The 144,179-nt window shown below is 38.0% G+C and overlaps 3 protein-coding genes across 11 annotated transcripts; 1 reads left to right on the plus strand and 2 right to left on the minus strand.

Moving 5' to 3' along the window:
• The first annotated feature begins 10,867 nt into the window (after window positions 1-10,867).
• CHORDC1 (cysteine and histidine rich domain containing 1) lies at window positions 10,868-27,499 on the plus strand. Its single transcript, XM_039718356.1, has 11 exons — window positions 10,868-11,245; window positions 14,747-14,796; window positions 16,763-16,819; window positions 17,338-17,498; window positions 18,077-18,177; window positions 19,086-19,144; window positions 20,161-20,231; window positions 20,507-20,612; window positions 21,689-21,808; window positions 22,438-22,500; window positions 23,018-27,499. The coding sequence occupies exons 1-11, from the start codon at window positions 11,182-11,184 to the stop codon at window positions 23,159-23,161; spliced, it is 996 nt and encodes a 331-aa protein (XP_039574290.1). The 5' UTR covers window positions 10,868-11,181; the 3' UTR covers window positions 23,162-27,499.
• A 7,446-nt stretch (window positions 27,500-34,945) lies between these two features.
• Window positions 34,946-67,534, minus strand: LOC120506650 (N-acetylated-alpha-linked acidic dipeptidase 2-like). Of its 8 annotated transcripts, none has more exons than XM_039718457.1 (19): window positions 67,405-67,534; window positions 65,815-65,926; window positions 62,701-62,887; window positions 60,967-61,068; window positions 59,919-60,044; window positions 59,052-59,238; window positions 57,455-57,548; window positions 57,027-57,125; window positions 55,279-55,364; window positions 54,528-54,647; window positions 54,044-54,126; window positions 51,168-51,231; window positions 46,952-47,019; window positions 43,699-43,790; window positions 42,201-42,291; window positions 41,279-41,543; window positions 38,026-38,107; window positions 36,985-37,077; window positions 34,946-35,416 (listed from the first exon to the last, which is right to left on the minus strand). In XM_039718457.1, the coding sequence occupies exons 1-19, from the start codon at window positions 67,490-67,492 to the stop codon at window positions 35,227-35,229; spliced, it is 2,229 nt and encodes a 742-aa protein (XP_039574391.1). In that variant the 5' UTR covers window positions 67,493-67,534; the 3' UTR covers window positions 34,946-35,226. The 8 variants fall into 8 exon arrangements, with proteins under 8 accessions (XP_039574391.1, XP_039574389.1, XP_039574392.1 ...); XM_039718455.1 differs by lacking the exon at window positions 46,952-47,019 and adding an exon at window positions 49,175-49,242; XM_039718458.1 differs by lacking the exons at window positions 46,952-47,019; window positions 65,815-65,926; window positions 67,405-67,534 and adding exons at window positions 49,175-49,242; window positions 63,499-63,543.
• Window positions 67,535-73,126: 5,592 nt separating this feature from the next.
• LOC120506649 (glutamate carboxypeptidase 2-like) lies at window positions 73,127-99,254 on the minus strand. Of its 2 annotated transcripts, XM_039718453.1 has the most exons (19): window positions 99,071-99,254; window positions 97,611-97,719; window positions 94,502-94,688; window positions 93,594-93,695; window positions 91,880-92,005; window positions 89,782-89,968; window positions 88,555-88,648; window positions 87,186-87,284; window positions 85,361-85,446; window positions 84,258-84,377; window positions 82,810-82,892; window positions 82,472-82,535; window positions 81,881-81,948; window positions 79,829-79,920; window positions 78,917-79,007; window positions 77,865-78,129; window positions 76,976-77,057; window positions 75,601-75,693; window positions 73,127-74,641 (listed from the first exon to the last, which is right to left on the minus strand). In XM_039718453.1, exons 1-19 carry the CDS (start codon window positions 99,186-99,188, stop codon window positions 74,452-74,454), a joined length of 2,256 nt encoding a protein of 751 aa, XP_039574387.1. In that variant the 5' UTR covers window positions 99,189-99,254; the 3' UTR covers window positions 73,127-74,451. The 2 variants fall into 2 exon arrangements, with proteins under 2 accessions (XP_039574387.1, XP_039574388.1); XM_039718454.1 differs by lacking the exon at window positions 97,611-97,719 and having other exon boundaries at window positions 99,071-99,181.
• Between the last annotated feature and the right edge of the window lie 44,925 nt (window positions 99,255-144,179).

Consider the following 144,179-nt stretch of genomic DNA (forward strand, 5'->3'; position numbering starts at 1 on the left):
ATTAAGCAAACAACTGCCAAATAAAGGCTAAACTGTGCTTTTGGAGTCAAGCCATCCCTCAAAGCAGTTCTACATGAATCACACTGTGTTTATTGGTAGCCTCAGACAAACAAGCAGTAGCCCTGACTAATGGCAACAAACGTAATAAAATAGCTACGCCTCATTGCTTCTAGAAGAGAAGTAGCACAACCACATTCCCACTTGTTCTGATGTTACAGTGACTTTTCTGTCAGTACCAGACAAGACAGACATCCTTTCTCAATTTATTTCTTAAGGAAGGAGCGGCTGACCAACAGCAAGTAAATTAGGTATGACACAAGTTACCTGGATTTTATTCCTTGTCATGAAAAAGACTTCCCACATGACTCAGACAAATCAGTCTTAATATCTCTCTCTCTCTCTGTTCCCAAGCATTATGTATGAAAATAATTACTTTAGTGTGTATTAAGAAAACATTCATTACATATTACTTGACACTATGGCAAGTAGAGTCAGACGGTCAAAGACCTTTCACATGTAGGATGAGTCGAATGGTTTTGAGAGATGTCATATACAAGCACAATAACCTGGTTACAATAAAAGAGCCTGATTCATTATTGTAATTATCTTCCCAGGAATACATAGGAAAGAGTATATCTGAGTAATATTTCATAGCATTTTTCTTCAGAGCCTAGGAAATCACTGGAATGTTGAAATACAAGCGCCAGCATTCCTTTCTCAAGTCAAGACTGAACAAAGAGCATTTAGAGCGGCAGCACCATCTATCGGTAAATTTGTGACCAAATTACCTAAAAAGCAAACAGAAAATCACCAAAGCAGACCATTAAATGAATTGCAAGATATAACCTGAAAACTTTATCATCAACTGTATCATACTAATGCCAAGATCTATGAGAAACTAGGACCCATATCAAGGGGTACCCACATTATTAGTGCCACAGAACTCTTCTTCCACATGAACTTGTTCTTTTTATTATAGGCACTGTTTCCTTGAGCCAAAATTTCACAATTTTTAGCCCAGATAATTTTGCAGGAGCAAAGGTGCCTAATTTGTGCGGAGGCTTCAGAAAAAAATCAGGTTCTTCAAAGTGAGTATACACAGGAAAGAATGTTCCTGGAAGAGGCAAAGCCATCATAAGTGGCAAACAGTTTATCAAGCTGTCGGCAGTGTCAGCTCTGGCTGTGAAATCTGAAAGAGCAACAAATGCAAGGTTAGCGAGTGATTATTACTTGAGGAAGGATGGCATTCACCTAACTGTGAAAACAGGGAAATCTCACAGTTCTTACTGATAAGATTGTTTTTCCAATGTGGAATAACAATGCTATAAGGAAAATATTCATCTCATCACCTTAAGGTCTGAAACAGGCTCTAGCATGCAGATAAATATTTTGCTTGCTAACACAGTTTTCTATGGAGATGTTAAGCAAGAATTATGGCATCTTGTAACAAAGGCAAAATGATACAGAAAGGAAACTACCGTCAACTGTAGAGACCTAATCAACAATCTGGGGAGGGAAAAAAAAAAGAAAAAAAAAACCACAAAAAAACCCCCCCACCAATTTCACCAAATAAGATCAAAATTAGTAAAATCTGTGGTCAGTATAGTACCACATAATGTCATACTTTTTACATGGAGGGTGTCAGCCTTTCTATACCAAGAACCCATCCTCTGGCAGGTGCTGTTGTGTTCAAACCACACCATGTGGTTTACATATCACCATCTGCCCACACGGTTACCTGCCACTAGATATTACTGCAAGGCACTGTTCCTGTGGAGGCTTTGATCTAAGGCAGACCTGGCCATCACATCACTTGTTCTGCAGCTGAGCACCCTCTCAGAAGAGTGGATCCAAAGCCTCTGTGCTCTTCCATTGCCAGCACAAGTTCAGTGTGTGAAGCACTTGCATCCACTGTGATCTAGTCTACAACCACAGAAATCTGGATACAAGGACCTCCAGCTTCCCTTGCACAACAAATATAGATTTTTTGTTAAGACCTCCAGTAGGTAAGTGCCTGCTCACATATATTTTGAAATAATTCATTCATTTTATCATGGATTTAGACTAAAATAGCTGGTCACGTGACTACTTACATGCTACTTTGGAGAATTCTGAGGCCAGCCCAGCAGCCAAAATGACAAATACATACCCTGGGTTTGCTGGTCCTACTCCTAATTACTCATTCCTGAGAAGATGATCAGTCTCAGCAGTTTCAGCACTTAAGTTTCTCCTGGTGGTTATATATGATCAAATGCACAGCTTTCCTATTTTTAAAATTTCTCACTGACTGACAGATCCATTTATTTACAGCTTAATAGACACTGCAGGCTGCAGACTTCACTTACATCATTGCAATAGGATAAAGGGAAATATGAGCTGTGTGAAGGATAAATGGTAGTTGGGTGTCCTCATTCCTCACTTGGTCTCAATGGAAAATTTCAAAGGGGTCAACATAGGACACCCTACAGAATGTGATCTTTTCCACTTTTTACTGCCAGGGTTTTCATTTAGGGTTTTCATTTCAGTTCTAGGAAAACGACTCTCCAGAAGTTTTGTAGAATTCAGGCTCATTGCAAGAACTGTGGAGGTGATTGCTCTCCAGATGGAAGCATTATCCGCAAATAACTGCACTGACATTTTTTCCTTTGCTCTTTTCCTCTCCTGTCACAGCCACATTAATAAGTCACAAAGAGCAGGAAATGGAGACCAAGTTGTTTCAAATGACTAATAGAGTTCAGATAACCCAATTAATTTAGTGTCCAACCTAAGGCACCTTAAAAGAACCTCAATTTTTCAGCAAATAGTCATTCAGCATAATATGAAGATAAAGTAACATTCAATAATCTCAAAGGAGATGCCAAATACCAATTTAAAGCAAATGGGAACATCTTCAGGTTTCATTAATACTTCTCAGACTTTGAGATTAAAAAATCATATATTATTTCTAAAAGATTCACTTGTGCCTATCTAGAAATTACGCTTTTTTACCCTGCACATTTGAAATTGCAGTCACTGCACTTCAGAACTGTGCTGAACTGAACTCCATATCTGCAAATAATTTCTGAATAATGTGGTCCTTTTCCTCCCATTTGGCAACAAAACAGAAGGATAATGTATTTTTTAAACAGTACTGACAAAATATCAAAGCACTTCACTAAAAGCATCTTCTTCTTCGTCAGCTCCCTTTAATTTCATGTCATTGTTTTGGTTCCACAAAATAAACATTTTGACTCTTTTTTTTGAGATCAAACAGTTAAATACAGACAAAGAACTGGTAAGCATTAAATCAATTATCTCTAAATACAATTTCAGGAAATTTATTACATAAACACTTGAATTTTCTTTGAAGACATTCATTTTGGGTTAACTCTCTCCTAGCTTCTACCTAAAGAGAAAACAGGTCTGTAGGCAAAACTTGGGTTTTCCAAATGCCCAGCTGTTGCAATGTATTCTACAATCTTACCTCTGGCATCTTTACAACATCTACATGTTTGCCTAAAAGAGACCTTTCCCATGAATATGCCTTCCCAGCATACATGCAAAATGGATGTTGGAATTTTGTGATTATCTCAATATCTTGGCATGTTTTCACACAACATATACCCCCTGGTTTTTACCATGTTTTCTATATCTGTATTCTAGTGATTATATATCTATTGATATCCATATCTACTTATAATTTGTATTTCCTGCTATCTTTTGCTGTGTTCTAAACCAGCCCACTTCATATCTTCATCACTGTCATCGCTATGGCTCCACTAGAAATTCTGCACAGTGCCCCAAGCAGTTTCATATTTATACTGTAAAGAACAGTGAAAGGGGAGAGAAGCACATATGATAAAATAGTCTGTTGTTGCAATCTTCTGGGTGAATGTTTTTCTAAGTCAGAACTTCAGTAAGAGGAGACTGCTGCACTCACTGTAAAAAGCCAATTTTAAAAAGACCATCAGGTGCAAAATTGTAAGAGTGGCAGAGCTTGCTCTGGGCTTCCTCCTTTTTTTTTTTTTCTTTCTGCACAGCTCCAGCAGCTCCAGCCTGCTTGCTTATAAGCTGGGCAGCTTATAAGTAAGAGACTGATGCTCTTTTGAACTGCTGTTTCAGTTTACTGGTAACTAGATCAAGCACAGAATGTTTCATTTTTCCAGCTTATTTTATTGTGCTGACTCTACCCAATGTCACACTAAAGCCTTGCTCCCTCTATTTCCAAACTATCCAGTAAGTTAAAAAATAAAAATAAAAATTAAAAAAACAAAAACCCCAAGAAACCACAAAAATTGTAGTTACCATAGAAACTATCTCTTAGGTACAGAACAATTTCTTAAAGAAGTCTGCAGAGGAGAACTGTGTATCATCAGAACTGTGACACAATGGTTAAGAAAAAATGAGCGATAGGGTGTGATCCAGAGCCTCAATCTCCCACAAGTTTCTTGCAGTGATGAAGAGTGTCTCTGTTGAAATAGGAATGGTTATGTACACAGAGTCATTGTGATGGACACAAGTCCATCACAAAACAATAAAACAGAGTAATAAAATTACCCCTTTGCATCTTCAAGTTGTTACACTTGATAAGAGTATGACTGGGGTGTTGCATCAGTCCCAGCTGATGGATATCACTCTTTGCATTTGTGTTTACATCTGTGAAAGAATGAGAGAGTTCCTCTGGATGGAAATCATGTGTTATCTGGGCTTCTCATGGTACTGACATCTTCCAGTCTTGTGATACCACGAGGAAAATAAATCTCTTGTCATTTCAGCCCATAAGTGGCTTCCTTTGGCATTAAAAAGTCTGTAAAAGCCATAATTACAATTGCAAAAAAAAACAGAGACAAAACCCAAGTAACAGATCCTACATGCATTCCCAATGCATGACATCTCAGGCATAAGTGCAGACACTTTTCTACTCAAAGATGCTGCCAAATGAAAAAAAAAAAAAAGTCAGTGCTATTTGTTCCTGCTACTAAAAAAAATATGTTTTCTGAACTGCATTTCAAAATCACTTTGTATTGAGAATGCCTTCTGGAACACAATTCAGAGCTGTTACAGGAGAATTCTGCTACCACCTTCTGGCTGACAGAAATTCTTAGCATTTATTTAACCAGCACACACTGAGTTCATAATGTGTTTGCTGTTTTTCAGTCTGCACTCTTCACATGTTACTGCCCCATCCTCTTTAATACATAAATAGGAGTTACACACAAAAACTCAAACTGTCATTTTGCAAACTGTTTTGTATTTTTCATAACCAAAATTAAACTTCTTGGCATAAAACTAAGTGGGCTTTTTCCATGTCTTATCCCTCTCAAAAAAAGTGTTGTGATTCAATTTATTTCATTATCAATGAACAGAGAAATCCATTGTTAACACCACTAAGGAAAATACTTCACACAGAGTGGTCTTGTAAATTCTTTTGCACACTTCTCCCACTGCATGTGTAATTAGTCCCACTAACTTCAAAGCATCAGAAACAAATGTAATCTGTATGCTGGATAGCTCTTTTTACTTGAATATACCTGCTTGCAGCAAACTGAATGAAAAAAGAGCATAACCAGATCATAGCCTCCTTTGTTGTTATGACCTTTTTTATCATTGCCACAGTTCATTCTTAAAACTTCTATAGCTGCCAAACAAAATCAGCACTTTTTTTTTTCTTTTGGTCTCCAGTAAGTAGCCAGACATTAGCTCCAGAAAAGCCTGAAGCTGTTAGATTCAAGTTTCAGAAACCTTATGACAAACAAATTTACACTGTGTATTTAGGCATTTAAAATACCCTTATTTTGAAAACAACATCAGATGCAGGGAACTGTTCAAGAGAGCACCTTGAATGAGCTTGGTAATACTGACCAAGTGAGAGTAATCATGAGGAAATTGTAGAGGAGCAAAGTAAAGATCATCATTATTTACCAGAAGTAAGGCCAGGTCACTTCTAATGTAAGCCCTTTCTGTTGCTGAAACTGGTGCTCAGAACTTCAACCTGATTTCAACCATCTCCAAGGGAAAGGAAGAAAAAAGCTGGAGATAGAAGCCCAAACATTCTATGAAAATATCCACCAAATTAAAGTGAACATGTTACTATACTGTAACTTTTAAATATCTGATCTAGAAACTCATAGAACCATTAAGTTGGAGCATGGACCCTAAACATCACCTAGTTCTAAGTCCCTTGCCATGGGAAGCGATGTTACCCACTAGATGAAGTTGCTCAAAGCCCCATCCAACCTAGCCTCGAACACTTCCATTCTCCAAGCAACCTGTTTCAGTGCCTCACCACCCTCACAGAAAAGAACTCCTTAATACCTAATCTAAACATGACCTCTTTCCCCTTAAAGCCATTATCCCTTGTCCCATCACTACATGTCTGTGTAGAAGGTCCCTCTCCAGCTCTCTTGCAGCCCTGCTTGTGTACTGGAAGGATGCTCTAAGGTCTCCCTGCAGTCTTCTCCAGGCTGAACAACCCCAGCTCTTTCAGCCTTTCTTCAAAAAAGAGGGGTTCCAGACCTCTGGCATTTTCATGGTTCTCCTTTGGACTTGCTCCAACAGGTCAACATATTTCTTGTGCTGGGGGCCCCAGAGCTGAACACAGCAGGTAAGATCTTATCAGAGTGGAACAGAGGGACAGAATTCCCTCCCTTGCCCTGCTGGCCATACTGCTTTTGATGCAGCCCAGGACAAGGCTGGCTTTCTGGGCTGTGAGTGCACATTGCCAGGTTGTGTTGAGCTTCCTAGCCACCAACACACCCCAGTCCTTTGTGTTGCTCTTATTCCATTCTCTGCCCAGACTGGACCTCTGCTTGGGATTGCACTGACCCATGTGCAGGACCTTGCACCTGGCCTTGTTGAACTTCATAAAGTTTATGCAGGCCCACCTCTCAAGTCTGCTGAAGTTCCCCTGGATGGCATATTTAGTTTCAGTTCTTCTCTCACCAGCATTCCTGTAATCCATCAACTTTGTGTTTGAATTGCTTTGGGTCACAGCATTGGTGTGCTGTATATAGCTACACAAATTATCTTATTATTTTCTGTCATCTAGGGAGTTGAATTCTTTAAATTTCAACATAGCATTTATGTTTAATAATTCACAGATTGTGTAGCATTTCAATCTTGTTTCAGCTGCAGGAAGAATGAAAAAGGTCATTATAATACATGCATTGCTACATGGTATGACCGAGCAGCACTCTGGAGAACAGCTGTACATATTGCATCAAACAGGTTTTACTTTCTGCAGCGAGGTCAAAGGCATAGAAAAATCTAAATGGGGAAGCATCAATATATTATCCCATATCCTACTGAACTCAGTAACAAAATTTTCAGTCTCCTTAGCAGCACCTGAAAGCAGACTTCTGAAAACAGCCTAAAATATTATAGTGTTTTCTAGATATTGCAGGCACCTAGATTACTTAGAAAATTACCTTTGAAAATTCTGCCTTAAATGAATTCCAACAATCGCACAGCAAGCCTGTGCTAAAGTCTGATATCAAAGGAGGTGGTGAGCCTTAATGAAGCATCTACTTAAATTCAGGTCGTGCTTTAGCAGCAAGCGCTCTGGCGGATTATTAGAAGCGGATGCTGTTTAATCTCTCTTACCTTCTGGGAAAACCTGGAATTTAAAAAATCACAGAAGGGGAAGAAAAGTGTTCTTTCCCAAAAAGTCAGTTGTTCTGCTTCTCCATGTGATGTGACATTTTAAGTTGTTCTGCCCATCAAATCTGAACATATTCGGATGAACAGGACAGTTTCTTGCAAACTCTGTGGGCTTTTGGCTTTTAGCTTTACAAGGATTTACATTTGTATTTTAAATGCCTGCTAAGCTTCCTAAAGAAAGGATTTGTTTAATTATTTAACATTTTGATATTTTCAGATCTGAAACAGAGCTACCTGCCTTGATTTTAAATGAGTCCTCAGAATCCATTTAAATTTCAAGAACTCCCTCTCTGTTCCAAGGAAGTTGAAGGAGCCCAAAATGCCCTCTGCCTCTGATTAGAAGAAAAATATTCTAGTGTGATGCAACAGCTCTCACCTGAAGCTTGAGTATTGAAGCTCTCCTCTCCCTCCTTCAAATCTACTGAAAACTGGTTTCGTTTGGGGCTTTTTTGCAATCCCCTATTCAGCAGTTCTGCACAAACAATGTCCTGATTTGAAGACTGCAGGATGAAAGACTCCTCACTCAACAAACTGGGAAGGAAGTCCAATTTGCAAAGATTCTGCATTTTGAGAAGTGAATTGAAACATCCTGTTTCTTTACAGATTCCAGTTCTACAGGGAAGCTATGCCATTTCCAATGCTTGGAAATACACTGAAGTCCCATTAACTGTGGATGAGATGGAATGACTTTTAACTGGTAGAAATTCCAGGTGGCTTTTCTTAGGGAAATCTTTGCACAGAATCTAGCTCAGTGAAAAAAAAAAAAATTTAAAAAAAGGTGGATGGAGGGGATATAAATCCCTCTGCTATCATACATACATAAAATCCAGAGTGTATATTCTTCTGTGTTATGTCTGTTCAAGGTAGAACACTCCTTCCAAAAAATTTTAACTGTAACATTTCTGATATGAGAAAAATGAGAGATTATGTATTTAAGATAAAAAGCATGCACTCACAAATCTTTCACTATTTCTCAGACAAGATGTCTTATAACACCTAATACAATATCCAATTACTAAAGGCACCATAAAAGCTTGTCTAACACTCTGGAAACCAACACTCTGGAAGACTTTGAAACTGAAAATAAAGCACAAAATACATAAGAATTATCTACGTACTTTTCATATTTTAAGTTCTAGGGAACCAAAATCCGGTGATCATCCATTAGACCATTATTCCTTATCATTCTGAATCTCAAATGAAAAGTTTCTACACAAAATATATAGGAATAAATTAAATTTAAGTCTGTCACACTCACATGATGATTACCTACATCTTACTAGAACAAGTTACTTTCTACCTTTCTACCTTTCCAAAACTGGGTTGAAAGCCTCTCATGCCTTCCTATTAAGCACAAAAAACACCTTTCTGAAGCTGAGCAGACTTCTGTGAGATGAGGATTACATACTATCAATTTATAGTGTTTTGCGCTGAATATACACAATTTCAAGAGCTGATTACAAACCATTATTTGCTTTTCTAATGTTCTGTGAAACAAAACACCTCAGTCTATTTAAAATCACGAACAAAGACGACAGATACAGCTCAGTCATTTTCAGAGATCTGACTGTGTTAAAATTAACATCAGAGTTTTCAGGTGAATTTTCTTTAATGCCATACACTATAGAATTTTGAATTATGAAGCAAAAGCATTCTTGTTTGATTTCTGTCTGGAAGATATAAAGGCATGTCTCCATATCAGTGAGATAGCAATTAGGTGGGAAATATACACATGATACTTTCTGGGGGCACATGGATTGTATTTTTCTTTTCACAAGTCTCCTCTGAGTGTTAGAACCAAACTCCATTACTAATGTCATAGGAATGCTACTGTTTAATCCAGTAAATACCACATTGCTAAAATAACTCCTCTTGAATTTTTACAAAAATATTCTTTGAACAGAAATTGATGCTGCCTCTGCAGAAGCATAACTTTTTTTGCACTGCACAAAGCCAACAAAATGTTGGCTCCTTCTAAAATGGATATATGCTTGCATGCTGTGCCTGAACTGCGACCAAGGTCACAGAAATACCACAAAACTTATTTTATGGATATAAATCACATTTTATTTTCATGTGGCACTTTCACTGATGGGGAAACATGAATTTTATGTTTTAAGACCAGTTCTTCACCTTATGAAAAACTGATAATATAAATGATGTAATGATGCGCATACACTTATATGCAACATTTCTATCCATCTTCTACTTATTTTATAAGCATCTAACAAAAAAAAGGAAATAATTAAGTGCTTTTATATAGAAAAAGAAGCACTCTTATGTATCCCGTCTTTCCAAACTTGTATTACCACTGGCATTTATACATTAAAATATTTCTGGTAAATAGCAAGAGAATGGGGATTTTATTTTTTTCTTTAAACTACAAGAGGAACTGCAGATCAGAGGGAAGCACTTGGTATTCAATGGTTCAAACAAATGTGTATCTTTATGTGACACACACATAAAAAGATGCCAGCAGACATCAGGCATCAACTCACAAGTTTGCAAAAGATCAGGGCTACATCAGAAGCAGTCTCCTGATGATCCTTTTGCATCCTCAAACTCCCTTTAAGAAGCACCTTTTTTGTTTATTCTGTGCTTGCGTGCTTCAGGATTTCTCACAGGCTGTACGAACACCTGGGTAATTCTATTTTAAAAGCCATGCTGTAGGTGTTTGACTAGGAGGAATCAGTTTGTAATTGTACACAGTAATGTAAATGTCTGTACTTACATATTTAGAACAGCATATAGTGACAAGAGAAGGAATGGCTTCAAACTGAAAATTTAGACTCGGTATTAGGAAAACATTTATTTTGAGGGTGGTGAGGCACTGGGACAGTGGATGCCTGATCCCTGGTGTTCCTGGCCAGGTTGGATGGGGCTTGGAGCACCGTGGTCTAGTGAAGTGTCCTTCCCTATTGTGGTGGGGTCGGAACTGGATGATCTTGAAGGTCCCTTCCACTGCAAACTACTCTATGATTTTAAATACAACCTCTATAAAGCACACTATAGAGCATATGTAAGTTGGCCAGCTAGCAGGAGCAGCCAGGCAAACTTTCAGGGGAGTAAGAGAACAAATTAGTGTTTTTCATAGTAGGCTTCTGGCGCCGGCATGTGTGCTACAGTGCAGATGAGACAGCCATTTAACATGTACACACAAGCATTTATTTCAAAGCAAACTCGCATGCAAGGAAGGGGGGGGGAATTGTTTAAAAAAACAAAACAAAACAAAACAAAAACACAACAAAAAAAAACGGCGCTAGAAATCCTCCGGAGGCCGAGCATTCACCCACAGCCGCGGCCCGGCATTCACCGCTACCGGGCCCAGCCGCCCCCAGCAGCGCCTGCGCGGCCGCCCGCCCGCTCTCGCCGGTCCCCGAAGCTTCGTGAAGATTCCGGAAGGCTCCGGCCGGCTCTTTCCGCCGCGGGAGCTGCCCCGCCCCCGGTGCTGCTGCCCGGCTTCCTTCCTTCCTTCCCCCTTCCTTCCGCCGTGTTCCACCAGGCTCCGTTCTCCCGGGCGGCGAGGCAGGAGGTGCTGCTGCCATGTCGCTGCTCTGCTACAACCGGGGCTGCGGGCAGCGCTTCGACCCCGAGAACAACACGGAGGGTGAGAGCGGCGGGGGGGCCGGGGCGCGGTGCCTCCCTGGCCGCCAGCGCGGGGAGCGGGGGCGGCCTCGGGGCTCGGCGGGGCGGTGTGAGCCCTGCGGGGCGGTGTGAGCCCTGCGGGGCTGTTACCCGGCCCGCGGGGTGCGGCTGCCCCGGGGACACGCGTGCGGGGCCGGGGCAGGCCCGCGCTGCGCCGCGCTGTCAGGTGTGCCAAGGGTTCTCAAGGCCAGCGTAGGCTTCTCTACTGTGGGCCTCTGGAGGTGTTTCGCTCATCCCAGTTACCAGCGGGTTTTTGTTTTTTAGGTTGGTTCGTTAGTTTGGTTTTTGGTTTTGGCTGGTTTTTTGGGGGTTTTTTGGTTTGTTTGTTTGGTTGTTGTTTTTTTTTTTAATATAGTTAAAGTGTGTGGACTTTTTGGTTCGTTAGTTTGGTTTTTTGTTTTGGCTGGTTTTTTTTTTTGGTTTTTTGGTTTGTTTGTTTGGTTGTTGTTTTTTTTTTTAATATAGTTAAAGTGTGTGGACTTGCAGCAGGTAATTAAATGGGTCTCAACTGCACACGTGTGCCTGCTTTTCCAAGTGCCTTGAGTGCTTCTGTGTTTGCTGGGAATGCTGCTGAAGCGTATTTAAAGCTCTGTTATTTGGGGTTTCATAATTCCACAGAGGTGCAGGAGGGTGAGTTGAGTTTTCAGAAGGCTCGCCCTCACCTGGTTTATAAAGTGACTGTGTTGGTTGAATTTCTAGAATGCTCTCTTCGTGTTTGTTTAATTTTTAGTGACCCCCGGGGCTAGAAGTAGGCTAACGTGTTCTAGCTTGCACATTTTTAGTGGTTTAGAACCGTGGCAATAAAGAGTGTTTATTTTTCTGAGCTATGTGTTTTTGCATAGACAGGGACAACATACTGAGTACGATTTGCTAATGTTAGTAACAATGGAAGTGGGCATAGTTGTGGAATGCTTACATCTAGTTCTCTTCCACCACCACCCCTACACCACTTTGCCCCAAAAGGCAAAGCAGATAAGGGTATTTATTGTTTAAAAAAAAAAAGAAATCCTATTAGGATTTTGTGATCTATACTCCTTACAAAAGTAACACTTATAAAAATAACGCTTCTTTAGGGTTTGTGATCAAGCTGTAGTAAATTAGGTCAGGTTGGTATGGCCATATGCTAACTCTGTGGTGCTTGGGTTGGGGAAAACAATTTCATGGCATGCAATTTGTTTCAGTAAGTGGCTGGAATGTGTAGTGGAATTACTGTGTCCTAGACTAAGCATTTCTGAAGGTAAATGTAATTATTCACAGATTGCTACAGAGAACCAGGTTTTGCCTATGGTTGACCCCTACAAATTTCTACGAATTGGCGTTTAATCAAAGGACTAATAAAGTGCTTTAAGGATGCAGCAGTAAGGTGGTAGTAGTGTGTGCATGGTAGGATCAGTTTGACCATGAAATTGACATCAAAAAAGCTCCAAACAAACAAAAACCTGAAAAAATCATGTGTCTCCAAAATTTATGTGAGGGTTGGAGAAAATGAAATACTTTGCGCTTCCTGGTAAAGGAAAGGGATTAACAGCAGTGGAGAGGTAACTTGTTTTGTTTGTTTGGGGTTTTTTTCAGTGAAAATGTAGAATAGCAACCAAAAGCTGCAGCAGTCTGATCTCATACGAATCAGAACTAGCATATGCTTTTATCTGCTTGTATCCTGATTTTCTGTTGGACTCGGTGTGAGCACAGATGGGCTGGTGTTTTACTATTTTCTAGCAGGCACACTGGTCAGACTGCTCAGTGGTCAGACCCTGCTGGCTCTGCTGAGGCACTGCAGAGCTCCTTGTCCTGGCATCCTCTCTCCTGGAGCACGCAGGGCCCTCCGGAGGCAGCAGCTGTCATTGGCTCCACCTGGTACCTAGTGCAGACCAGGCTCCGGGAGGGAGGAAAAAGGATTGCACTTGGCCAGATGGACAACCAGGCGCTTGTCTGTGTCTGCCTTGAGCTGGAGAGTAGCCACCCCTGAGGTAGTTGGTTTTGTGATAGTAGTAGTTGGTTCTGGTCTGTAAAACAGTAGCTGTTATTAACAGCATCTCTCTAGTGAAGAATTAAAAATCTTAATTTAAGTCTTCTTACTCAGAAATAATCTTTGCTACAGAAGAGAGTTTATTTTTACTCTTGTGGTACTTCTAATGACATACATACTTTTGGAAAAGAATAACCTTTACTTTCATTTTTATTTGATTTAATAGTAAGTCCTGGTCTCTACGCAAAAAAACACCTTTTTCCTTTTTAATTTTCCTGTGAGGTTTACCAGAATTATCTTTTCATCCTGAAACTGAAGGAATTGATAGAGCTTTATGGATATATTTGTAAGTCTTGCTGAAGGACTAATGTTCTAAAATATGTGCGTTTTGACTTAAGGTGGGGAACTGATGGCCTTCAGACTGTGTTAGTCCTTTAGACACAGGCACTGAATATAAATCAAACAAAATTATACAAAATTAGGTTTCTTTTAAAATCTACATATTTATAAAAAGATTTAAAAAACTGAATTTGGGTTGGGTTTTTACCTATTAAATATCTGTAGGCAGATTGCTAATTAAGTTATTTATCACTTTTTTCTTTTGCTTCTTATGTGCATCATTACTGTTTGTGCCACTTTTAATTTTAAGTGTTTCTAATTTTGCTTTAGAGGCTAAAAGATAGTGCTTAGAGTCAAGTCAGTAAAATACTGTCCATGCAGTAAATGTCAGTGAGAAGTTATATAATCAGAGCAGTTTTATTACATGTTAAAGGAATACAAGTAAAAGAGAACAGCTGTGTAATGTTGATAAACATCTGTGAATACAAACACTTTCATTAATGGAGGTTGTGTTTCAGTGTAGTGTTTGTACAGAATATATCAGTAATAAATAATATTGATACATCAAAATTGTGTATGTGTAGAAGACTAACCTTTGGGTTCAAATCCTTAGGTGGCTTAGGATGCTACAAACATTGAAAAAAACCAAAGTAATTATGGTTCAAATAATGAACTCATGATTTGCATCAAGTGACTTTTTTAAAGAAATGCTTCTCGACAGAAAGCTCTGATCAGGTACAAATAGATATATTTGAAGCAGTAAATCAGTGTTTTCTGTCTGTCAGGTAGCCAGAGGGTCACCTTCTTACTTCTGCAAATTTACCAGTAATGCCTGATTACTGATGGAGGCCAGGGATGATCCATAGAGAGTTTCCTTGCTCCACGTGGAAGTAGTAGCTTGTCATAGATACCTGCTTTCTAGTTTGTATTGTGTAATATTTAAGAAGAAGGAAGACCTCATTATTTATGTTTAATATATGCATTCAGATAGCTTTTTTGGAGGAATCTGGATTTTTCTGAGTAATGATGTGCACTCGGGTAAGTGGGGCAGCTCATGGCATACATGAATTGTAGATGTGGCATTTTTGCTGGGTTTGTAATCATATGAATAAAGATTCTTGGTATGCCTCAATATTAATAATAATCATTGTCTTCTAGGTTCATGCACATACCATCCAGGTGTGCCCGTTTTTCATGATGCTCTCAAAGTAAGTATGCAACTGTCCTTTTAAGTATTATCTATTTGGTTTTTCATCTTTTTAATTCCAGATCTTTCCGTGTTGAGAAACTGATGTTCAGCCTATAATGAGCAACCCCATGAAATTAGAAAAGCACAGTTACTAATTCCTGAAAAAGAAATTAAAAACTCCACTCATATGGTGTAAATGCCATGCAAGTCTAGATGACTTGTTTCCTGTTGATTAACTGACTTTAGGTCTCTCAGCAATTTAATTAGGTCCTCTAAATAGGACTGTGGAGCCATTGAGAGGTTTCATACTCTTTAAATTAATTAACCTGCTTGGAATTCAGAGCAGCTGCTTGTGGTGTAATGTGGCCAGGGCACTAATGTGTATGTGACATTTGTGTGCTGTAAAAAACAGTCACATTCATTCAATCAGCCAAATGAGGATGTTGATTATATTGGGACTGGTCACCCATGCCTCTTATGCAGCTGTCCAGAATTCTTGGGCTTCATCTTCAGTGAAGAATTAAAGACACCTGTGCTGGGTCTCCAGTGCTTAGACTGCACAGCCCATGCTTGGTTTTGTGCTAAACTGTTTTCCCTCTTCAGAATCTACTGGATGCATACAAAGTGCTTACAAGGGATCATTTCAGACACAACTGCTGAAACAGTACTGGAAATCATTCTAATAATTTAATTGTGTGTAGTCAAAAATCTGGTGTCCAAAAATGGAGCCTGGCACTTTATTAATAATGATGTAGCCTAAGTGGCTTTCCTTAGAACACTAAACTGCTGTTTAGCTGAGCTTTGAGGGGAGTGGGTTTTTTTTTTTGGTACTTCTACTGGAAGTGCATCTTATCCAGCAATGTGGTGTCTTTTGGCCTTGTGAAAGCTTCTGCATTTGTGCTGGGCAGTGTGTCTGCTGTCAGCTGTTGCTTTTATTGCAGTACCTGACTCTGGAATCAGCCATTGTGTGCCACTGGCAAACTGGGACAAATACTCTTAGATCAAATACTGTACAGTTATTTAGACAATTGTACAAAATTATAGCTGTATTCAGAGAACAGTACAAAAATCTTCTACATAATTATGAAGAGAGTAATTATACAGTTAGCTCCAAAGCTTAGTTTACACCCTCTTTCTCACATATTCACTGTTTATAAACAAGTACCACTTTTCTCCTTCTCCTGCCTCTTGACCTAATTAAAAATTTATCATAATTGCAAATGAGCAGTTTTCTTCATGCTATGAATTCTAGATAATCTAGGTGGGCAGGATGAACCTTTTGTCTCCTCAACTGTGAAAATAGTTTATATTTTGAGGGTATTTTAGAACCACCTACCTAAAACCTATTGTGTTGTACCACTTAAGCTTTCAAGGCGGTGGTGCATTAGTCAAACTGTTGCCTCTGAAGTTCTTTGAGTTCTAAGATATATTATTCACAGTGGCAAGGCAATTTGCTCTAAAATTGAATTTCTAGTTTATATAATAAAAAGTGCTCTTGATTGATGTAGTTGGATAGCTGTGTAATGCACATATCCAACTCTGTTGGTGCAGTATAAGTAATTGAAAGATTTGAGTGGAGCTCAAGAAAAGAAAAAAAAAATCCCTATCATTTTTGGAAGAGGGCCTGCGCATTGAGCCACAGGTGAGCCTGGTCTCACGGGTAGTATATGTTTGTTTTGCTTACATGTGACTTAATGAGATGAAGTAACAATTCTGTTTTCTGTTGTACAGAGTTGACCTAACTTGTCATGGAAGTATTGCCTCATATTTCCTGAACTTTCTGATTAAGGCAGCATCAGCAAACTAGAAGACTTCTCTGGCTTTTAAAATTGTAGATGATTATATTGTCCACAGCAGGGAAGAAAACAATTGCTGGTCTTTATATGCCATCTTTTAAAGAAATATAATAAATATTTTGGTTTTTTTAAGCTGTTATCAAGTTCAATAGTCATGCCTATGTTGTTTCTCTTCCAAAATGTTTGCAGGGTTGGTCATGTTGTAAGAGGAGAACAACAGACTTTTCTGACTTCTTAAGCATTGTGGTATGTACTCATGATTATTAACAATTTCTATACTTGTCAAGTGGCAGTGATTAGTATTAAATGGTGCATGTGCTTACATGTTTTAAATTAGGCTACTTCTGTTAAAACTGTCTAAATTCTTATGTCCTCTATTATTTTTTCATATAATGCTGAAGTCACGACTCATTTTCAAGCTTTGTTGAAATTATCAAAATAGGTTTTGATAGAACTGCTTGCTAATAAAGAAGGATTGTCAACATTTATTGCTGCGTTGTTTGACTACAGAAAGTATGCATTTTTCTTTTAACTCAAGTCCAAACTGAGAATATTTTCCACTTTAGTGGTAGGATTTTTTTTGCCGCCAGTGTTAAAAGTGGGCTAAAGGAAAAGATGGAGCTGAAGAAATGAGTCAAGAAGACTTGTTGCAGTTTTTCTTAGTTCTTGATGCAGATGAACTACACTGCATTTATGTAAATGTAATATGTAATTATGTAATATGTAATTATGTAATAAATAAAAACTTATGCTTTCCACAATAGGGCTGTACAAAGGGTTTCCATAACAGCGAGAAACCTCCTGAGCCTGTTAAACCAGAAGTCAAAACTACCTCTGAACGAAAGGAGCTAGCTGAACTGAAACCCAAATTTCAAGAACACATAATTCAAGCACCAAAACCATTGGAAACAATTAAGAGACCAAGGTACAGTATATGAAAATCAAGGTTTTCCAAATTTGTAGTCAGTTGGCCAAGTTAAAGCTTGCTTAGTTATTCAGTGTTGTACATTTCATGAAGTGTAGAAATTCTGAAATTAACCTTAGAAGACCTTGGTTTTGGTAGAAGTGATGCTGTTATCTTAAGCTTCAAAATATGAGAAAAGAATTCTGGTTATGACAAAAAAGTATTTGATCTTTCAGCGCAAGAAGCAAAAATTGAAGTCTGTAATGTCATAGCTTTAAAATGCCGCTAGAAAGTGTGTTAAGTGTTTTAAACAGTAATAAAAATAATTTTGGGGTGCTTGTATTTGGATTCCTTAGTATCTCTGATTTATTTTTATCCTGTAGAATATTTAGGATTTACAGTTGAAAGGTGCGACTGCCTTCTAAGATTCTAGTCTGTTTTTTCATAAACAGTATAAATTGGTATTTACAAATGTAATTTGTTTGTTGAAGGGAGGTTTGAAAGGAAGAGCCTTGTAGGAAGATTAAAAGTTACTACTTTGTCTTCTCTGAATTCTTTCTCATGAAGTAAGTTGACACTAATACATGGATTTTTTTTAGCCCAGATGAGCCAATGACAAATTTGCAGCTGAAAGTGTCAGCTTCCTTGAAACAAGCTCTCGATAAACTGAAACTGTCGTCAGAAAATGAAGGCAGAAAAGGTAAGGAGACAGGGGGATTAAGTAGGTGTGTGATGCTAAATGTCACACAAATAAATGAAATGCTGATCTTGTCATTTCTGAAGTGATAGTTTCCTGTAATTGTGTTCTTTTTCTTAATAATCTGGGAAATACCTTCCAGTCCAGGGAATGATGATTGAAGTTCAGATGTGGGTAACATGGAGACTTGGTTGTCGGGAACAGTTCATTGTCATTATTCGAACAGTGTCTTTTCTAAGATTTCATGGTTAGAATGGATGTAATGGGAACATCCATTTCTGAATATGTGACTGACAGAGTTACCAAGAAATGAGCTTTACTCCCTATGGTTGCCTTCATAAATTGGTGAAATTCCTTGGAAGACCGGTTGGTTCTCCGTTGTCTGTTTTTCCTCTTTCTTCTTCCCACATTTTATTTGGAATTTGGTTCCAGAACTACACTGCTCCTCAAGTAACTTTATAATTTCAACCTACGCTTGTGGCTATTTTATGCTCTTTTGTTCTTGTGCCAAGCTAATTTAGCTCTTCTTTCACCATGGTATCCAAATTATTTCCTTGTGTGTATTTATAGACAGCAGTTGAAGCCTTTTACATTCTTAATTTTACAAAACTGAACAAAATGAATGATTGTTCGTTTCCCCTGTGTTTGTAATGATCCTCTTCATCTTTTTTTATTTACCCCACTTAAAATGTGTAAAGATATAGAGCCTAGAATTTCATGCATAGGTAATACAGCTTTTGGAATGTTTCTCTGTACCTCTCTGGCAGATTTCACTGTCAGGCAGAAAATAGAAGTTTAAAGAGGAAGGTTTTTCTAATTTCCTCCTCGGCTCATTTTAGTCCTTAATAAAAGCAAAGTGTTCAGTCGATTATACAATTCATTTGCTATTTTCTATAATAATCTGTTTACAGAGGAGGATAGCGATGAAATCAAGATTGGGACGGCATGTAAAAATGCAGGCTGTTCAAAAGTAAGTGGTTCAGTTGTACTCTAAATGCAGCTGCTCAGCTACTAAGTGAGCAGTTTTGGTTTTTTGTGTGCTACAAGTTAATTTGGAAAAGGCACAAAGTCCGTTTGGTTTAACAAATGCATAATTGATAACATGCTGTATTATGGACAAATGTGAGTTTTTTGCAGAAAATCAAAGATGTTTTTCTTAAACCTGTCATGAACTTCTAATTAGTAAGCTTGTCAAATCCATGATACTGTGGTGTTTCAACTTAACATATTAAATATAATATTGGTGAGAGGTGGCTTACTAATAGCACTTGAGTTGCTCTTGATAATGTGTATAGATCAGAAGCATCTACAGATATTAACAGTTAATGCTTCCTGCAAGAAGAATTAAAAAGTCAGTGTTTTAACACTTCTAGCATCAGAATTAGTCATTATATTATCTAGTCATTTAAAGCGAAAGTTACACTGACAGGCTTGTTTTGTGCAAAATGGGACAGTAAAATTTAAATAGCTATTTTACCTGGCAGATTTTGCATTATCTACTGAAGCTCTGGTGGGAGGAGAACTTGGCAGTCTTTGTGTTGGGAAGAACTGATCTGCTATTCAGTGGCTGAGTTGCACATTGTTTATTTTACTTTCTCTAGAGAATCCATGTGTTTTATGAATGACAAATTTAATTTATTTACAAGTTACGTTCTTGTTTTCTCTGAATGCTCAGAGTATTTTAAAGACCGAAATCTCTGAGGATCTGCAGTGACTTTTATGAGCATAGGTGGTGTCACCATTGATGTGTGCCATTCAGTTAATACAAAGCACAGCTTCTTAGCAGTGCCAGAGAACCTTCTGTGAAGGAAGGTTGAATAGTTACTTTGAAAAGCTAGGACAAGCCATTAGATCTAGAGTATTTACCCAAAAGCTTTGTCGTACTTTGGTCATTATTTCTGGTTTTTGTCATGTTATTGTTTGGTTTTTTTTTCCTTGCTCCAAATCCTGTAACAGTAATACACTTCAAATGCTTTGTCCCACCAGACATACGAAGGACCACACAGCACAGAGGAAGTATGTATATACCATTCTGGTGTACCTATATTCCATGAAGGGTTAGTATTCAGCTAACTTCCATTTTTGTACCTGTGTTCTGTGAAGGGTTAGTATTCAGTTAATTCCAGGTTTTTTTAACTAGTCTGTTGTGTGTTCCTGCTTTCTTTGTAGATGTTGCCTTGATTTATTGTCTGTTCCCTCTTCTGTCAAAAATTGCAGTGCGTGAAGGGGGTATATGGAAGTAACAGTAATATGGCATAAAGGAAAGATCTTAAATGTTCACAGTAAATAATGTCCTAAATATTGTTTGTTAATTATTTTGCAAACTTTCAAGGATGAAGTATTGGAGCTGTTGTAAAAGAAAAACTTCTGACTTCAATACATTTTTAGCTCAAGAAGGCTGCACAAGAGGAACACACTTATGGACTAAAAAGGATGCAGTAAGTAGCATTAAGATTGCATTCTGTAATTGTCCATTCTGAATTTTGAATAGTGAAATGCAGTTTGTAGCTTGATGGAGTTATTACTGTAGTTGAGTTGTTACAGATTACTACCTCTGACATATTGTGGAGGATACATAATGTGCACAGCAGGAAAACTGAGAAATGGAGTGTGAAGTTGTCTATGCTACAGGTATACTTGATTCTTTAAGATTATAGAATATGGTAATGGACCAAAAACACTTGAAAAACATTATTTGGTCACACGATGGATACAGGTGAACAAAAAAGTTCTTGTTATGAGTGTGTCATCTGTTGCTGAGGCAAAAAGAGTTTGACACTGTAAACATCAGAAATGTTTAACAGAAGAAAATAAAGATATATTATAAAAAGTGTAGCTTCATTACCTCACTCCAGAACAATTACTTCACAAATCCTTTACTTCCTTTAAATCTTACAATTGCTGCTTGTTTTGAATATTTATATTTTTGTTCAAGAATAATTTGCAAGTGCAGAAAATAGGGATTTAAAAAAAAAGCTGAAGTCATGAGTCTAAAGCAGGAGAATGTAGAAAAAGAGTAAAGAATTTATCCACATTTAAAGAAACCATGTGCATATTAATTGTATGTGTATTGAGATAATGGACTTCTATCCAACAAGGGTTTTTTATGTTAGGTTTTTGGTTTTGTGGGTTTTTTCACAGTTTACTTACTTTTTCTGCATCAGCAAACAGAGAGTAATACATTTTTTTGCAGGACTATGAAGCATTCTTGGAGTCATAGCATTCTTTCTCTTTGTTCAGTTCCTTTCTATTACCTGCTGGCTAACTGTAGTCTTAGAAAGGAAGTTGATCCACCAAGTAACATTTTTTTGTTGTAGTTTGTCTGAGAGGGAGATACTGAAATACTTAGTAAGAAGAATTGCAAGTGGAGTCTTGCAGTCTCCTGTGAAGATGAAACAGAGTCCTTTATTAGCTATGCTAATTGGCTATTAAAAAAGCTTCTGGGTGTTTATGCTGTTCATCTTGTAAAAAATATTCAAATGTAATTCTAAGTCTTTTTTTTTTCCTTTTATAGGGTACAAAAGTAGTTCCATGCAGGCATGATTGGCACCAGACTGGAGGAGAAGTTACTGTTTCTGTATATGCTAAAAACTCTGTCCCTGATCTGAGCTATGTAGAAGCTAATAGCACAATGGTGAGCCTCTGCCTTGAGATCATTAACTGGAACCTAGGAAAATCTGCTCAGCTTTATTTATAAGGCAGAGATAGCATAAGACTGTTTTTTGAGTAACTGCTTTTACTTGGCATTTGTGTTTGTTCAAGTATGTATAGCTTTTTTCTCCCTTCTGTTTGGGGAGAACTGCACTTTAACGTGTGGGCTTTTTTTAAAGCTGCAATAAGGTATGCAAAAAAAATCTTTCATTTGACTTCCATAATTAAAACCCAAGCATGATGGGTTTCAATTGCCATATCTGTAAATAATTATAGAGTCATCATTTGGTTGTATTTGATTTAATGTAATTTGATACCATTCTTCATTGTATGCTGTTTCACAGCTACTAATATTAAACAGATGTTGAAATGACTCTCCGATTTCTTTATTAAAATTGTAAGGTAGCAGTGGTCACTGTTGATTGCAACTGTATCAGAATCTATTAAAATTGATACTCATCTCTATTTCTGAGGGACAATTTTATCACTTTGGTCATTGTAGGATCCAAGTCCTAAAATGGTATATTCTGTTTAAACATGCTTGAGTTGTGAGATGTTTTGTTAACATGATAAACTTTTCTCCCTTTTTTTTTTGTTATTTTTCCTGTTAAGGTAAATATCCATATTGTATTTGAAGGAGAAAAGGAGTTTCATCGTAGTGTGAAGTTATGGGGAGTAAGTATAAAAATATTTTTTCTATTAAAAAGAAACAAACAGAAAACCCCAGAAGGAAACTGAAGCATAAGCCATTAGCTTCTTCTCTTTCAAAATGGTTTGGTTTTCCTCATTACTGTTTTTTAAAAGAATTTCTGTCACGTGTCATTGAGTAATTACATTTAAAGATGAGTAAAATGACCCAGGAGATCCAGTGTGACATCATAATGGGCACTACTTTGTACAGAAGGGGGCCTTCCAAAGTCCTTTCTGATCCCAACACCATGGTAGTAGTCTTGCAGAAAATCCTTGGTTATGTATTTTAGCCAGTGTATATTAGATATACATAGGCATATGTTCATGCCATAAACTTCCCATAGCTTGGGAATGGGAAACAGTCTTGATTTTTCAAGGTACTAGGGGGATCTTCATCTACCTAAACATTTACTGAAATTTAGTGATGAGGTACTCCCTAACTTAAACCTGCAGTGTCTGTTAGTCTGTTAAATTAAAGTGTGAAATACCTTTACTATTCTAGGTGATCGATGTGAAGAGGAGTTACGTGAACATGACCGCTACAAAGATTGAGCTCACTATGAGAAAAGCAGAGCCCCTGCTATGGGCAAGTCTGGAGTTACCAGCATCCAACACACAAGCAAAACAGGAGAGTTCGGATCAATAACAATTCCAAGAGACAAGTTATTCCCATGATGAAGTGGTGACTTGCTACTGTAATCAAATATTTAACTTTTATATAGATTTCTTTTTTTTTTTTTAATCCTAGTTCATCTGTTCCCTTCTAGAAAGAAATTTGACGCACAGCAAATGGGGGTGTAATCTTGAAAGGGTAGCAGTTATTTCTGCTCCTGCTCCCATGGATATGTTTATGCTAGATGCAATGTCTCCATGGGAATTTAGAGTAAAATAGCTATTGCCCTTCTCTTGCAACCTTCCCTACCATGCACTGACTGTCCCAGTAGATGTGCTCTCTGTTCACAGTGGGTGTCTTTGTTTTTCAGCTGGTCTCTTTAGACTGGATGCATTTGGTAGCCCGTGTTAAATTCAACACAGTTATGAAGCGTACAGTAATGCAGATACAAAAATCTGACATTCATTAGCATGTATTTCTACATCTAGAGTAAAAGGTTACATAAACAAATAGGAAGTTGTGTGCTTATAGACTTTCATGTTCTGAAACGGAGGTTTCTTTCAATACCTGTTGGCTTTTGGAGGAATTAAATGAACGGTATTATTCCAAGGATTTCAGTACTTGCTGACTCCTGCTGTCTTTCATGTATCAAAGCAGATCAGGTTAAAATTTTTAAAAAGGTGGCAAGAAGGGATTTTTTTTTTTACTCTTACATTTGCTATTTGAGTAGTTAAATATAAAAGCAAATGGACAGTGAAATGGCTGTATAACTTAGCATTTCAGCTGTGAAAAGTATGCAAACAGCAAACTATGTAAAATTACCAAAGTGCTGTATATATTTGGCAGCCTTTAGAATGTATAGTCTGTCCTATTTTGCAACATTGAAAATCTCAAGACTCCTCTCAAAGTAGATGGATATGTGTAGTAGGAGAAGCCAGGACACACTTTAGGTGTCTTGGTAAAACAATTTCCACATAGTTGTGTGTATCTCTTGACTCTGAGGTCATCTTAAAAACTGCAGTTACATACAGGACAAATCTTAGGAGAAACAACATGCTTTAAAATCTGTCTCACACTGTAATTGTACCTTTGAATCAAAATACTTTAAAAGAATACTGTATCTTTTGAGCAGACTCTAATTAGAAATCCAAGGCCTTAGTTTTGTTTTCAGTTCATCAGTAAAGGTGTGTGGCTGAAAACAGGATAGCTGTAAATTTTTTATTTTTTTTTTTTTATCCAGGGAGCAACACACAGTAACGTTACTTTTTATTTCTGATTGGAATAGTTTCTTAATTTTGGCTTGCAGCCGAAATAAAAATGTTTTCCTATTAAAGTAATAAAAAATGCACCATTATTTATTGTGCCTAATCCTGTATATGTAAACAGGAGGTCTTGTGGACTGTTAAAATGCATGGATGCTCATCTGCCAGCCTTGGCAGACCTGGAATAGTATCAGGAGAAACAAGGGTGTAGTAAAGGCATTCTGAAGTGAAATACAGGTTTCTAAGAATCTTGTTGCTTTCCAGTAGGTATGATTTGACTCAGATTTGTCTCTAACAGTACTTGAAGTCCTACTTCATGCTTACAGTAGTAGGAAATACGTTACCAAAGAAACTATCCCTGAACACCAAGAAGGTAACACTGGTGATACAAATATATATATATATATATGTATATATATATGTCCACATATGTAAAATTGTTTTGGTGCTTCTGTACCCTCATTTCATGATCCGTTGTCCTCAATTACTTAGTTTGAGCATGCTTGAATGCTCCCTTGGGCCTTTTAAAAAAGTTCAGTTCTAAGTTCTGCTGTATAGATTGTGTTAACTTCTAATAATGCCTTTTTTTTCCTCTTTTTTTTAATCTGAAAATGTCAGGTACTGCAAAGTGATAAGGGTACAAGCTTATAAATTACGTGCCTGCCAGGTGGCCCTGTGAAAATTGAACAGATGTTCCTTGATGTGTTCTGAACCAACAAGTGGAGTACTTACTAGTGTGACACAGAACATCAGTGGATGAAAAATTCTAGGTAGCTGTAGCTACTAACATGCCATCTGTGTTTGTGGGTGCAGAACTCTGAACTTGGACAGCAAAATTAGTAAAGCTTAAATGCCAGGATAAAGTTCTTGTTTAACAAGCAAGTTCAAATATGTCTATCCATATGGATATATAAATATCCTAAATATGTTAAACATGGAAAACATATTTTCTCTTAATTTGCATCCTCATGTGCATTAGGTTTATGTAATGTAAAACCTGTTTTAAAGAATGACATGGAAAATGGAATTCCTTGGGAAAACAATATCTGTTTTTAAGTAAGTCATATTCTGTCTTAGTGCACTAAAAACCTAAATGGAGGGAAATATGGATGAATGGGCTGTCTCACGTGAATGCTGCAGGCTTTGGGATCCTCTAACTACTTGTTATCACTCTTTCAAGCTGTGTTCTGCTGATAGCTTAGTTACCCTGGCCATAAGTGGGAGAAAGCTCCTGTAAACACAGTCCCCAGTTTTGCCTTTTTTTCATTCCTCCCCCTCTTCTCCTGTTGTTCATACTTTCAGCACAAAGCTAAAGATACGTCAGGTGTTCTATAATGACTCCCCAATCAGGTGCAATACAGCCACTTTTAAAGCTTACGTGTTTAAAAAAGCAAGCAAACAAATTAAAGAATCCATGAAAACCCCACCAGCTTTGGTCAGGCAAGAAGGTATAGCCTGTACAATAACAGCAGAGTTTCTGTGGTCTGGGATGCTTTTCAGAATAAAAGTATAAACCTTCAGATGGCCTTGACTGCCATAAACTGTTTAACTGCAGCAATTCTTAGCAGTGTTTTATAACCATATGTCTGCATCTGTCCTGAAGCTGCAAGAGCTGTGTCACTCAATGAATTTGTGTGTTTTGAGCAGTTGCTTACAACAGGCTTCAACACACCAGGTTGTTCCTGGTGTTTCATGCAATGACATCTTGACATGCATAGTGATAGCAGACATTTTGATGGAATGTTGGCTTGGCTATAACTTTTATTAGTAAGTGTGGAGAGAAGGTAAGGCCAACTGTGGTGTACTAAACCAATCATGATGGATACTTTGCCAAAAGCAAGATTTGTCAAGTATGCCAAGTGATATTTGATCACAGGCATTCGCCTGTCTAATATTGACACTATATTGCAAACCAGTATGAACAGGAATACTCGGTGTCGAAGTCATCCTTTTTCCATGCACTCAGATCTTGTGCTATATTTATCAAATTAAGTTGATACAGTCTAACTATATTTTTATAAATAAGTGTTTAAGAGCTGTAGTGTGTTTCAGTGTGGGTTTATGTGTTACACATGTAGACAAGCACGTTACATGACTCAGAGCTGACTGTACAGGTGCATATAAAACTTCACCTCCACGATCCCTTTATAATATGAAGAATTGCATGGATATACAAGTTTACTACAGAAATCTTAATCTTTTCCCTCATGTATAAGCCCATTTTTCCTATCTAACATATTTCGTACCTAACATTGCATCCCAGGTAAAAAGTGATAGGATGAGAAGAAGCAGCCTCAAGTTGTGCCAGGGGAGGTTTAAATTGGATGTTGGGGAAAACAATTTTCATGGAAGGGGTTGTCAGGCATTAGAACAATCTGCCCAGGGAAGCAGTGCAGTCACCATGCCTGGAGGTGTTTAAAAAAACATGGATATGGCACTTAAGGACATGGGTTAATGGTGGACATGGTGGTGGTGCTGCCTTGGTAGTTGGCGATCTTAGAGGTTTTTCCAATCTTAACAATTCTGTTATCTTGTATCTGTAACAACATTTCTTGGAGGAATTGGAATTTATGTGAAAACACTGCTAAGCACAGGGCTGATCTGCTACTTTGACTTTAGGTGCTGATACAACTTGACAAAGAAATCTTTCATTGGATGGTATTATGGACTGTGTACATTATCAAGTCACCATTTCAGTAGTTTAGGAATTAGTTTTACTAGGAATTTTGCCTTGGAAAAAAAATATACCTATTCTACATAATGATGCATTTTTGGCTTGCATTCTTTAAACATGGCATGAGTATCAATTAAATACTGTATCTGTTAATGATTGGTCTTTCCCAATTTGCTACTAAATTTTTTTTATTTCTGTTCAGGAAGGAGATCCTTTTTAGAGTAATGAGTTATGTGTCTGGAACACTGTTTAAGGGTGGTAAGAATTTTGCCATTATAAGAGTCTTGCATTACAGTTGAAGAGGAGATGACTTTTCGCATGGCTGTTTAATTCTGCACATTCACAAAACTTAGCCGCAGAAATTAATCTCATGTCTTCATGCTCTAGTTTTTTTCTTAATGTATCCAATAAAATTCTTATTACATGCTGGTTGCATTTGGGGTTTGTGTTTGACTCCTTTTTTTATGGTTGTGAACTTCCCTGTTAGTTTGTAGCACGGTTGTCGAAGTTAAATATAAGTGGACATTTTCCACATATAGTTCTATATGGGAAGGAAACTGCATTACCAAGGGGTTTTTTCCACCTGTAGCTCCTTTCTTTGCTTGTTGCTTTCTAAAACTACACTTTTGAGCTGTCACAAACTTAATAGAAGTGGAATAATTCCAGATTCAGTGGCTGTTTCTAAAGTTGCTGAAGGTACTGTTGCTTTGATTTTTTTTCCTGGTTTCTTGGAAAAAGAAGATAACTTTCCAAAACCTCTGGCATTCAGTCAGTGTAGAAAAGGGTTCACCTCTAGAAGACTGATATCTTCCATGGTAATAAATACTTGCGCTTTTCCCAAAGTTTGTGTAGATGTTTTGACCAGAGGGTAACCAAGGTATTGTCACAGACATTACAAACTAATCCACAGGCTGAGTGTTAAGCAAAAAATGAAGCATGCTTTTGAATAAAATATTGTTGTTACCTACTAGAAAGAAGTATTTAAAGAATTAGTTCCTTGTTAAATTTTAAAGCTGCGTTGCAACAAAATTCATTTAAAGCTACCTAGAGGCAGATCTTTTAACTTACAATGATCTATGAAATATTTTTAGTCCAGAAACCTTGTTCTCTGAAATGTGATTTAAACCTATGATAAATATTGATACTGCAGTATTATTGCTGAATTCCATGCTTGGGAAAAAACTAACCTAATATACTTCTAGCCTAATGTGCTTAACCTAATTTGTTCCTCCTTAATTGAAAATCAGGCTTGTTTATAACAAGGCAGAGTTGATGTAGTGTGCTTTTATACCCCAAGGGACTTAATTTAGGGGTTTTTTTTTAAGGGAATGCCTTGTAATCAGGTTATATCATTATGTACATAAACAACCCAAATTTTAAATGTTCTGCCCATAGTGAAAGCAGTTAACATTTGGAGTGTCAACTCATGTTCAAAATCTATGATAAAGAGGTAGTTTAAGTTCTTTAACTGCGGCTTTGTAAACTGGAAGCTTGTTGGCTCTTCTGTTACCAGAGTTATACTTTGCTGGATAACTTAAGTGGGATGCTTGTGCTTTCCAAGAGCAATTAACAGCTATAAAGAAGAGAAGGTTGGTAAAATAAATGGAAGACATTGAAATGTAGTTGAAAATAAGCTTTTAAGAAAAATATTGCCTCATATTTGTTGTTGAAAAATAATTCAGAGAAGATGTGCTAAGGATGATGCAAAGGAACAGCTCCCAACAGCTGAGCTTGACAGTGTTTTATGCTTCTCTCACATACCTTTGTAAGGGTCTACCTCCTTGCTGTGTGAGCATTGGTCAGTGCTTGTTTTGCTGTTATTTTTCTTCAGCAACATTTTACTTTCCAAAACAGCCAATTAAATTTGTTGCATTTATAATTAAACAGTTGTATTGTCACACATTGCCTGAAGACTCGGGTATGCTTGGCACTTCCCAGTGAAAAGTGGCCAAAAATTCAGTGTGGTTTACTGATAATACCCAAATGCTGAGTGCATAAGTCTTAAGCTAAACCATGTGTAATTTTAATGAGTTTTTGTATTACACAGTTGTATTATATAATGCACATGTTTTTCCTTAAACTGCCCCATAAGGCTACTTTAATAAGCATAACTATTCAAGAGTGTATTGCAACCTGCGGTGTTGTACATCCTCCCTTTTCCTCCATGCAATGCAGCTGTTCTTCACTGAAATTTGAAGTGTAATTTTGTGCAGAGTGAGCAGTAGCTGTTAGAGAGCTGATAGATTTTACCAGAGATTCTCCATATTCTGGTAATTGTGTTTTAGTACAAAAGAAAGTGTAATGCTGCCTGAGAGGCAAGTGCCAAGTCCTGCAGTCACACTGTGAATCCTATACAAATATCTGGTCCTCAAGCGGGTTGTTTTTTATCAGACTGCAGATGGCAAGAATGGTATTTGCAATACCAAAATCCTGTTAGGCTGAATTGGGTGAGCAGAGGTGGTTTGAAAATACAGAAAGAAAAGCCGGTTTAGTTTCATCCATTTCTCAGGTTTACAGGACTGGACACTTAAGTGTGCATACGACTATGGATAAATAGCTGTCGTTAATGATTTTTCTTTAAAAAACTTGGGACCTCCCCCATGTAGTCCTCAGATGCCAACCTCTGCTGAGAGTCCAGTGAACACAGGCCTCCTGTGGCTGGTAGCATGGCAGAAGCTTTGTTCCAGCTCTGCAGGGTCCCAGAACCTGCCAGGCTTGCTTTGTCTGAACTTCTTTTAAGCTGCCTGCAGCTTTGTTCTGGCTTGTTTGGCTGTTAAAACTTTTGTCTTGTCCAGGTGGCTGTTGTCTGACTTGGTTTACCTTGTTTCTTATTCTGTAGTTGCCTGTTGTAGACATATTTTTTAATATAACTACTAAAACTAAAGCAGGTTTACTGTGTAGAGCAACCTACTGCTGACTCTAGTGCCATGTCGCAGAGGGATACATGCAAGGGCCTTGAAAACTGAGGTATGGGGTGTGGTGTAGAGGACTACTGACATGGGATGATTGGAGAAGGGGCACTGCTGGATAATAGAGATCTCAGGAAGAGAAACAGCTCATAAATATTACAACTGTTTTTCCATTGAAAGGTTTGTACTGTAATTTCTTTTTTTTTTTCTTTAATCATAGAGACTAATCATTCTTCAATCACACAGTTAAGATTTTGAGCATACCAACAATGAACCTGTCTTTACTTAAAAAGTGTGTTTCTTTCTGCCTGTAAGACTGGCAGGATGCTTATGTGTGACTCCTCTGCCATGGCACTGGACAACACTATGCTGGCAGTACCCACACTGCTGTAAGGGTAGTGCCAGGATAATATCTTGTGTGCTGCAGACTGAAGAGAGCTTTAGTGCAGGAAGGTGGTGTCCAGGCATGCAGGCTCTGGTGTAGAGTATGAAAATATGGTTTAGGAGACAAGAGCTGAGAAAACAAAAGCAATGTTTCAGTAGAGGGGTGGTGGTTCCAGAAATATCTGAAGGGATGAATGACGTCAGATCTAAATCTTTCAGTGCTCAGTGTTCACAGCTGGCCATGTTTCCTCTGCCTGATCTGCTTCTTACGGGTTACGTAAGGGTGTGTTGTCACAACAGTCACTGTGTCCAGCAACTGTGACTTGGGTTTCCTTCTAAAAGTGCAGCCAACTTTGGAAGTGATGTGGATGGCAGCATCAGGAACACGTCAGCTGCACTGTCAGCAGGCTAGCAAAGCACATCTGGGGAAGGTGCCATGTAAACTTAGCAAGTCTATTCTTATCTGATACCCTGCTGTGAAATGATTTTCTATTTTTGCCTCTGCTGTTCTTTCCCTTAATGAAAGGTTGGAACATGTTTGGAGTTTAATTGAACCAGGTCCAGCCCCTCCTGTATGAGGTGCCTAACAAAGCACTTTTATTCCTTCTCATAGAAACCTTGAGCTCCCCAAGCTGAAGATGATGTTTAAGGGTGCAGAATCCATCAGGAGAAGCACTGTTGATGCTGACAGGAGCATCCTTGACCTTATAGATTCTAACTGGCACAAGTCTCAGTGGTGTAATGGGAACAATCTTCTACCTTAACAAAGACTGCTTGCTAAATTCAGCTCCTGCTGGTTTCTCTAAGGACACTTTATATGAGCAGGCGCTGTTCTTTGAGGAACAGAGCACTTTGGTTCTGCTCTGAACAACAGAAACAAGATTTCTGTGTTTCATTTAATTAATGTTGTCTTCACTGCTCTGCCATAGGGAAGTTCATGATGTTCACCATCATTCAGCTTTTTCAATAGCACTGTTAATTGTACACTGAAATCCTATGAATAAAACTAGGGGAATTTAGAGAGGAAAAAAACAGGTCATGCATGTCCAATTTTTACCCACTGCAGAAAGGGTCCCCAGATGAGTCTGATAGTGTCACCTGGAGAGTCCAGCACCCAGAGTTACAGATTTCTTTCCAAAGGCAAGCCAAAGGTATTCCAACCATAACAGAATCTTAATCATAGGATCAAACAAAGGTTGAAAGGGATCTTTAAAGGCCATCCAGTCCAATCCCACTGCCATTTCAGCTAGATCAGGTTATTCAGGACTCTCATCCTGAATGTTTCCAGCGATGGGGTGTCTACCATCAATCTGGGCAACTTGCTCTAGTGTTTCCTCACCTGCATTGTAAAAGTGCTACTTGTATCTAATCTAAATTGACCGTCTTCAGTTTAAAACTATTACTCTTGTACTAATGCAACAGATGCTGCTAAAAAGTTTGTCTCCAAGCTGAAATAAACTTCCAGGCACTGTCCCTTTGGAACTGATTTTCTAAAGAGACAATTGACAACCCAAATATCCAAGTGATACTTGATCCATCCAAGTTTAATTTTGCCAGATTGTTTTGCAGCTCCAGTCTACTAGGCTGAAGGGTTGGTTTCTCCCATTTGTAGGATTTACTAATTGTTTCAGCCAGGCTGAGTGAAGAAACAGGGCAACTGGAATTGAGGAAGGACAGTGTTACCCATTTGTAAAGAGAGTATGAAAAAGTCCCTTCCCCCACTTTAAAATTATGGGGAGCTAGAGCTACACTTGCACTGGGGGACAGCAACAGAGGCTTGTTTGCTTATCTATAGAACATAACATTCTGCTCATTGAGGAAGGAAAGGCAATTGGAGATCTGAGTTACTGATCCTTTCAATACAAAGAATATGGGATTTTGTGGAATTTAGTTAGTATAAGCCATTTATAAGTGGTTTGGTTTCCTTATTTATAAGGGTTTAGATATCCCTCTCCCTCAGCAGAACTTTACAGACAGGAATGGAAATAGATTTAATATATTTTGTGTACTTCTCAGGATGTAGTAGGTCATGATGAATCTCACATTCACACAGTTATCAATTAAGTTGACAAGAGGAACAAAGCAATCAATGCCAGCTGTGCATGCAGCCTGCTGTGAGCTGTAATTTATTCTTACAGCTTCAAACTGCACAGGGAAGCAAGGAGAGTTTGTATGTTCTTTTGCAGCAGCAAGGTAATAGTACAGAATCTCAAAGGCTAGCTACCACTGAAAATATTATGTTTACTGGTGAAACATTTGTTCACTGGTTTATACATTTCTGTAAATGAAGGAAGAAGAAAGCTTCATTAAATATTTCCTTGCAATGTGGAAACTCCTTGTTTGCCTTATACTCTGATGATCCTAGAGCAGGAACCACTGGCACATCCAAAACTGGCTGCTGCTCATAAGGAAGAGGCACTAATGGCTTTTTTCCACCATCTACATATCCTAACCCTCCCTTGGGGGCACATTCAGTACTGCCCATTGCAGCGAATGTAAAGTTATGATGGAGCAGGAAGGGCACACAATTTGGAGAAAAGCAAAAAAAAACCACCTTCCTTGGGCAACCTGTGCCAGTGCCTCACCACCCTCACAGTAAAGAATTTTGTCTGCTCTAAACCCACCCTCTTCCAGTTTGAAGCCATTTCCCCTTGTCCTGTCACTACACGCCCCTGTAAACAGTCCCTCTTCAGCCTTCTTTAGCTACTGGAAGGCTGAAAATAAGGTCTTTCCAGAGCCTGCCCTTTCCTAGGCTAAACAGCCCTAGCCATCTCAGTTCTTATGCTCATGAAAGAGATACTCCAGCCCTTTGATCACTCTAAACCCACCCTCTTCCAGTCTGAAGCTATTCCCCCTTGTCCTGTCACTACACGCCCCTGTAAACAGTCCCTCTTCAGCCTTCTTTAGCTACTGGAAGGCTGTAAATAAGGTCTTTCCAGACCTGCCCTTTCATAGGCTGAACAGCCCTAGCCATCTCAGTTCTTATGCTCATGAAAGAGATACTCCAGCCCTTTGATCATCTTCATAGCCTCCTCTGGACTTGCTCCAACAGGCCCACAGGGCTGTTATACTGGGTCCTCAGGGCTGGGAGCAGCATTCCAGGTGGAACCTTGCCAGAGCAAAGGGCGAGAATCACCTGGTCTCTGCCACAGCATCAGCTACTCCTGTCTCTTATGTGCTGACAAGGTCAATTTTGCATTCCATTACCCAACACAAGAGGTGCAGCATGGACTGTGGAAGTGTAATTTCCTCCTCACGTGCCTAAGGCTCGATCTGTGAAAAGCAATTGAACAGTAAATTATGAGAACAGCATCCACAAGCATACAATCCTTCATCTTTCATGGAGGTGTATTGGAGGTGATGCCAGTGAAAGCTGCTCTTCTTGGTGGCATATATCCCCCAAAACAACTTCCCACAAGTTATTTCTGGTTCCCTTGTCTGAATTCAAGGCATCTGAGATGAGAACAACAACTCTCTCCTGCTAGGAGGACTTTTTAGGGCCACATCTGTTCTATTCCCCATAAAATTCTGCTTCTGTACTTTTTAGGGCCACATCTGTTCTATTCCCCATAAAAAAAAAGATTTTATTCCCACAACATAGTACAATTTATGGTAGTGAGAAAAACTGTAGTATATATTACATAAGAGATGAAATTGGTTAATGTCAGTTTCCACAAGATGAAATGTGATTCAGTAAAATTCTAGCAATTTTATTAGTTTTAAAGCATGCATATGAGAACTACACCTAAAGGGCAAATGAAGCAAGAATTTTTATTTTTTTTCTTTTAATAGAAACTAAACAGTTTTGTACAACTGGCCTTCTCATGCATTTCAGTTCCTCTTTGAATGTAAAATCAACTCCTGATGGGAAATATTCTTCAGGTCATACTTGAAGACAATTATCTCAAGCTCCATGCTAATAGTAACAGTATCCTCCCACTCCTTCAGATGGAAAAAATATGAAAGAGATTGCCTGGGAAAAAACAGGAACAAAAGCTGCCATGGGTTCAGAACTAGAGAAAGTGCCAAAAAGAGCAGGGAGGTCAGCTTTTGGTTACCCACCAAAATCTTTATTTTCCAAAGTGCAAGTAAAAAGACGGAGATGCATAGGGTCTTTCGGAGGGATGGATGTGCACTCCACTGAGAGCATGCTTTTGGATTTCAGCTGTTTTCCTTGATTATCAAGAATGGCCAGTACTGCTTTGGCAATCAATAGGAAAGTCACTTATTTTAATTTTTACAGGAAAAAGAAAGTTAATCAGTGTAAAGAGCATTCATCAGTCCTGCAGAATAGATTCTGAAATGCAGAGATGCCTTTGGTGTCTCCTATTATAAAAGTAATTATCAGAACAAGAAAAATGTACAGGCTGAGTATTACATTTTTTCCATCAGAATGTTTGCTGTTGATCACTGCTGTGGACAAAATTTGCAGGTAGCTTGGCAAATAACTGTTTTCATAACTGTACATGCAAAACACTAAAGTTGTGACCTGGTTTAGGACAAATTAGGGGAAAAATATCTCTAAAGGAGCCTCTTATAGGAAACAAAACCTTCTGCACCTTCCCCCCCCTCCCCACCACTGGGTAGCTCTCTCAGAAAATTCTAATCAGAAACTGATTGTTCCTGCTTCCCCCTCTTCCCACAGCCAAATTTGCTTCCATCATGGCTGTACATAAAGTTCTGTCAGTAGCAGAGATGCAGCAATCCCTGTTTCAGGAGTTCTCTGGCACACAGAGCTCTGCACACCTACCATGTGGTTTGGGAGGCTGGAGACTGAGGCAGGGCAGGCAGCTGGGGACACTGGGACACTGAGCAGCCTGACAGCTCTGTGTGCCACACTCTGCTGTGGGAGTTTTCAAAGCCTTCATCTTATGCTACTTCCTTCAGTGTGTCTGCTGCTGCCTGCACAGTGAAGGCTGCAATGGAAATCTGCCTCTTCACTTCTTCCCAGGCTTCAAGTTGATCAGCTTTGCTTTCAATATCAAACATGGCATCATAGATTCCTGGGAAGGATTCTCCTGCATATTTGTTGTGGCTGCTTGGAGCAAAGATAACATGTCTGTGGGAAAAGAAGAAAAAGGCAATTATCCTAAAAAAAAGAAACTATTAATGGGGTGTGTGTTCATTGTATGTGTACTATATAAAGCAGCTATGAATCCCAGGAAGATCAGAACTCACTAAATACACAGGAAATTTGGCTTCAAAAGGACAGGAACAATCCCAAGATCAAAATCTGTTGGAAAGGCCACAGATTTAGGTCAGATGGCCTTCTCCTTGGGAAGAGATGACACATTTGTCTAATTAAGAAGAAAACCATGTTACACTTTTTGAAAATGGGAGCTCAACAAACCTGTCTAAGTAATTTGCCAGTCGAGAACAGGGAATAAAACTACTTATAGGCATGTTGTGAGAAATTGAGTAGAAACCTCAAAAACAGCTAAGTCGCTGCATGATGGTCAGCAGATTACTTACCTGGGAAAGGAATTTAAAAGGAGGCGAAAAAAAAAAAATCTGTGTGTGAATCCCTGAGAAAAGCATGAATTATTGAGAAGTGATCATATTGGATCAGAACTGCACCAAATATCCATCTTATTTTTTGTATTTTTTTTCCTAAATAATGAATAGCTACATATCTGCAATTAAATTTATTTTAACTATGAAGTATCAAAGCACATTTACACCCAAATGAAAAGAAACATTAAAATTACATTAATAAATGCAAGCAAGTAAGAACTAATAATAAAGAAACAAAAACAGACAGCTCCAAATGATACCCAACACCCAACAAGAAAATTTCTACAAAGAAATTACTTCATTCTTCTCAATATGTGAATGTCAGTTTATCCTAGGAGGATGGAAGTGTGATTCTCAGTTCCACCTGCCTGAAAGACTTGTGGCATGGCACGAAAGCCATCCATCAGTGTGTCAGACATATCCAGTTGATAGGAAAAGGGGGATACTGAAAAAAAGTGAGGTACTTATACCCCTGACACTGAATGCTGGCATCTTGTCAGGTATTCCTAATAAAAGCAGTGGGATTCTACAAAGGATATAGTAGGTAGTGGTTTAAGCTTTTTGGAGCACCTATAGAAGCGGCCAAAACTGGGATAGAGGGGGCTCTGTAGCACAGCTCACAGGCCTTTATCCTGTGCTGAAATGTCCCTCCCTCTCCAAACTCTCTCCAAGCTCTCCTCACTTGGCTTTTCTCTTCAACTGACCCTCATTACACATCTGTTCTCATTTACTCTGCCCTCTTTTCACTTTTTTTTGAATACAGTTTATTCATTCTTCACTCAATCTTCACTTTACAGACAATTACAAGAGCAAGTTGTAACAGCAGTATTGCTGCACATCTACAAAAAAAAGTCAGAGTATTATGCTGTTGTGGTTTAACCATAGCTGATAAAAAGAGCCAAAAGAGAGGAATTTGGGTCCACAAGACTGGTGTAGCCAAGGAGTTCTCCTTAAGTGTTATAAACAAAATCCACTACCCACTGAATTGTACTTAATGTGTTGAACTCAATTCCTATGAGACCCATACAGCAATTCAACTGACTGGTCAGCTACAAAAATAGGGTGCCTTAGACAGCAGCCTTAGACAGCAGGTCAAGAAACTTTTAGCCTCACCTGTAAAACTTCCTTCCTGGCAAACCCAGAGGATCAGTGAAAGCTCTTTCTACCATCATCAGCTGATCATTCATGATGCGCACTGCTACTGAACTGCAGGAGAGGGAGACAGAAATGTCACACAGCAGGGAAACGTAACCCCCCCAGTTTCATTTAAAACACTTCTCTTTTTTTGACAGAAAAATTAAAAAAGACAAGTGTGGTTTACAGTTTACAAAAAAAAAGGTGGGGTTTTGCAAATGGAGATTCTGAATCCATGTTATAATAATAATTTGATATTTCTGTGTTAAAAAACAACATTTCACAATATACAAAAAAAAAAAAAGAGAAACTTTCTGAGAGTGTCAGATACTTGTTTAGTATTAAATGGCACTGGAAAGATGTTACTTAAGAGACCGGAGAACAAGAATGAGATTTACACAGATGAAGATAGCTAAATTTTGGTGTCCAGCCATAAGCCAAATGTCCATAGTCCTGTTCCAATCTATGCAGTAACATAGTAAGGATGGGATTCAGCTGCCTAAACACAACTGGTACCATATGTAGCCTGCAGTCACTGCACTCAGAGGGCACAGGAGTCCTGCAGCAGCCTTAGGCTGTCAAGCATCATATGGATATCTCGATTATTCTGAAGCATCATCCTCTGTCTTTGAAATGTGCTGAAAGTAAAAATTCTGGCATCACCTACAACACTTAGGTGTAGGTGTCTAAATAGAGATCTCAGTCCAACTCTAACTTTCATTGCTACCTGCCTTTCCTGTATTACAGTAACTTTAATGATAACCTGATACTAGTAATAAGCTCATACTATCAACCACAGGAAACATTCCTGTATCTGCTAATGCATCGTTAAAGATACTGCCTGTCTCAGGGTTCAGAGCTCTGTTCTACACTCATCAGAGAGAATCCTTGTGCAGTAGAAGAAATAAAGAACTGCCACTCTGGGTACCTAAGGCCAACCAGGACATAAATATATACATATGTACATACATATATACATATACATATATATATATAAAAAACTCTTTTTTTCTGACTTACTCTTTCTTGTCTACTTGTTCAAGTCTCCTGTGAAATTCAGCAGCAGCCTTTGAGAAGTTCACCACAGCAGAAAAAAGAGGATCTAGGAATGGAAGAACATGAAAACTTTGAAGTATTCAGTAAACCTAATACACCTTTTAGTTGCCCAGTGGGAGAACTACATTTGTCCTGCTGATATAATAGCATTAATTTTGTTATTTTTACATAATTGATTGGTTTCCCTAGTGCAGACTTTAAAGAGCTGCACTACTAGTAAATTTTGCAAGGAGACCAACAGTAAAGCAGAGTGCTTGGGAAAGCTTTCACAACCATTCATCTTCCCTCTGCCTTGCAAGCAAAAAACTGGCTGTCATTGCACATTGAGAGCTCTGCAGTTTCCTGTTTAACAAATGCACTGCAGTGTTCAGGTATAAAAAGCCTGACTTCCATCAGAAATACCAGCTGTTCCAGAAGGCTGTGGAAGAACAGCAGGATGTTGCTTGAGGAGAAAGATGTCCCATTCACAGCACAACAGGAGAGTGTGATATGTGTTCTGAGCAGTGTGACGTGAGGCACAAAAGGTATAGCTGTTGTGGCACACAGGACAGATGCAGCAAGTTAAAACAGCCAAGTCCTGGCTGGAATTGCAGCACAGGAGGTGCCTATGCCGTGTTCCCCCATGCTGTCCACTCAGATGCCAGGGGATTGCCTGACTGTGTGCAGGCAGGTGGGCAGGAATGGCTGCTGCTTTTCCCAGCCCAGTACCTCCGAGACATGTGGAACAACTTAGTTAGAGAAGCAGCAGGCTTTCCTTTTAATGGCAGTAGCAGCTGTGATGTGGGAGGCTCTATTTCATACAGACCTGGGGAAAGTATTGATTTATGCAAGTAATTTTTGTAGAATAAATCACAGGTGGATGTTACGACGCCAACTTCTGGCCCCACCAAATATCAACTGAATTAGAAAGCAAGACAGTTTAAAACTTGTAAATTTTGTCCACAAGTTTCAGAAACCAGAGTATCCTCTCTTCAATTGTGCAGGAAGATGGGACATAGGATTAGATCATCCCCTAAATCCAGTCCTCTGTTGACAGCTATTATCCCTTCACTGTTTATAGATTTATCATCCAATTTCACGTGACAGGTTTTCTGTTCCCAGGACTCGTAGTGAAAGCTGTTCCCCAGACTTATTTGCTCTCCTATTTCTAGCAAACTTATTTATTCATCACAAGCCTACACTTGCTTCATTTTTGTCCTGTTGCTGTTGCTTAGTTGGTACAATTGGAAGCACAGATTTTATGTATGCAAGCTGTTTACGGACTGCAGCTCAGAGGGACACATCACCTTGTGAGGGTGAGAATTCACACTTGTCCACAACCCTGTGGCAAGAGCTTTAAGTTTGCCAGGGGCAGAGTCCTGCCCTGCTGACATCGTGACCATATCACAGCAACAGATTATATTTCAGAAGCAGTAGGAGGGGATTTAAGAGAGAAAAAAAAAAAGGCCATCTGAAAAATAATGTAAGAAACTTTCTGTTCCTGTTCACTAGCTTTTTAGTGTTGCCAATGTTGGTTATTTTAGAAAACATCACATTTCTTTTTTCTCCACTTGAAAACATTATTTCCTGATGGCATATGACTACAAGCACAAATTTTATGGAAAAAAGGTTCCAGCCTTCATTGTTGCAGATGAACAGCTAAAATGTGAATCCAAATGCAAATAAGAACCTTAATCTATTATTTTAAATTTTAAATTATATGATATAGTCAGGCTTAATCAACAATTTTCTAACATTCAGTGTTGACAATAAGCAATTCTATGAAAATGCCGAGTTAAATAAACTTTAATTTTTGCAGTATTGTAAAACCTACCTATGTTATTTAATGTATTCTGGCGCAATACAATAAATTAAAAATTAGAATTTTAGCTTCATTCAAGAAATAATTTAAAATTCATTGGGCATCAGAGAAGAATCATGAATATAATAAGACCGAAAAACATGTCTTGTAAAAAAATAGTCAAAGTGACGCATTTATAAAGTTATTAAGGAGAGGTCTCAGTGTTATTTGGGTGAAAAAAAAAGCTAAAAATAGAAGATTGCTTCTAGATTCTAGGAATGAGAATAGATGCATTGGTCGGGAGGTAGTTTGTGCAACTTTTAATCTAAAAATAGATAGAAACTCAAACAATGAAAATAAATTATTTCACAGATATTTTGATAGATGTTCTACTACTGCAGAAAAAAATTTCATCTTACAAGATGTGCTGCACTGAACACTAGAACATATTGAAGTAACTCTTGGTGTTTTACAGAATCTCAGACCAGATGATCCATCACATAAGACCTCTGTCTTAAGAGGTCTTTTTACAGAAAAGGGTGTCTTTTCAAAATAATCAACAATTTTTCACCAAAACCATTACATGACATTTCAAACATAATATTTAATTTCCCCCAAATGTGGTTTCAATTTGAGTTACTTACAATTTTTCACATACCCTAAACAAGGACTGCATCTCCAAAAGGTGATTTGTATCTTTAAATAATGGGTTCATCAGATAACAAGTGAATTAGGACTGACTGAAAAATCTCCTTGGTGCAGAAACACAAGGAGGGATCAAGGCAAGAAGGAAAAAGGCAGGAAAAAAGAGGATACTGAAAATTGCTGTGGAAGCTATCCCAGCCTGGGGTCCTGAGCACTCTTTGCTTTAGACCTGTTTTATGGGCTCCAGAACAATGTGCTCATGTGCTCAGAAAACAGATGCATTCATGCAGGAGAGCTGGAAAAATGCTCCTGTAGCTTAAAAATGGCAACCAAGCACTGAGGGAGATGGTGGAGCTCCCCAGGGTCAGATGAACTTTGGCACGAAGAGGAATGGACTCCTATGTCCCTCAATTTCAAAGCAGTTGCCATAAGCACTTGACTTCTTTTTTAAGCAAGGAATGAGGATCAGGCTGAGATACCTCATTGTCCTACATTTGAGGTCTTTGACTGCCTGTGAGCACTGTAATAATGCTTGTAATTAATATATGCATGAAAATTCTTATACCCCTTAGTAATTGGCCAGCACTGAACCCACCACACCCTCTTATCAAGACAATGATGTGTTAAACCTGTGTTGTGTTTAAAAAAAAAAAAAATAGAGGCTCTTTGCTATGATGGCAAAATTCAAACAGGAAAGAAAGGAATTAATTTGCAGAGCTATGACAGATGTAACATGTCCCTGCACGATTCTAATTAATGCACATAATGCACAGTCCTGTGGCTGTTACTCACCAAATGATACTTTGTAAAGTTTCAGCTGTTCTTCATGCTTCTTGGCTAATTTATAAATTCTGTTGCTGTATCCTTTTAAGGCTTCTCCGTAGTCTCTAGAGTCGAATGGAATGACCTGGGAATCTGCCAGTTCATAAACCAGTTTGCCTCGTAACTGGGCAATCGTTAGCTGTTTCTTGAAGGTAGGGTCATAAAATTTTTCCACTAGCTCAAATGTCTCGTACACAGTGTGATAAACAGGATAATTGCTGAATTTGTCCACTTTCTGGAAAAGAGCAAGAAAATTTGTCAATGCCCTGTATTCTGACTGCAGTTAAAAGATGTATTGATCTCTTTATGACTCTGATGTTTTGTTTGGTTTTCAAATCAAAAAAGCTATTTGCTACAAAACACAATTTAATATCCTTCATTTGTGTGTGTTTGTATTAAAAAATTGAACCAGTCCTAATGTGTGGACTGTTGCACAGGATTAAGTGAGCAGGATTCTTTCTCTCTACCAACACAGACCTGCCCCCGTTCCATTGCACAGAGGTGGCCTTCTCCAAGAGTGAAAACAGTTTGGAGTTTGCATAGCAGAAGTCCTCAATCACAGCCCCTTTTACCTTGTGTAGCTGTTTCTGAACAGAGCTATGGAGGATTTGTATATTAAGGGGACTATTAATAGCATGGTGGAACAAACTATCCACCTTCAATCAGACTCTATAAATACCTCTCTGTGAACCTGACATCCTACAGAATATACACATCACTGTAACATGTTTTATTCTCCAAACATTTAGGTTTCTTGCTAAATTAAGAAACATCACTGTATACAAACCAGTCAAAGATGCTTTGAAACTTTTTTATTAATTATGAATAAATGCTTTTAACAGGATGACTGCTCAGCACTATCAAACTTCTTCAAGCGCTTCGTCAAGCTTACCCTGTTCTTGGTGTAACGAGCTCTGCCTGATGCAATTCCCAGTCGCTGGAAGTAGGCTTCAAAATCACTGCCTGACCCCAGTTTATTTATTCTGCATGCAGAAAAGACAACATCTTAGTGAGAGCACTTACTGAACAGTATGGTAGTAATTTATGCAAAATGCAGATTTTTCAGAGAAATTGAGGTCAGTTCTTCTGAAGGGCACATCAGGGACACTAGCAAGATCAAAGACTACATGAATGACAAGCTTAATTACTTAACTGATTTTATTCCAACACTCTGATTCAATATCCAATATTGCTAGGAAGATCTTTTAATTGTAGCAATCCTAATTATGGCAATGATGACATTAAAAATACAAACACTTTACGCATAAAATTATATCAGCCACGTCTCTGCCGTCTTAAAACATCAATCATCTATTTCCAAACTAATACGAATTGGGCAGCAGTATGTGTAAAGACAGATGTGTTTGTGTAGTTGGCACATTCCGCAGCAGAATCCAAGACCGATAAATAATTCCCAGTGCGAAAGGCACGGGCAGCATTCGGCACCTGCGGGCCGCCGCTGCCATCTGATGGGGAGCTGCGGCGTGGCAGGGGCGAGGAGACTGCAGAAGACAGACACAGCATCCTAAGTATTTTCTAATATTTACGTTTGAAGTTGAGTTTCAGGTTTATATGTCTGGCCTGATGAATAATTAGTGTTTCTCAGCTAAAAAAAAAAAATTATTCTATTTTCAGGCGAAGTTAGTGTATATTTCTGCAAGGAATGATGTGCATCAACTAAGAAAGATCAAATCTGGCTGCTTTTTCAAAAGGAAGAAATCTCAGTGGGTCTAATGAATCCAGAAATTTATCTTAGCAGAGCCAGAAACATGCAGATTTTTGTCAAATCACAAAAGGGGGAAGTTCTGTTTACCTTATGTCAGTAACACCACCCTGTGAATAAGATTTAGCCTGAGTCACAGGTGCAAAGAGTGTTTTGGAGTTGTAATACCTTCAAATATGAAGTGTTAATAAACTCATATATAGATATGTAATGTAATACATTTACATTCATTGTATAAACAAGAAATAATTACCTCAACTTTTTAATTACTGCTTTTTCATCACTGCTCTAGGCAGATTCTTTCAACTGTTTGCTTATCCTAACAATTTTGATTTTATTTTATCTAGTAGGTGACTAAACTATGTTTTGAACTCTTTCCCCACCCTGCTTTTTTTTATGCTGTTTAAATTGCTTTTCTACTAAGAAAAAGGTCTTTAGAAAGTGTGAGGTTTCATACACCACAGGAATAATATCACCATCATTAAATAAAAATAATAAAATTTTATTTTACTTTACTATTAAAAATATTGCTAGAGAGTCACCTTGTGCTAAAAGGTTTTGTATTTCTGCCATAAATAGCACACCTCAGAAAATTCTAGTAAGTAGCCATGCCATGATATGATTAAAATATTGGGGTAAAAAACCCCAAAACACATTAACAACTTACCTGGGATAGTTATTATTTTCAGATGCGGGATCTTTCTCAAGCCAGCTCTCATAAAGAGTTTTATTTTCATAACCCTCATCAGGGCTTAAAATCTGGAGAGGGAAATATTATAATCTCATTGGAAGTACCTCTTTGCAGCTCCCTGCTTTATTCTTAACCAGCAGTGCTGCTGCATGCAGGGATGTAAATACTGGCATTTGTTGCACACATTTATGCATTCCAAAACAAGGACAGCATCTCACAGACACTTGGAACCAACCACAGACAGTAGGAAAGAGCAGGTTAAAAGGATGCTACCTGGAGCTCATCTACTACAGGGGGAATGTGCATGTACACACACAACAGCATATATAACACTGTGGGACTCCTCCAGAAACTAGAACCCGCTTTCCTTTCAGCAGGCATGGGGAGATGACAATCACAAACCTGTTTGCCCTGAGGTTTGCCCTGCACAGTGACAATATTCTCCCAACAAGGGTAAACCTAAAATTTAACTGCTTGTTCTGTAAGAAAGGTACAAAAGAATTGTACTAGAAGGAAGGGTCCAAACCAGTCATATTATAGCAGTTCCAAGGGGACTCAACCAAGCCTGGAGAATCATTGTGCAAGACACTGTAGGTACAAATACCTACAAATGTAGGTCTCACCCTTACCTCAAAAAACCCCCCAAAAGCTCTGTAACCAGGATGGAAAAGGTAAGTATTAGTGCTGTCATCATGCTGCCAGCAAAACTATGAAAGACTATAAAATAAGTTGACAAAAGCTTTTAGGAAATCTGTGGCAGAGGCAGAAATAAGTCAAGACTCCAACACTGGTCTCCACCTACACTTAAACAACCTTTAACAGACACGGTCCTTTAAGTATAAGATTGGTTACGATGTGCAAGAGGATTGGATTTTTTTTTTCCCAAAATACAAAGCATAAATGTTCATGAACACTTACATGGTCCCACCAACTTTAAGTATAAGATTGGTTATGATGTGCAAGAAGATTGGATTTTTTTTTCCCAAAATACAAAGCATAAATGTTCATGAACACTTACATGGTCCCACCATGTTGTTGAGACTTAAATTCAGCCTTGAAAAACATACAGACTCCAAATTGAAATTGCAAAGAGTTCTGACCTCTGAGATTCTGTCAGCAGCTAGCAGGAAAATAACAACTTTTGGAAATAACTGCTTGGCTGCTGTCATTTTCATGGTACTCTGGTCAAGTCCTAAGGCTAAAGTAAAAACTGCACATTAATAAGAGCAAGCTGAACTCTAGCATATGGGAGCAAAAGCACTCTATGCTCTGGCAAAGATATTATTCTAACAGCTCTGGTCATGTAAAAAACATTGGTCAGCTTTTTCATACAACACTGAGAGCATAGTAAAACATATTTGCACCAAATCTAGCATCAGCATAAGCTTCCTGCTAACTCAAGAGAAGATGAAGAGTTCTCTAAGTATAAATGCAAAAGAAGCAGTGATAATCACAGGGGAATTGAACTATTACAGACACCATTTGATGGTGACCAAATGTCTAAACCCTGGCAGTAAAGCAGGGCCAAACAACAGTCAACAGCTCAATGTCTCATCTGTAGCTGACACACACTTAAATGCAGAACTCCCTGAAAGAAAACACTTTTTGTGTACACTACACTTCTTTCTGGTGAGAACTGGCCCACTAAAAAACAAGAAGAGCAAAGAGATCTCTGTTGGACATGTTGGACACCTTACTATGAAGAGAAATAACTTTCCTTTGGACAGGCATAATCAGGCTGCCAGGTTTTCTATTGCTTACATCATGCATCTACTGTAAAAAGCTAAAATAACAGTGAATATGACATTTATTTTTACAAGTCAGTCTCAAGTACTTTGCATGGTACTTTAATGGAAGTTTTCTACTCAAACCAGCAATAGCTGAGTAGTTGACTTAAGATCAGATCTAGGTACTATTTTTACCCCAGAGCACTTTTTTGTAACTTTGTTTATCTTTTACGATGAAATGTCTTCCTGAGTTAGTGGCTTACTGCAGAAAGTAAATTATTTTACCAAGGGCCCTGCAGCACTAAGGACATGAAAATTTTTATAGACAAAAGAAAATGCTCTTCAGTGTGCAAAGTGTCAGAGCTAATATTTGAACAGCATAGATTCTTCCCTCTGCAAGGATGAAAGAATAAGATAGAATTGATAGGAAAATAAAATGTAGAAAAGAAATAGTGTCAGAGCTAATATTTGAACAGCATAGATTCTTCCCTCTGCAAGGATGAAAGAATAAGATAGAATTGATAGGAAAATAAAATGTAGAAAAGAAATTAAAATAATGGGAATAGCACAGATAAACTTCCCCAGATCTAAACCATGGCATTTCAGCTGGCAAAAGTGTACTGTGTTTGAAAATAACTTGAGATGAATGTATCTAGCAGGATGGGAGATTGGTACCTGGAATCATCCTCCCAAGTGCTATGATTTTTACACTGGACCAAGTGACCGCAGTTCCCTTAAGATTATGGGAGGAAATAGTCTGAGTTCAGTACATACAAAGGTAGACAACCACATTTGGTCAAACAAATCTCATCCTAAAGGCACCAATTTCTATCCAATGCCTTTACAGGGAGCCTGTGTTGCTGAAGTCAGACAGAGCTGTCTTCTACTACTTGAGATGAATCCTCATCTGATGACAGAAGCCTAATCTGGTTAACTCATATGGAAAATAAAGTTCCATGCTTTAATGGATCACAACCTTTCAACCTTATGATAATGTATCCTGAGAGGTGAAAGTAAAGGACTCATGGTTAGACCACTTGAAATAATGCAAATCCACACATCAGACCTGTCAGAAAATCTTCTTAATCCTTCAATATTTATCACATATTTCAGGGGCTCAGTGAGATATGGAGGAGATTCAGGAGAACAGACAGAGAGAAAATGGTAGCCAACCAATGTCAAAAATATTTCCCTTCAGGGTTTGTAACTTTAGAGAATTAATCTTGCTCAAGCATTTTGCTTTTATTATCATTATTTTTACTCTATATTGCAAATAATATACCACTTATGTCACTGACACATTTCAATCCTTTTCAGAATACTAAGGAACTGTGAGCATGGATTGTGCTGATGGGATGTTTTGCTATTGATTTTGGTGGAATCAAGATTCTTCTAGCACAGCAATTTAAAAAATCTGGTATTATTCAATAGTCCAATTTTATCAAATAAACTTGGAGTCTTACTTCTTCTTAGAAAGGCAGGAAAATAGATGGATTCTGTACCTCTTTTGTCAGATTATACACCAGTTTGTAGAGAAGAGGGGTACAATCAACTCTTAATGTGTAGTTACCTGAAAATAAAACAAAAACATGGAAATTTTCCCTTCATGTACTAGTGGCATTATCTTCCTAATGGATTAGACCCTGCAGTCCTTTCTTAGATAAACTTTTTGACTAAGGCAAGAATTTAGATCTTGCCCCAGAATATATACAGCAATAGACTGCGTAGTCTCACTTTGTAAGCTACTGCCACTACAAAGCAATAAAGTATTGATTATAGTAAATCCACAGTAATGTAATTAAGCCTTCCCATAGCTCTAAAGTATGCCTAATTATCCCTCATTAGCTACAAGCCCTTGTCACTCATATGCTTCCCAAAGCTTTTGTTGAACAGAAGGCAGAAAAGTAAGATGATGGAAAAAATACCAGATAATGTTAATGATATTTCTAAGGAGAGTCTTTATGTGAAAACTGGAAATTCAAGCCACAAAAGTGCTCAAAACAATGACTTGCATTGCTTATTTTCATTGCTATAGGACAATAAATAGAAATAATTTGCTGTCCAAAAAGTGGTATAAGAAGTGTTGTGGAGAACATATGATAATAAACAAAATAATTTTCAGAGCACATGAATGCTGTGAGTCTACGGGGGATTTTACTGCTCAGGTGAGAGATGTCCATGATACCTAAGCCAGTGCACTGAACATGGTGTTCTTTTCCTTATTACACACTTTTTTCCAGTTGTTTTGCTTTCACCTTTTCTTTAATGCATAAAGCAAGAGACATGTTTGAATAATCAAGATTTAGAAGAAAATTGTTAAGGCAGCAGCATGTTGGCTGCAAACCAACTAAAAAATATGCGTTACAATTCATGGTGAGAATATGAAGCAGTTGTAAAGCTATTATTTCATTTGTGAGATTTTCTAGGTGTGAAATTCTGCTCTACTTTTTACCCAGCATGTAGGCAGTATAAATGAACAGCTCTAACCCTCCTTATTCCCCAGCTCCAACTGAGCATTTAGAAACTAGGTTTGGCTTTTCTTTCTTTCCAATACTTTTGTGACAGACAAAATTTTTAGCTGACAGGAATAAAGAGAGTTCCTAAATATGCCTGTAGATATCAATTTTCTTCACACAATTTTTATAGACAAAAGAAAATGCTCTTCAGTGTGCAAAGTGTCAGAGCTAATATTTGAACAGCATAGATTCTTCCCTCTGCAAGGATGAAAGAATAAGATAGAATTGATAGGAAAATAAAATGTAGAAAAGAAATTAAAATAATGGGAATAGCACAGATAAACTTCCCCAGATCTAAACCATGGCATTTCAGCTGGCAAAAGTGTACTGTGTTTGAAAATAACTTGAGATGAATGTATCTAGCAGGATGGGAGATTGGTACCTGGAATCATCCTCCCAAGTGCTATGATTTTTACACTGGACCAAGTGACCGCAGTTCCCTTAAGATTATGGGAGGAAATAGTTTGAGTTCAGTACATACAAAGGTAGACAACCACATTTGGTCAAACAAATCTCATCCTAAAGGCACCAATTTCTATCCAATGCCTTTACAGGGAGCCTGTGTTGCTGAAGTCAGACAGAGCTGTCTTCTACTACTTGAGATGAATCCTCATCTGATGACAGAAGCCTAATCTGGTTAACTCATATGGAAAATAAAGTTCCATGCTTTAATGGATCACAACCTTTCAACCTTATGATAATGTATCCTGAGAGGTGAAAGTAAAGGACTCATGGTTAGACCACTTGAAATAATGCAAATCCACACATCAGACCTGTCAGAAAATCTTCTTAATCCTTCAATATTTATCACATATTTCAGGGGCTCAGTGAGATATGGAGGAGATTCAGGAGAACAGACAGAGAGAAAATGGTAGCCAACCAATGTCAAAAATATTTCCCTTCAGGGTTTGTAACTTTAGAGAATTAATCTTGCTCAAGCATTTTGCTTTTATTATCATTATTTTTACTCTATATTGCAAATAATATACCACTTATGTCACTGACACATTTCAATCCTTTTCAGAATACTAAGGAACTGTGAGCATGGATTGTGCTGATGGGATGTTTTGCTATTGATTTTGGTGGAATCAAGATTCTTCTAGCACAGCAATTTAAAAAATCTGGTATTATTCAATAGTCCAATTTTATCAAATAAACTTGGAGTCTTACTTCTTCTTAGAAAGGCAGGAAAATAGATGGATTCTGTACCTCTTTTGTCAGATTATACACCAGTTTGTAGAGAAGAGGGGTACAATCAACTCTTAATGTGTAGTTACCTGAAAATAAAACAAAAACATGGAAATTTTCCCTTCATGTACTAGTGGCATTATCTTCCTAATGGATTAGACCCTGCAGTCCTTTCTTAGATAAACTTTTTGACTAAGGCAAGAATTTAGATCTTGCCCCAGAATATATACAGCAATAGACTGCGTAGTCTCACTTTGTAAGCTACTGCCACTACAAAGCAATAAAGTATTGATTATAGTAAATCCACAGTAATGTAATTAAGCCTTCCCATAGCTCTAAAGTATGCCTAATTATCCCTCATTAGCTACAAGCCCTTGTCACTCATATGCTTCCCAAAGCTTTTGTTGAACAGAAGGCAGAAAAGTAAGATGATGGAAAAAATACCAGATAATGTTAATGATATTTCTAAGGAGAGTCTTTATGTGAAAACTGGAAATTCAAGCCACAAAAGTGCTCAAAACAATGACTTGCATTGCTTATTTTCATTGCTATAGGACAATAAATAGAAATAATTTGCTGTCCAAAAAGTGGTATAAGAAGTGTTGTGGAGAACATATGATAATAAACAAAATAATTTTCAGAGCACATGAATGCTGTGAGTCTACGGGGGATTTTACTGCTCAGGTGAGAGATGTCCACAATACCTAAGCCAGTGCACTGAACATGGTGTTCTTTTCCTTATTACACACTTTTTTCCAGTTGTTTTGCTTTCACCTTTTCTTTAATGCATAAAGCAAGAGACATGTTTGAATAATCAAGATTTAGAAGAAAATTGTTAAGGCAGCAGCATGTTGGCTGCAAACCAACTAAAAAATATGCGTTACAATTCATGGTGAGAATATGAAGCAGTTGTAAAGCTATTATTTCATTTGTGAGATTTTCTAGGTGTGAAATTCTGCTCTACTTTTTACCCAGCATGTAGGCAGTATAAATGAACAGCTCTAACCCTCCTTATTCCCCAGCTCCAACTGAGCATTTAGAAACTAGGTTTGGCTTTTCTTTCTTTCCAATACTTTTGTGACAGACAAAATTTTTAGCTGACAGGAATAAAGAGAGTTCCTAAATATGCCTGTAGATATCAATTTTCTTCACACACAGGAAGCCCAAATAAGTTGAATTTGATATGGGAAGAGTTATGCCCTGAATAACTGAGGTTATGAAGCAGAGCAGCTTCACAGGACTCTTCCGACTGTTATTTCGGCACAGAAAACAGCAAAAAGGTCTTTCTGTAATAAAGTGCAACATCATTTCAGAAGGATTTTGTGATATAGATCATAGTGTTGGGCCCTCTCCAAAAAAAGGGCCAGTTTCTAAGCAGCACTCCTGAATGACAAATTCTTCTCATAATCTGAAGGACACTGTAAATTGAATAATGGTGGATAAGGTTTTTTTGTGAAACACTTTTCAGTGTCTTTTTTTTTTAAAAGTCCTGCTGTAATAAATATATAACTCCCTGCTCCTGGCAATCAACAAAGGTGAACACACTGGCTGAAAGCACCAAAGCATCTCCCACCCCCACAAAGTGTAAGCCTGAGGTCTTACCATCATAATAATTTACTGTCTCAAAATATTATAATTCCACAGGGAAAGGAGATAGAGCTGTGATCAGAATAAGGAGCAGACTGTCATATATTCAAACTACAATTGTAAATTAAAGTTAATGCAGTTAAGAGACAGTTTAACATACAGAATGCTCAGTCCATTAGCACAGAATAATAAACACCTCCAGAGGAGATATTCTGGACTCAGACACATGGAGTACAGCTCATGGATAGCACTACTTGCAAAAGAAAGCAACATGAAAACTTAAATTGTTCTCTCTCTCCTCTCAATTAGGTATTTGCTCTACTTATTCTATATACCACAATACCTGTCTCATGCAGTAAATAATTCACAGAGAACTAATAGAAATTACACCTGTAAAGCCAGGTAAAGTTTAAAATAAAAGACCCACCTTCTATAGAGGAATCTGCATTGATGTAAGCAACTGCCCGTTCCTGAAGGACTTTGGAATTTTCCTAGGGTTGTAAATGTACAATTCTTACTTCCAATCAGTGGCATTTAGTCAAGAGCATGTTAAGTGCACTATTTTTTAGAGCATTACTGTTAAGATCTCAGTCAGGATAATTACTACTGTGTACCTTACTAATTATATTGTTTGAGGATGGGATAATGTTCGGGACATATGAAATTCATTGTTCCTTTCTGGGATTCAATTTGTTGTGGAAAACATCCACAAAGTGTAGGTGATTCCTGCTGCATTACACAAGGGCAAAATGGAGCAGGAAAATTACTGAACAGAATTGTAACACAGTAAAATTGGTTATGACATACATTTTAACTCTGCACTTCAGCACTTTCTGAACGTGCAACATGTGACTGTGAGGTCAGCCACAATTCCTCCATTCTTTTAATCCCTAGTTTTCCATATGTGTTCCCAGGACTGAACTCAATTTTAACACTGATAAACCAAGCACTCCTTCCATATCTACAATCTTCCATTTCAAAATGGGATAAGTCTAAACACTGAAATTTTCTACTAAAATGCACTTGACTGAGTATTCTGGGTTCACTAAGCATTCTTTTCATGACAAATATATGCAGACATCTTGTTTATTTTTTTTCAAACTGGTAATTATGTTCAAAATTTATATTCTAATTAGTAAGTGGTATTTCACGAGATTTTGGCTTTGTGACAGATATTTTAATTAGGTTAGCAATTGTTACTTGATTCATTCAATTTATAATCCAACTAATAATTTGTAAGTCATGTGAACTAAAAATTTAATTGGTAATTGATAACTACATAATGAAATTAACATCACAGAAAAACCCCCAAAAAACCCAAACAGGAGAGGAGATCCTGCAAAAGAATATGATGGGAGGGAGCAAGACTGTACTTGCCTATATGGGGCCTTGCATATATGCAAAATCATATTTGCAGCATAAATAAATTCCTTTGTTTATGAGCAATTGAGATTTTCTGTCTAGCAAAAGGATGTTGCCACAGCTGAATTCTTTCTGTTACACAGAAAATGGTGAATATCATGGGTTAAATTTCCTCGAGATTTAATACATGACAGATCTGGCAGCTGCAGAGAAGAGGAATGTAAGCTGTGAGGAATGTCTCTAGAGAAACTGAATCTAATTTAGGTCTAAAAGAGTAGTAATGCACACCACCAAGATGAAGCAAGGAAAAAATAACATTAAAAGACATGTTCAAATATGAACTGTACTTACAGTTTTCTAAGCTTATACAGCTGCCATTTCATGAAATAATGAATGATAGATTACTAGATACCAAATTATTACAGAAAACCCATTACAGAACAGCAGTAGCAATATTTAACAAATAGAACATAAGAAAACTCCCTAATTTATTAATGACGTGTTCAAGAGAAATTGATTTCTTAAGTACCATTGTTTCATATTCGTCATAAAGAAAACAATTGTGTGGTTTTTTGTTTTTTGGGGGTTTTTTTGGGTTTTTTTTTTGGTTGTTGTTTGTTTTGGTTTTTTTTTTCTTGACAGCACCTATATGTATGCAGAGATACACAGACAAAGAAATCACAAATAAAGTTCTACATACAGCATATTTTTGCCACCAGTGGAGTTCAGGAGCTCACGTGAGATGAAAATTTAACGCCAACTATTTAAAATTTCTCAGTAAATGATTTAAAAGAATTTAAATTACTTGTTCTTCATGTTTCATAAACCAATAAGATGAAGACATTGTTACAGCTGGAAGCCAAACAGTTTATGGGTGAAAAAAATAGCGCAGATCTGAAGGAATAGAAATCTCAGCTTTGTTAACAGAAGAGTGATGGAATCCCCTTGGTGTGTGGAAGCATTTTTCTGGGTTTGTTACCTCTTCTGACATGTGCCATTTTGCTATGTAATTTTGTGATTTGCTGAAATACATGCCAATAAACTAAACTAAGAAGATTTGGTTTTTTATTTTATAGATTCTGAAAGCTCTATCCACACAGCTAAATATTAACTTGTAAATAAAATTCTAATAGAAGGATAAGACAACATATATCTGTTAAAATATTCAGTACTAATAAATTGACATAGTTCAGCAGAAATGTGTTTCATCAGGCAATTTTCTTCCTGCTCTATTTCTAATTTGGATTTTACAGACAAAGCAATGAAAACTCTCTCAAGATCTATATTTCTTATTGGGGTTGAACAAATCCACTAAGAACATGCCCAATAGGAAAAGGAAGATAAAAATACCCAGAACCTCACTTCTGAATTTGTCAGCATTCTTCTTTCAGGCAGGTATACAGTCAGGAATCCTCCTACAGAATTAATTGACTGTCCTGCCCCTTAGAACCTACAATGCTGGAATTCACAGGAATTTTGTTCTATTCACTCACAGATTATCTATTCTTTCATTTGCCCAGTAGGATTGATTTTCATACAAAGGCTTGGCATGCTTATGGATCAGAGGTTTAGAATCTGGACTTGAATTTATAGAAACGAAGGAATTTCTCAAATAGAAAGTTAGACCAGTCTGGGTCAAATAAAATGCTATCATTCTGTTAAATAACAAGATAAATTTCCACACATAGACCACTGTGGGATATTAGCTTTGAATCAAAGTAGATTTTTAAATCTTAGAAGAGTTAGTGCACTTATGTTGTTAGAAGCTAGCTAGGTAGGTAATTTATATAAATACATGAGTGTCTCACAACACCTGAAGGAGTCTGTTGTACTCTGATTTTACCACAGAGTTTTTGATTGCAGTTTAGGAATAGATCCTGGATAGTGCAGTCACCTGCAATACACTTTCAAGTTTTGCTTTGCTTTACACAGTTTATTTACCTCTGCCCACTCTGTGGAACCCAATAATCCAAATTCTTCTGCATCCCAGCTAGCAAAAATAATAGTTCGCCTAGGTCTCCAACCTGTAATTACATAGTTAAACTTGAAAATTCAACTTATACTTTAAAAGTCTACTGACCATGCTTAATGAAATAGCTTTAAAAAACAGAACTTAACAGATATTACAGTAAAAAAAAATTCTCTCTAAAATCCTTAGGGGAACATATTGTTGCAGAGGCATTTCTTAATGCAATATTTTCATTCTGCACAGCTAAGAGGGTATCAATACTCAAAAGGGAATAAATTCAGCCAACTACCACGCAATGCCACATATGCATCTCTCCAATGAGCCTACAGCTTTCATAATGAGAAATAAAACTTTCTGTAGAGGTGAAAAGTTAAATCAATACAAAAGCTTATGGAAGCACTGATGCTCAAAGCTGCTGTTTCCTATATCCATCATTTTACATCTGTAGTAAGTTACCTTCCATCTTCATTTTACCAAAACTCCGTACGATTTCTTGCAGAACAGCAGCACCAGTGGTTGGATCAATACCACCGAACACCCAAGAATCTCTGTGACCACCTAAAATAATGTATCTGTCTGGAAACAAACATACAGTATCAATTAATAATTCAAAATGCACTTGGATTACCTGTGATTTCCTTTGGCTGCATCTTTACTTGTATGAAATCAAATATAAAGTTCAATATCAGTTTTACAAGTTTATTTTTTTAAGGGGATCTGCAATCATTAACTTACTCTACTAAGGTCTGCAACTAACGACAGTAAATATTTAATAAATATTTAAAAGTCTTTGTTGTGTGTGACCTGTTACAGTAGTATAATGTATCAATAATATAAAGTATCAATAGTATCAACAGTATAATGTTAACATCCCAAATCATTACTAGCTTTCTGTAATTTGAATGATGTTAATTATTGCAAAGGCAAAATCTATGACTGATGTAAGGTGAAGCATACTGTAAAGTGGCAGGAATTATAAAAAAAACCCATTCTCCCATGTCTATCACTGTATTTTAAAGGGAATGCCATTCTTGGGAATGCCAATGACAAATAGTGTGATGGGAAAGACAATAAAACTACTAAGAATTTCTCAAGACTCTGTGTTGTGTGGTTATCTAAAACACTTTAAGTTTCTTACAACACAAGTACAATTTCAACAAATACAAAAGAAAGAAGGAATTAAAATCATCAAGCACCTGATGCTCACCTGATTCCAGAGCTCCTCTGAGGATGCCAATGACATTGTAAATTCGTGTGATTTTATTCCTTGTATGAACATGCATTCTGACTTTTCTGAAATGAAAGGGAGTGTGGAGTAACCATTTTTGATTAATAAGCCAATAAAAAGCCAATGCTAACAACACATAAACCAGAGAGTTTGTGCTTCTGTCCTGCTTTGTGTTTTCAACACTGATCCAATGTGTGTTCAGCACTGTCATGCTGTCTCAGAAACCCATTTTTTATTTCAGTTTAGCCTGCTGATGACGCCTTAGAAAAAATCCTGAGCTGGGCCAGTTTATAAATTTGTGAAGATTTGCAGAATTTATAGAACTTTTTTTTTATGGGAACCAATCAGATAATTGTGTACTAGAGGAATAAACTGAAAAACATGCACAGTAATTAAAAATACATCTCCCTTTTGACCAAAATTATAATTGTGGATATGCAAATGTTTACAAAGAATACACTTTGGTTTTTTAGCACAGGTCCATGCAATAATATAGAACCTGGAGGAAAGGTCATTAGGAATATTCATCCAGAAATAAACTGAAATCTCTATTTAGGACAGCAGATCTAAGGGATTAAGATTTGTCAGTCACAGAATCACAGAATTGTTTGGGTTGGCAGAGACCTTAAAAGTCATCTAGTTCCAATCTCCTGTCAGGGGCAGGGAATCTTCCATTAAAGACAGAAAACCCTCTACTAGAAGCACAGTTTTTTATCTCCCTGTCCCCCACCAGTAAATTCCACTTGTGAAATTTTATAAAAACAAAGGGAATCTGGGTATTTGGAGAGATAAAACTAACACAGTGTTCAGCCCCCTTATGCTGTGGAAGAAACAAAGCACCAAACAATGGGGAGGTTCTGTGTCTGGCAAAACCTCAGGAGATCCACATTTGAAGTTATCTTTTCAGCAGCAAATCTGCATAGCTGTCAAAATCAAAACCTACTTCAGGACAGCCACTGGATCTTTGCCCAGAAAGTAACAGAAACCAGTGCCTTGAACATGCAAAATGTGCACACTTTCCACGTGCAAGTGACTTTCTACCTAGAATCAAAAGGTTCATTTTGATATGTACATGTGTAGAAATAATCCATATTTACAAAAAAAAAAGTTACTCTATCAAAGTAGGAAGATGTTAAAAATTCTACTCAAAAATACAAGTTTTGTGGATGAATCATCTTGTTTTCTCATTGTTGCTTTTCAAGATACTCCAAACAGCACTGTAATTATGTTAAATATGCTTTCTTTAGTTATTCCTACTTCATTCATTTTCAGCTAGTGTTAAAGCAGAGAAGAAAAGAATAATCATAAATGAAGTATTTATAAAATTATATACATACTCAGACATACACTTGTTATCCAGGAGAAGTAGAGATAAGGATACACCATTTTTACACACTGTTCATTGGGGTCCACTAACAGTCCTCATTAAATAATACCTCATGTAAACTGAAACTATAATTATGTAAATTATAGAAAAGTGATCTTTAGCTTTATTGCAATTTATTGCCAAATGTCATTGTCATGTGGCTTGATCTGCTAATTTATGATCTTTTTCTAATGCAATTTATTTTCAAATTCTAATAATTATCTCTAAATGTATCCCTAGCAGAAGGAAGTAAATATCTTCAGAGTATGTGTAGATGTATTGCTTCAGAGTCTTTTCCTCAGAGGGATTTTTTTTTTTTTTTTTTGCAATACTGTAAAAACAGGCAAGTATTAAAACAGACCTTGTAGAAGAGTTGCCTGTGAATCCTGGCCCTATATTATAAGACACATTGAGACTTCCCTTCCAGCTGCTGTCTGGAGCTGCAGGTCCTCCCATTGCACTGTGAAGTGAAAACCAAGACAAATGCAGTTGACCATTAGGCTGAAACCTTAAATTCTCTTAAAAATTATTGCAGCAAAACCTAGGTGGTTTCACAAAATTCTTAAAAGCATTATTGCAAAACCAGAATGCTTTGAATTTTCCACATTTTCTGGAATTACTACATTACTACTACATTAATTACTACATTATTACTTCTGAATTACTTTCATTACTACAAAAGAGTAGCAAATGAAAGTAAGAGCATAGATTTAGCTATCTTAATATGAAAAATTTGTCTGCACATTTGTCAACCCTGACTTCTGGAGAGGAGGACAGATGTATACTCACCGTAGTAACACTTCTGCATCATGATACCCAATGGGATGAACCGGGATTTTGGGAATCCCTACACCTCCATCAAATTTGTATCTGAAAGTGTACTCTGAGAAACCAGAACAATGTCAAGTTTATGGCATTCTTAGCAACTTCAACCAAACTGGAAACACTTTTGAGCAGAGCAGCCACAAGCATGCATGATTCTTTTTAATTCTTACATCATTTCTCACACACTTCTTCTAGAAAACCAAACTGCAATGACAGAACCAGTAATGCATCTGCACTGCAGTGCAAAAGATGTCCCATGCTTGATGCAAAGCTAGATTGCTGTCCAACCATGTTATTACATTTCCTCCAAGCTGGCTCTGGGGAAACCAAGCAGGTATGTGAGGTGAATATGACACCTGTGCAGCTGCTTGACAAGCTGCAGAGGACATCCACAGATGCATTTCCCAGGGTTGAAGACATCAGCCAGCATCTCTGTGAGCCTGCTGAACCTGGCACACACAACCTCTCCTGGGTTTAGGTTGTCTTATGTCCCCAGCAGTAGCCACACAAGCTACCCATGAGCTTTCCAGAAGCATCCCTGTACAGCCATCCCATCAGCACCCAGCACTGGCAGGCATCTTAGTTCAGACCAAGTTTAGGATGCCAACAAGGACAAGAGAAGCACATGATACCAAATTTTGAAGGACTCCAGGCTGCTCTTATTTTTTCTATAGGAATTTTATTCCATTTAAAAAGGATTTTAAACTGTTTTTTCTGCCTGGAAGTTATGATCAGCAAGGAAACATACCACCAAGTAAAGCTATTAGTCCTCTTTGATGGCAAAGTATAACCTAGTTTAAAATGCTCCTCTTGAGAAACACAGATATTTTAAAAAGGCTGTAAATTCTCATTCATTTTCTGCTGCTTCACAGTCTGTAAACCTACATGTCCTGCTTTTTTATGTGTCACAAGGGTGGGACGACACAAAAAGTTTCCTAGAAACTTTATTCCGCTGCCTAACTGAAAGCAGTTAGAATTACACAGACAGAACTTAGTGTGTCACTGTCATGTTTTCTGAAAAATCCCTTCACCAGCACTTCTTCTCCTGGGAAGCTGAAAAGCCTCAGAGAAAAATGAAAACAATAATTATCTGATTGCTTCTCCTGTTTTTGCTGCTTTGGAGTGTGGTCTGGAGTTTGTTTACCAACTGGTCATTGTTTGATTGGTCTCATGTGAATTGTTTTGACTTAATGACCAATCACGGTCAGGCTGTGTCTGGAAGGAGTCACGAGTTTTCATTATCATTCTTTGTAGCCTCTGTCTGTATCCTTTCTCTATTCTTTAGTATTGTTTAGTATAGCATTCTTTAATATTATATAATATCATAAATAATAAACTAGCCTTCTAAGAACATGGAGTCAGATTCAATCATTCCTCCTTCCTCCTGGGGACCTGAAAAGACCACAGTTAGTTTGCAATGGAAAAGTAACTATTGTCACTAAGAATTTTAAGCAGCTTTTTTCTGTGCATCTGTGCTGAAAATAAATTAACTCCTAGTGCCACACTTCCAGCAGCAGTTTATGAAGTACTTGATGGCCCAGGCTACAGAACTTGCACTCACCTTTGGCAGGATAACCTGGTGTTAGAGGGTCCCCAGCTCCATTCAGATTTAAAACATTCCCACGCTGGACTCCTCCACCTGGAAGGTTCCATCCACCTGGATAAGGATCTACTCCTGGAGCACAGTAGTCAGCAGGGTCTGAGTAAAGTATAATCCCTTGGGCTCCTGCTAATATGGCATTTTTAACCTGAAAAATTATTTGGCTTTAAGATACAGCTTTTTTTTTTTTTAATGAAGCAATAAATCTGAATGTTGAGATTGGTTGAGATTGGCTTACATGCACATGTTTTTAGAAGACAAGTATGTGAAAGAGTTGAAAATTACCCCAGATTCAGCTGAAGAACCAAGCATAGTGAAATGCAGTATGTTCATTATTTGTGTCAAACTTTTAGTCATAGCTTAAGGCTATGAAATAAAGAACAGAACATAAAAATGAGGCACAAAACCTGACCACCATCCCCAGTGCCCCACTATCACCAATTTTGCCAGATTCGTTGTCTAAAATCAGAAGAGATGGTTACTCAGTTTCTGTGCATCAGACTCCTTGTCAAAGTGCTACTATTTCAAAGTACTGCAGTTCTATGGATGGCACATATCAAAAGACTTGGCTCTACAAAATACTCAGTTCCCTGAACTATTCTCTTGAAAGAGCTGCCTAGGGAGTTTGCAGTCATCTCTGTCTCAGGAGTTTAATACATTCATCTGTTTTTATTGTTTTGGAAGTTATTCTTAGACTGCAGTCACAATGGATACATTTCAGGCTTCCTTCTGCTCATATGTTCCAATGAACAGCCCTTATTAATTCCCTCAAGCTCTGCCATCAACAGTGTCTGACCCACAGAAGAAAAATTAAAACACAACCCTTACTTTGTTTCCTCTGAAGATCTTCCCATATCTGGCAATAACAATCTTTCCTGTACAGTTAATTCCCATTTCACGCTCCAGCTTAAAAAAATCTTCTGTACGGCCATAATTCACATACACCAGATCTGCCTGGGCAGAAAAGAAAAGCAGTGGTGTGGCAATCGGTCAGTCAACAAACAAAATACAAAATTATCAGAAAAAATTTCATTCACTATGTATGACAGAGGATTTTAATTTTTTTTTCATTTCTACAATGAGATCCAGTGTCCATAAAAACAACAGCAAAACATATCCACAATGTTCTATAGGAAGCTTTGGCTCAAAATTCTGATTGGCTATCATCCTACAGTTAACAGTCCTAAAAACAGGCTGCAAAATAAACCAGAGTACAGGTAAACTGACAAACATTTCTGGCTGTGACAAAGCAGTGCTATGCCTTATATAGACAAACTTACCAGTCCTAAAAACAGGCTGCAAAATAAACGAGAGTACTTTGGTAAACTGACAAACATTTCTGGCTGTGACAAAGCAGTGCTATGCCTTATATAGACAAACACTCACTACTATAAAAATTCACTCATTTTTGCAATGCAATGCTGTCCCTGACCTGTTCCATAATGAATTAGCAGATTAAGTGAGGAATTTTTGTGGCCTTTGAAGGCATTCATTTAATCTGTCTTCCAATTTGATATAAATATTCTAGTGTTATTCTACTAAATGCTACTTCTACCTGTGCCTTAAGCTAGTCCTCTACATATGACTGAATAACATGGAGCAATCTGAGATGTATCCAAAATTTTCCATCAAGATAAAAACTTTTCACTTATTATGTTATTCAGAGTTCTAGCAATTTGGGAAAGCTCTTTTTTTACTCATAAAAGTCTTCTAACCTTTGCATAATATGAGCCCTATCTGTGCCTAGGTGTTTTTTAATTAAGAAAAATTATAATTAAAACTACAGCAACAAATATTTTGAGAAGTTGGAGCAATCTGTCCCAGCAAGTGTTTCAAAAAATAGGTAATAGTACCATTACATAATTTCTTTTCTCACCTCTGGCACTCCTTGTGCTGAAAAAGCATTATATGGTGGTAGTATATCACTAACATTTTCATAGCCCTGTGGAGGTGGTTCAAACAATGATGTATTGAAAACCTATCAAAAAAATAACAGTAGTCTTTGGTCAAACATTCTAGGCACAAATTCACACACTAAGAAAATGTTAATTATAGTTTAAACTAAAGTTAGGAGACAGCTATTCAGTTTCTGTGCATCAGACTTCTCGTCAAATAATTACTATTTCAAAATACTGCAGTCCTATGGATAAAAAGTATGAAAAGCCCTGTCTTTTGCCAAGATAGTCAGCTTTGTCAGAAGTTTAAATTATAGTTTCCATGAATTGATAGCAAAAAATACAGTTCTAACTAGTACACATAAGTTCAAACAAAAAGACAGGTAGGGATCCAGAGCTGAAATTTTGTAATAGAATGCAGATAAGAATACAAAGAGACAGATCACGTGTCAGAAGATGCTCATCAGTCACTGCCTCCACCTAAAGAAAGAAGTAGCTTAAAATTGCCAAGAGATGGTGACAGAAAAAGACATCTGGTTCATCCATGTCATCCCAAGTGTCTTTTTGTGGTTTCTCCCACCTGCATTATTATTCTCTTTATCTCTTGTCTAGTAATACTCCAGTTAAACATGTTGCCTTTCATCGCTATGCATTGTAACACTCACATTGCTTTAAGTTGCACATCCACTGTTGCCACGTTGTGAGACTGTAGCTGAGACTGTTACAGGGTTTCTGGAAGAACTCCTTCATTCTTTCACCTCTAAGCTTGTGTTATCCCTGAGCACACACTCCTTACTTTCTACCCTGGCTCTTCATCCTTACCTATGTGCTATGATGCTGCTCTAGCAGTGCCACCTCCTCTCCTTACTCAGCATCCTTGTCAGAATTTACATCTACTTCTTTATTTCCCTAGGCATTCAAAAGGGAGAAGATGTCTACAGACTGACTAGTTCATTCGTACTTCTAACACTAACTTAGGAGACATCATAGGAAGCCAGTGGGATCAGGTTCAGAGCAAGGGAAACAAGGCAATACTACATAAAATTGATAGTACCTCAGCATGTTGTGGAAGCAAATATTGTACAGCTGTTCAAGCAGGGTTGAAATTGATAGTATCTCTGCAATCTCCTTACCTCAGCATGTTGTGGAAACAAATATTGTACAGCTGTTCAAGCAGGGTTTGGATAGGTACTTGGAAGAGAGATGCAATGAGGGTCACTGACTGGATAAATACTTGGAAAAGACCTAATGAAGATTTTTCAAGAGACAAATTGCAGCACAGTCAGAGAAGCCCTGAGCTGAAAACAGCGAGACACTGGAAGAACTGCATGCCTGAAATACATTTCTTTGTTCTTAAACGTCCCTGTGCGTCCACTTAAATCTGTTTATGGAAATAGGATATTAGCCTAGATGTATCCTTAAGCTGAACCCTTCTAACACCTTATGGTCTACTGGTGTTAACTGCAGCCTCTCCACACATCCTCACTCTTCCATATGAGGCACTCAGATCTCAGTCACTTTGCTGTGTTTTCTGCATAGCCTGGAAAACCATTTCCAAATATGAATTCCCTTTGCACTGGATTATTTTTTGATAATATAAAGCATATGCTGAGCTGAGTAGGTGAGAATACAGAGGATGACACTTTTTTAATAGGAAATCACTTGGAGATTTTTTAGGTTTTACAGTAACATAGTTTTGTCATTGAAAAGATCACCTCATTCCCTTGATCATCAATTAGTGAAATGTAGTTTGGCTGCTCTTCATTTGGGTATGAAAGAAGCACATCATAATTAACAAGTTCTGCTGAATCCAATCCAAATTCCTTCCACTGGCCTTGAATTTTTTTGGCAAGAAGAAGATTCTGTTCAGTTCCTGCGAGGTGAGGCAACTTGGTAAATGAACTAGAACAAAACAGAAAACCACTGGTAAGCAGCAAATGTAGAGAGATACAATACTGAAATAGGATCAGTGTGTATAAAGATAATCTTCAAGACACACTGCATGGACAGTAAGGTCTGAAAACTTGAGCTATAAAACATGATTGCTTATCAGAGTCTGCATGAGGGCATGTAGAAAATATACTCAGAGCAGAGGATCTTTCCTGAGGCCTTAAGGTAAATCAACTGAACTTTTTTCTTTGCGTAACAGGAATAGCCACATCTACACACAAGCAATGAAAATCAATGTCAAAGATTCAGCAAAAGAATATTAGCAGTATGCAAAAAGCAGAAATAAATGTAGGAAAGCTACATATTCAGAAAGGAGACTTGCAGATAATTCTGGTATCTGATCATGGATTTGTACTGTTGTCACAGCGTGTCCTAATAAAATCACTACATTAAATTATCTGCATAGGTTTGCTCTTTTTTCTTAATCCAAAGCCTGAATAACAAAACCTTCTTAACAACATTTACATCCATATCAGATATAACACATGTTGATATGTAACACCATGTTGATAAATAGTCACAGATTCCAGTCTCTCTGGGCTACCCTAGAGAAGCCTGCGTACCATTTGCTTGGCCCAGTGAACAAGTAAGAAAGGTGAAAGCTCATCAGTCAGCCAGGTACTCTGCATCAACTTCCAATTCCCAACAGGCTACTTGTCAATGGCTGCCCCACAGATGTCAGATACCAGCAATTACCATTAATTAGAGGTAGCAAATACCATGATTAATATCACTTCAGCCTGTCATTTCAGACTGTTTTCAGCCCTTGTTCTGCAGGGTGCACTTCCTCAGCTTCCAAATGAGAATGATGTCCAAAACTTTGTTAAAGTTAAGGTTGCCACAGCCACTATAATGTCTCCACTCATGCACATAGCCAGTCATTTCCTGACAGAAGGCAATATGCTGACCATACAAACAAATAGTAAATAAATACTGACTCTTCCAAACTATATTTCTGTCCTTTGTATGTTTGAAAACAGATACCAGAAGGATGTTTTGTCACCCTTCCAGACCTGAAGCAGACCAGCTCAGAGTCACTCCAAGCTGTCCTTATTTTTTAAAAGAGGGGCATATTTAAAAGATATTTTTTAAAAGTATCAGCCTTTTTCAGCCACCTGGGGCCTCTTGCAATCATCAGAATTTCTCTTCTACAGCAACATTGCAATCATAACATAAAGGTCTTTCCTGGCCCCAGGATTTGAATGCATCCAGATTCTCTAAGTAGACCACAACCTTTTTCCCTCTGCTGTTGTTGTTCCCTTTCTTTAAACTGTGAGGGTATGCACCAAAGTCTGGAAGAAATCTTTGCCAAACTCTGTTCCTTGTTTGCCCCTTGCACTTTAATTCCCACTAGTATTTTAAGTACCTTTTAATTCTTTAAGTATACTGAATAATACATATGCCATCAGGAAAAACACACATGATTTTTTTTTCCAAATTTTCCCTTGCAAGCAGTTTAATCCTTTCCAGAGCTCTGATAAAATGCTAAGACCAAAGTGTCTGCATTTTCTGAGACTTGTAGGTTTTTTTCCCCATGTGATAAAAGCAGACGTAGTAGTCTGAAAAATGAAGAATATGGATAAAAATTCTCAAGTTCACTTTTTTTAATGTTTTTGACAAACGTTTTGGATAGTGTGTTAATACAATTTCTCTCCATTTCCTAATTTTATTTGAATTTAGGCAAAAAAAAATCGACAACCAGCATGAAGCATTTGGCCCATTACCAAAGCAAGCAGACAAATGAGAAGCCATTAATATCCCACGGCCAAGAGACTTTGGCCTAATTACAGAGCTATTTCATGCTATGTTGCCTAGACTCTCACTCAAACATAATTTTCAGGATCTCTCCAATCTACTGAAAGTAATGAATACAAAACAAGATTAGGCCTGTAGACTTAAGCTTATTGTTGTTAGGTATGACACCTTTTGGGTTTAGAACAAATGTGTAGAATTCAAATTTGTCAGTAATCCTTTGATGTCCTTGATGCAACTGTTGACTTACTAACCAGAGTGAGTATTTATTTACTTTTTATGTGAATATATTAGTTCCTCTATAGAACATATAAATATATCGAATAATGTGGGGTTTTTTTTCATTTTCATGGAATGGAAAAAAAAAGGTATTTTTATATCCCTAGTATTTTAGAAGGTTTTAAAGAACTGCATGGATGCACTATGATGCAAAAAAGTATATTTACTAACATGAAAGCTTTAACCAAGCATACACTCACACAGATCATGGACAGAGCCCTTTATCTCAGAAGATGGGGTATAATGGGATGTCAGATCTCCCAATTAACAGCACATTATCCAGTATGGCCACACTAAAGGAATTTTAAGTTGTAAGTATACATACAACTCAGTGCCATCCAAATTTGTAGTTTTAATTTTTAATAGATTAATTTTCTACTTAGACTAGCTGCTCAAACTGAAAGTTTAAAGAGACAAGGAACAGATCATCAGTCAGATATAATTCATGTCAATCATCATATCTCCGAGTAAAATTATCTCAGTCTGAAAGAAAACAGTTATCTGAGTTTAGAGCTTCAGATACTTTCAGTGAAGAAAAAAAAAAAGGCACACTTCATTAAATCATGAAGATGGGAAATCATGAAGACTGGTAAGCACTAGCAGTAATGCAGCTGAGGGAAGCACACTTGACAGTACAACCACTTCAAAAAGGCAACTTCAAAAATGGGGAGGGGGGGGAACAGAAGAGTTGTAAGCCTCTCCCTTCTTCCCTCAGCATTTCAAACAAACTAAATACTCCAAAGCATCTTAAAAGCTCTGCTTTCAGAGGCCCTTCCTTGGAGCTGATGTTATCACTTTCTGGCTTTTTTGACTGATAAAATTGTTCAAAAAACGATGCACGAGCTTACCGAAGAAATTTCCTGATGTTCTCTGCTTTCATTTCAGCCACAAGTTTCTGCCTCACATTTTGATGCACATCTGAAGAGTTGGGGTTTTTCTCAGTCAGTTTTGTAAACCATCCTGAAAGACATTTGAGAAGTTTCCTACTTAGCAACAATGTCCTCACACATTTGAGCACAGGTGCAACCTGTGGTGCTAAACAGTTAAAACCACAAGGATTAACAGGGTTTAAAGCACCCTCGGCCAGTGTCTGAGGGCCCAAGCAGAAAAGTAAAATACATTTCATTGACTGAAATGTCTAAAATTGACATAATTAAGAGAGTAAACCCTAAATCCCCTTTTTAAAGTAGACTCCTCTCTCATTAATTTTAAACTACAGTTTAAATTCTCATTTAACTGTTTGCAGTGTAAGGTTCGAACTCCTGATACTCATGATGAAATTACTTTATTTAGCTTATGCATATATTTTAAAATAGATGTGTAAGCATATTTAAAGTGAAGGTCTAGGATTCAACAGCCACCCTGCCAGCATTGCAATAGTTACAGACCTGGGGAAGGGTGGGGTTGGTCTATTTAATAACTAAAAGAAAAAATTTAACTGTCACCCAATCCAGTTTTAAAATGTTTATTCAGTGGCCATAAATAGTAGAAGGAGAGGGTATATCAACTGTATGAGTTTTTCTTAAGAAAAACAACAACACAAAAAAATCCTTTTATTATTATAGCTAGACAATCCCAAAGTGGGAAAATTTTCATAAGAAAGACAAACACATGTGCTGTCATGTGCACAGTATATATGACCTGTTACACTTAAATTGTAGTAACACTCTGAACTGAATGGTGACACTTGATCAGACTAAAAGTCCATCTTGCCAAAACAGTATCCTGTTTTGGGCTGGGCCAAAAGATGATGTTCAGGGAAATGTATAAGCATAGCACAAGCACCAGAAATTATCAGCTCAGAGATCTCCAAAATTAAACTAATATTTTATATATTTAATAACTCTCATGGATTTTCCTTTCATGCTTTAGTGTTAGGTTTGTTTTACAACCCAAGTTTAAAAAGGACATGCAATTTTAATTTGAAATCAAATACTGCAAGTGACTTCAGAAAAGAATCTCTAGTGAAGTTCAATGTGCATAATGAAAACTTCAGTAACTTGGCTGTCAGTCAAACTCCTCCTCTACATTCTACCCTTGATTTCTAAAATAGCAACAGAATAGGAGCATTTAAAAATCTCTTCAATAAAAAACAGGAAATAAAAATTAAAAAAAAAAAATCTGGGAGATCTTGCAGTCACTGAAGTCTCAAACTCTTGCATTAATCTTTTCCCTTTGAATGCCTGGCTCCCTCTTTTGGGAAGCTGTCAGCTCCCCAGGGCTTGTCCCGAGCTGAAGCACAGAGCCGTTCTGTTCCTCGCTCCCTGAAGACTGAAACTGCTAGACAGAAAAGCTTAGAAAAGCAGTGGGACGAATACCCTCTCATGCCCCTAGAGAGTACTACAATCTCCCTGCTGGTGAGTTAATCACAACAGGGGTTGCACACAAGTGTGTGCAGGGGAAAGAAGCTGGGCTGAGCCCCGGGTCTCCGCACTCACCTGTGAGAAAGCCCAGCAAGAAGCAGCCGAGCAGCCCGGGGCACACGAGCCACGCACGGAGCGTGGCCTTGCTCCTGCTCCCGGCCATGGTCAGCACTGCCCGGCAGGCTCTGGGGGCCGGCAAGCTCTGCCTTCCTCCTCCTCCTTCTTCTCCTCCTCCTCCTTCCACCCGCAGCCCCAGGGCTGTCCCAGCCTTCTTTGCTTCTCAGTTCTCATGCTGCCTAAGTAAGCAACTTTAATCCCTGGCTGATGGTGATGAAATGGTTTTCCAGATGCAGTTAAACTCTTCCATTCCACCAGACAGCCCCTGTGTAGCTGGGTGTGTATATCTGTAACAAATATGTACCAGGCTGTGCACCAAGCAATGTACATGTAGTATTTATAATCTTAATTTCTACTAATTATCAGGATTTTATGGTTTTGAAAGTTCCTGATTTAGACTTGTTCACAACCAGTTCAAGCAGAAGTGGCCAAGAGATGGAATTAAGGGAAAAAATATTTCCTCTTTACCAACGAAACACTGAATTGCTTCCCTTTTTAATCTATGGTAACATTAATCCTTAGCAAGGAATGTATACTTAGAGCAGCTGAGAATATAATTTAGATTGGCCAAACATCATCCAATTTGCATCTAGGAAAAGTTGCAAATTTATTTCCTATATTCTCTAGCTATTTGCACTTAAGATTACAAACTTCTTAAGATCAAGTTTTCCTCGTCTAATTTAGTCAAATCCATCAGTATCTCATGGGGAAGTAAACAACTGCAGCCCAGTGAACAGTCAAAAGATAAGCTCACAGAATCATCACATTTTGCATAAACTCAGTAACCTTGCACATCACTCCCTGCCACCGAGTTCCTTCATGGATACACAGAAGCCAAGACTGATCTTTCTGGAGCTGAGGACCTGCCCATTTGAGACCAGTTATATAGCTGAAGGCAGGAAAGATTTTCTGGGAGGCTGGGCATGCTCCAGATTCCTACCACTCACTCCCAAAGCCCAAAGTAAATACTGTTTGTGAAAGAAATGTCAGTATTCTGAGTATCAAAACTTTCTTAAATACATAATGATGAGCTGAAAATATTCAGAAAAAGTAGGAAAGACTGGTTAATGTCCTAATTACTTAAACTAGGGCTTTTCAGAGAAAAATTACACCACTTGGGTATTCCACAACAGTCATAGCCACTGTCTTAAGCACAGGGCTGGATGTCTTTGTTCAAAAGATAAGCAGGTCCAGTCCTGTGATTTTTTTCACTGTCATTTCCCAACTGCTCATAAATCATCACAAATTCTGAACAGCAATGACATTTCACACCAGCATCTGAATTGACATATACAAACCAGATGGAATTCCACCTACAGAACTCACAAAGAATGAACATATTGATGTATTATTAACATTTATATAGCACCACAGGTGTAGGACTGGCACATAATAGACAGTAAAGTGACAAGTGCTTTTGGAGATTGCTATCAAAATTAGACCTCACATGATAATAACATCAGTGGAGGAAGAAGGTAAGAATAGCAACAGTGAGAATGTATGAAATGCATTTATTTCTATGTGAACGTCTTTTTAAAGTGACAAGGGCATTAGCAATTCTGAGGCTGAACAACAAGCAGCAGCCAAATGGCTTCTACCATTTAAAATACAGCCCTATCACTGTTAGTTATTAGTTGTGACAAGTTCTTACATGCCATGGATTAGCCACAGGTGGAGTATATTATGTTACAATTAAATGCAAGTATAACATACAGTGTAAATCTGTCTTCAATCACATGCCCTCCTCAACAAGACTGGGGCAGGAAATAAGATGAAAAAGCTTATGGGTTGAAATGAATACAAATCACTTGATGATTACCATCATTAGCAAAACAGATTCCACTCAGGAAAAAGTAATTTATTACAAATTAAAAGAGACTTGGCTAGTTAGAAACAAAGCCAAAAATTAAGACATCTTCTTCCACATTGCAACAATTTTTTTTCAGCTTAACCTTCTTTACTTGTAACTTTTTTATGCCATGGGGTTTCCCCATGCAACACAAGGGCCATCCTGGGATCAGGCCAGATATCCTAGGGTATCTAAAGTGTGATAAGCACCTATCTTTAGGCACTTGAATTATTCTGCACTGAGAGTGTTTACTTCCTAATAGACAGTGTCATCTGGGAGCTCAGAGAGTGTCCTAAACTTCTAGACAGAGCAAACCTGTACAGGGCAGCATTTGTGTCCTGCTCTGGGGTAACAGCTAGAGGCCAGGTGAGACTTCTTCTGAATACTGCTCTGTGCAGCCATGGTGCTCACCATGGCCTGCCCCATGGGCTCCAGGGGAATCTCTGCTCTGACACTTGAAACGCCTCCTTCCCCTCCTTCTGCACTAACCTTGGGCTCTGCAGGGCCCACACATTTTTCAGTGCTCTGTAGTCTGGCTCTAATTGCTTCTGCACAGTAACTTCCTCCCTTTCTAAAATCTGTTATCCCAGAGGTGCTGCTACCACCTCAGATGGGCTCAGCCTTGCCCAGCAGCCATCTCGGAGCTGGTTGGCATTGGCTCTGTCAGACACAAGGGGAGCTTCCAGGGCTCCTCACAGAAGCCACCACTGTAGCCCTTCACTATGAAAACATCGCCACACAAACCCAATAGAGATTGAGACAGACTTTTAGTAGGGCCTGTTGCAATAGGTCAAGTCATAGTTTTAAACTAAAATAGGGTAGATTCAGACTAGATATAAAGAATCTTTTTTACAGTGAGGGTGGTGAGTAACTAGCACAAGTTTCCCAGGGAGGTGGTGGATGTCCCATCCCTGGAAACATTCACGGTCATGTTGGACAGGGCTCTGAGCCAGCTGGTCCAGTTGAAAATGTCCCTGCTCACTGCAGGGGGAGAGAACTGGATGGTATTTGCAGGACCCTTCCAACCCAAACTGTTGTATTGTATTCTATGAATCAGCTTGCTGTGCTGTGGAGGCTGGTGAAAAGAGTGACATTACTACACAAGACTTTTTGTTGTCCCCCTGGGATCATAGCTGTTTTATATACAAACATTTTGTATTGGCTTGCAGGTTGCAAAAGTATCCCTGACTTATCTCACCTGCAAATTCCTTGGAAGAAAATCAGCATGTGAAGGCTGAGTAACTACCATTCACCCAAGTGACACAGAAGCGAGATGAGGTTTTGTTGCATGCATACATATACACAAGGCCAAGTATAGTATGAAGTCTTACAAATGCTCCTCAGAATAACTGGAGTCAGAGAAAAATGATCCTGACATGTGAGATCCAAAATAAAGCATTGTCAGGAATGCAAAGTCACATATGTGAGAAGGTGGAAGAAGCTGCTCCCACACAAACCTCATCTCACTCTCAGCTGTTACTGATCATCTCATTTCGCACCCAAGAAGAGACCTCAGAGCTCTTGACACGATCAGCAGCCCAAAAGACTCATCTTCGTTTGAGTCCTTTCTTGACAATATCAAGGCCACATCCATCAGCCGCCCTGTTATTTTACATGGGGCTTTACCAGCTAGAACTAAGATGTTAGTAGAGATACCTCTACAAGTGCATTGCTGATAATAGCTGAGTATTTTACTCAATTTTGAAAATACACACTTCAGTCTACGTTTAATCAAAGGTTTGAGGCTAAAAGGAGATAAGACCAACCCAAAGTAGTCAGAGAAATTATGCAAAACAAGCTATGGAAAGATTACATGGTGAAAGGACTCCTTTTCTTATAGCAGGTGAGAAAAACGGTCCAAACCATAAACTCCTGAACACACTGTATTTCCTTAAATTAGTATCACTTTTAGAATTATCATGAAAATTATTGGTTACTGCATATGCCTCAGGCTGAGTTCAGGAGTAGTGAGAATTGCTCATTCTGAGAGTGAAAACAAGAGTGAGGTTCAGCTGGAGCTAGGAGCACTTGCAGGTAGCTATATATACTCTACTTATTTAAAACACATAAATCCCTGGTAAACTAAAAAAAAGTTCAAAAAATATTTGGCAAGGATACACATGCCAAATGCAAAACTAGCATGCATTTGTGTGTTGAATGCATAATTCTGCTATTCAGCCAATTAGTAAAGCCAGTAATGGTACATGAAACACAGAATGAATGCCAGGGCTTGTAAACTGTAGGTTGTAGTAATTGGGCCCTAAAGCTTAATATCTGCAGCAAGAAAGATACACTGCTCTTGTGGTGTTTGACCTACTGCCTGGCTAAAGATTGAACTTGTGGCTTGAGAGATCAAGGGACCGTGATCTGTGAGAAAGACAGCTCTGGCAGGAAAAATGGCAACAGGGGAATGCTCAACTGCAACTTCAAATCAGTAATTTCCTTCTGACTCTGCCAGTTGCACAGACCCCTGAACTCTCTCACGGCCTCTGCACTCTTTCTATCAGATTACAACAGTAGTAGATGCTGATTCTTTGAGTCTGAGTCTCTCTTATCTAAAGCTTCAAGAGGCCATTATCAGATTCCAGCTAAATGTTTACACTGCCGGCAGCTGACAAGTGCAGTTTGCAAACTTTGACCCTTTCTTTCAGAAGAGAATGTACCCAGTGAGGCCGAGAGAGTAAAGGACTGTGCACTTCACCTTAAGGCCACTCCTCCTTGTCCTGTCACACATGTCCTTTTACAAAGTCCCCCTCCAGCCCTCTTTAGGTACTGGAAGGTGCTGCGAGGTCTCCATGGAGCTTTCTCTTCTCCATGCTGAACAGCCCCAGCTCTCCCAGGCTGTCTCCACAGCAGAGGTGCTCCAGGCCTGCAGTTTAATGGTTCTTCTCTAGATTCCTTACACAGGCCTTCCTTGCACTAGAGCTCGACACAGCGCTGCAGCTGGGAGCTCACAAGAACAGACCAGAAGGGTAAAATCCCCTCCCTCCACCTGATGGCCACACTTCTCTTGGTGAAGCACAGGATGCAGCTGGCTTTCTGGACCACAAGTGCACTTTGCCAGGTCATGATGAGCTTCTCATACACGCACACCTCCAAGTCTTTCTCCTTAGGGCTAGTCTCCACCCATTCTCTGCCCAGCCTGGATTTGTGCTTGGAATTTCCCTGACCCAGGCACAGTACCTGACACTTGGCTCCACTGAACTTCATGAGGTTCACACAAGCCTGTGTCTCCAGCTTGTAGTCATTTGGAGAGAGAAAATTTCTTTTTCTGTAACCTGTCACCTGCAGTAATTAGGGAACAGGCAACAATTTTTTTTTTAATGGATGCTGCTGTAGTTTAAGAGTGTAACTACTTCTGTATTTTGTGTGGTCCTGGGCCTGGACATTGTATATTATCTGCTAACTATTTCTAAAAAGACCCCTAATTAAACTTAAAAGAAACAATGAGATTTAAAAATTATGTCTTCTGGACTGAAAGAAAAAGTTGCTGAAGCAGTATACACATTACATAGGGAAAGATTTCCACAATTTTGGAGTTTGGCACCTCAGTTCATCCTCCTCAGCAATAGAAAAATACTTTTATTGCATCCACCTGGTCAACAGGAGCTGATTATTGCTGCCCCTCTCTGCATGGTGGATTGGGTGTATCACTGACCCAATTGCTGCAGACAGAATCGTCTAGAGTAAGATAACTAAACTAACCTGGCTAATTTTCTTCAGAGGTGGATTATAGACAGTCATAATGAATTCTCCACTGGTAAAAGTGGGGCAGTGGAGCAGCCAGAATTGACAAAACAGAGTCAGCAATGTCTCACATCAGCACTGGATTTGGGGGAAGATATCACCATCATTTTATTCCAATCAGTTTCATAAAAATGTGAAAATAACTGGGCAATAACTATGGGTATAAGAGCATTTCCCATTATCTGGTAAACTAGATTATTTTATCAGAAAGACCAACAGTTAAGCAAAATCATGACTTAATTACAGTAACTTGTCTAAAATGTTTTAATGTGAAGTGCAGAAATATTTATGATTAAATGAAGCCTCATGGAAAAGAAAACAATATGCCATAGTACTGAAAACAATCAGATTACAGGGCAGTAATTTAAGACATGGTAGAGGTCTCAGCTAACATGACACATCAAATCACATAAAATATTAGCTGTATAAGAGGACAGTAAAAGTCCAGTGGCACAATTTCAGACGAAGGGATCTGACTTGCTGAGTCTTCTCGGTCTGGTCTTGGTTGTCCCATGGTCCATCATAAGAGTAAGCAGCACATGATACTCAGATATACAGACTCTACAAAAATGGTAACAAATTGGTATCCTTTCAAACTAAGGACATGATGAGTTTTCTTTGATTCTGTCTTCATATTAAAAATACTTTTATAGGGACAAGGCATAGCAAGGATAGATTTTGGTTAAAAGAATAACAATAGGGTCTTCATCTTGAAAGACATTTTGTGAGATGACTGTGTGTCTGACAAGATGTATTGCCTTGTTTTTATTCAAGTGACTAAAAGCTTCTTGCTTAAATTTATTTGAAAACAGCTGCAAGGTTCAGCATGTGAGGAAAAGAATGTCATGGATGAGTATTCTGGGCTGGCTGCCCAAAACTCATCCCGATTATTATAGATTCTGCACATGGTATGTGACAGTTTTCCCATCTCCATGTCCATCTCCATCTTTGTGGAAAAGGAGGGCTGAGAGGTCTGTCTTGAGGTATAATTATACAATCCCAGTGTAAATAACAAAAGGCAACAACAAAATTAGTAACTGATGAGAACATGAAATGAATTTTGTTTTCCTGAAGAACTATGGAGATAGCTATAATAATCAAACTAGAAAAATTCAAAACAAAGGAAATAAGTCCAGTGGTTAGCAATTATTAAAATACAAAGCTGGGAGAAAACCTGAAACCTTATCAGTCTCCATTCAGAAGATCTAAATCCTGACCTCTCAGAATGGAGTACATTACCTTGTTAACATTACTAAATGCATTCAACTTGGGTATATTATTTGCAAAGACCAAGATTTTTTTGATTTTTGTTCTTTGTCATAATTGTCCTAGTGTTTTCAAATGCCCCATTTTTAAGGCTTCTGCAAACTGTCACATTTAGTCTTCACTGACAACTAAATTGTTCATATTTATGCTACTTCTTTCAGTGTGTCTGCTGCTGCCTGCACAGTGAAGGCTGCAATGGAAATCTGCCTCTTCACTTCTTCCCAGGCTTCAAGTTGATCAGCTTTGCTTTCAATATCAAACATGGCATCATAGATTCCTGGGAAGGATTCTCCTGCATATTTGTTGTGGCTGCTTGGAGCAAAGATAACATGTCTGTAGGGAAGTTGAGGGAAAAAATAACAATATTATGCATTAGGAAAATAAAACATACTATTTAATGTTTTATAAACCAGCTGTTAACACGACACTGAAGATGTAAATAAATAAGATTATTGCAGCAATAGTGGCTAAAGTCCAGGAAGCAAGAGAATAACATAAGCTACATTATGCCATATGAATTCCACAGCCTTATAGCTACTTGAAATAAAGCTAATTATTTTCCTTTCTCTCAACTTAGATGAAATGAAAAGATTTTTTAAAAGCCAGATTTTTTTTTTCTCACAGATATACACAGTCTCGATGTAGGAAAGACTTTTAACAAGACACTCTTCTCAACAGATTTTTAACCATGAGCTATGAGAGGTACAAGGACTGCAGATCTAAATTTCTCCTTCTTCAGTTAGTTTGTAGTGGACAGATTACTGTTCTGAATTATGCAGACTGGTAGAAGGACCAAAAAACCAGACTTGATTCACTGCCTCTTAAATAAGATTTACTTCTTGAACTGGATGAGACGACCACTGAATTCCTTTCCTGCTGTTTCAGTACTGCCCTCCACACTACATTTGCTAGCATGGCTATGCACTTAAAAGTGATGAAATTGTAGGTTCTTCAATTATACACTATTTCACTTTCAAATAATAAGAACAACTTCTTGAAGTTCCTACAATTAAAATGACTCAAATTGACTGCAGGGCTAAATTTTTATATCTGTTCAGAAGCCAAATCAAACCAAGAGAAATTATCTGAATAGCCTTCCAACAAGAATCTTCCTCACTCTGTATCACACGGAAGTTTTCTCCAGTGTCATTTCCCCTTTTTATCATATTCCTCCTGTCTCATATTTTGCTGTGTTGAATAAAATCATTATAACTCCATTTAGAGACCTGTAAATATTAAAGGAATTTTCATAGTGTACTGCATGAGGAAAATGAAGAGTAAGCCTTTCTCACCTATAGAATGGCCTGCCAGGTAATCCAAGAGGGTCGATGAAAGCCCTTTCTAGAAACATGAGCTGATCATTTAGTGATCTGACAGCAAGCAGACTAAAGACAAAAAAAAAGGGAATATGTTGAATATATTAGCAGTGTATTCAACCTACTCTTATCCCAGCATACATATTTGTTATTTACACATTATTTATAAAGGACAGTAGATCTGGGATGTTGAAGTTTAAGTGTAGGGCACAAAAGATAGACCATGCTATCAGCTAGCCTGCATAACCGAATTATATTGATCTGTGCTGTGACAGAGTCTGGTTCATAACTGGAAAGTCTCTTAAAGTTGCTTTTAAAGTCCAACTGATAGCATCAAAATACAGTGTTTTGGGTGTTTTCTCTCATTCCTTTATTTCCTTTTCATGAGATGCTTAGACCATTCTCTTCTTTTGTACAACAATTTTCTAAGGACCATCTTTTTCCAGAAAGCCAGCCAGCCACAAATTACTTCAATAAAATTGCATTTGGTTTTATGTAAAATCACAACATATCAGAAAAAGTAACCCTGTGATGTTAAAATCCTCTTTTGAGCCTTCTGAGAATTGCGTATTTCTGGTGGTAGATTTTAAATTTCCTAGAGTAGAGGACGTCTGTGTCTGTGTGTTTTTAATAGCCCTGAACATACTATTGATGCTTAATAAATTAAAAAAAAACTGTGACAAGGTTATACAGAATATATGTGGGCTTTGTGGTTTACATCCAAAGTAACTTGTAGACCTTCCAAGGCATTCACCAATAAAAAAATGTTAAAATTTATATCACAGTAAAACTGGAATAACTCTACTACCATTAAGGATTTTTTTTAAGTTTACAGTGGTGTGAACAGAAACTGAAACTGGTTGGTTGAATTAAAGCATAGATTTAGGCCATCCATCAATAAAGCCATTTTGAAAATGTTACATACATGTCATATGTCATAAATGTCATCTTTTGCATAAGAGATTACTGTTAACTCCTTTTTCTGAAAGTTGGTGCCATTAAAAAGATGGTTTTTATTCTCAGTTAGTGTTCCATAAGGGTAAGCATATGGCTAAATTAGAGTCTTCCCAAGAAATGGAACATACATATATATATACAGAAAAGGAAGTTTGACTTGTCTTTCTGGGCATGGCCTACAAAGAATAAATTAAGAATTAAGTCAAGTGCAAACTAGGCCTTTTGGCATAGGTGGTGCATAGAGTTTCTTGAAAGCTCATTGTAAAGCATGCCACAACTACAGCTTGTTTATTTCTTTTTTTCCATTAAGTGGCAGCAAATTAAGACTAAGTCCTCTCGAGTCCAGAGAACTACATGGAGTATTTGACAGGAAGGAAAAAAGAGTTGAACTTACTTATTGAGATCTATTTTTTGCAGTCTCTTATGAAAGCTAGAAGCAGCTTCTGTAAAATTCTTCACAGCTGAAAACAGAGCATCTGGAGGGAGTAGGAGCAAAGTGTTACCTGCAAATTCTGAAGATATCATTTAATAAATCAAATTCTTCAATAAAAGCTTTATCTTCCACTGTGATCATGATAATGAATTGTTAAATATCTCCCTGAAGGAAGATGACCCATATTCCTACATTAAAAAGTATGTAATTTTGTGTGAAAACCTTAGAAACAATAGCAGTAAGTATTGTTGTGAATATTGTTTAGTATTTGCTGCTTGAAGAATGTACAGAAATATTAAAACCTGGATCATGGAACCAGAATCATACTGTTCAGGCAGGTCTGAGATTTTATAAATCCCAGCAACCTGTGTTTTACTGTTATGTCCCTCCACAAAGAGTTTTGAGAAAGTCTGAGAATGTTTGTGTGTGTACACATGCACGTGTACCTGATATTGGCCATTAGAAGCCAAATCCTAAACTGAATATTCTATAATATTGCTAATTAAAAAAAAAGTTTCTTAGGCACAGAATTCAACACAATAAGCTGCAAAACAGTGTGATTTTTTTAAGGAAACATGACAATGATACAGTGCTATCAATACTGGGGAATCATACACAGGTCAAAGCACATGCAACTATAAATGCTAGCTCTATTTGGCAGTGGCACAGTTCCCACACAGGCGTGCTAGTGAAAAAATATTCCCATTTCAAAGTAATGGAGGGTATTGCTCTTGTTTTATTTACTATTCACATAGCACAAGGTAAACACGAGGTCATGACTAAGACATCCATTAATATAAGGCACTGTAAGTATTAACAGAGGAGGAATGTGAAAAAAGACTGTACGTACCAAAGGATACATTGTATGTTGCCAGCTCCTCTTCATGATTCCTTGACAAATTATAGATGATGTGAGCATAGTTGCTCACAGCTGATGCATAATCTCTACAGTCAAAGGGAAGCACAACAGAGTTGGCCAATTCGAACACCAGCCCTCCCCGTACCTGCGCTACTGTCAGATGATTCTTGAAAGTGGGATCATAAAACTGTTCCACAATTTCATAGGTTTCATAGACACTGTGGTAAACTGGATAGCTGCTGTATTTTTCCACATTCTGAAACAAAGGAAACCAAGCCAGAACAAAAGCATTATTCAGCTATGTCTATTTCAGTGTGGCTTGAAAACCTTTGCTGCGGGATTCAAGGCATGGTAAAATGTAAGTGTTCAGGTCACACTAATCCTGTGTAGGCACTATAGACAGTCTAAGGACAAGAACTGGTCAGTGGCTCTCTTAGACATTAACCTGTGCTGAGATGAATGGTCATTTGGAGAAATCTCTCTCCACTGACCATGTACACAGCCCAAAGAAAGTACCTAAGCACAGACACATAACTTTCAGTTGACTAAATCCAGGTGAGACTGGACTTCTTCTCTTGCTTGGATTCAATAAACATTTGTTTGTGTCCTTGGATATTCATTCCTTTTCAGAGGAAATTACCACATTGAATAGTTTGCTCCTTGAACATTTCTCAGTTAATCTTGTCTCACAGTATGCTCCAGAGCCCAACCCATATTTTCAATAAAACACAAACCATTTTCAATTCAAAGCTTTGTAAAGTGCTAAAAATTATTCAAAAGTCACCACAAGCTACTCAGAAGCCCTCATCAGCCACAGGTTATTTTGACCACATCCATTTACCCTGAGCAAAAGTCCTTTTGTCTAAGTGATAAGTTGATCATTCTAATTTATTACATATTTGTGTTGAGGTAGCACATAGAGTTGTAGTAATTAGACACTGAACTGTCCTATCCTAAAAAGCTGGAAGTCTAAATGGCTCCTTTAGAGGTGATGTTATTCAGGCAGTTACAAGGGAGACCAAACTACAAAGACACAGACTTACCCAATTTTTACTGTAACGTGCTCTGCCTGAAGCAATGCCAAGACGTTGAAAAAATGCTTCAAAGTCATTGCCAGAACCCAGTTTATTTATTCTTTAAACAATAAAGAGGAAAAATGTTTAGAGTGACAATACCTAAGGTTTAATTTTACTTTACTTCCAAGTATACCATGGCAGTTATTTATTCAGCAGTCACTACACACTAAGTAGTCTTTTCCCAGAGTGCTCTTCTTTGTCAACACACAATGAACTGCCTCTGACCCCTGAATTACCTGCACCTCATCAATTGCATTCTCTGAGGATCAAAGTCACCCTTCTCAGGGTCAGAGATATCCAGTTCTCAAGAGGAGAATGTACCTCACTGACTTCTTATCACTGACAAGAAACAATGACCTTCCTCCTGCTGAACTTCTACTATCCCAAGCTCTCAACTCAGAGAAATCACAGCACTACCAGCATGGCTTCATGGAATAAAATAATTTTTTGAGATCCTGTAGAAACCCTCTAGTAAACTTGAAGGAAAATGTTGTAAAATCATGCCTGGTGTGCTCCCAGCCACCCAAACTCAGAGGCTTCCAGAAGACTGGAAAAAAATCCAAAGGAAAGCTGTTAAGTTAACAACTTCTGTAATTGCCACTGGCTTGTGCATACTACCCTTGTTTGTCTAAACCTGTATAAACTAAAAGAACACATTTCATATATAAAGCCTCTTGCTCATCTGCATAGGCAGGTTCACAAACCTGTTGTACAGTAGTGTATCAGCTGCAATCATTATAACTCTGGAATTTATACCAGCTGAGAATCACACCATTTCTCTTCAGAACTCAGCTTTTCATATGAGTGTTTCTTTAAAACCCACATTCTACAAGTTATAAAAAATGCTTGGTATGTAATTTGTTTTCTTTTGTCACTGACCTGGGGACTTCTTTATATTCACTTGATGGATTTTTTTTATACCAGCTCTCATAAAGAGATTTTCCTTCAAACCCTTCATCGGGACTTGGTATCTAGAAAAAAGACCAAAGGGTACAATTTTAAATGTTACCAAACAACATGTCAACAACTTGTCATCACACCAAGCCTATGGTTTAGGGTTATGAATGAGTCATTGTAAGTCCTCAACCTTTCTGCATTTCCATTTTAACATTTCAAATGCATAGCATTTTCCAGAATAATAGTTTATTTGCCAAAAAATTGGTAAATTTAGATGGAAGAAAACACAAAAAGCAAAACATTTCAAGTCAATATTTAAATTATATTTCTTTATGAGATTTTCAGCCATTTAATTGAAATATACAACAGAGAAATCCCTCACAAAACCAAAACATTTGGCTTTACTTTGGCAGAAAATTTCAATTTCTTCTTATTTTAATTTAAAACTGTTTCTACCTTGTTTCAGTTCACAAAAAATTTGTTTATGAATGCATAAGTGACTTTAGAAGGGCAAAGTGCACAGTATTTGGTGTTTATGTCATCACAGCTGCTAGAGAGGTATACAAATCACCATCATTCTGAAGTTCATTCCTAGTACTGACTAATTTGCAGGTAACTGAGCAGCTTAAACACTGTGGATGTTTCTACTTCTTTCCTTAATATTGGTGGACTGGTTTTATTATTTTGAATCTATTAAAGATTATTTATATATATTCTATTATTAAGCTGTCTTCTATCTAAGAATTACTCCACAACAGTAATCAAATTAAAACTAATTTATTTTAGGTTTTGTCCATGAATGAAATTGTCCATAGAACAGAATTATCAGCATGAAAACTTTTTACCACAGATTAACTACGGATGGGATCACATGGGACATGCTTCCTCATCAGCATTCTCTTCAGACATCAGCCACCAACAAGCTGTGGTTACATGCATTCATCAGCCTTTGCTTCCCAACTCAAGGAAGGGTTACACAAGCATTTTTACTGGTATTTAGGTCAAGATTTTAATGATGGCTTTTGGTGTCCAAACTGAGACTCTGCTGACCTGATTTCCTGACAGTTCTGAACACCTTCATTTAGCACAGGTTACCATGGGAACTGCAGGTGATCAACTCTTCTTGAGTTCAGGACAGAAGTCTTTTTATTTGGGTACCCACTTTTAACAGAGATACATTTTATTTGCTGTCTTTTAATTGCCAGAAAATTATTATACTGATTTACCACTTTTCCTTTACTTTTGCACCAGTCTAATACCAGCTTCCAAGAGATAATAAATTATCAAATGACTGAATACATAAAACAGATAAAGGCAGATAAAGTAAATTCACAGAATATACACAGTAGTTGAATGTACTTCACATCAGCATCTAAAATATATACAAAAACTAATTAAATGTTTACTGATTAATATAGCTAAACAGAAGAACCTCCAGAAGAAAAATGCCAGCCTCTAAGACCCACTCCTAAAGCAAGGAATATCTTACATTTAAGATGGTGTGGCTATTTCCTGAGAAAGGTCCCTATCTCTCAGTTTTGTGGGCCACACAAATATGTAACAGCATCATGGTCAGAGACAAAGAACAACTAACAGGGTACACTGAAGCTGAGCACATTGACCAAATCTGTCACATCACACAAAAACAACACAGTAGCCACCCTAATTTCTTCCCCTCCCTAACGGGAGTCAGTCTTCTACTACCATGGGCATTCTAGCAGTTGGTCAGGGCAGCCAGGTATAGGCTTATTTCTGTCCTCTGGTTCATAGCATGCTTGTATGCTTTTGTTCTTAGAAAGAATGCTTTCACAGGAGGAGTGAAAAAATTCCCTAATCCTGAATAGTTAATAATTTAAAGGTATAAGCTTGGAATCCCTTTATCTTCCCTGGGAAAAAGCTCCAATTCCTTAGCTATTGACCTAAAAGGGGCACTGCAGTCAGAAAAGAAAGATCTAACACCATATCTTTACAGACAGAGCCCCATCACGTAAGTGAGCACTGAACATACCAGCTAAAACTTTCATGTGATATTACCGTTTTAGTCAGACTGTAAACCAGGCTGTACATCAGCGGAGTGCAATCCACTCGCAGTGTGTAGTTTCCTGAAAAACCATAAAAAGCTATTCATTTCAAGAAGGCAGTTCCCTCAGCTGAAACTTCAAGGTGTTTATTTACTAGGAAAGGGACTGGGGAGCTGCAGTCTTTATGAGGAGAAAGCTGAGAAGAGTCTTCCTATGATCTTCTCAGTACACTTTATTGGCAAGGGTGAATTAGAGCCCAGCTTTTGAATTAACTTTTAAGAGCTTTTCTTACATCCCCATGATTATTATGCATATTATAAGAGATGCTGACTCTAAAGAGTTGCTATACAACTCAGAGCACAACACTTCTTGTCTCTCTTATGACCTCCCAAACAGTAGGTCATTACTGTAAAGGATTTTTTTTCCCTGAAACAACATGAATATCGGAAGGATACTTTATATCAAGCCACAGTTTCTCCTCATATTACATTTCTGAATTAATGCAAAAAAATTATCGCATTGAAGGTCTCATGGTTCTCCAAGACAAAATCCCTCCCAGCCATACCATCACCATTCCTGTAGAACACAAGTCATATCCATGTACCTTCAACAGAAGAATCTGCATTGATATAAGCCACTCCCCGTGCTTGCAATACTTTGGCATTTTCCTACGAGAAAGAAAAAAAAGGAAGAAAATGCTGATAAACATTTTGTCCCTCAGAACTATCTTCCCATTCACAAAAGAAACAGCTGTTTCATTGAAGGATATCATAAAGTGCAAGGAGCCAGAGATTCTTGGTAGTTCAAAAGGAAACTCAAGGGTGAGAGAGACCATTGTGTATAAGGAAAAGAGTCTGGGGAGGGAAGAAGTGCTTCTTTCTAGTGCAGATTTCTCAAAGAGCAACCACCATGCAAATCTCTTTTTGAACACTCTTGGTTTACCTCAGCCCACTCTGTTGATCCTAACAAGCCAAATTCCTCTGCATCCCAGCTTGCAAATATCACTGTTCTCCTTGGTCTCCATCCTGAAATGAAAGACAATGAAAATTTATTTCAAAAATAAAGGCTGCTTGTTACATGACTAATGTGAAAACATATGGCATTTTTGGGGGGCTGATCCTTTACCACGATTTGTGGGGAAAGAGATATACATAAGGAACTTTAACACCAACTTCAGTAACCTTATCTAATAATGATTTGCTATGGTAGCAATCTCTCCTGTACTTCAATATTGGGCCAAATAATGTATTTCGTCGCCACCTTTAAATGAAAGAAAATTTTCTAGAATCTACCACTATGATTAAGGAAAAATAATGTGCTGTGCTGTGCACAAATTCTTGAAAGAAGGCTTTTCTAATCCTCTTGCTCTGTTCAGTCTAGAATACATTGTATAACAGTGTCTATTCTGACAGAAAAGTGACATATTTTCACATCTATTACAGAACTTCTTTGACCTGTCTTTCAAATGCCAGATTTCAAAACCTAAGCAATTTCCTGTAACTTTGACAGATCACCTTCAAAAGAAAAATCTTTCACTTGAAGTCCTCCATTCAATTTAAAGGCAGGCCAAATAGGCTCTATTGCCCTGATGCTGTACCTCAGCCCAAAGTATCCTTTGAAGCTACTGGAACCTTTTCATCTTTTACTCCCTTTCTTTTTTAACATATTTTTTTTCCCATCTGCATTCCAGAGACAGTTTCCCCTGATATTCAGTTACTGGGAAGAAATGCAAAGAAAACTAAATGTCAATAGGTTTTATGTGTAATAGGCAGGCAAAGAACACTTCTCTAGCACAGTATTTATGTCAGACCTTCTCTCCATGGGACGTCAGAAAGGGGACAGCATTTGCTCTGACAGCAACAGAAACTTGGTGCAGTTGACATTTGTTCCTATTCTAATGCAAGTAGGCATGAGGTATTTTTAACCATTACCTCCTACTATGTTTGCACAGCTCATTCTCAGCATTACGCTGACATCCTTCACTTATTCTTGAATATGCCTCCAGGCCACAGTCAAGTGCTGAGAAGGCTCTCATTGTGGCTCTGGTGAAGCCTTTATGAGTCCACTTTACAGTCAGTACTGTAACACCACTGACATATCCAGTCTGACCTATCTAAAATAGAGAGTAGTCAATTGCACCGAAATGCTGAGTTTATTTCACCATCCCCCATTTTGTTGCTTCCCTCTAGGTGTACTTTCTCTTGAGCAGAAGTACTTCACATACACCTTGTTACACAACAATGTGTTTATTCAAGATATCAGTGAGATACACATTTTTCATTTCAAGCATATGCTTAAATCTCACAGAAATCAATGGGCACTGCTGAGAGTAGTTACTTTGATGTGCTCTATTACATTATTTACATTACATTATTATTTTATTACATTACCTTTGTTTTTCAATTTTCCAAAGCTCCTCACAATCTCGTGAACCACAGCTGCCCCACTCTCAGGATCAATGCCACCAAATACCCATGAGTCACGGTGGCCTCCCAGGATGACATATCTGTCTAGAGAAATTAATTTTGGAGGTTTACTTAGGAATACTTTTTTTCTGACATAGAGATGTTTACTTGAAGTAATTTCTAATTTTCATGTATGTATCAAGCAACAGAGATTAATAATTTATAATATACATGATAGAAAGGAAAAAAGTGTTTTAAATTTCTGGAGACATCTTTCTGTATTTTCAGTCAGTGTTGAAGAATTTGTCAAAGCCAGTAACTGGATCCCACAAAATTTAAAACTTCAAACTCCATGTTGTTAGTTCTATTATTGAATATACTACAGGTTTCCTCTAAAGATAGAAGCATTTTTCCATCCTTCACAATAGTGTGTTTCATAGTGAAGCTCATCCACTAGTTATATCTGTACATTGTGAATTCATGTGTTGAATGCAGTATTTCTCCCGATATATATGACAACACAAAAAGCATTGCCCAAATCATGACAGAGATATGATTACTGAGATAAAATTTAGACTAGGTCTCTGTGCTACTATAATATGGTTAACAGTTGTGTTTTAGGCAAAAGGAAAATGCTGCAGTCAGAAGATAAATGATGTTATCATCATTCTAGGAATGTCGATATATCTGGGGTTTTTTTAGATTATAAAACCTCACTGGTTACAAGAGACGGTAAGATAGACAAAAAGTCAATAATGGTGGATATAGTGTCTCCCAATGGAACACAAAATCCATTCCCATGTTTCTTAGGGGAGAATATCCACTTAAAAATATTCTTTCAATTGCAATGTTACTTGCCTGAAGACAAGTATTTCCATCTTGGTTATGACTCCCTCTTGAAAATCAGCATTTACAGTGAAAGTGCTGACATACCCTAAACCATATGAAAGCCAGTGCAAACACCATTTCAAAGATCATGCAATACAGTATTTCAGAGAAAACTATATTCCTCATCTCCTCCTTGTAACCATGAAGTACATGTAGAGGTCACTGCTCTCTCAGATTATGCTGAAGGCAAATGATTTTACCTGGTTCCACTGTGCCTCTGATGGTACCAATCACATTGTAAATCCTTCTTACTTCATTGTTGCTATGAATGTGCATTTTCACCTTTCTAGTGTATTGGGGAAAAAACACAAAGAGAAAATCCACCAGATTAGATAATCAAACATCTTGACACCATTCAAAAGTGTACAATATAAATGACAAAGAAAGCATTTTGACCAAATTTATCTCCTAATAAACCAAAGTAAATCTGAAAATATTACAGTGTATTTTTTTCTGGATCCATACTTGCACAAATGAGAGCAGCATTTAGCCCCTGACAGCTATGTAATATTTCCAATGTAAATAAGATTTATACAGATAATGGGATCAGAACTCCAAAGGTCTATTGCTAGCAGCTAGTTTTTAAATTTGAAATATTGAAAAAAAATGGAAAGCATCTAATGTTAAAGAAGAAAATAGTTCTAATTTTCTGCAGTTTGATACAATTCAGAACTGACTTCTGAAACTCAATGTCACAGTTTCATCCCAGCCAGCAACCAAGCCCCTCACAGCCACTCACTCACTCCCCCACTAGCAGTGAGATAATCTAGATGGTAAAAGGTAGAAAACTCATAAGTTGAGATAAGGACAATTTTATACATAAAGCAAAAGCTATGGAAACAAGCAGAGCAAAACTGTTCAACCATCTCCAGAAGAGCAAAGCCCACATGTAATGGTGACTTGGGAAAGCAAACACCATCACTCCAGATGTCTCCCTTTTCCTCCTTCTTTCCCCCACTTCATGCAGTGATCATGATGCCATATGGTCTGGAATATCTCTTTGGTCAGCTGGGATCACCTGTCCTGGCTGTGCCTCCTCCCAGCATCCCATGTACCCCCCAGTCTCTCACTCTTCTGTGTGGCAGCACAAAGAGCAGAAAAGGCCTTGACTCTGTGTGAGCCCTGCTCAGCAATAACAAAAAACATTTCTATATTATCAACCCTGTATTCATGAGAAATGAAAAGCAGCCTCATACCAGCCACCGTGAAGAAAATTAACTCTACCCTTACCAAAACAAGAACATTCTGCACAGTCCATACTACTGCAGCATCTCAGGCAGCAGCAAATAAGACAACCTGAGTTGCATCAAGAACATTCCAACACAGTCCATACTACTGCAACATCTCAGGCAGCAGCAAATAAGACAACCTGAGTTGCATCAAGAGATTTTTTTCTACAACATCAAGAGTTGTTTATCTGTACCACAGCTGAAGGTACTCAGCCCCAAGGGTTTATAAAAAGTTCAGTATGAACAATGCTATGAAGTTAAACAGTTCATATGAAGTCAGTACATTGTACTCAGACAACATTAAAACACACAGACTTTAGTCCTAAACTGTAATTACTAATTCAATTAAAAACAATCTGAAGCAATAAAATTGACATCAGAGTTTAAAATTGACATATTTTTATGGAAAAGCTGAGTGGAAAAACTGCTTATAGGAAGCAGTTTAATATTGCTTTATAAAGTAAAAAGGTAAGACCAAAAGCTGGACTCACATGAACTTGAAACAAAAGTACTCAAAAAACCAAACCAAAAAAAAAATTACTCTCAACAAATAGTTTATCAAAGGCTAGATGCTTTTCAAATGAAACTGATCCAAGACTAGCTAGAAACTAAAGCAAGGTGGTCATATCCATCCAATCAAGACATAATGTACTAATGCTTTGCACTGAGCACATTCAGCCAAGGAAATAACCAGAATCAAAGGAATGATGTAAATAAACCCAGCTACTCTGACTTTGGTCAAACTCTGTTTTCTTCCCTGATCCCAAGAACACTCTCCTTAGGAAACAAAACTGACCTTGTGGAATAATTTCCTGAAAAACCAGGACCAACGTTGTAAGATACATTCAAGTTTCCTTTCCAGCTACTATGAGGTGGTGCTTGTCCTCCTATATTACTGTTATGGAAAAAAAAAATCATTATCAGTTACAGACCTCTTACAACAGCACCAAACAAACGAGGACCTAGATACCACACTATGCTAGGTCCCATGCACATGTAAACCAGTGTTGGTCTTTTGTTTTAGAAAATTTATACTACAAGCTTTGGCAGGAGAATAATCTGGAGTTTTAGCTACACTAATACTAGTAAATTAACACAGAACAATAATCCTGGGCATAGACATCAGCTTGGAATGATCTACAGCTACCCTGGAAGAAAGTGTTGGTCAAAAGGCTTTGCATATAAGCTGCCTCTTGTAAATGGTCCCTGGAACATTCTACTGCCCTGAACTGCATTTACATTTGAATTAGCAGAGAGCAACTTGGGCCATTCCAGAACTTAACAGCACAGGCAGTAGTTTTATGGTGCCTGTCCCTGCACTCTGTTAAATCTCGTAGCATAGGCAGTTGATGTGTGTCAAAAATGGCTAAAGTAGAGAGACGTCATCAGTCCAAGTCACCCTTTCTTGTTCCATTGTCAGAAGAGCCATGCTTTTCCTGTTAACACAACTGGAAATGCAATAATTAAGTGGATCGCAATCACCCAGACTTATTCCCTTGAAGGACTTTTATTTTTGACATGTTCTTCTGAAATACAAAGAAAGTATGCTGGATGTTCTTGTTCTTAGGAAGCAAAATGTATATATTGTAAATGAAAGTATGTCTTTTACTGTAAATACTTCAGTCAACCTTTATTCTACAGAACACTTCAACATGTCTTCATGCTATGACTTCTCAAGACAAAAGTGAAAACAAGGACAGAGTATTTTTAAAGGATTTAGGTTTCATTTATAATTATTAAAACCAAGATCTAATATTATTTAATACTTATTGAACAGAAATGTCTGGCTACATCATATTTATACATTTATCTGCTCTATCACTACTAGCTGGCAGTGGATAAAAGAGGTTTTTTAACCTATACCTTTATCACTATGAGCAGTTATCCCGACAACAGTGACAACTATAAAGTTTTAAAGAAAAGAAAATTTGGAGACATATTAGTGCATATTACAAATGACCATTTCCAGATAACTCTGCACATACTTCATATGTAGCAACAGATACCACATTTACCTCCTACAGAGGTCCCAATAAGAAACAAACATTATTTCAACAGCTACAGGAGAAGCAGAGTGCAGAAGTCTTTTTACTCTCTTTTGAAATACTCTCACAACTTCCAAAAAACAATCTGCTAAAATTACCTCATGTCTCCCACGTACTTACCGCAGTAATGACTCTGCATCACGATAGCCAATAGGATGAACTGGAATTTTTGGGAGACCTACACCACTGGTTTTGTCTAATCGGTACGTGTATTCTGAAAGCAAAAGACAGACATTTTCATATTTACAAGTCTCAGAAGGAAGCTGTACAATTCCTAGCACAGTCTTAACACTGGAGTCAGGAATAATCATTTCACTTTCCCAGAAGCTGAGCTGACATCTTCCCAGTAATTTCATTCTTTGTGCATTACCAACATATTTTCAGAGACACTAATCAAGGTTCTCCCATAGTGTCTGCAGTCATGCATATGAAGATGGCTGCAAATTTTAAAATTATTTGTTCATTTTTTTGAACTTCTTTTTTTTGAGTTGAAATACTTTGACATAGAAATATTTTTCTTCATGGGAAAGAAGTTCAGACTAAGCTACACATAAAGAACAACAGCAAAGAAGGAGCCCACAGTGTGATGCTTGGAACATTCAGCTGGGAACTAAAAAAAATTGCCAGTTGATAAAGAGATGCAGATAAAATCTTATACAATATACTACTGAATATTCTGGATTGCTGTTTTTGTGTACAAAACAAAATGTGGGTGTTGTTCTGATGAAGCTTAAATACAAATAACTTTTTTTGCAAATCTTAATCTTCATGGACAAAAGCATATACAGAATAGTTTCCTCCTTAATACAATATTCATGGGAACCCTTTGTGATTGAGGGAGACAGGGATTGATCTGTGTGATCACTGACTCTAGCATGAGGAACCAGAAATTTTCTTCATGGTCTGCTCTGCCATGCTGCTGTTTTGAACATGTATCCCCTTCCAGCTCAAGTTCTGCTGCCTAGAAGCAACACTGCCCATTACTTAGGGACTACTTTTCTTGAAGTGATTGCCTCTCTCAGATATGCTGGCCCAAGTGCCAGCATAAATAGTTCTTAATGCATTTCCATCAAAATTATCTGGTTTAATTGCTAAATGAAACAGCTTAGGCACAACTCAAGCATCTGAGGAAGCCTAAGGTGATGAATACAGATCAGTACTCTAGGACTCCCCTAATATCCTTTCTCTCTTGCACCATTTACAGAAGTGGCCTATTTCAATGAAACCCAAAGCTGCCTTTTAGCAACAAAGATTAAGAAAGAAAGTGTGTTGTTGCAAAGGAGAAAACATCCTCTGCCCTTTCTTGGTACCAGACCCTCAGAGAATGCCTTCTCTAGAGTCACTCACCTTTTGCAGGATAACCTGGAGTCAGAGGATCCCCTGCACCATTCAGGTTTAATACATTCCCACGCTGGGCTCCACCACCTGGAAGGTTCCAGCCATCTGGATAAGGATCTACTCCAGGTGCACAGTAGTCAGCAGGGTCAGAGTACAGAATAAGTCCCTTGGCACCTGCCAATTCAGCATTCTTCACCTGTAAAGCACATCTCCCATCCCTATGCAGTCCTTTACAGCTTGACTTCAGAGTTCAAGGGGCAAAGCAAAGTATAAATTACAGCAATTTTTCTTCAGGGTCTTTTATAGTGCTTGGGATAAGTCAAGTGTCTATAACTTGGGATAAGTCAAGTGTCTCATAATTTTCTGAAACATATGTATGCAGATATCAGGTTTCATATGAAAGTAAAAGGTTTGCTCTTGCTTTGACTTTTAGTTAGCAGATAACACCAGCAACATGGAAAGCATCCTCCACAGCATTGCTACCTAACCTGAGTTTGATTTCAGTCATCCAGATCAATACAATCATCTCACTATTGAAATGTACACATCACAAACAGAAAAAACTGTATCACATTAATGCAAGAGTATCTTTCAGGTAATCCTGTGTTTACCTTATTTACCTAAATGATCTCTGAATGTATCTCAGGATCTGGTTTGTACAGGAAGATTATAACTGGAGAGCTTGAAACAGCCTTTGGCTGTGAACGTGACTAACTCCAGGGAGCCCATATTTTAGGCTCATTACGGCAGAAGGACTGACCTGCATGCTGTTTTAAAAGTGTTCTTGTGTGACTTTATTATTGTATAATATATATCATTCTGACATCCCAATCTGGTTTGCTACTAGCTATGACAGTGATGGATAGTGACAGAGTGACAACTAATCCTCAACAGTTTTAAATTTGGGCATTTTAACTCAGAAATATCATAGTGGTTTTTTTCCTTTTTCCTTTTTTTTATTTTAAGGAAATACAGTACTTGCCTTCATCCTCTATCCTATTTTTGCACACCATTAGGAAGTTTAGAAACTTTCAGTACAGTTCTCCAGATTTTATATAGGCTACCAAATTCTTCAGTATATAAGCAGTCATTAGAAATATTACTGTAAGAATGAGGATATACCTTTGTGTAAATGCAGTGAGGGCATATAATTTCCAAACCACAGGAAAACTGCCTCTCTAGATATTAGTAACCCTAAGATATTTGTGTTTCATCTTAAAGAAAGATTCACAGACAGCAATACCTTCTTTAATTTTTAAATCTTTTCCATTCATTACTACTCTTGAGGAGTAGTAAACAGTTTAGTGAAAATATTATCTGACCCAGAATATCAGTTATATACCACTTCTCACTGGTGAAAATTATATGCATGTAAACCAGTGAGTTATCTATTTAAAAGCTTCACACAAGATTAATTAACAGCAAATAATAAAAACTGGCATCCAGTGAATTCAGTGCTTGACACCCTTAGGTAACTGACAAATAGAAATTAGAGTCCTGCTCAAATTAGGGTCAAAATAGTTGTTGAACAAGAGCCAAACACTCTTAAAATAGATTGTCTTCTTGCATCTCTTTTGACAAAATAGCTCAAGTGTATGCCTGAAGTATGTACAGGATGATGTCCTTTCTTGTTAGGTCATGGAAATCTGTGAAAACTGTAGTTTAAAAATAAATTTATATGACAGGGATGTTGAATAACCAAGTACAGAATTTAAAACAACTTTCATATATCTATAGTCTCTCGCTGGTGTACAGAAACCATTATAAAGAAACAAAATATACATATGGTAAAAAACAACTGAACCAACAGGGAAGAACAATGTGGTTCAGAATTTGAATGTATGACACTCTATTAGTGATATTCTGGAATAATTTACAGAATGCAAATGAATATTAAAATATGGAACATTTTCCAACTGATTTACTTTTATCCCAGAAATAATAAAGAATCATCTTTTGAGCACAGGTCTATGGAAACTCCATTACTCTAAAATCTCCAGAACACCTAAGGGAAGTGTTTCAGTCTCTTGGAAACACTGAAGGGCAGAACAGTTGAAGTGGGAATAACACCGAGAAGGGCATCAATGTTTTTCTACACAGGGATTACCTTATTTCCTCTGAAGATCTTCCCATATCTGGCAATAACAATCTTTCCTGTACAGTTAATTCCCATTTCACGTTCCAATGTAAAGAAGTCCTCAGTGCGGCCATAATTCACATACACCAACTCACCCTGAGAGAAAGAGGCAGGATTTGAAACAATAATGTTAAAGAGTATGTTGAAAGGAGTGTGTGATCTAGTAAGATAATAATGGCTTTTCACATAAAATTCTTGGCCAGCAAGAGCTCAGAAGAGCTTTGGCCCCACTGAGTATTCCCACTGAGGAGCTTTATACATGCTCCCTTCCTTGTGCTTTTTGCAGCACAGATGCAGACAACACCTCGCTGGAGAATGCTACTGCTAAAAGCACTAGATAAGTACCTGGAGGTCTTGTCAAACTATTATGTAATAAGGTGGAAATAAGCATCAGATTTTGAAATTACAATCTTGTCTTTATGTACTTTTTTTCATTGGAAACAAAGTTTTTATATTTAATTTTAAAAAAACTATTTCCTAAAGAAGGAAGATGAAGCTTTTTAGACTTTTGATTTCTCACATCTCATCAAACCAAACAAAGCAGTGATGTTAATCTATCTTTCTTGGATGGTATGTAATGATAAAAGGTCAAAACCCATTAATTTTATCTTACACTATGTTCCAAAATTCCCATTAAAATTCTCAGAACACTCAAAGCTCTCATGTCCCAGGGTATAGATTATCTGCCTGGTTCTCCAGCTTTCTTTGAGTGTCTGAGGCAAATGAATACAGTATTCCTTTTGTATTCTGGATTTGAACGGCTTATTAACAAACATCACAAAGTACATGACTGATATAATACTGAGTTGTGTGAGTAGAAGCATTAGCATCTTTCTAGATGGAACTTTAAAGCAGAGCTGGACCAGGGTTGTATCAACCTAAATTATTCTACATATAGAAAGGAGAGATACTGAGAACAACACCAAGAAATTCTAATCTTACAAAATATTAATTGAAACCCCTAATGATCATAGAACAGAAAACTCCTGTTACACAGGCCAGCTTTATCAAAGAAAGCCCATCAGCTGATACCATCTGTGGAACAAGACAGGTAGGATTAGCATTAAATTCAGATCACAGCAACATCTTTATTGACAGCTAGAAATGTCAGCAAAAGCTTTTCAAGCATACTCAACACTGTGCAGCTTTTCAAGCATACTCAACACTGTGCAGCTATACCTGTCAGTGTGAGCCTTGGGCAAGCAGCATTTTGAAAAGTGAGACTGTTCATTTGGCCGGGTAAACGTAACAGTCTATTTGTTCACCAAGATGGGAAACAATGGTGCAGTTACAGAAATGTCTGGGGAGGTTTACAGCAGCTGATATTAAAGATATATTACAATAGTTTTTAAGGAAAAGAAAAAATAAAATCCAGTTCTGGCTCAAACTAGAGGAAAATATTAAACATATATATGACTGCTCAATTTGAATGCTGCTTCATCACAATAATCCCAAGAACGTCAGAGCTAGGTCACTTTTCCTACTAGTGATACGGTAGGTTTTGAACTAAAGCTTAAGGAATTTCAAATTATTCTGTATTGCTCTCTGATATTCTCTGCTGTGCTACTATACACTGTGGTATTCCATCTTTTCCATTTCTATTATTTCTATTTCTGTCTCTGCTTCTTTTCCTACTTCTGTTCCTACCTCTATTTTTTTACTATGTAGCATTCTACTATCTTACCTCGGGCACTCCTTGGGCTGAAAAGGCACTGTAGGGTGGCACCACATCTCTAACAGCCTCATATCCTGGAGGAGGAGGCTCAGACAATGATGTGTTGAAAACCTAATAGGAAAAGAGAAAAGGAATAAGGTAAACAAGGCACTATGGAAAAGAAATACTTTCTATTCACAAGGATATTTCACAAGCATTTGCAGTCTAAAGGACTCTGGTCTTAGAATTCTACCTAAGAAGTGGCCAAAGTTTCAGGAGGCACTGGGCATCCTTTTCAGTGGGCATGCTCAATGTGTGAACTTGCAAATCCCATCTCCACTCTTCACAGAGAATCCAGCAGATAAGAACAGGTGGTAAAAGTGCTCGCATTTTGTGCTCGTCACAGAGAATCCAGCAGATAAGAACAGGTGGTAAAAGTGCTCGCATTTTGTGCATCCCTGAAACTTCTACATGCACTTCAGCCAGTATGAAATGAACTCATTCCCCTTGTGACAGCACATCTTGAGACCTAAATTCTAATCTTCCAGAAACTTAATTTAGCTAAACATCAGTACTGTATAATGAATCAATGCAAAGAATGGTGCTGACCAGGGTTTCTTTCCTCTTTCTTAATAACAGAGTAATTTCCAAACAATTTAATTGCATCAAGTAATTGTCTTATCTAATTGTTTTTAACCCATATGTCAGGATGCTATATGAATCAGGGTAAATATCAGTATTCCTAACACTTATGAAATTTACTTATTATGAAACGAAGATGAAAAAAAAGGGGCAAACTGGAATCCCTGATTTCCATGAGCTTTGTATGAGGCCCAATACCATTAAGTGAACAGAGGACAGTATTCCCTCACAGCCTTCCCAGGTGTATGAAAGTGATTTTGTTCCCTGGTTGGAAAAACTGGTTGTTTATGTTTTACCTCATTGCCATGCTCATCAATTATTGAGATGTAGTTGGGCTTAGTGTCATCAGGGTAAGAGAGCAAGACATCATAATGAAACAACTGAACCGAATCCAAACCAAATTTCTTCCACTCAGCTTGGACTTGCTGGGCCAGATGCATATTTTCCTTTGTTCCTGCTAGGTGAGGAAGCCGTGTAAAATTGCTAGAGAAAAGGGAGAAATAAGCAGGGTCAGGCAGTGCAGGTCATAATCAGAATTCCTCTTAGCCTAGCTGGAAGTTAACCTCATAGAGATGATCAGATATACTCAGGCTAAATAAGGACCAAGACTTCTCTGCATCTATGTATTGTTATGCTGCACACATAAACTGAGATGAAGGGTCTCAGGCTGTCCTGATTTAGCACAGGTATTTAGATCTTGCTTGCAGCATGGCTTAGCAAGAATGGTGTAATGACACCAACTATAGGGTCTTGTCCTTTCATTACTCCTTGTCTTCTGAGCTACAGTGGGCCCATGCACTCCTATGCACAGTAAGACCTTATCATTGTGAAGTGATAAAAGAACTGAGTACAATTATTTCTATGTATTCCATTTAGAAATGTGTATAATTATTCTGGTCCTTACTTGTAATTAACTAGATGTTCTCCTTGAATCCCACAATTTTAATTAATTTTGGCACAAATACTGGTTTATCTAAAATTTCACTCCTAGTGTGTCTTGTTGGCAAGTAAAAGAGAGTGAGTTTTGAGTACTGTATAAACAAGGAACAGAAAAGCTCAACAGTTTGTGACTTAAAAGTCATGCCAGCATGAATAACAATGAAAGAAAGCATAAATAATGAACAGTCCATTGTCTGGGAAAAAAAAAGGTACAGACCATTGTGAAAGCCCAGTTGTGAAGCCAGCTGAAAAAACCCTCAGTTGAATGAGGCTGCCATCATGATGTCCTCATTCCATGATGACCATGCCATTAATGTGCCAAAGAAGCATGTGTGGCACCAGCTGGTGTTAATGAAGGAAATTGTATCTTTGATTATGAAAGGGTGTGAGATTAGGAAAAGCTTAAATTTTGGAGTTCAAATAAGACCAAGGCCATCAAAAAAATTCACTTTGAAAGAACTATATATATAGAATAGAAATAGAAATAGGTTTGCTCGTAAGGGATCTAAAGCAAGCATCTAGCCCCACTGCCTGACCAATTAATGACTGACCAAGTTAAAGCATGTTGTTAAGGGCATGGTCTCAATGTCTCTTGAACACTGACAAGCTTGGGTCACTGACCACCTCTCTAGAATGTCTGTTTCAAGTCTGAACATCCTCTTGGTAAAGAAATGTTTCCTCATGTCCAGTCTGAACTTTCTCTGGTGCTACTTTCAACTATTCCTATGCATCCTATCACTGGATACTAGGGATAAAAAATGAGCACCATTTTTGCCATGTCCCCTCCTTAGGAATCTGTAGGGAGCAATGAGTCTGCCCCTCAACCTCCTTTTCTCCAAACTAGACAAAATCCTTAGCAGCCAAATGCTGCTGGATAAAACCATGCTTCTCTGATCAAGCCAAAATCTAATACTTACTAAAAATCACTGTTATAGTGACAGTATAATCCTCTGGATAACATATACTGAACCAAGAGCACACTTACGTGCTATTGTGAGTGAGAATGGTTGTTTTCTAAAGCAGTTACAAGTGTTTAAGTATCACATTTTCATTAGATGTTGATTTATGCAATAACATTTCCCTTTATTACACTCCCATTTAACTGAACATTGTGGTTTTCTTCATTTTCTCTTCTCATCTGACTGCCTGTACTGGTAGTTCTGAGCAGTGACTAAGCATCTGCTGTATTTCACTGCAGGACAGGCCACATGACAGTAAATTAGGTACAATGCTTTCTGCTTACATAGAGACATGGAGTTTAAAGGGCAGGAAGGTCCTTTCACAGAGCTGTTTAATAACAGCTGACTTAGCAAAAGACAAAAACATAGGTTAAGACTCTAAAAACTCTTAAATCTTTGGTTTTGGATGTGGATGTTATAGTCCAGTACATGACTGCTATGTAGAAGAGACCATACTTTTGAGCTAATTTATCTGAATAGTTCATGACAAACACAAAAAATGGAAGCAGTGGGATTGTTACAATCCTACAAACTGAAAATAGTCTTTTAGTAATTTAGTTTTGCACAACTCCATGCTATGTAATCAGACTGGGTGTATAAGGCAAATCCAAATTTGTTGATTATTCCTACAATAGCTGATGCTCTTTCTTTACACTGATAGTAAATTCCTATCAATAAACCATGACTTGTGGTCTATTACTCACTGGAACAAATATAAGATTTTAACAAATACTACACTCTCTTAAGAGAAAAATAATCCATTTACAAAATGCCTAAAACAAATCAGGTACAAGTCAAAGCTAATTTACTAAAATAAAAATATTTATTATACTGATTAAATTTTAATAGACTTTAAAATATTGATATTGTAATGTTCCATTGTTTTGAATTGTTTGAAGCTTGATCAACAAGTCAGAGAGGTGATTCTGCCCCTCTACTCTGCTTCATGAGACCCCAGCTGCAGTGCTGTGCTCAGCTCTAAGACTCAACATAAGATGGAGAATGACTTGATGGAACAAGTCCCAGAGGAGGCCATGAAAATGATCAGAGGGCTGGAGTATCTCTCCTGAGAAGAACAGCTGAGAGAGTTGGGGCCATTCAACCTGGAGAAGGCTCCAAGACCTTACAGAATTTTCTAACATCTGATGGGGGTTTACAAGAAGGCTGGAGAGGGACCTTTTTCAAGGGCATGTAATGACATAAGAAGGGATAATGGCTTTAAACTGAAAGAGGTCAGCTTTAGGTTGGATATTAGGAAGTAATTCTTCCTGTGAGGGTGGTGAGGCACTGGCACAGGCTGCCCAGAGAAGCTGTGGATGCCCCATCCCTGGAAGTGTTCAAAGCCAGGTTGGACAGAGCTCTGAGCAACCTGGTCTAGTGGAAGGGGTTTAGAACCAGAGGAGCTTTAATGTCCTTTCCAACCAATTCTATGATTCTGTGATCACAGGGCTGCCTCCCATTTGATTTTTTTTTCTTGTCTGAACTGATTAGTCTACACACTGCTTACTAAAGAAACTGCTTGATGTTTTCCGCTTTCATTTCAGCCATAAATGCTGTCCTCATGTCCTCATGAGTACTCAGAGATGTCTTCTTATCTGTAGGTTTTGCAAACCAGCCTGTACAACACATGAAAATACCAAAGTAAAAACATCAGAGCAATATTCCCATGACACACACCACTTCTCTTTGGTGTCACCACAAGATTTTCACTGCTTTACATTTCAGAACTGTTTTCATTTCAGCACATACAAGCAGCTACAACCTAATGCAAAGTGATGGCAGTGTTAGTCCCACAAACAGTAACAGAACTTACATCTAGGCAGATGTTGAGGGATATAAAATACTATCTTACATATATTCATAATTTATTTTCCTGTAGATGCTAAGAAAACTTATCGATCTTCCTTGAGTACCAGAACATCATGCTGTCAGTCACATAGTTACCTCAATAATAAGGCAGCAGCTTTACAAAAAATGCACAGAAACACAGGCACACTTTGTAAGGAACAGATGTCTTGTAACTCCTTTCACACTCTCTGGTCTGTCTGGCTTCTTTCTGGAATCCCTCCCTTTCTGAGCAAACACTACCAAAGTGATGAGAGGAACAGCTGGCTAGAAAGAGAAGTGTTCCTGACATCTGTTTTTAAGTCAGCCTGGACACATTCAGTGCATGTGCAGCAGCAGCTACATGGGTAGTGTGAACGACAGAACTAGTGGGTTCAAGAGGGTAACAAGTTGGCACCAGTGAGGCACTGGTTACTGGCACAGTGAAAGGCTCCACATCAGAGAGGAATTCAGTCGGGGCATCCCAGTGGCAGCAACCCCAAGTACATACCAAATGGCACTGCAAAATACAAGCGGCTCCTTTGTTTTCTTTCTGTCTGTAAGCTCATCATGATTCATATGTGAAACCAAGAGGAAGGTAGAGAGGGGGAATCTATTGCAGCAGCAACCCTCAGTCCTGCCTGCTTGGGACGAGGAGCAGGTGAGACACTGAGAGACTATTTCTGCCCCACTGTCCGTGCCCCTGCAGCCCCATGTTTACCTTCCTGCCTCTCTGGCTGCGCCTGGTGCTGTTTCACGGCAGCAGGATCGAGGGGTATGTCTTTTGTCCTCTCCTCACAAACCCAGCGCCCCTTTTCCTTGCCCACAGCACTATTTTACTCCTACTAACTTGAACAAAAAGTAAATCGAAAAACAAGGCAAAGACCCCAAAACCCTTCTGCGGCGGAGGAGCTGGCTGTCCCAGAGCGGTCAGTGACGGCGACTGCCCGCTGCCAAGGGCGGCAGGCACGGAGGGCGCTATGGGCCGGCTGAGCACGGACTCACCCCCTGGCGCAAACCCCCGGGCGCTGCAAACCCGCCCGCTTCTCCCCCCACCCCGGCCCTTCCTCGGCCCGGCTCCGAGCCACGTCCCCCGGCTGGACGAGCCCCCGATGCGCGAAGGAGGGTCAGTCTGCACTGTACCGATGAGGAACCCGAGGAGGAAGAACCCCGCCGCTGCTCCCAGGACGACAGCCCAGAAGCGGCCGCTGGCTGCCCTGCGGCCGGCCGACTCCGAGCGGGCACCGAGCGATGTCCACATGGCTGCCGGCCCGGCCGCCTCGCCGTCCGCAGTGCCCCGGCCTGAGCCCGGCCGGGAGGGCTCCGCTCTCCCCGCCCCGCCCGGGTAAGGCCCTCCCGCCGGCACGCCCGGCCCGCGGCACGGCCGCTCCAGGCCTGAGCTCCGGCCTGAGCCTGAGCTATGACCGAGCCCCAGCACATCGACAAGACCATGACACCAAGTGTCACATCGAGCCTTCCTTTAACACCTCCAAGGATGGAGACTACACCACTTCCTTGGGCATATTCCAATATCTAATCTCCCTTTCTGTAAAGAAACTTTTCTTAATGTCCTGACTGAACAGCTTGAGGTTATGTCCTCTTGTTCTGTTCTTGGTAGCCTGGCAGAAGAGGCTGATCCACACCTGGCTGCAGCTTCCTTTCAGGCAGTTGTAGAGAGTGATGAGGTCACCCCTGAGCCTCCTTTTCTCCAGGCTGAACCCCCAGCTCCCTCAGCTGCTCCTCACAGGACATGCACTCCAGAGCCTTCACCAACCTCATTGCCCTGCTCTGGATACTCTGGATTCCTGAATTGAGTGGCCCAGAACTGGACACAGGATTCAAGGTTACATCTTCAAGGTTTGAGTACAGGGAGATGGTCACTTCCCTCTCCTGCTGGCCACACTGTTAATGATACAGACCAGAATGCCACTGGCCTTTTTAGCCACCTGGGCACACGTTATTTTGATTTACTACAAAGGGCAGTTAGAACGCAGAGCGATGGCTTCCACACCTGGTTTGCCATGGATTTGTCACACTGTGCCATGCCATGCCATCCTCCACAACCCACACACCAGAGTGGCAACACCAGCACTGGCAACACCAGCAAGACAAAGCTGAGGGGAAAGAAATGTAAAAGACAATGTTTTAAAAGATACATTTTAAGAAACATTTTACTCCAGTACCTAACACACTCTGACAGGCTATAAAGACTTTTCAGAGAGATATGTGCCCCTGTGAAGGTGGGTTGATTACCATGTGTCTCTATGCCCTGTGTTTCCTTCCATTTTAGGGAGGCACAGCCCCAAAGAGAGTGGGTGCACCCAGTTGCCAGTTTGAAGACAAATCTGAAACTTTGTCTACTTTTGACTTTGCTGGTATCTTTTTTTTCCGCCTCTTAAAATTATCACTGTATGATTTTGGAAAAACCTCTCCATTCAGTTCAGTCATCATATTTGTGAAGAGTGTACCTTTAAGGTGGTGAACAAAGTGAAACTTTGTCTGCAGAGGTGATCTCACCAGCTCTGCATGGATTTTCATCCTTAGAACCCTTTCTTGGATGCCTGCTAGGGAGACAGCTGATGTTTAACACAAGAAGTTTGAAGTTGTGTTTTGCCCATGTCCACATGAAGTACAGGCAGTCTGTACTCAGCAGCAGCACAAGGACTGTGCATTCTACAGGACTGCTCCTATTGAGACATGCAACTTGCTGATGCAGACAAAACCTGAACCTAGGATGAATTCCAGACATTGGACTTTGTCTTGCCTCATCTGCAGAACTTATCCTGCCAGGAAATCTTGAACAAGAACACTAGAGGGCTACTGTGGAAAGCAGGAGTGTTGTCTTTGAAAAGCAATACACCAATAATACAACTTTGAAATTTTCTAAGATACAAAAAAACCCTGCAAATCACCATCCAGAAGAAAAAAAAAAAAGCCTATATTTGTGATATTGGCCCTGTCTCCTGCTTTATATTATCATATGGAGTCTGACCCTGCTGTGTAGAAGCCCTGCTTATGATACTCTGAGCAGGGTACTCCGTCACACTGCCAAGTCAAACTGAGATGACAAGTTGCCATTATTGACAGTTGCATAAACCATTCTAGAATTCCCAGCTTTCCCCTATAATGTATAGGGAACATAAATTTGGAAATGCACATGGTGGAAGGTTTTACTTCTGCCCTGCAGTTTACTTTCCTTTCCCATCCCGTACCTGCACATTGTGCCTGTTTTTATTACTCCTCCACTGTTCACTGGTGAATGATGAAACCAAGGCAGTGTTAAGTAGGCTGAAGAATGAACATGTCTTCTGGTATGCTTAGAAAGATTAATTTGGCCAAGGCACCTTTGGGCATTAGGCATCTTTGGGAGAGCCCCTGGATCAGTAAATTGGTTTTTGAAGCACTTGGAAATTAGGTTAATGAAGCACCATGGGACTAGGCACTGAACAAAAACATACCTTAACTCTTGATTAATATTCTAGAGGGATTTAATCAATCCCAGTGGTTTATGGCCACACTTTTTCAAGTGAAACAAGCTGGAAAGAAGCAGTGAGGAAATTGACATGAGAATATTGTTGAAAGTTTGGTGTTGTTTAGTACTCTAAAATTAACTGACCTGCCCACACCACTCAGAAGTTCTGAATTACTGCTTTGACATGTTTTATATATAGTTTTTTCAGTGTGCCTGCAGCTTGGGGCAGCATATTATGGACTTTGAATATACAATAGCAACAGCCAAAGGTCATAGAAAAATTATTCAAGAGTAAATGGCAATTGTGATAAATGTTATGCAGCCAAAGGTCATAGAAAAAAAATTATTCAAGAGTAAATGGCAATTGTGATAAATGTTATGCTTGTTCTATACAGGATCATATAGATTACTTTGTAGGCAAAGTCATTTCACTAAATCAAAATTAGGAAAAGGTAATGTTTCTCCCGTTTCTGTATATCTGCTTGAAGAAACAAACTGGGCTTGGTGATGCGAAAAATCTTCTACTAATGAAAGTACTGGAAATAATTTTTCTTATCTCTGAGATTCAAGGAATGTATGAAAATTTTTGTGTTTCAATATATCTACTTGAAGAAACAAACTGGGCTTGGTGATGCAAATTTTAGGCAATGTTTTGGTTAGGATTATCCACTTCTTTATCATGACACAGTTTTCTTTAGGACCAGTTGCAACCAATGGTACAATCTTTACTTGAAGCTGTTAAGGAACCTACTTGAATGTTAAAGTGTTGTTCAAGCACAGATACAGTAAGTTCAACTCATGTGTTACTTTCCTTTTATAGACCTACTGAATAAGTGTATTCTTTGCTAGCCCTTCAGCATGTGAAAATGTTGTCACAGTAATTTACTGCACATAACACTTGGAAATATTTGTGGGGAGGGTTCTTCATATACCTACTAAATGTATGATCTGATTTGGGACTTAGGAAAAGGTGGGAACAAGTCTCAGCGACGGGTTTTGCAGTAGCCTTTCATTACACATATACCTACTAAATGTATGATCTGAGTTTACTCAGATTTGGGACTTAGGAAAAGGTGGGAACAAGTCTCAGCGACGGGTTTTGCAGTAGCCTTTCATTACTCTGAGTCACAAAGCTATTTTGACAGATGATTGAGTTAGGAGATACCAAATTCTTTTGTTTAGGGCAGAAAACAAAGAAAGTGGAAGTGGCTATGTCATTTACAACCCACCGGAGGAAGAACAACTTTAGTGTGGAGGTAACACTACCATGGTGTCTGAGGGCAGCCTTTATAACTTGCCAAATAAAGGTGTGTTTTCTTGTAGCTGCAAGTCTTTGTTACAGTTTTAACTGTGAGAGAGTGGATGAAAAGAAGATGCTTAAATGCATGGAGTTCTGCTGTGGGATTATGTCAGGGCTCAAGAGGAGGTCAGCAAAGAGACATCATGGGGGTCACCTGCTACTGACTGCTCTATAAAGCTGAGAAAATGGGTCAAGCCTTTTTTAAACAGCTAGAAGAAGTTTCATGATAACAGGGCCTTCAGCATGGGAGCACTCAAACAGGGTGCCAAAAAATGTGGCATAAAAAATCTTGGAATTTCTCCAAACACCTGAACAAAGCCTTGTGCCACCTGACCTAACTTGGATCATAGCTCTATTTTGAGCAGGAACTCATCTGAATTGACTTTCTGGGGTCCCTTCTAATGTTTTCCTATGACTTTATAATGCTAATAGAGAATTGCTTGTAACTGCTTTGTAAACGTTAAAGTCTCTGTTTGTCTGTTTCTCTGTTAAAAATTTGAGGAACAGATAGTAAAACAATTGCCTCTTTCCCAGGGGTTCCATAGCATTAAATCATTTCCTTAAAAAAAAAAAAAAAAACGAAAAAAAACCCCCAAATTAATGAGTTTCAAGTCTCTATTAGGCTATAGAAACAATCACTAATTAAATTTTAAGTGGTTTTCGATAGAAGTTATTGTTATGTACTTCATGAGTGAAATAAATTTCATATATTGTTGTAAAATGTCAATAGAAGAGCATGAAATGAAACCCAGAAGACTTTTCACCTAGAAACCTTTTCTTACACTTTATTCTAGCTTCATATTTTCAAACAATTCAAAATATCAGTTTTACGCTTTTTATTCACATAGGGCATGCAAATAATAAGTAGGTTTATAACTCATGTTTTCCTTTCCCATACTATATACTCTTCTCATTGTATTTGCATTAGAAAGTACATAGATAAAACTTTGAAGGTGCCTAGAAACCATGCTGCTTTTGATTTTCACAAGTCGCTACAGTGCTTCTGACACATCCCTTTCTGCAAGGTGCCACATATGGCTATGTACTAGAAAGAAAATGTGAGTGAGTAATATTTTTCTCTCTGCAGGTCTCTGTATAAAGAAGTCAGAATGCTGCTTCTGTGTCTACTTAAAGCACTAAGTAATCCTAGAATCATAGGTTCACAAAATAGTTTGGACTGGAGGAGACCTTTGAAGTCCACCTCATCCAACCCCACTGCCATGGGCAGTGACATCTTCAACTAGACTAGGTTGCTCAGAGCACTTTCCAACTTGGCTTTAATCTATCCAGGCATGAGACATCCACAACCTTTCTAAGCAACCTATCCCAGTCTTTAATCACCCTCATTACAAAGAAATTCTTCCTAATATCTGATCTGAATCTATCCCTGTTTAATTTAAGATAATTTCCTTTTGTCCTGTCAGAACAGACCCTACTAAAAAAAGTCTGTCCTTTTTTCTCTTACCTCTTCGATTTGAATTCTTGGTAGTCAAGTTTATTACCTGATATGTTGGGTTTGTACCTTGACCCTGTGCTATGAGCTTGAGATCCATGGAATATTTGCTGTGATAAGATTCCTTCTGCTGTGGCTCTGGTGACTGTCAAAAAAAGCAGCAAGGCAGGGCTGCTTTTCTACTGTCATGGCTCACTAATTTTGTCTTCCTCTCCTCTTCTGGGTTCCTTTGGTATCCTCTTTCTTCGTCTCCCAGCTCTTAAAGGTCTCCAAGGGAATCAGTTTTTACAACCTAAAGGAAAGGGTAATGAATTTACCCATGGTAACTACCTGTCCAGGTGCCCTCTTTTGTTGACTCCCTTCTGTCTTGAATGGTGATACTTGTTACTGTGTCTGAAATAATTGTGCTCCCATCTTGTGGGACTTCCTAATGAAATGCTGGAACACTATCTTCTACAGAGTAATATCCATGTATTTGCAGGAGTTTGGTTTTTCAAATAATACAACATTTTGGGGTAGTACACTGTGAAATGAGGAAGATGAAGGTATTGTGAGCTAGCATAAAGGCCCATAAGGATGGGCATACATGGAAAGAGGGGAGGAAATTCACAATTGTAACCAGTTGTAACAGGAACCCCAGTGCTGTAAGATGCAGGGATATAAAGTTAAGGGAAGGTGCCCTGCTGATTTAAAAGCTTTTCATATTTTATGAAGAGCTTTTGCTGTTACTACTGCTCTTGGCTTCACAACTCAGTTCTGTTCCAATTGTTGTACTCACTGGACTGCTTTTAAATGAATTCTTCAGGTTTCCTCACTATGGCACAGAAGAGTATTTATTGCTATCAACTTCACTTTACTGCTGGATTTTGGTCTTGATTTGGTATGTGGACAAGTCAGACACGCTTCATATGTGACAAAACATGAACCAGGGAGTATCTGTGCCTTTTCTGGCAGCAGAATGTTAGCTCAAGGTGCCCTGTATTAATGCCGCCACGAGAACAGAAATGGCCTCTTGTTGCTGCAGAGTTGACTCCACCATGGCTGAATTGCCTTGGATCATTTTACAGCTTCAGAACAAGTTTTTACAGAAATATACAGAAATTCTTCTGTGTCTGTGTTCAGCTTTTGCCTTCCCAGGACACTGATCTTTCCCATATTGGAAGCATGGCAAGTACATTTTCTTGTTGTTCTTGTGCTGAAGACTGGGGTGCCAATGTAGAAAAACAAGGAGGATGAAGCAGAATAATATATGTATGGAAATTCTCTCAGATGTTAGAGCATAGCTAATATCAAAATATATGCCTCTCTGAGAAATCAATAAACTGGAGTTTAGTCATGTTGAAGCTGCCTTAAGATGAGCATCCTGACCATTTTTGCTTTACTCAAAGCTGCGCTGGAATGCTCTGAAGCCTACAAATGCTCCAGCTTTTTCATGCTACAGGAGCAAAAGAAAAGAGGGGGAGTTTTTCTGTTTTTTCTGTTTCTGCTTATTTGCACTTAAATTGTAGTGCCTGTTAAATAATCCTTCTTACTGACAGTGAGCCACAGTTAGCCAACTTGTATTCGTGGAATTTTACAGAATAGTTTTGCTGCTGTGGTTATCACTGTTGTATGCATTTTGGCTATTTGTCTGCTTCTAGCTGCTTATTCTTTAAGATTTTCTATTGCAGCTGGAAGAGATTTAGTATATTTAGACAGAAGCAGGAAACCATTTCAATTCTGTTGGTGAACAAGACATAGTGACTTCAACTTTTAAAAACAAGTTAAAAATAGGCACTGCTGTTATGGACATTTGTGTTTGTTGTGTGATTACATCGTAATGCAAAATATGAAGTTTATTTTTTTAACAGTTTCCTGTTGTGAATTTTATTTTCTCAGAAATGAGAGGCTAATAATTCTCAGTGGGATTTTTTTTTGGCCAGATGTAAGAAATAAGTACTTGCTCAAGAAGTTTACAGGGTCTATTTCAATTTTTGTTCTATTTGGGATAATTCTGTGGTTTAAGGTAGCATGCTCCTTTATTTCTTTTTATTCCTTTTATTATACAGAGAAATTAGAATACTTGGCCTTAGCACCGTTTTTCCTGGATTGTTTGAAAAACTTCATGCACAATACTTCTTTTAGTCCTTACAGAGTCTGAAGCGTAGAGTCTTTCTGACTTATCTGAGGTCATTGTAGTAGACACAAAGTTCTCTGATTTCTCAGCACTGCGTCCTGGTGATAAGACTACAATATTCCAAATCTAGACTGTAATATTCCTAATGTCTAAATTCTTCTTTCAGCTAGCTAATGATTTATATGATTAGCTAGCTAATTAGATAATTAGCTAATTAACTAATTAGATAATTAGCTAATAACTGATTAGCTAACTAATTCTTTATATGGGCAACTATTGCTATTGGAAAGGTAAATTTTTATGAAAAATATATTTATTCACTGTGTGCCTGTAGAAAAATAAAATGCTACCAGAGAAAATTCCACTTACTTTATCATAATTTGCACTGTCAGTGAAAATTGGGATGGATGTTCCTTCCCTCCATTTGTCTGCATATTTCAAGCAATGTCTTTCCTTGAGGAATATTCCAGTAGCCTGGAAACTGTCCTCCAAACAGATACCTAAATACTTGAATGATTTTTAGTACTGTGTACAAATCTGTAGTGTTGGCCTGAACCATAGTAGTTTTACTTGCTAGTCTTTTTAAAAAGAAACTGTGCTAGCATGAAATTGGAATGATACACAAGTAAATCAGACTCCTTAACTTTTGATGATCACCATGTGAAGGACAAAGTGAAGTTCACTCAACGTCCTGATAAAAAAAGCAATTGGGAGAGCAATAAAAGGATATGCAGTTATAGAAAAAAATGTGAGCAAAGGACAGAGTTCAGATTAAAGACAGAAGCTGAAGAAAGGCAAGGCAAGAAATAAACAACTCTTTAAAAATCCTCTTGTGAAAGTCCTGCAGTGTAAGGGGGAAAATGCCTTCTCCTGCCCTGACCTCTAAAGAGAAGTCATCAGTTCTCTGAAACTCTATGTGAAAAGGAAGTGCTAACATCTGTTTTTCCATGTTCAGTCAGTGAATTTGATGCTGTTTGAAGAAAGAAATTCACTTCAAGAATTCAGTCACGTTGGCTGTCCTACAAAGCAGTGTAAGAAAAACCCTCTTCTGCTGAGCCTTTTTATGTTGAAAATGCATCTAGTGGAGCTTGAAACAAGCATTAAACTAAATTGACTGAAATGAGATTCTGGCAGCTTTCAGGGTGAATGAAATTGGTTCTATAGGGTCCACTCCATCCCTCACTCACTACAAGATTACTTACTTCAGTTGTAAATACTTTTTCTTCTTGTCTTGTTAAGAGATAACTTAATAATTCCTAAACCTTTGTGGTTCAGTTAAAATTAGATCTGCCTCTGTACCTGCAAGTATGAGGTAAATGAAAACAATGACTCTGAGGAGACCTGCCATGTCTATCTTTTTATTTCTTTCTGTGTGAATTGCAGGCACTGGAGATCAGGTCCCATTCATGTCTTATTCTGTTTTCGTTGCTGAATATCATTATCATGAAATAAGATCTCTTCACAAATGTGGGAAATGCAAACCAAACACATTTCCTGCACATCCATGGTGGAAGACTGAAGTGAAAAGATGTATGACAGTAGGTACGTATGGTGATCAGTTTAGTATGTCTCATCAGAAGCTGATGATGATCAGTAAAATTGATGCAGACTTTAGGGGTTTTTGCTAAAAGACTACTAAAAATATACAAGTTGATGAGAACTTACTGGATATTTCTGGATGCTGAGAAGGAACTGTGAAGATTTGCTACATTTAGCATCCCATTCTATAAATGTGATAATTGGAATAAAATTACATTAGTTTTCCTATGTGGAACATATATGAGATTTCACATGCCGTATTATTAATTTGTGTTATAGGGGCACACCTGCATCCTCAGGTGGGACTGGTGCTGTGAATATGTAAGGATGCCTGTGAAATATGGTACTGTAACCATATATATTTGACTGAAGGCTTTACATGAGTATTTTATCAAAATGTGTAAGCATTTCTCTCTCACGTGAAGAGTTTAAATACAGTCAGACTTACAATATTTCATTGATTCCTTGGAGAAATTGTGTTCTACGTTCTGAACCCAAGGGTGAATCCTTCAGACAGTCCTACAGAAGGGAGTTAAAAAGAAATATTTCCAATAGTGACTTATTCTTCTGTTGGAACAAGCCAAAGTTATTGAAAAGACAGCATAGAAATAGGGAAGCTGGGAAGAATGAATGCTATTTTGAAAATGTAAATGGAACAGCCCTAAACTGAAAGGGTTTTGATGGAGAAGTGAAAGCGAGCAATCTATCCTACATAAGTTTTATAAAATTGCATCCTGAGTTTTACAGAATTGCATCCTATATTAAACCTCAGACATTAGACTTCCTCACAATGTGCATATCTTCCCCTCTTCTGGTGCTCTTGGCCTCCTCAGTATGAGCCTCCTGGAAATCACAACAAATCAACACTTTCTGTTATTGTCTGGCAATACTGTTTAGATTCTATAGGATCTAGGGATGTGCCTGCAGAGCTGGTGTTCTGCTAGACAAAGGATGAGGACCATATGAGAATCTCTTGCTCTTCTATATGCAACTACTTTTTAGAGCTTTTTTTAGCAAGTCTTTTTAGAGCTAGACTTCAAAGCATAAGCTACATGAGGGACAGGGAGAGAGAACACAATAACTGATGATTTCTGGAAGCAAAATGTAAAATAGGAGAATTAAACTCCTGACAATTTGCATATGTAAATAATGACTCTTGGAATATCTCATACTAACCCCTAAATGTTACTAACCCCTAAATAAAATAAATTGATAATACCCACATATTCTTTAAAAATGCAGTTTTAAAAAGCATGATCTAGAGATGGAAGTATTTATTTTCCTTATGTAATTTTTACATTTACCCACCAGATGGCAGCCACAGACTGCCCACTGATTGTCTCACACTCGTCTCCTATTCCTATAATATCAATGACCCGAGACCACAGTCTGACAAGAGCCGCTTTGCTTTCAAGGAAGTCAGCAAAAATAAATACAACTCCAAATAGAGCAGTTGGGTTCTTCTGATTTCCAGTTATGCTTGCTTTATATAAGTGCAACTACAGCATTTACCATTTGGGAAAGTGAGAAATCTGGCCTTATATGTGTGCAAAGGTGTGCCAATGTAATGCATTTAAATCAATGGAATAAATTCATTCTTTGAGGGTTGCATTCTCATTACAGCTCTTTTTTTGGTCTGGTCAGGTCAGGTCAGGTCCTCAACTTGTGGAGAGAGACAATGATACACATTCAATGTATTTCCACTGGTCTAAGCTCATGAAAACAATAGCCCCAGTTTGACAGCATCTGGTGACTGCACTGACTGCACTGACACTTGATAAATCTCATGCATTCAATATGAGAGGCTGTGGTCAGACTTTTTGATACTCATACATTCTTTCCTGCTTTTTTATGCCTTCTTTCATTCCCTGTCATGCCTACTGTGTGGGTAGTGCACTGGAGCTTGCTTGGAGTATTCCTCCTGTGAGGAACCTGCCAGGATCTCATCTCCTTGTTTCAGCCGAGTCTTCCACTCCTTTATACCACTGTTAAAAAAATACCTTAGTTCTCCCACTCTCACATCATCAGGAGAAAAAAGCTGAAGTGCGACTTAGGTGCTTTGAAAGAAGATGCCTAATTTTTTCAGAGATGATTGCCAGCATTTTGCAGAGATATAACTCTGCTGGACTGGACCCTGTGCAAACTTGTCGTGAGATAGAGACTTTGTTAGAGGGTTTGCTGGCTAAATAATGTGGAAGAGTTATCGCCAGAATGAGCAGGGACATGTTCAAGCTCACAGAGTTGATCTAGACACACCAAGAGAGATCCTAGGTATTCTGAGTCCCTAGCACTATAGCACTCACTCTATAAGCCGTATCACTTAAGCCTATTGTTTTCTGTAGCTCTTAGAACTGGTTTTAATTTTATGTAGTGGCTACTTAATTTAGAAATCACTGTCCAAGGAGGACACAGGAATAACAACAGGAAAACCTGATTTTTCCTGAGAGCCGACAGATGTGTGCTTTGTATTTGGCTTTATTTTGCCTGTGTGCAGAGAGGTTTTCTGAGCTGGTAGGGCTTGGGGGACATAGAAAACCCCAGAATTTTAATAGTCTTCCTGCTCCACTGGATAAGCTGCTCCACTGGATAATTTAAGTGAGCAGCCAGGGAGGGATCATACAGAACAGAGATGAGCACTAAACAAAATGAGGCCTGGTGACTAAATAGAATTTGTGTCTTTCCAGAGAAAATCTCCCTGTATTAATATAGTGTCTCTGGATTCAAGGAAGGGCAGCAAATGGCTCTCTATCTAATTGGACTTTGCCCAGCCTTGGCATTGTTTTTGTAAGCGGATTTTTGTATTTTTATTCATCTTTGAGTGCCTTTTATCCTTAAAAGAAAAAAAAAAATAAGTCAGCTTTCAAACAAAGGTTAAATCCTAAAGGAAAATTTGCATAGCTGAGTGGACAACAAGAAATAATGTTAGAACTTCCCCAAAACTGCCTTTACTCTAGAATAGTGCAGGGTAGGAGGTATATGTCTTTTATCTCTGGAAAAGGAAAAATAAAACTTTTTGCATGGTTGGGATGTGATAAAACTGGGGAATCTTGCATTTGTGTAGGCTGAGGAAGTAAGAAGCCAAGTAAAATAATTTTTGTTTCTTCAGTCCCCAAGTTATGTGGATGAATAAAGGGAAGGTTTCCTCCCTTCTGCAGAGCTACTTTTTCACAGAAAAACCTAATCAATGTCCAGCATGACATCCTGGTCCCCAGCAAGCTCCTGTCTCGGGAGGCTCTAGTGCAACTCCAGGCTGATGGAAATCAAAGCATGTAAAAGCTCAAATGGAAAAGTGTATTAAAGTATTGAGATCAAAATGTGTCATAGTAGGCCAGTGTGCTTTTTAACAGGATCCTGTTGGACTGTAAATCTGTGGATAAAGTGCAATGCCACAGGCTCTTCTCTTGCTCTGTTGACCTGATAGAGAGGAGCAGCACAGTGGTGGGATGCAGCTCAGGCCAGCCAGCTGCAGCCAACACATTCAGTCAGTGAGCAGGAAGGAAGCTGTGATGCCACACCTTGATGTACCTGAGATGGAGCACAAAGTGAGGGCCACTGGCATGGGTCCCTTGTGCCCTCTCTCTGTAACAGTGACTGAAAGAGAAGACAAAAGGCTGAGGCAGGGTGTGTCTTGGTTCTGTGAGCAGCTATTCTAGTTTTCTTATGCTTGGTTTTGATCTGAGAACTGGTCTTCAAAAGGAACATTGCTATGAAGTTGATCTCTAACTAGCTGTCTCAGTTCTACCTTAAACAGCAGCCTACACATTAGAAAGGCTGAACGGATGAGAAATCACAGGCCCCCTTCTTTTCTTCCCACACGTTTCATTTGCTGGTAGCTTTTCTGAAAGGCTTTGTCATTGACTGCTTCCTGACCTACTTTATTTCACACGTGTAGACCAGGAAGGTTTTCAGTGGCTACTGATCATCCTCTTCTGGAAAGTAAAGCTGGCAATACTATTATTATTTTCATCTTAGGAAAAAAGAATGTTACTCGTGCCCTAAGGCAGGGTCATTATTTGCCTTCAGTTTAGGTAATGTGAAAGAACATGCCTATTAGAGCTTTTACTTTGGATATTACCTGCCAGTTCTTCACTAAAACAAAAGATGACACATCCATCTTCAGGATGTTTTGAGACCAGGAGGGACACCCCAACCTGTTGGTGCCTTTTTTTTCCCAGTCTTGGAGGTCAAGTAATGGGTCTTGCATAGCTAAGCTACTGTTCATTTCTCTCAGAGCTTTTGAGACTTCCTTTAAAAAAAAAAAAAAAAGAAACCAACAAACAAACACAAAAGCAATTTCACTCAGCTGAAAGTATCAAACTGATACTTGATGCTGTGAAGCAATATAATGATTCTTAATTAAAAAATTGGTTTTATTTAACTTATTATTGGACTAGAGTAGTGGCAAAATCTGCCACCCTAGAATACATATTGTATAATTTATAGATCTCTAATGGCTGCTATATTACAGATTTCTTGATTTCTTCACTTTCAGTACACAGATACACAGAAAAAAACAAAACACATTATATTCCTATTACTTAAGAGCAACGCAGACTGTAGAGCACTGCAGAAACTTTAAATTGCTTGCCAGTAAGTCCTCCTGATGTAAATGAAAGTTATGCTATTTTTAAAAATGCATTTGAAATTATGGAATACTGTGGAATACTGTAGAATACTTATAAAAATCCTTGAAGTTGCCAACTGCTTTGGCTGGAGGTGGAAGATTTCTCTTTTTTTGTTGGATAAAGTACCCTTGCAAACTTCTTTATATGTATTTTACTGGGATGTTGGGGTACTTCCTCCATTTGTAAATGGAGTCATCAGTAAAGAATGATGCTACGGTGCTTTGCCAGCCAGTCATTTTCAACAGGAAAAATGTTTGTGAAGCTCAGTTTGACTGTTGGCCCTTGTCTTTACCCTACTGCTTCAGGAACTGGTTGTGCAGGAGACTCAGCTCTTGGACCTTTTTGACGTGTTCATGCTGCATGGCAACAGAAGAGCTGAATAGAATTTCTAACAGATGTTATGCATGAGGAAATTCTGTCTCGCATATTTGGTTTTTTTTCAGAATAGAAACATCTAAAAATTTTATTATTATTACAGAATTTATCTGTTTATATTGCAGCAAGCAATGTTGGCGCTGCTCCTGAGATGACATGAAAACACCTGTGTCTTTACAGCCACATCCACTGTATCTATTACAATATATGCCCTTGTGTCTTTGCCTGTTTCCCATATGCCACACTGGAATGCATGTTGGGGAAGAGTGTTATTTGACAACTGCAACAGAAATCTATGTTAAGACTTAAAATTGCCCAGTTATTGAAATATTTTAATTTGAGGGAAATCAAATCACCTTACCTTGATGTTGTTCATTTGATTTTGCAGACAGGCATTGGAGTCTACTTTTGGAAAATCATTCTTTCTGAGGTGTGTGAAGGTTCACATCTGAGAGCCTGAGATCTCAGGCTCTGACTTGTTATGTCAACTGGAAAATTATTCCTTCTGTTATTTTTAGGATTTTTCTATAAAATTAGATAGAACACACTCAATTTAATTCAGATTTCAATTTCATTCACATAAACATATAAAGCAGTCCTTAAATGAAAAATATTACAGTGAAACAGGTCTTGTTTTTCCCTCATTTGTACTCCTACTATTATGTAGAAGACAGTAAATCAAAGAGAGAAAGTGATCAAACTAGAAAAAAACCAGACTGCTTGGAACAAAGGGAGGAGGCAGAAAATGAGATGGGCATAGCTAAAATAATTGAAAGCTGTTGAATTGTCTAAATTAACATGAGGTTAGGTAGTCAGATTCACTGCCTTGAATTTCTCCCCAAAATAATTTGGAAGGTATTTTTGTTAAAAGATTGCAGTATTTTCTTTGTGTGGTATCTCAAAGTATTGCAGTGCTGCAGACCAATGGTCTCTGTGCCGTTCTGTATGTCCCTGTTGAGTACCTGTCATGGACCTAAATACTCATGATACTCAGAAGCTCTAAACAGACCAATGGTCTGAAGGGTGTGACTGAAGTTAAAGATCAGTGCTTTAGGGATGTCATGCTGTTGTGTATACCTGTCTTCTCACTTACAAATGGTAGGGTTTTCAAATATTCCCTAGGGTATTATGACCCAGACATTTCTCTGTGTATGAAATAAAAGAGAATTAAGTGGAAGGCAAGGAGTTCTCAAACCAGAATATCATCTGCTATGCTGTGTGCATCTTTTCCTTCTAGTGCACCTTGGGCCACCATATCCCATCTCCATCCATGCCTCCCCCTACCCTATACACTATTTATTCTCCTTCTCGCCATCATTCAGCAACACACATCAGTGTGACTTAGTTGTCTCTGCAGATTGCTGACAGCTACTCAGACAGCACTTTATTTTATAAATGACATCTCTTTCTATTTTAGGTCAGTAGATCTGCCTAGGGTGTGACAGTTGCTTTTGATTGCTCTGTGTTCCTGTAAAAGTCACTGCCATAAAACTGTATCAAGAGATGAGAAATTACTTCCTTCCTGGCTGAAATTGGTGTCATAAAATTCATGAAAGCTTTGAAAATCTTATTCATTTTTAAAATTATTCAGGAAAAATCTCAACAATATTTGGGTTTTAATTTTCTGTATATTCACGTGCCTTCCTTGTCCTGATAGTGTGAACTCCTTTGCAAGTCAACAAAACTCCCTGTTTTCTCTCCATGCAGGAATTTCCAGTTTTGTATCCTATCCACTGAGCCATTAGGGCTGCAGTACTATTGGTGAATTTAATCTTTCTTTGCACACTGCTTTGTTAATGTGTAGTAGTAGCATAGTATCGTTGCATTGATTTTTTTTTTAATTTTATTTTTGGGATTTTTGCTAGCATTCTGGTCTGTATTCCCTTATGCTTAAAAGACAGCTGTTAAATGTTAAGCCTGTCCTTAAACCTGCTGCTCAGTATATCTTCCAGAGAAAATTTCTGTGAACTTTCAGACATGTATTCTGATGTCATGCATTCAGAATATTTTTCATTATGATTTCTAGAGTAGTGATATTTGGACAAAACTCCTTCAAACTGCATTATTTTCAAGAAAGGGTGTGAAGACAGATGATGATTGCTTTCTAAATCATATACCATTTATTTGAGATGAGTCAGCTGCATGGTTAGATGTCTGTCTTCTCTCATTGTGTTTGAATACTGTTTATAGATTTGAGTCCTGCTTTTATTAAAGTCATTGACAAATCTCAAACTGTATTGAAAGTAAAGCTACTTCTCTTTGTTTAGGAGTTATTTTAAGGTAGCTGCAAAATCCCTTAGATGATATGAAGAAATTTTAAGATGATGTGGTTTGATGTCACATTATTTATTCAGGTTTTAAATTTTGTTATGTATATGACATGCATACATTTTCTTGGGCGATTTTTAAATAATAGTGGCTTATTTCATTTAGAATTAAACTTCCCACAGCATTTTTATGTAACCTGCAAATTACGATTCTGTGTTAGGATGAGGGCCAAAAGGTGAAACCACTAAGGAAGAATTAAGCAATTTGTTTGTAACAGCAACACTGCTTCAAATGTAGAATTGCATAATAGGAGTGAAATCACTGCTCTTGAAAGAGAAACTGGAATTTTTTTGTGGGATTAGAACTCTACATTAGGAAATTCACATTTTCCTGTAAATCATGGTCTGAGTTATCCTTCCCATTGTTAGGGTTCACTAGGATGCTTTTTTCTAACTAGATATGAGTTTGGTCAGATTTGAAAGCTTTTTTGAAAAGCAGGACTAATAGCCTTTGTTCTCCAGGATTAATGTGTGTGTCTCATGAGCAGTTAAAGTTTGGAGACTCTGTCACAAAGCCTCCATTATGATTAAAGCTGTCACTAAATGAAAGCCAGGTCAATCTCAAAAAGATTTTCAAATATATTATTTTGGGCTGCCAACATCTCTTCTCACGGGACATTTGTATTTGTCATTATAGTAGCTGTCTGAAATTAATAGCAGCAGTGATACCAGTTCTTTGTGAACTTCGCAAAATGTGGTATATCCCTCTCTTTAGAAAGGGTAGCAGAAGCAGAAAGAAATTGCTATTGTCCTGACCTAGTTTTTTAATTAACATGTTTTCTTCTCTGGGCAGTCAGGCACACTAACTGGTAAGAAATTAGGGACAGTAAAGTGCCAGTGTTGCCCTTCATAATGAGAAAAATGTTTTTTTGCCAAAAGAAGGGTGAAAAATGTCCATGAGATTCCCTAAGATGGCCAGACTTTGGATTTACCTGTTGTCTATATTTCTGCTTTCTTCTGTTGTTTTCCTTTCTTTTTATGTCTCTCTTGAAGTAATTTCACTATTCAGCAAAATTTCCATGAAAATTAAATAGAAATGAAGTGTTGCCTCAGTGTTTTAAGCTTAGGTAATTTCTACCAGTGTCTTCACTCTGTAAATTTTCATTCTGAGTGGTCTAATTAAATGTATTATTTTTTGGTTACAACTTTTTTAAGCCTGCCTTGGTATTGGATGGTTGGATTGCATTTCTCTAACCCTGATCCAGTGCCATAATCTGTCCTAGTGCATCTCTAGGACTCAGCTATGCACATTGACTCAGCTGTGCCAGGGGACTATAAATGATGATTATTTTGCTCATGAGAGACCAAGCAACGGAAATCTGTTTTCACTCACAGTTTGAAATGGGCGCAGTCCTTTCTGCAGCAATGTCTGTCGCTGAAGGGCATGTTCAGAACTTCACTGCCAGCTTATTTGAAGTAAACTGTATAATTTGAAGCAGGAATCCTGAGCCCTGGCTGTCCCTTGCTGAGTTTAAAATGAGTGTAAAGGAAGGACTTGTCTCTGTTGTCCTTTTGATGGATGGCATCAAACAGGGTGGATAGAAAAACAGTGCCAGTATGAAGTGACAAGCTTATAGAAGTGCAGAGAGCAGAACTGGTGATGAACTTAGATAAACCCAAGAAAGATACTCTTATTAGACTTGAGTGTCAGAGTGATGCACTGTGTGGTCTTTCTGTTGCTGGAATGCCAAGGATGATGTCTTGGTCTCTGTTCTTGGCTGAGAGATAAGCCACCATTGACATTGCCCTTTTTTCCTCTCAATGTGGCAATAGTAGCAGATATCATACCCTTAGTGCATATTTATCTGGATGAATCCACCTCTGCAATGACAGACTGGTGGTGGGGCCAACAGTGCCAGGGAGGATTGAGGTGCTTTTGGAGCCTGGTGCAGAAATCTTACATGCACACAAAGTCACCAGACTTGCTGCACGTTCACTGTCCCCTCAGAAGGTTTTTCACTACTGCAGCTAGGGCTATTTCATACTGGACCCCATTCACATGGTTCTAGGACTGACATGATCCATAACTGAAAACAGCACTGACAAATTTCCTAAATCTTGTACCCCAAAGCCTTCAGGCTGACTCAACCAGCTGCACAGTCACTGAAGCTTGGATCTTCTCATCCCAGATATCTGCTGCAAAATGACAAACTTGTAAAAAATACATGAAATAGATGTTTTTCTCTTTACATTTCTCTTAGAATCTCTTAGAAGCCTTTCATACTCTTCCAAGCTTTCCTTGGAGGAGGATCCTAGTTTTCCCTTTAGTGTACCCATAAAATGAGCATGCCACTGTCATCAGGCTGTCTTTTCCTCCTCTAAGGTTTGTGTGGTGTTTTTACAGGGTTTTAGGCATCTTGTGAATGCGTAACTTAAGTGCTTGTTGGTTTAGCTGACAGTGCTTCCACTCCATGTGTGTGCATGTGTATTTCCTTGTCTGGTCTTCAAAATAATACTTGGATCTGTCAGCATATCCTTCTGTATTTTTGCAGAAAGCTAATTAACCCCTCTGCAGCCCTTTAAAAGCAGCCAGAAATTATGTGCCAAAGCTCACTGAGGTGCAACTGATTTATTTCTGTATCTTAAAATAGCATTTTTAAACTCCTGTAGTTAATAGCTTCCTTAGAAAGAAACCTTCCTCTAATCAAAACAGCTGAAGCTTTGCAAAGACATGTGACTTTTATTTCCTCTCTGGAGCCCTAAAATTGTACTTTTTTCCCCCCTTGACATACCACCTTAAAGTTAAATAAGTTCTTGGCTATTCCAGGACTGGAAAATGAAGAAGGTTTGTATTCTAAAGCTGCTACTTATAGCTCTAAACATAGTATTCATGTCCTTACCCTTTAACAATAATTTCAGTACTTTTTAAGCAACTAAAATAAAAATATCCTTATTCTTTGATATTTTATCTTTTTTTCCTGAAAGTCTAAAATCACAGCTTGTTAACTGAAGCCATCCAAGGGGAGCCATGCTAGGAGAGGAAGAAACAGAAGACACAGAATAATTGCTGAAACCGCCTCATAGCTTGGCTTGGTTACCGTTTCAAAATTTGCTCAAGTGCTTCATTCACTTGGATATTTTACAAAGAGGGCAACTTTAGTACTTTTTTTTAATTTGTCTTTTGGCAGACTAAGTAAGCTGGTAATTTATGCAGTGGCCTCTCTGAACTATGTCTCTATTCAGAGGTCTTCAGACATCATAAATACATATCTGAAAATGAATGAATATCTATGTTATCTCCACTGCATCTAAAACTTTTTGCATCAAGGAAATACATCAAATACATTACAACAGGCCAATTGTACTACATAGATTATTTCATGTTAATGTCTCCTTAGTTGCTTCAGCTGTCTATCCACTAGCTAACAAGCAAAACTCTGTGGTATCATTTTAATATCTTCAGAGTATGGTGCAGAAATGCTCCAAAATCTTCATATTGAAGGTACAGAATACATTAGTCTGCTGCATTATCTAATCTACTGGATATATTCCTAGCTTCTTATTCATGGCAGAACACAGCCATCTAATGTGGTTAATTTTTACACGAGGCAGACTAATCAGGCAAATCAAAATAAAGAAGGAAATGGCAAATATGCACCTGCAAAATAAGGATGTTAGGTCAATATCAATTAAAGAATGATTTTTTTAGAAGCGGACTGTAGCAGTCACAAGGCCTGCGCGGCCTCCTTGGCCATCAGAAACCTGAGAGCTAGGAAATGCCAAAGTCAGCATGACTAAGGCTTTAGAAGCCCCTCTCTTCCATCTTTCGGACCCTGCTATCTCCCTGTAAATCCATAGGTCACTTTCCCCTGACCCTTACCATTGGACAGTTTTCAAAACCCCTGTAGGGTATAAAAACCCCTCACTCTGCCCGGTTCGAGAGAGAAGAGCTGTCACTGGACTCTTTGCGGAGACCCGAATAAAAGAACCTGGTGAAACCCATACAGCGCTTCTCCCTTTCTCTCTGCGTCTGCTGCGGCGGCACCTGGCAAGCTGAAAGAGCTGAAATCACTAAAGAGCTGACTGCAAATCACTATAGCTTGCCCAGGTTGCCTGAGCCCACCCCGCTGAGCTATCCTGGCAGGCCAGCATTCCCCGCTGGGCTTCTGCCCTGAGGGTAATAGCCTGGCCATAGCGGACAAGCAATAATTTTAAAAATTATAATAAGTTTTTTTCTTACTTTTAACATCTGTTACATTAGTATATAATTATTTCATTAACAATTCTTGTCATCTTACATATGGAAAACAATGTTGGCTTTTTCTCTTTGCATATTGTTTGAATTAGAAAGCAATATATGAAAGAAAGATGGACAGGAAGAAGAAAATGCTTTAAAAATGCTTTTCTTTCAAGAGTTAAGAAAAAGAACACATAATTTCTGCAAGTGTTTCTTTTTTGAAATAATGATTTTCCGATTTTTATTTTTTTTTACAAAATAATTTTTGCTCACTTTAAAATGAAAACATTCCTAAAGCAAGCACCAATATTAGACAAGTATTTTGGAAAAAAGAAGAATGCACTCTTTTTTAAGTAGTGGAAGAAAGAAAAACCAACTCTAAAATACTCTTAAGTAATCTTTGATTTACTCCTGGCAGCAATTCCCAAAAGTTACAACTTGTTTTCCTGAGCCCAATTCAGAGTATACTGAAGTTTATGAGGAGCCACAGCAGCAAAGTGATAGTGGTGGAGGCGGGTGCAATGGGATATAAAATCTGAACCTTAATTGAACATCTTCGAAGCATTTCAGGTGATAGTCATTACAACATAAACTGCAACACTGAATCTTGAATTAATTCTGAGACTGTTTCAATAACTTCAAAAACTTTGGTTTTCTGCACAGAATCTACACTCATGTAACTGAGTCTTAGGTTGCATATTACTAAAAATACCTCCAAACCGTTAAGCAGCTCTGGCTCAGTGATTTCCTGAGCCAAAATTCTTTACAGCCCGTGAGTGTAGTCTAAAGAAGTACTTTAGTACTACAATGTGTTTGTCTTGTTATTACACTCTAGTGTTTATGGCTGCTGGAGGTAAAATTCTGGACTGAAAGGATCTTTGAGTTGACCTAAAGTAGTTGTTCTTAGCCTAATTAGTTCACTCCTGCATGAAAACCAGGAAAAGACTCCTCACACTCTAAGCATCATCTCCTCTTTTTAGGCTTTTAAAGGCAGCCAACCTAACTTTATGTGGCTTCTGAGTGGAAAGAAAATTACTAGGTAGAGACATCAGCTTCAGTTCTGCTTCATGATTGCAATGTCAGAAGAGAGGGAAATGTTCAAGGAAAAGGGAAAAAGAGTGTGCTCTTAGCAGAGAGCATATCCTGAAGTATCTTTTCAGTCCCTTGCGACAGTGACATACAGGAATATTCCAGCCACTAGGGAGAATATGGTAATGGCATTGTCGCTGTGGATTGTTTTTGGGTCACAAATATCACTGCTCATAGCTCTTCTCTGTATTAGGAAGCAGGGAAGATAATGCTTTATGAAGCAGCCAAGGTTCATCACTTACTGAATAAGCAATAACATATTGATCATTCAGGAAATGTGTCTTGTAGAGCTGCTTGCTCTGGAAAATCAATCCTTGGCTAATCTATGCGTTCTTTTAGCAGAAGAATATACAATAACTCTTAAATTACTTGCATATAATGTTATGTACTTGGAGCTGAGTATTGTGTGGGGTTTTTTATCATGTGGGACACTTAGATGTTTGTTCCAAGTTCACTGATTAGTGTTAAAAATTGTGCTAATGCCCCTTTCTTACATCTTCTAAGTTTCTCAAATATTCTGAAGATTTGGCAAAAGCATGCGAGTTAAGTAGGTTGAAATTTCTCTGTACTTCCACCATACCATGAAGAGTAGAGAATTGTACATGTTAAGAAGAGAGGCTAAGCATAAGGAAAAATTTTGAAACGTATATAGACTGAAAGATTTTTAAAAGTTATGTAAGGTACTGCAGAAAACTTTCTCTTCTGAAATGGAACATTCTTGTGCCCTTCAGCAAAATTACAGTTTAACTTACATTAATGAAGAGTGAAAGAGCTGGTGGCTGTCTTGGTTTTGGCTGGGATAGGGTTGATTTTCTTCACAGTAGCTGGTATGAAGCTTGTGTTTAGGATTTGTGCTGGCAACAGCATTGATAACAAAGGGATGTTTTAGTCATTGCTGAGCAGCACTTTAAATAGTCTTTTCTGCTCCTCAGCCCAGGAGGTTGGGTGTGCACAAGGAGTCAGGAGGGGACACAGCTGGCAGAGTTGACCCCAAGTGACCCAATGGATGTTCCATACCAGAAGGTGTCATGCTCACAGATAAAGCTGTGGAGAGAATAAGGAATGGGGAGATGTTTGGAATTATGGTCTTTGTCTTCCCAAGTCACCATTATGTGTGATGGAGCTCTGCTGTCCTGGAGATGGCTGAACACCTGGCTGCTCATGGGAAGTGGGGAATGAATTTTTGTTTTGATTTGCTTGTGTGTGCTTTTACTTCATCTGTTAAACTGTCTTTATCTCAACCCATGAGCTTTCTCACTTCATCTCTCTGGATTTTCTCCTCCATCTCACTAGGGGCAAGTAAAGGAGTAGTGTGGGACTAAGTTGCTGACTGGGGTTAAACCATGACAGTGGCTGATTGTACTTTGCAATCATCATTCCAGGGCCTAGAGCAAATTGTTTTGTTAATTAGATAAATCATGAAGTGAACTAGAAAAATATTGTATTATTGCAGCCTTGCCCTTTTCCCTGAACTGATTCAAATGAATCTTGGCAGCTTGGGATTTTCATATCAGAAAAGTCCATAAACTGTTATTTAATTTTCTATCGGTATTCTCTCATTCTCTCTTTCAGTAGAGATATATTTGAATCTTGTGCTGCAAAAAATCTGGCAAGAAAGATAAGAAATAAAACAGGCATAATCAAAACTCTATGGCCTGACACTAATAAAGAGTGCTAAAATCCACTTATCACACAATCCCTCCTAGATTTTGTATCTATGTAGCAAAATAGAGTCATTAGCTGCAACTCCAAAGCTATCTTTTTCTACACAATCAGTGGAAATGTCGAGAGAGAATAAATGGCATATACTGAAGAGGCTGCAATTGCATTTCACAGCCATAGAAAAATCCATGACTTAAACATCAAACAATGAATCTTCAACTGAAATGCTTCTTTGCATTATCTGAAAATTTTAAAGTTGGAAGTACATCAAAAGTCATAGGCAGATATCTAAGTGCCTTCTGGAATAGATTGGGCTGCCTGAAAAAATTCTCAGAACCTGACTTACAGGGGGGATTTGATAATAGAAAATACAGTGCAACAGAACACAGATAAAGGACAGTATACCTGAAACTATACATTAATATGTACATGAAATCATAAAGTAGGTGTACATGAAATGGATTTCATTACTGAAAGGTACCTATCCAAAAAATGCTTAAAATCTCAGATGGAGGGTCTGACTTTGGTTGACAACACTCCTGTTCTTCACTGTTCTTATTACAGAAAGCTTTTATTTTCCAATGCTGGACAATGTTCTTAGTAGAGGTAACACAGCTCTACTGCTATAATTGCAAACAGTAATATTGTTACTCATGATACTCATAGAAGGTGTTTATCTCCTTCTATGCCTATCACATGGCTTCCTCTTAAATATTTGAAAAGAACAATAAACATCTCACTAGTCCTGATTCCCTAAAGAAAACAATTCTATTTTCTTCTTTCTTCTAGTAAGAAAATGTTGGTTGTCTTTTACTGGTCCTGTTCTCTGAACCTTTTCCAGCTAATCCACATCCTTCCTAGATTGCCATGTGGAAAATTCAGTGACTATACATACCAGACATGTAAAGAGGTATCTTCCAAGAGGTACAGAGGATAGATGATAGTCTTTATTCCAGGAATGGAATGTTCCCAGATTCATGCATATGAAAAACTGAAAAGCAGGCATAGGTGAAGCTGAGCTTGCTCAGTCAAACCAACTGTCTTTGAACTTCATCAAAACCTGAAGCTCCAGATAAAGCTGACAGACACTCTCAGATGATACATCAATCCCACTACGAATTCAATCTATTCAGAGTGAGGTTCTGCTGCACCACATCCTTGTGAAGCTGAGATTTTTGTGCTTTAGAAGGTGTGAGGTGTGAAGTAGCTGTAACTTCTTTTGAACAGGCTGTTAGCATCAATCAACCGGATTATTACACTTTTGGCTGCTTGATTGAAGTAGTCATTCTAACAGACAAATACCCTCGGTGGAATGACTGATAATATGCCAGTCTTATCACTGAGCTCCTTGCAGTCATTGCTTCTCTCATATTTGATATTTTGCATGAAGTACAACACCCATTTTATTCAATGGCATAAGTTTCTGCTGAAAAGTGAAAGCTTCGTCTGATACCTCCTGGGAACACCTGGCATTTTGCTTGTAAGTTTATGGGGTAAAAAAGATTTCAGATTATAATTTTCTCCTTGATAAATACAATTCCATCTATAAACAATGCTTATTCAAAAAGGCAAAGGAATTAGAACTGTGCCTGTTAAATTTTCTACATTAGTGTTTTGCTGCATAAACAATGAAGTGTACAAGATTAAAAGACTAAGACACATATTACTGCTTTTCATGTAAAATTACTATGTAAGACTGTTCACCACATACTTTGCCTAAAAGAGAAGAAGGTGTAGTGGTGTTAACATAATCACTGTGAAGGATATTTGGTATGTGTGTGATACACACTGTGGTGGGAAAAGGACAAGTTGGAGCTGAGGCGGGAAGATAGAATCAGTCTAAATTTAGAAATATGGAGAATGAGTTAGAAGACTGCTGGAAAGATGCTTGCTGTAGGCCAAGAAACCATTTTCTTCTCTTGTATTCAATAGAGTTTGGATGCTTATGAACCACCAGCAGCATCAAACATATACTGTTTCCTGGCTTCTTCAAAATTTGATTCTACCTGATTTTAAAAAGGCAATTTAGCTTTTCTTTCTGGTCAGGATAGTATAACCTGAAAAATCAAGAAGAGATGCTGTGAGTTGGTACCCATCTATAATAATGCAGAACAAATAGTGGAAGATCTTCATACAATCCAAATATTCTTGTATTTTTATTACCATAAAGAGAAGCAAAAAAAATTTGGCATATAATTGAATAATTTTGTTAGAACAATAAATGCAAAATGTCTGGGCAGGCTGAAACACAGTGTTACAAAAGTCTTTTCTGTAATAGTAAGAAAGCTTAGATAGATTGTCATTTGGCCAGATATCAGAACATCCCAACTTTCATAAAAATGCATAAGGACAGTTTATTTTCTTAGTTCATCATTGTAGCACAAATAAATTACAAGATGTGAAGGCATATATTAATGACCAAACAAAGCCATCCAAGCCTAATAAAGGTGAAGAAATTGTTCTCAGATTGGTCTAGAAACAGTCTGGAAATTATGCAAGTCATGGGAATGCAGTAGAAAGTGAACTAGCTCAAGCAGGGTCACCTAGACCTGGTTACCCAGGACCAAGACCAAAGAGTTTTTGAATGCCTCCAAGGAGACTCCATAACCTCAGTGGACAACCTATTTCAGTGCTGGGTCCCCCTCACAGTAAAAATGTGGTTCCTGATGTTCAGAGGGAACTCCTGTATTTTAGTTTTTATCCAGATCTCTTGGACCAGATGATCTCTAGATATCTTCCAACTTCACCCAGTCTGTGATTCTGTGGCACTAAGCACATCATTTGCTATGGTGCCAGACGTGAGAAGGATAGAAAGTAAAATCTGATCCATGTATAGCACTATGTCCAGGGAAGAACAGATTTTATCCAGGTCATACCATTATTGAACTATTCAAACATGAAGGAAATTGGCAATAATGTCAATAGTTCTGGTTAAAGAAAAAAGGACAGAGGCACAGACTCTGTAGACAATTAGATGAAGTAATTTTAAGCACTTCTTGACAGTAAAATAGATTATACCCTGAGAGATGTAGCAGGTTGTGGTGTCTGACAGTCACTGTTAAAACTGAACAGGAGGAAGTATAAGAAGTTGTCAAATTCATTGGACAGGAGACAATCAAATTGTTTTCACAGCAGACAATCTCGGTTCAGTTTGGAGCTGTACTCCTGTTGCAGCTGAGGTTTAGTAGGTGAACCCTGCAGTGGGCTGTTGGCCTCTTCCAGATCTACCAACATTGGCAGGTCTGACTTAACTCCTGTGCATTCACAATTTTATTGCAAGCCCTTCAGAAGGCAGTGGAATTCCCTTTGACTCAACACAGCAGAGATCACTGAAGATGGTACTTGACTAGTAAAAGTGGAAAGGTTAATCCATGTGCCATGTTTCCCCAAGATATTTATCCTAGAAGTGTCAAACTTTTTGGGAACAAAAAAGAAAAAAAAAAAAGTGAGCTGGAACTAGAATCCAAAAAAATACAATTGGGTCCAGAGCCAGGAGGAAGAAGGAAGATACTTTTGCTAACAAAGAGCTTTAAGGCTGCATGATGTACAGCTTTCCATAAGCTTACAATATTGGAATTCCACAACTCTTCTGTCAAGGAGATTTAGACGTTTTCATGCCTTGTTTTTCAGGTTGAGGGTTTTTTTGAGCAGTTTTATCATGTTTTCTATGGGCACATGGACTAGGTAGATCACTGCAGCAACTGACATGATGTTATGCAGCATTTTCAGATTTGAGATCTATGCCCACTGTTTTTGTTCTGGGCTACCTGTGTTTTAAAAGCATTTTCTTGTTAGGCAGTGCAAGTGCTGTTAATCTGGGGGACAAGTCTTGATGCAGGAATATAAATTACTTGCAGCATTGAAAGTCTAAGTTCCTGTGAGAGGGAAGATTGAACCAGAGTGATGAATTCCTAGAGAGGATTTACTATTAGAAAGGAACTCTTCAGTCTTCAGTTGTACAGGAAGAGCCTTGTGAGTGAGGTCCCTGTAGCAAAGGCTTTACAATTTTGCAGAGCAATTTCCCAAATGATTGAAGAAACTGTAAAGTTGCTCTTTCAATGAAAAGCAAGTGTAGGCAAAAACGTGGTAGCTATTGTGCCTTCTTTAAGGATTAAATAGAAAACAAAGGAATTCATTGCTCAAACACCTGATCATGCTCAACATGAGATTTGTCTTTTGGTTTTTTGCCCATATTTTGCAGAGTTGGAAGAGGTGCTGGCCTAATTGCAAGGGCATCAGACTAGACTGCAGTAATAAAGTACATGCATATCCCAAGTCTGTGATAATGCGTATTCTTCTATAGTGCTGTTTGTGGAACCTCATTTGCCAAAATATATATAATATTATATATATAATGATTTTGTGTATTTTCATTTCAGTTCACAGTTGATGTTATAATGCATTAAATTTATTTATGTTTTTACCTGCCTCTTGCCTGTTTCCAACAATTGCTTTTCTGTTTACTTGTTTGTTTATGTTCTTTTTATGTTGTTCACCTCCATGCCTCATTTCTCCTCCTTTATATTCTGCTTTACATATTACGATTTCCCTGGAATCTAAGGAAAATATGATTAGCATTCACAGTCAGCCCTAGACCAGTCTGTTAGAAAGCATATTGGTGAAGAATAGCCTATGAATTCCCAGCACCAGATGTTCTGTCAGGCTGCTCACAGTTAAATGAGAGCTGTGCAAAAGTATATTGCCCAGTCATCTTCATGATCTAACAACATCTGGTTCATTTGCAGGTGACCTCTGTCCCAGCAGCATTATATTAAATTCTGTGTACTGCATTGTAATGGGAACTGATTTATTTTGTATCAGGCTGTGAGGAAAAATAGCTACTCTTGTCAGTAAATCAGTCTACTGCTAGCTGTTGAAGGAAAAGGACTATAAATAAATGAGTTTATTTGCTACTGTTGGAATTCCCAACTTTCAGATAATCCAGAAATTTCAATGGCTGTTTTCTGTCTAACCAAAGTATTTCCCCTGCACAAATGCTAAAAAAACAAACAAAGGCAAGCAAGCAAACAAAAAACCACCCTACCCCCAACAAAAAGAAATAAAAAAGCAACAAAACCTGCCAGAAATTAGATGCACGAGTTTGCTTTCATTAATTTATTACTTCTGGAAACACAGTTACAAGCTGTTAATCTCTTGGTTGTAAAATTTCATAGTGCAGGAATTCAGAAGGTTATGTTTTCGGAAGATCAGATAGCAGAATGCCAAGCTGGGACAAAATTTATCTGCAGTGCAGTACTTTGATTGAGTGATATGATACTGCCTTGTCTGACACAATATTGTTAAAGGCAAAACAGCATTGCTGTTAAATCCATGCTTCACTGGGATATGCACAGATGATTTCCACTGCTGGCAATCTGAGGCACCTTAAAATTCCAAATTTTGTGATGCAGAATAGAGTGTGGAGTGAAGATCTCCAGGTCAGTCCTGTTCTCAGCATGACTTCTCAAATATGAATTTTGTTCATCAGTTAATTTTGTCTTAACTCCCTAGGTCCCATAGCTGATGTCCTCTCTCATGTATCATTAAAGGGAGCTGTCTCTCCAATGCTCATGTGGCTGCCACCTCAGACCCAGGCAGTGCAATGTCATCTTGGTCTGCAAATCAGTGGGAGAGCAATGGGAGCTGCAAGGCCCTGGAATTGGCATTGGGGATATGTCTGCCTCCACTGGGATGTGCATTCCTGCAAGAGTGGAAAAATAAAGCTCCTTTCAGGTCTGATAGAAGACGTTATAACCTCAACATCTGCTGAGAATGGAGACAACTAAAACATCCTGTTGCAGGCAATCTAAAACCATATAACTTTACATTGTCCTTTCTTTGACAACAGCTGAAAAAAATGTAAAATTTGCATACAACATTGATTTTTTAATCAAGTATATGTGGCTCATCCAAATATTTTTCTTTCTTTGCCTTCTCTTGTGTTTATCATGATGTAAAGGCTTTATCCAGAGATCTGGAGATACAGATCCAGAGATTTGATGGGACCACAATGAAATTCAATTTTTGCTTGTTCATCTGAAGACTGATTCTGATTTAATTAGATTTGCCTAATCAAAATCTACTAATCTTCTAGATTAGTAGAACACAAAGTAGCTGTATGAAGGAACATGCTGCTTCTTGCTACTGAAACAGAATTTTAGCAGTCTGTTTATTATACAGCTTACTGCAGAAACCTTCCTATTTCTTTTAATAGGTCTGTTCAAACACACAGAACTACTAGGGGAACCACAGTCTTATCAACTAAGCACTGCCAATAAAATCCAATGAATCTTGCATTGGAAATCAAATTCTCTAATTGGTTACATTGGTACAATTATACAGATGAGGTTTCCAATAACTGCAGAGAGAGCTGCATCCGTGAGACCAGTTCCGGCTTGGAGGCTGTGAATATTACTTGAATATATAAGTCCTATTGAAGTATAAGTCCTATGGAAATATAAGCTCTAATAATATCCTCTTTTGCTGGCAGAAATCTGGTGTAAATATAAGCTGCACTTGGCCAGCAGATTAGTCACTGTTGACACAGGTATCTCCTTGTGGTCATCTGGGTTAACAGGGAAAGAAATCCTCAGCCTAGTCCTGTTCCTCATTGTGCATCTGTACAAACATTTTGTTGATACTGTATTTCTATTAGCCCAGTCTGTAATGGTGTGGTTAATACAACTCTGATAAATGATTTTTCTTCAGTTCAAACACAAAATACAATCGGCTTCTATGTAATTAAGCCTTTCAACTCTGCAGTGAATATTGACTGCAGAGCAGTGCTTTACATTGTTGCTTCACATACAGAACCTAATATGAGATGCTTTGTTTCTGCCTCATTTAAAGCACTCTCAGGTCAGTGTTGTTAAAGATATTCCTCCCAAACAATCAATCTAAAATGCTCTCAAAGTCCTTATGGACATCTTCATACTAACATGAGGCACTCACTGCAAATTAATTCACAAACACCACAAAGAAAACATTTGTTTTTCTTCTCTGCTTCCTAGAACTGATATCAATTATATCAACAGCCCTTTTTACAAGAAGGGAGAGAGAAGAATTTGGATGTCTGTAGTGCTGAATGCCTGTGGTTAATAGCTGTAGAAAAAGCTGAGGTATCTGGATACATATGCCAACATTGACCTTGACAAAAGAGTAGAATTTAATTCTTAGTAATAACAGACAAAGGGCACACTGAAACAATGTGTTAGAAAAATCTCTAAGCTATTGTTTGGCATATTTTAGACAAAGAACTTGTTTTAAGTCAAGACCAAATCTAGCAGTGCTTTCCAGTGGATATAATGTGTGTCCCCATTTAGGTGCTTTTTTTTTTTTTCCAATCATCTCCAGTTGGCATGCTTAAGGCCATAGATGGGATTTTCTTTGTTAGTGATAGTGTGCTGAATCCTGTAATCTGTTTCCAGGCTGAGTTTCACATTCTGCAGTAAAATAGTCTGTCAATCAGACTGTCCCCCAGCCAGGACCAGGGCTATCACTTATTCCCCATCAGCCACCGAGCCCTTAAATTAGGATGCTACGTGGCTGATTCCTGCTATATCCCACTCCCCTGAGAAAGAAGCTTCACAGAAAGCAGAGAGATGTATTAGCACTCAGCACAGTTAAATTCCCATCTAGAGATGCATCTTTGGTGAAATTGGGCAGTATTTCTTCTTTTCTTCATTTCACCCCATGCACCTCGCTTTGTAGCAGAGAAGAGCTGGGCAGCTTGTATATGGGAAGACAAATATGAGCACTATTGACTTTTGGAGCAGATGAATTGCACTGTTGTTGGTAGTACTTTTTCTATCTTGAGTAAGACCAGCTGTGGATCAGCATGCCTTTGTTTTGAGGCTGTTCTTACCTCTGGTTTCTGTGCACTTCGATTGCTTTGAAGAAATTTGCTCTACTGGGTTATATATCTAAGCTGGGATACTTGACTTGTGTTTATTTCTTCATAATGGAATATTAGCAGGAGAGTTGTCCTGTCCATTTTGCTGAGAGCAATGCATGTGCATATGTAAAGGCATCCTTTGTAAGATTGCTTTCATGTCTTTCCTGTAGGTTCACTTTTATATTTTTAGTTCATTCCCAAGAAGTGTGTTTGTTCAATTTCTGCTTGATTTCTTTTTATTTTTATCTTTTTTGATATTACCATGTTCTTTGATAAGGGTAGGCCACTCATCTGTCATTTCCATGAGAACATTCCTTCTAATTTTTTTTTTATTCCAACAAAATAGTTTTTATCCCCTAGAAGTTGCTAGTGACTGCAACTAGATTTCTTTTAGACAAAATTTTTCTTATTTTTTTTTCAGTTTTCCTTTAATATTGCCCTATTTTTTGTCTAATATTAGACTTTATGGTTCATTGGAATATGATAATAATTAATATCATTGAATTTTCTTCTTTGTTTTCCTAAGGATTTAATAATTCTAGGAACTCATGCTTTTTCACCAGCTCTTCTGGCTATATTCCTTTAAAAAACTCTGCTGTTGTGTTCTTCTTTAAGTGGCTCCTCAGTCAAGAATAATCTAGATATATTTCCTCATTACTGACCTATCTGTTTTGAAAAGCAAGGGATTAATTTTAATTTCTCCTTTTTTCTAAGCAGTTATTCATTATTTCTTTGGGACAACCAAATCACTATCTCCTCTACTGTTCTGAAATACTTTTTCCTATGTAGGTTTGTTATTTCAATGGCAAGGAAGGTTGCAGAACAGAAAACAATACTTTAGAGATCTCCAGTCCTCTGCTGAGATTTGGGTTTCTTTTACATAAAATATTGTTGCAGTCATTAATTCATTTTTACTTTGCTGTTCTGCTTTTCTTCTTGCTTTGATGATGTGCTTGGTGATTTAGAGTAAGAGAATGGATACTTAAGTTTAAAAAAAACCCTAAATGCACACACGCAAGCACATTGTTTCTTCAGTCTTAACTTTCTTGTCCAGAGGGCAAAACATCTCATTTGAGATGCTACAGACTTTCTGAGCTGGAGAAAACACAATTTAATAGTTCAGCAAGGCCAATAGTTCCCTACCTTTCTGCACCATGTAGGTGTTTCTGAGGGAAAAGCACACAGACAGTCATGGAATGCTCTGGTTCAGCACAAGCTGGAGACACATTCCCTGCTCATCTCTTCTGAATATATGTATGCTTTGAAATTTGGGCAGCAGATTGGGGCTATCTCTGCTTTGGTTCTTTTGTGTGTGTCTGAGTTATTGAAGTGGACATGAAAGGATTTCAAGGTGTGTAGGTGTGATTTGGAAGTTCTCGTACTGATAATTTTGATAGCTTGCTCTTGAAAAGTAGCTGCTTTCATTGAAACTTTTTTCTTTTGGCTTTTGCTTTTGAAGTACAGCTCTAAATACTCTACTTAAATACTATCAGAAAATGGTTGTTAAAAAACTGCTTCAGGATGGAATCAAACCCTTCCAGGTGTCTGACTATTTTGAGTGTTATTGTTAGTATTATTTTCCTTAAACTTTGGTATCTGCCTGAGTGGCCTTCTCAGAATAGCCATTTTCCCTTGTCATTGTTAGAAATTGCTCTCTTGCTCTTGCTATAGAATGGGGTAAGGTTTGTTGGGATTTCTTTACTTGTTTTGAGTGTAAAGGTTATGAAAGAGTAAAAAAGGCATGGAGCCAAAAATACTTGTTTTCTGAAACCAGTATCTTTCCTGAAACAATAGTTTCAATGAAGCTCTCTTTTCCAATTTCTAGAATTCAATTTAAATAATAATACTATGTAAAAGGCTGTTAATCTGGAGATTAGACAAGATGTCCAAATTGTGTGGAAATACAGGACCATATAAGTGCATTGTCTGATTTAAAATATGTATTTCCCATCTACAAAGAGAGTGCATTTATTTCTTGGAAAATCTTCCTAACTGAAAACATTGGTCTTCTTTGTATGACATTTTTAAATTCAGCTTCCAAAGAATTCACAATGCCAGACAAGTTTCACAATTCCTGTTGTTTTGGGAGAGACAATTGAAATACTAAGCAGACAGCATGCCTTGCTACACTAGTACAGGACAGAGGACTGAAGCCAATATCTCTTAGATATCAACTCATCTCCCTAAACATCCTCAATTCTCTCAGTTCTCTCTATACGTAGTAATATTAAAAGGTTCTTCAGCTGGAAATCAACTCATGTATTCAGTGATATTATTCATGAACATTTTAGTAGGGCATATCTTGCTTTGAAAGATTTGTTACATCTCATGGCAAGCTGGATGCTTGAGTTGAAGGTAAAATGTATGTATGGAAGGCAAGATTCCTGGGATGTAGTTCTGACTGTTGTACTGCTTAAGTTTTGTGCAAACCTTGGTGTCTTGGTTTCAATAGTTCTGATGAATAAACTGTAAACAAGGTCTGGCTCAATCGGTGCTGTGGGGCTGAAAACAAAATAGCTGTCTAATGTGAAAAACTGTTCTCGCAAAAAAATTACTATGACAGAGCAAACAATGCCAGAGTTCTGTTCCTAGACTTGTTGTGAGACATTGGGAAACTCAGATGTAATCATTGCCCTGCCTCAAAGGGATAACTATGTGAGGATAAATATATTAAGACTTAAATGGTCTGTGATGGTAGAAATGGTTGGCCATGGAAAGTCTACATGGAATTTGATACTAACCCTTTTGTCAGCTGTTGATTTGATTAAACAAATATAATTTTGCTCAGGGTAAAAAAATCCCAATTCTAATGTATCTTTCCATTTAAAAAAATAAAAGAAAAAGTGACTGCATCTCATGTTTATAGATTAAATCTCAAAAACATGTTCAAAGTAGCTTAGATATTTAAATGCAAATATATGTGTTTTTAAATCACTTTTCTCTCCCTACTGCATTCTTTGGAGCTAACTCATAGACATATTTTACTGCTTGAGTTTGGCAATCTTCTACTAGCTGTGTTGTCATCCAAAGGTAAAATCAAAATATTTTCATAACCCTTAAACCAGGAAAAGAACATTTTTTACAACAAAGCAAGGTTAAAACTGATCTGTTGCTAAATAAGATAGAAATAATTGAATGTCAGTAATTTCAGAAATTTCTTGGCAGACTTTGAGAACACTTTTGGCATAGTCGTAGGTTAACTACTGTGGAATTAGTCCCTGGTGCAAACCTAGACTATTCCAATATCCGACAAAAGAGAGAGAATTGCTTTTATTTACTTCATTTATCTCAACAATTCCCCAGTCTGAAAAGCATCTCAAGGACAGCTCTTAGATTTAAAAGCTTACTTATTAGAAAGCTTGAAATAAGAAGAAAAATTGGAAAGCTACTGAATTTCTGGCTGCTAGAGTTAGCTCTGAAGTTCAGGTTATAACATATGCTCCTGAAGGCCAGATTTTCTCTTTTGGGGGCTGATTTTACTGTTTGGCATATTTGGACTCTTATTCTCCTTGGTTGGGTGATATTCCTGGAAAAATGATACAAGAAACCACCTGTGCGTGACAAAGGACAAGACATGGCAAAGTTCCCTGCCTCCTCCTCTAGCAGTCACACTTTCACTTCTAGATGTATTTCTGATGGCTGAGGTTTTGTATGAAATACCTCCTCACCCTCAGAGCTGTTACTTCTTAAGAGGGTAACAGATGCCAGGGATGACTGAGCTTAGGACAGAGCCTAAGTGAAAGTAAAGTTAGGTTAAAAAGGAGCTAAAGGGAAGGGTGAACTTTCTTTTCCCTCTAAGACAGTTAAACTGGAGACTCTGAGAGATTACTGGTTTGCAACGAATGCTCATTTAAAGAAATGGAGCTATAGCTCTCCTCCAACTTTCTGGTTGTGAAGATACCTATGGATTACTCTTCTCATAAAATATTGGAATGTGAGGGCAATGGACTAGGGGGAAAACAACTAACAGCTACTTGAAAGTGGCTGATATTGTGAACCTTGGTCACCTGGAAGGCATTCACTGAATCTCTCTTCCTTGCATTAAGGGAGTCCAGCAATAAGAAAAAAACACAGAACAGCATCTCTTGTATTTGCCTTCATTGTAGTTATTTCAGCTCCATGTTATAGACACACAAGCAGTTCCAAGGTGAATTATTATAATAGAAGTTAATATTTGCCAAATTATAATTTTAAGAAAGCTAAGCACAATAGAGATAGCTGGATGACTATTAAAGGCAATAGATGAACTTGGCAATGCTGGCTGTAGGTGAAGTCCCCTGATCTTAGAGCTGGGTCTTGTAATACAAGACATCTGTTTTCTATTATGTTGAGTGTGTTTTAGCTACCTAACTCTTCCTGCTGTTTCCAGTGGTAAAAGTGTTGCTTTTACAAACAAACCAGTTTCGATAGGCATGTCTCTACTGAGCAATGAATGTTGATCTCCAGGGAACTGGAAACAAGCTTTACCAACACTGTAACAGTGCTTTGTCTGTCTGCTGAGCGCTGAAGATAATTGCCTCCTTTCTCTGGACAAGGACAGCTCTCTTTGGTCCTAGACTGCTTTTTTGCTGTCTTCTGCACCTGCTGTGTTTTCCTCCAACTGACCCCTTAAACTGTGCCCTTGATTTATGGCAGTGTAACACAGTGATCCTTCTGCACAGGGCAGGGAAGTATGTAATAGTCCAGTCATTATTATATTTCATAACGAGATAGCTTTGTAAGGAAGTCAAATCAGGACCACATCATATAAATGGATAAATATTTAGAGTTCTTGCACATTCAGCCCAACTATTACACACTGATGGTATCTTTTCAGGTTATCCTGTCTCATGTTCTTGGATGAGTTCTTGATCCATAGGGAGCAGTGACAGTTTTCTCATTTTTATATTTTTTGACAGGATGTTTTTATGAAAAGATCTTATGGAGCACTTTGAAAATGCCTAACACATCCCATGTGTGATATTGATTTTTGTACCATGTGTATAAAGCAAACAAGCAAGCTTCCCAGTAATTCTAGTGATTTCTAACTTGCCTGTGTATGGGTAAACATTGTAGAAATTATGTTTCTGTATAAATGTATTTGTATATAGGGAGAAAAGAATAAGGCTCTTCAGAAAACTTAGATAAGGTAATAGAAGTCCATTTAAATACAAGTGTACCCTGTTGCCAGTAGTCTGCTGAGCAGTCTGGTATCATTCCTCAATCATTAAGTCATATTTAAGGAAGATGCTGAACGAATTTGATGTCACTGCTTTTTTTTATTTGGCAGCTTAACTAACTGAGAAAACCAAATAAGTTAATTGTAAGTTCCTCCACAGTAGAGATGGAACAAAATTAAACATCACAAACCTCATAACTCTTTCCATTATCCCTTGTGCCTCCACACAGCAATTGCTGAGCTAAGGTTCTGTGTCCCAAATCAGAAAGAATGCATGAGATCAGTCTAACACATTCCTACTTATTTTTAAATGAAAAACCTTAAAGTACGTTTGTTTGGAATCTCTATTTGTACATTGTGAAGAGGGCTGAACTCTGCACATCCCACACAGTGCTCAACATAAATTCTATCCATTTAAAACTCATAATAAAGAAAAAAAGCTTACAACTGCTGACCAAAATGCTTATATTTGCCTTGAAAATTCCTGCTTTTTCCCCACTCTACCATCTTGGGGTTACAGAGGAGGAAAGGCAGATGTGAAGTTTATTTGCCACAGATTGCTTTAACACTGTGGGTTGTTTCCAGCAGAGAAATGTTAGCCACGCAAATGGCACATACTACAATGGGAAACCTGCTCTCTTTGAGGGCTTTCAGCACCTTCACAATTCATTTAAATTCTCAAGTCCCATCTAGGACCTTCTAGACTGAGGGGCTGGCCTCCTCTGTTTCATTCAAGTTGGGCATCACTCTTTTTCCCATGGCATGGAGAGTTTCTCACTTGCAAGTGTGTGAGGAATTCAAGGATGAAAGATACCACTTATGTTTGACCCTTGTCTGTTCTGAGTGCTGAGCATCTTCCACATTTTAAAGAAGCAGAGAAGAAACAAGAGAAGAAACAAGAGAAACAAGCTGGCTGAAAGGCGGTGAGGAGGTGATGTAGCTAAGTATGTATGTCTTAATCTGTGTTTTATTTGTGATAGAATTCACATCTGTCATGGAACATAGTGGAAATGCAACTATTGGACAGGCTTGTTTTCTTTATGTCTCGTAACACGGGGCCTGAGGCAGTATTGCTGTTACTTGCTATGCAAGAATCACAGCCATAAATCACTGTCAAAATAAAAATGAATAAGCAGACTTGCTTTGAGAAGTTAGCTGTTAACACTTGGGCTCTTCTTAACTTGTCTTCTCTGAGTTAATTAAACAGTTGCTACAGGACTATTCTCTTTGGCCCTAACTTCATTTTCCATGACACTGATTGGCACGATATGCAATGACATCCCAGAGAGTGAACCAGGTATATTCTATTCAAAAACATTAAATAATTGCAGCTAGAACTAAGGAACTAGTGTTTCCAAGTTTCTGCAGGAAATAATGTCTGTGCTTGGTGATTCTGTTCCCACACAGAGTGATCTGCAGTATGCTCAAGAGGTGAAATTAGAATTCTCTACAGACTTAAGGGAAAGCATGGATCTTTGCAGGCTAAATACTTCCATGAATTAAGCTGCACTACTTAGTTCCTATTTGTTTTTAGATCTTATATATTTGGTTTGGATCCATCTTATTTAAACTGGAACTGTATCAGCAACTATCCTTTTATTTGCACATTTGAGTAGTTAAAAAAGATTGTTTCACTAGGTTGTGTCCAGCAGAGTTTATGAAAACCTCATGAATCAAAATTTGTTGTGAATCTGTCAAAATTCCATGGTGCTCTGAGTTGCAACAAAGAATGCCTTTGATCAATTAAAAAAAAAAGACAAATAGATAATTGATCATTATTTTTGTATATGATTTTTTTCATTAATTCAAGGTTGAGTGCCAATACCACGTCTCCAAGGAAGCTGAAATTACTTATATGATTATATGTTGAATTTATTCTTTCTGATATGCCTGGGAAGCTATCCATTAAAAGACATTTTCAGAATAAAAAGTTTAAAAGGTTAAGTAACAGCCTGCCTCTGGATATGATCACACCCTGTTATTATACTTATAAATATTCTTAGTCCATATAAAAACCTTTTTTAACTTATATGTATAAAGATATATTTATATTTTATATCCCAAGTTAAAAGTAATTTTATATCTGACATATATAAATTATATATAATCATATATAATATCCAATATGTACTATGTACTATGTTATACATATATATATAATATTTATATATTTTACATTTATATATTTTACATTTATATATTTAACTCCTAACATTTCCTTTATCCAAAGTTGATACCCTAACAAAAGCAGCAAGGTAGTCTCAGTGTCTTAAATTATACTTCTTTGTAATCAGTATATCTTTTTTATGAAACAGCCCAGAAAAGACTGGACAAATCTGAAGGGCTCATGTCATCGGTCACACAGATGGGCTAAGAATATTATGCAGACAAATTACATTCTGTCTGCTTAGGTCAGGCACCAGATTGCACATTAAGAATAGACAATCTGATAATGATTTAGGATGCATTTTTGGGCAGACTGGAGCAGAAGTTCTGGCCAAAGTTGTTCACACTGAGTTGAAATAGTACCAGTGGATGGCAATTTATCACCTAAAACCCACAGAACTGAGCTGCAGCTGGACAGGCTACCCAGCATACCATGCCAGAAGTGGGAAGCTATATAAAAGCCCCTTAAAAATGCTGAAATATATTCCGAGGATGCTTTGTGTTGGCTCTTCTCCATAGTGAGAAGAGGCATGCATTTGTGAAGCACATGCAGTATGTGTGCCACATCACCTTAAGGTTTGTATTTGTACTTCTTGTCACTTTTCACTATTAGCTCTATTTCTTTTGATGTAAAGTAAACACAGTGATGCTGATGCTTGCATTCTAAGCCAGGAAAGCAATTCTTTGTTATTTGATTTTACAGCCAAAGAAAATATTGCCTCTTAAACACACATGGCAAAAAATGGAGGAGCATACCACTATCAAGCCTTAAAATACAGATTTAATTCTTACTCCAACTCTGGAGCACTCAATATATATCACTTGAGAAGGTTTGCAATGAAATAAGCAATTAAGTTGAGCAAGAATTGTTCTTTGGCTCACTTACTTTATATTAGTAAATAATCTCATTTCTGTTTTCTCTGGTTATTTCACTGTTATCCCAACTGAGAAACAGAGATATGGTATTTTATGTTGTGTATTTCTAAAGCTTATAAGACCTTCACACTATATGTCCTGATTTATGCATCACTATTAAATATGAATAGCTATTAAAGTCCTTTTCTGTGTTGAAACCAAAGTATTTAATTAAGTCATTATCTCAGAATGCTTCACACTGCTAATTCTGCTACCGTCATGGTATTAGCTTTTGCTGGCAGCATGCAATTAAAAAGACTGCTCAAAATGAGTTCTGAAGGTGTTTCCCAAGAATGTATTCTGTACTGGTGATAGAATATGCCTTTGGAACCGCATTTCCTTTTTACAAGCTCTCTTCAAAAAAAAGCATGAAACTGCTAGAAATATTTTGATTTATGTGCTGTGACAGAAATGGGAGGCCTCTGAACAGTTGTGACCTGCAACAGGAATGATGAGGCACTGAATTGTGCCAGGGTCGGTAATGGATCCATGGTTGTGTTCTTCTATTTACTAATGACATCCAAATGAATGAGTTTGGTTAGTTTGGTCTTCTAAGACTTTTACTATAAAAATACCTAATAGTCAACAATTCCAGAATTTCAAAGAGATTCAGACATTATGTATACAGCAATAATGCATACAAACCTCTGAGTAACTTAGGATCCCTATGGTAATATACTCCCTTCTTCCCTGGTCAGCTTACAACCTAAATAAGCATAAACATAAATTCTTTTCCCCCTTTTATACTGTGCCATTGGTATAATGTGAAATATTTAAAATACGTTGTATGCAAAGATATTTAAAAATCCCTATACATAAAACAGGCATTGACATCACAGTCAGGCTAGGAGAATTAAAACAATGAAATAATGAAAGTAAAAAACCAAAAAAACTTGTTGACATCCAGGGGGTTGTGACTATTCTATGTAAAGATTCACTTTTCTAGACCTGTCTAGAATTCTCAAAACATCCAATATTATTTAGATAAGAGATCTGAACTAACACTGCTTCTTTTGTTTCTAAGGCTGTGTTCAGATTCTCCACTGGAGAAGTCACCCTGTGTCAAGCTCTGAGTTACTGGGGTGAGGCTGCCTCTTTCAGGCAAGCTGAGCTGTTTTCTGTACAACCAGTGGAGGAGTGCAATGTAGGTGTGATGCTGAGACCACAGGAATCCTTCCCTCTAAATTTGTGCCAAGATTCTTGAAAGTCTGGTTGTACAATTAGAAATTATTGGTTCTGTTGTGGTTTCTACCTGCCTGCTGAAGGGTGGTGATAACCAGTGTTAGACGTCTTCAGCTGAGAAGTAAATTGCCTCAGTTTCATGGCTATCAAGCAATAAACTTATACATTGACAGAAAAAAAATCACTTTGGTACATATAGTGTAACCGAAGCTCTTATTTTTCCACATTGTATTTTTTCATTAGACATAATATGTTTAAGCAGAGCACAGAATAACTGCTTATTTTTCAAAGTAGCACATCCTTCTCAGGTTTTTTAAAAGAAGTATTGATGGATTTGGTTTTAAATATTAAAGTTAACAACTGCAGAGCTCCTTCTAATGCATACTATGAACCAGAAAAAGCTGTAAGAAAGCCAGCAGACATTCTTTGTAGCTTTGGGACTATGAATTTAGGACACTAAGTGTCATATAAATTGCTTCTCTAAATAAATCCTATCTTTATGGATAAGGCAAACAGAAGGCGACATTTAGGCTGACCTTCCAAGAAAACCAATTTTGGTTTTATTAGTTTAACATGAGCTATGGATGTTTATCAGAGCATCTGCTAAATTTACCCTGTTTTTGAAGTTTGATACAACAAATTAATGTTCAGTTCATGAACATGAATTATTAATAGCTTTTTAAAAATAAAAATGAAATTTTGACCTGTCATAGGAGGGCAAAGGCTGTAAATCTCTGACCTTTGCTTCATCATACTCTGTATCTAAGAAAGTATTATTGCAAGTCAAATGGCATTAACACAGTTTAGAGTGAGTGATTTGGTCACTTTATTTCATATTGGTGTAAAATTTGCAAATTATGATGGCTCTCAAAGCTTCATAAAAATTAATCAGTGCTCTGGAGATTCACACAGTTACTTGTACACTTGTGAGTCATAGTAACTAAGCCTGTTAATAAATGAATGGTAAACATTTTCTTCCAAAATCTATCTGTTTAGAAAGGAAGAAGCCCTTCTGATGAGAACAATAACATCCTATTCACCTTATAAACAAAATCAGTCTATAACACTGTAAAGCTTCCCATATTTTATACAGAGCCATGTGTGAGCTAAATGCATTTATTTCTGCAACCCTGTGAATTGTTTTATTTACAGCAAATGTATTCATGAGATTCAAGCGTCTGAAACATTTCTCTGTGTGTGTTCTCTTGGCTGTCCATAAACCTCCTGAAAATCACATAAATCCTAAAGGGAGTGAGTGAGTAAGTATAATAAAATAGTTTGGGCTGGAAAGAACTGTAAAGATCATCTTGGTCTAACCTCCTGCCATGGGCAGGGACACCTTCCACTAGACCAGGTTGCTCAGAGCTCTGTCCAACCTGGCCTTGAACACTTCCAGGGATGGGTCATCCACAGCTTCTCTGACCAACATCTGCCAGTGCCTCATCACCCTCACAGCAAAGAGTTTCTTCCTAATATCAAAAATAAACCTACCCTCTTTCAGGTCAAAGCCATTCCCCTTTGTCCTGTTATTACACACCCTCTCCAGCTTTCTTGTAGAACCCTTTACGTGCTAGAAAGATCCTAAATTGTCTCCCTGGAACATTCTCTTCTCCAGGTTAAACAGCCCCAGCTCTCTCAGCCTGTCTTCACAGGAGAGATACTCCGGACCTCTGAGCATTTTTGTGGCTTCCTCTGGATTTGATAAAACAGGTCCATGTCCTTCTCATGATGGGGACCCCAGAGCTGAATGCAGTATGGGAAAGCTTGAGACAGCTAAATAAGTGGCTGTCTGGAGTTTTCCTCTCCCTTCTGCACTGAGGGTGGTGCTGTTCATAAATTATTTGACACTCTAAGTACATTAGAGGTAAATCCACTTCTTAATGCATAAGGCTAATGAGTCAATGGGCCCCTCACTGATAGAAGGTACAATGAAGCTGGAAGCACTTATCTGGTCAGTGCAGTTCTGCTGTTCCTGCTTTCACTTATTAAGCTGGAACACAAAGAGTAATTTACCAGGGTAGTATAAGGTTTATCATTGAACAAGCACACAGTCTCAGTCTTTGTCCTGTTTCATCCTTGAAACTGTAACCTTGTTAATCTCAAAATCATTGTAGCCCAGTGAATCTGATAACCTGAGTGATTAAAATTTAAAAAACAATTCCCACATCTTTTAGATAATTTACTCATGCTGCATTGAAAACTGCATCCTAATAGACTCAGTGTTGATTTTATTCTATTTTATTGGGTTCTTTTAAACTTTGTTTTACCACTGTAGGTTTAGACATTCTATGAGCCAAAAAGAGAAAGTGGGCAGGGAGGGAAGGGGGAAAAATAAAATACACATATTCCTAAAAATTCTGTAGTTTTATCAGAAATGAACTGGAGTTCAAGGTTGCAATCATTATTGCTGCTTGATTTATTCATTAAGGGTAGCAGCTTCCTTTTCCATTGTGTCTTCAATGAATTCTATCTCAAAATATCTCAAGATTCCAGAAACATCTGCAACTAACAGAAAATACCATGACAAGAGTAAGGAAAAGAATGAGGACTGTTGACTCATTGATTTATTTCTGCTGAGAATCGGATGCAGAAAAAGTCTGCACCTACTCCCTTTTCCTATGAGAAAGGACTCTGCTAATTCCTACGTGAACAGTAGCTCTTACAGTACTTTTCCTGGGTAAGGACTGCTTAGCTTTGCTTCTGATTTTCCTCAGTTCAGATCAAGGACTTTAGAGCAGCTGAAAAATGGTAGAGAACCATCTTGGTTGGGGTGGATGCACAGCATGGAGAGAAAATACACCTGCTGCACCAGAAACATATCCTTATGCTCCCTGGAGGTCAGCTTCCAGTGGACTCAAGCCACTGCACACATGATGGGATAACACACTGGATTTGTTACTGAAGCAACACAGTTATTAGTATGGGTCAAAAAGCATCTGCCCTGACTCTCTCTGCTAGAATTCCAAAGTCCCTAGTGTGGGATATGTTTGTTAGCTTCTCCTTTGCAAGAGGTTCGTGATGGACTTAGTGGTATGCTAAAAGTGTTGATTTATCCTCTGGGGTTAACTAAAATTTATCTCAAACACAAGTTTAAAGATAACAGGCCAGATCTCTGAAGGACATATGCCCTCTGTTACCCCAATTAATGTGAATGCATGCTAATCAATATTTTGGTAGTATGTCCTAGTTCTCCTATTTTAAGGTGAAGCACAGAATTATCTTTGCAATGTTGCCCGACAGGCCCTTTCAGCTGATCAGCTCAATGTGTCTATTCTGGAGTGAGAGCTTTGTGGGTTTTTTTCTTTACGGACCTTAGTGGCTGAATCTTAAAAATCAGGCCTAAGGGTGGTAAAAATGGAAGATCATGCAATTATTATATAACAAATATGTCAAGTTCCTACTTCAGAGGACTTCAAAAGAGGGTGGGAACAAGCAGAACAAAAATAAATACTTTCAAGGAAATATAGCTTGGTTCACATCAGTCTTCTTCTAAAAGCAAGGAAGATCATAAGAGCAATTTCTGATTTTTAGCTACCACAGGATAGCTAATAATAACTCTTAATTTAGAGTCAAACAAAGGGAATCATGTGTTAGTATGCCTGTGCACTGTAGGTATATTATTCTGATTCATCTGTAGTTGTAGGAGCTAGTTTGAATTTCATGGAACAAGTAAGCACGAGGAAGATTTTTTTTTTCTTCTTTACTGGTAAATTTTTACTTTACAAACATTAAAAGAGAGTATGAATATGCCTTGGACCAAAACAACTGCTGATGCAATCTTTCATTCTAGGCCTTTCTACTAGAGGCAATAGTACTGATTTTGCAATATCAACTACATCCAGCTTTCACTGAAATAACTTTAATTAAATTTAAAAAAAAAAATTCCAGCTTTTGAAATCATGCTCTTCCACACGGCCAAACAAAGGATTAATGACCAGGAGATAGATTTTTTTTTTTTTTTTTTTTTTTTTTTTTACAGTGAACTGGAAATTTTTTCTTCCCTTTACTTTGTCCCCTCATGTTTGTTGCAAAAGGATTGAACAGTACTGAAAAAAATGGGAGAATGATCAGTGGAGAAAACTATCTAGATGAAATTCTGTCTTGAAAGAGAAAGCAATATTTTTCTCCCCTTTATATTTTCTTTAACAGTCATCACTGGGAAGAAACACAAAGAGTTGAAAATGTGAACTTTTTTCCCTCTGAAACATGTCACTGCATTCCTCCCTTCTCTGTTGCCCTTCATTTACTGTAAAGTGCAAGCTTTCTTGATGCTGTAGTACAATTATGATGAAATAGTCTAAATATTTATTGGAGACTTTAGATTTATTCTTATACTTTCCCGTGCAACAACTCCAGGCTCACTTATCAGCTGTCTATCTCTCTGGAAAGAGCTCTGAAAGAAGTAAACAGAGAAAAGCAGGAGAATTGGCTTCCAGAACCATGGAATGCCAAGCAGGCATAGGTGAGCTCATTTTTAAAATTGTTTTTGATTTTTAAGGCCTCTTACCATGTGATGGTTTCCCCTTGATTCTTGAAAAGAGTCACATTTACAGGTCTTGGGCTCCTTATCCAAAAAAATGAATCATTTGTAGGGATGTCTGCTTGGACAGAGGGGAAGTTTCATGGATAAGACTTAGATAGGATGTGGGGAGCTCACAGCCACCAGGGTAGAGCTGCTATTCCATGTTCCACCCCACACAAGCTCCCTGGAATTGTGTTCCTGCTTTACCCTGACTGAGACAAGTCTGCTCTCTGAATCCTTGTTTTCCTGTGGGGAGATGCATTTTTTTCCTGCCTTTAAT

Source organism: Passer montanus, unplaced genomic scaffold (assembly GCF_014805655.1).
Source record: "Passer montanus isolate IOZ18808 unplaced genomic scaffold, ASM1480565v1 scaffold4, whole genome shotgun sequence".
Taxonomy (NCBI): Eukaryota; Metazoa; Chordata; class Aves; order Passeriformes; family Passeridae; genus Passer; species Passer montanus.

Excerpts from the sequence above, each read along its gene's own strand:
- CHORDC1 (XM_039718356.1), top strand. The coding sequence starts at position 11,182 with ATGTCGCTGCTCTGCTACAACCGGGGCTGCGGGCAGCGCTTCGACCCC. Across the intron at positions 20,613-21,688 it reads TATGGACTAAAAAGGATGCA|GGTACAAAAGTAGTTCCATG; the intron begins GTAAGTAGCATT and ends TTCCTTTTATAG. Across the intron at positions 22,501-23,017 it reads GTAGTGTGAAGTTATGGGGA|GTGATCGATGTGAAGAGGAG; the intron begins GTAAGTATAAAA and ends TTACTATTCTAG.
- LOC120506650 (XM_039718457.1), bottom strand. The coding sequence starts at position 67,492 with ATGGCCGGGAGCAGGAGCAAGGCCACGCTCCGTGCGTGGCTCGTGTGC. Across the intron at positions 62,888-65,814 it reads AACATCAGGAAATTTCTTCG|TTCATTTACCAAGTTGCCTC; the intron begins GTAAGCTCGTGC and ends GTTTTGTTCTAG. Across the intron at positions 43,791-46,951 it reads TGTATAATCTGACAAAAGAG|ATTTTAAGCCCTGATGAGGG; the intron begins GTACAGAATCCA and ends TTCCCTCTCCAG.
- LOC120506649 (XM_039718453.1), bottom strand. The coding sequence starts at position 99,188 with ATGTGGACATCGCTCGGTGCCCGCTCGGAGTCGGCCGGCCGCAGGGCA. Across the intron at positions 93,696-94,501 it reads TTGATGAGCATGGCAATGAG|GTTTTCAACACATCATTGTC; the intron begins GTAAAACATAAA and ends TTTTCCTATTAG. Across the intron at positions 87,285-88,554 it reads GATGCAGAGTCATTACTGCG|TAATATAGGAGGACAAGCAC; the intron begins GTAAGTACGTGG and ends TTTCCATAACAG.